The following is a 102,753-nucleotide window of genomic DNA, read 5'->3' as shown; positions in this document are numbered from 1 at the left end:
AGGGAGAGCCAAGCTGTGGGTGAGAGAGGGGGAGGGGTGAGAGAGAAACACCAGGGAGAGGTGGGAGGAGAGAGGACAAGGAGACAAGGAGAGGACGGAGAGAGGCGAAAGAGAGGACAGGGACACAGAGAGGACAGCGCAGGAAGAAAACACTGGTTCTCCTCTTCTCTTCCCCTCAACAGACTGGCACCAAATTCACTGACTCACTGTGGAGTCGGTGAATTATCTGAATTAATAATGATCACAGCAGTGCAGCGGGGAGTGTCAGGGATCGGTTGGGTAATCTTTCCAAGAAAACACAAGCCCCCTTTGGCCATTTACGGTTTAAACAATGACTGTGCAGACCTTTCGCAGAGACACATACAGGCTGCACAGTGATGAGTCACTAGTTAGTCAGGGCTGAGTGTCGCCCGGGGATTCGGGAATTATCTGGACTTATGGAGTGCTGTGTAATCTTTAACAGATTTGTGAATTTGGTGCTTGGCATGATGATGAATGTTAAAGCATTAAAAACAATAATGATGATCATAATGAGGGGACTATAAATTGATATGATTAAGAGTCAAGCAAGGCTGTATAATGCCATCTTGTTGCTTCTCTTTCACTAAAAAAAAAAAAAAAAAAAAAAAAAATACTATTAAATATACAACAACGTCCTTGCTCTGTTGACGTGGCCAATATTATCTAGCTCACCAAGGTCTATGGAGCCCTTTTTGGAAATATAATGCTGCTCAATGAGGCAAATGCTTTTCAGTTTTTTTCAGTTGTATTAGAGTTCTACCAATATGCTTTCTAAGACAGATATTGATTCAGATTTTTTTTTTACCCCAAGATTTCCAGGATAGCTGATATTTTATGCCAGTATTCAGCAAGAAAATACTACACATGCAAACAAATGTACTGTCAGTCCATAAGGTGCAGAAAGGCCTATATGTCCAATAGAAATAAATCAGATTACTTGGTCCAGCCATGGGCTACCATGTGTTTGCTCCCTGTATGAAATGCACCAGTGGGCTATTGACTCTCCTCAGGCCCTGTCTGTGATAGTATGTGTCTCTGTTAGCATGCTATTATGTGCTATTACTGTAATCAGTGGTGGATGTTGCTGGCAGAGCACGAGGCTGACAAACCTGAACTGAAAATAAAACAGCAGCACAGGAGAGGAGGTAAAGAATGAATCCACGAGGAAGCGGTGAAGATCCCCAATCACAGGAAGTCGCTGTCACATTAAATCTTACATGCCATAGCTGGGAAGAGCATGAGTGAAAGATAACAGCGACACCTCTTTAATGGACTTGTCAAGGGGAGTAACACCATTATAAAGTGTTGCCAGCTGGGCATATGCATAAGACGCCCTGGCATGAGCACGCACGCACGTGCAAAAGCACACCCACGTACATTCACGCTTATACACACACACCTTAACCCCACCCCGCCTGAGCTGCTCTGTCACACTCAGCTCCTTCCACTGTGAGCAACACCCCCACCCCCTCCCCCACCCAAAAGGCATGGAGGTGTGTGAGCTACGTCATGTGGGGAGCTGGTGTGTGGCACCCGGTGTGACTGAACAAATGAAGACAAGATGCATTTCCTTCGCCCTCGTAGACGGAGAAAGAAAGAGAGCAGCACACACGGAGAGAGAGATTAAATTGGCTGTGCCCTCTGTCTCTTGAGTAGCCAGCCCCTGGGCTAGCTGGGCTATTCTTATAGAGGGGATAGTGGGGTCACTTGCTCCCCTGGTGCACCAGCCACGGTATAGGATCCTACACTATGTTCCTGTGTCCCCCCCTGAGGCTGCAGAGGAGGTGTCAGCCAAAGGAAAGTGTGAGAGAGCAAGGGGGAATAATGCTTTGCGCATGTGGATGTGATTTCTATCTGTAGTCTGTGTGTATTAAAGCGCACTCAAAACTGAATCGCACTTCTTTCGGATCCCTCTGATGTGCTTGACTTTGGAAAGAAAACACGCTTTTTTGGTCTGAAGCTCATTCCTTCCATTACACTGAGCATATTTCATGAGGCACACATAAGACAAGCAAAAAAAAAAAAAAAAAAAAAAAAAAAAAAACTCCAAATCTAATCATGACAGCAGGGATGACGTCAATCTTTAATGGCTGATGGCCTGAAATGTCTTCATTTAACATTTTCATAAAAACTTCTCTTTTTGATCACCTTTTTTTTCTCTTTTTGGTTTCAAACAAACAAACAAACCTCTGCAATTCACCGAAATACAGTTTCTCTTTACAGTGGCTAAAATACATAAATATCAACAGTACTGAATGCATTAAGAAAAGAAAAAAGAAAAAAAAAAAAAGAACACACACACATGCCGTGAACATGCACAGAACACACAGGTACTCACACAGTAGATCTGAAACAATAGAGGAATATCATTTTTGCCATTGACAAAAGGAGGGATCGTCATATTCGTTTCCAGGGCATTCTGTACCTTTCTGCTGTGGCAAAACTCAAAATGATCCTTGTGTTCTTTCAAAGAGCTTGTTTTTCTCTGGATTTCACAGTGAATTTATCTAGGTAAAACAGTATATCACATATGTTCCAATCACTCCAATACAAACAAAAATTACCAAATGAATATAACAATTAAAGTTACAATAATACTTACACTGAATAACATGATGGGCATCTTCTGTGGACTTTTTTTTTTTTTTTTTTAAAACATAATATCCATAAACACATACACATCCTGTAAATACTTCTAATAAACTTGATGCCCCCATTTGGCTTGAAAATTGTGTCTGTGTTGAAAATTGCTTCAGAAAATCGGTTGATATGATATGCATATTCTATATTAATTGCTAACACTGATTCAACCGGTCCAATGACATTTTTTTTTTTTTTTTTTTTTTTTTTTTTTTTGGAGGATGGCGTTTACTAGTTTAATTTCTGATGATGATTTCTGTCACATCACCTTTGGACAGATCATTTTTTCCATTTGTACGAATGCTTTGAGAATGAGCATTTTGGCCTAAAAACATCACAGAAATATTAGCGCTCAGCGATGTGTCATACAGCAAAAAAGTTATTGCAGGCCCATAAAACACAAGATTACAAAAGATTATTACTTTGTCTTTTTTTTTTCACTCCGATGATTTACTATATAAATTCAAAATTTATAAAACCAGGTTGAATCACATTGGCTCCCTAAAAATAGACAAAAAGAGAAAAATCACTTAAGATGAATATCCTTTCAGACATGGAGACACTCTTTGGAGTGACACCAAAAGAGACATGCAGCTAAAAAAAAAAAAAAAAAAAACATAATGTCATACTTCATAAGAATTCAGATTGAGGACTACAAAGCAGTCAAAAATGGAATAATTCCACTAGCCTAGATCGCTCTCCAGTGTAAGAAAAAAAATGCCTTTGGTCTTTTGTTTCTCCATAGTGTGCTGCTGTCCTCCTGCTACACAATGAAGGAGCAATTTCCTAATTATAGCAGGACTCAGTTTGCCTTGCATTGCAGTCTCTGGGGTCGTTCTACCTGCACCAGCGATGGCTTATTCCCGTCAATGTCTCTGTGAGCTCGTCTGCTCTCCCGGCTCTAACACATCTGATCGCATTAAGCTGCAATGTAGTGAGAAAGGTACGAGCTGAATCAGGTGCGTTGGCGCTACTGCTACCGAGGGTTAACCACAACTCACGTGGACCAAAGCACGTCAGGTAAAAAAACGAGACAATGGAGTAGCGTCGGTTCGTCAGGTAAGGACGCCTCAAGGTGTACGCACGACCAAACCGGATCCACACAGCATGTAGAAAAGACACGAGCGCACTGACAAGACTGCTTTGGTATAGCAGGGCAACTGTCCATTTCAGAATGGCACAAATACGAAAAAGGAAAGGAAAAGAGAAGAAAAAAGAAAAAAAGGAAACGCTGAGGTTTTCAAACAAGTTCCTCACACACTTTAGCACAACATTAAACCGATCAAACATCGTCTTGATTACAAAAATACCTTTTTGTATTTCTTTAAAATATCTAAAAATGTACAGCATTGTTTTTTTCTATTTTTTTTTTTGCAAAGTCATGCTCCAACATGTATTTAATAATCATAATAACATTAATATGAATGATATACAGAATAGTAATAATTATAGTTATATAATAACATTACCCGGTGGCACTTTAGTCACACCTCCACATGTAAGGCCCTCCAAAATGGCTGCATAAATTTGTCCCACTCTCTCGGCGGGCTGTCTTTACACTTGCATATACGGGATGCAAAGCAAGACACCTGCTCACGTGTGACAGGAAACAGAGTCAATTGGTAAACGAAGGGCTTTTGCATGTCCAGTACCTTTCATGTAGGCGTTAGAGGAAGTGTATCCAAAGTGCCACCAGTAAATCTTGAGTATGTAACAGTATAAAAAGAGGGCTGAGTTGGAGGGAGGGGCGGGGCTCGATGTGTGATGGAGGCTGGGGTCTAGTATGTCCTGAGGCCCACAAGGCTGCTGCTGCCTGGGAGAGAGGGAGAGAGAGAGGGAGGAAGAGAGGAAGGGAGAGAGGGAGAGAGAGAGGAGTGAGGTTGCCATGGTCACAGCACCCAAACCATGTACACATGTACACTAATGAAAACACAGGGGATGATGTGAAGCTGTTGCAAGACTGCACAAACACACTCACACACACACACACACACACACACACACACACACACACACACACACACACACACACACACACACACACACATTAACACACAGACACAGGTATGTACTATAGACAAACACGCACAAACAGTGACGAACACACACAAAGAAAACAAATATGTTTCTTATTTTCTCACTCAATTTCTCACACTCGCCTCCTTCAGACTGGTATGATGACGAGACCACACACACACATCCACTTTTATCCCACAAATATCTGATTCTGTCTTTGTTTTTGAAATCCCTCTGTGTCGGGCCGAGAGCTAAACCACACACACACGTGAAAGCTGACACAGTGTCAATACGGCTGCACTCTTTTAATGTTACGATTCCAGCAGATGTCTTCTTTGGCAGTGCAATATTGTCTCCGAAAACCTCAGCTGGGTTTTCACAGCTTTTTCCGCAAATCTACACTTTCAAATCAAACGCCGTGTGAGACAGGAGAGCCTTGCCGCCGCAGCTAGGTGTGATTTACACATTTTGGCCTCGCCTGTTGGGATCACTGGCTGTGAAGTCCGCTCGCTGAGAGCGCTGCACCGTGAACTCACCGACGGTCCGCTGCTCAGTGAGGTGGGGTGAGGTCAATCCTCCTGGTTTCTAATTGGACACAAGAAAGCAATCAGCAACGCCCGTCACGGCCGGCCACGGCCACCATCACACATCAGGAACCTGCGGGCACAAAGGGCATGAGATTTACTGAGGGGATCCAGCTCCGCCAGGCACAACAGCATCCTAACTGATGGAGGAGCATGGAAAAGACAGAGGAAAACACACAAAACAGTTTGATTATTATTAATGACCTTAGTCACGTAATGGTGTTTCTGAAACCTCGGGGTGACAAACTCTACCTGGAAGACGAGGTAGACTACAATCCAGCTTTGTGCTATTGTTGTGCACCGAGAAGCACGTCATGCAAACATTAATCATTTTACAAATTCCCCCTTGAAACACACGTGTCTCAAATATCCAGAGGGGTATCAGCTTACAGTTAAACAGATTTGGCTCATTATCGCTTGTCTCTTCTTGGTACAGGGAAAGTATAGATGAAGAAAAGGACATGATGTTACTGTTCCGAGCCCAAATTGGTGCCAAGTGTGGAAAAATTTTGTGGCTGACGAAGTGGTTTGCCTCCCCTCTATAGACTTTCTTCACAGCAGCCGTTCTGACATGCAATACGTAAACACAGGTGTTACTTATGACATTAAGTACCTTTATGCTCAATTTCAGGGCAGCAGAGCCTTTCTTACCAGGACCCTGGATGTGTTGGCCCTAAAGGAAACAGGCCCTTAATTAATGTCATTAGTAACTCCTGTGTTTACCCTGCTATTTCATGTCAAAATGGCTGCTGTGACGGAGGTCTTTTTACAATCTACAAGTCATTAGCAGATTATTAGCTGTCAGAATTATTGATTATGAGCTGTATCGTTAATTAGCTCACATTTGATATATCAGCTTATTGCATTGATGTTTTTGGATGTGGCTAACATCAGCATTGTGTTGTCACTGTTAGTTAGAGCTCAGGTTTATGCTAATAGCTTGACAGACAAAGAGCGGGTTATAGTGGGATCTACTAGCCTATCTCACTGACGTTGAATATTAGCGGCACCAAAGTCAAATGAAAATTGAGCCATCTACATATTCATGGCATTTGAATGTTAATTGAGGCTCGTGTGGTGTTTACTAGGCTATTTTGAGATAAATACTTAAAAAGCTCGAGAGGACGGAGCAGCTTTGCCGTTCAAAAGCTCACACATTTTGAAATACCACCACAACAAACTTGCCAAGTGAGTAGCGTAAAATAGTAGAAATACTTGTGCTGAACTTCCGCCTGACAGCCCTATCTCCCATGATCCCCCTTCATCATGACACCCCCCGCGTCCCCCCCACACCCGACAGACCAATGGGAAAGGTCAAGCCACCGACCCCCTCCTCCCCAACCCAGATGTGTCGCCAAAAATAGATATCTCTTGGAAACCGTGGTAACCGGGGTTCAGGGAGGAAGAAACTCTTCGAAACAATAAACAATTAGTAAAGCAAACATGACCTTAAGACAGAGAGAGAGAGAGACAGAGAGAGAGAGAGAGAGAGAGAGAGAGAAAGAGAGAGAGAGAGGGAGGCAGACAAAGAAGGTTTTTGAGAAAGGGAGAGCATTGGGGGATGGGGCGGCTGTGCTCCCTGATCAGAAGACAGTGTGTTTTGAAGGTAACGTGCCCGGGCACGGCTGGCCTGGCTAATGCCCTGTTGCGCGTTCAATCAAGGATGAGGGAATCGATGCATTAAACAGCCGCTTGGCTAAGCTAACGCGACGCATACTTCCAGACCCCCTATTTGTTCTGGCTGAGACACCAAGGTTAAAGATTGAGTTGATCATTGAACATGTCTTGGTGGATTAGGAGAAGGTTTAGTGATTTGCAAGCTTAATGTGTTACATCCAATAACTCAGCCTGGTCGCATAATGTGAGATAGGTAAACAAGTGCTGGGTGAGAATGTGGGGGGGGGGATTTGGGTTTTGGTTTCTCATGAATGCGCATACTGTTTTTCTTTTAGAGAAGCATCATGTAGCATTTGCTCCTGCCTGTGTTATCAGCGATCTCGTGCTGTGGGGAAACGTCATCATGGAGGAGATCGACCGCAAATGAGGACAGGAGAGAAGAGAAGAGAAGAGAAGAGAAGAGGAGAATGGATGTTCAATAACATGAAAAAGTTTGGATCGTCTATTTCTAGGGAGCACAGTTTTAATCGCCGATCCCCAAAACGACGACGCTTGCAGTTCTCCCAGTTGGAACAATTTCTGCTCTCGACATCTGACAGCGCTTCGCCCCGGCTCTCCTCCGTCCAGACTCTATGTTAAGACCTTTACCTGCATTTGCAGCGTGGCCATGAAAAAAGAGGCCGAGCCAAAGCCCCTTTAATCCAAAGAGAAGCCTTTAGGCCCAGACTGTGTTTCTCACATACCAGCGATAGCTAGCAGAGCTGGGTGGTGATGAATGCAGCTGTTGACATGTATCTAGCTCCTGAAACCCAGCACAGGGACAAGGCCACAGTCGGGCTATATAGCTGTGGCTGTGAGTGTGTGTGTGTGTGATGTGTCAGTAGGGGGGCCGAGAATCAAGTCCCACTTCCTTATTAGTGGGGAGCTCAGCTGGCCCTCAGCTCTGCAGTGGGAGTTAGTCCAAAGTTACACAGGAACCACTGGTTTTGTCGGGCTATTGGCCAATAAGCTCTTGAGGGCAGGCAGCCAGACTAGACACACAAACACACACATGAACACATTTTCTCTTTCAAACACACTCGCATGCATGATATAGGTACACACTCTCACACACACACTGCACTCCCCTACCATGTCTTGTCAGATGGAAAATCCGGATTACCTTTCCCTCCAGTTCACTAGGCATTAATGTCCACTATTAGGCTGTCTTTGTATCTAAGTCTATGCTGGAGCATGAATGTCAAGTAGAATTCGACTTCAGAGATATCCAGATGACTGAATATCCCAAGAAAACCTCCAGGGGGTCTTATGAATACAAAATGTGAAAAAAAAGAAAGAACCCTGGGCAACAACTTGCAATCTGTTTGGACTTCCATGCACCGCAGTCGGGGTTTGGGTCTTTTTTTAAAAAACGGCGCTCCCATTGGCAGGCCGATGCCAGCTGATTAACAAAGCTCATCATCAGCGGAGGAGACGATCTGAGCTACACTGCCGCAGCTGTTCACACACCCACATGCATTCTCTTTCCGACAGTGACACTTTGCAAGGCGAGCTGCATACTCTGATCATGAGTGAGTCTGCCTGTCAAATGCCTAGACAACCGCTGTGCGACCACAAGCCTCTTGGGACCGCCGAGTTGTGAGTTTAGTTTAAATACTCTTTGTGAAGAAACTCCGGCGGTTGACGGAGCATTGCTTTGGCATGGCCCGACTCCTTGGATGCGAATAACAAATGTTGCCTTTTGTCAATGTACTTGACCAATCGATAGCAGACAGATTGGACAATGCTGGCGCAGCGTGGACAGCCTTTTCTCAATAACCTCAACTCAAGTTTATTCTTGTTGTGTTAACATATTGGCAGTTTCGCAAGTAGCTTGTTGCCAGCTTGCATTGCACAAGCAAAACATCAAATACCTGCATTTCAGATGAGACTGTATTCATTTAACAGAAGTGGACTGAATGCTGACAAAGCTGTTGCATGTCATGGACAAACAAAATGGCAATCGTGACTGCATCAAATACCCAGTGCTAAGTTACAGTACTTAAAATTTTAACTATCACAATGACTGTTTTTGCTTAGTGTGTTTTTTTAAAAGTCGCAATACTGTGTGGAGTCGACTAAATCAGCTTGCACCAATCCGTTCCTCTTATTCTTTCCCCTGTTTTACTCGCAACTAGCAGTTTTCAGTTATACAGCCTACTCTTGTAAACACACACTTCCCATGTGTTCCTATGCAGTGTGTCTCTTCAGGCTTCACTTGCCCATCACATTTAAAGATACTTTAGCTTGTGTGCAATGTTAACTGCATTTTTAATCACCTGCCAAATATATTTCCTTCATTTAAATCCAGCAAATCATCATCAAATTGGCTGTTAACATGTTCTTGGTTGGACAAACACTACTAATACTAATACTACTTGTACATTTGTGTTATGCATTGCATATGCTATCATACGGCATTAGTTCATAGTGATAATAATTTAAGTTGTGATTTTCAATACGGAACATTGTGAAATGATTTTAATGTTTACTATTATTAATTATTTAACATTTTCAAGTATCAAAAATAATACTTGATCGTTTTGGCTCTGATCATGATTTTGAAGTTTTCTGGCAATATTCTGTAGGAAATTTATTATGCTGTGGTGCAAAGTAAAGACAGCCAGGTACAGTGGAGCATGAATCATGTTACATTTTGCTTGAAATGCCAGACATAGTGCTTTGGATAAATACCATTCTCTGTCTGTCTGTCTGTGTGTCTGTCTGTCTGTGTGTGCATCTGTCTTTGTGTTTACAGGGCATGAGTCCTTATGTTGGGGCATGCATGCTGCATACTGCATAATTTGTGATTGTGTGTGTGTGTGTGTGTGTGTGTGTGTGCGTATGTGCCAGTCACAGTCGCCTATAATTATCACTGCTGCCTGAATCTGAGCCTCACCTCGCCTGTTCCACCACTTCACCCTCCGCTGCAAGCCGGATGTGAGGATGTTGTTGTTTCATCGAGGGGCTAATATCCACTGGGGCAGCCTGACCAGCCCAATGACTTCCTCTTGGTTTGATAGAGGAGTAATTATTTCCTCTTAGCCCCTCCCTCCTCCACTCCCTTCCTCCTTTATACCCCCCCCGATAGAGAGAAATCCCCAAAACAGGAAAAGAAAATACAATTTCTCATACAGGGGACTTTGCTCTTTCTCACATGATATTCTGCAACCGGGTTAGAGGGGCCGGTGCTGCAGGACTAGCACCAATCAACAGCTCTGTGTACGTTAGCCTCCATGTAACCCCTGCACCTCCCACCCGCTCCCCACTGACTCCCTAAGGGGCTGGGGGAACATGTTGCTTCCTGTCCCGAGACGTAGGAGGGAGGGGATTGGTGACTGTGTGACTGGCGCCTAGTAAACACAGATGCGCACAAGCACACACACACACACACACACATTAAGCAAACACACATACACAGCCTAGAAGGGGATTTGCCATGCTTTGTGGTTTTGTTTTTCTGCTCGCACAACAGTGTTCAGCTTGTCTGAAGCAGGGAGCGAAGCACATGTGCTGCATGGCTCTTGCGTGGTTCTGTTTGTGTACTCCCTACAACAACAGTTAAAAGTGCTTTTTTAGACAGAAGAGCTAGCCTGATAGTAATTCAACTGTAATTTGTTTTAAATGAAACCCCATGCCAAGCTGTTTTCGAGGGGGCTTCATAAAAATATCCCTTCCGGCAGCATCCAAGTGGCTCACCAGGCCATGGTGCATGTTGTCCATTTATGACCTTGTGGCACATCACATTAAAATCAAATATCACAATATGTTTGGCTGATATTGTGATATTGTAGGGAAGACAAGACTACAGTGGACAGCTGTTTAAAAGACATTTTCTCCTAAATGCAATGGTTTCTATGGTGGAATTGCACATCAGCTGTTAGAATGCTCTCTGCTGCTCCCCCCATCGAGGTTTTTGCAGAGACTGTCAATTCTTGTTGCTGAAAACATATTAATACTAGTATCATGACATGATAATACCACTCCTGCATCCTTAAAGAAGTATGGAGACTCACAAAAGTGTTCATGCCCTAAGAAGAGTAAAAACACATGAGAAAAAAATCTTGACTCAGGCTTTCATAATTCATACATCAAAGGGTTAAGACCTTTACACAGAGGAGATTTTTAACAGTCATTGCTGATGTGGGTATATCAGTCTAATCAGCTCTGAAAACTGCATCTCTTCACTGTAATGCAGCTTTTAAAACCAGCGAGAGACAACTCTCATGCCATATCACGATATTACAATATCTAAAATCCCAATATTGATATAGTATCAATATATTGCCCAGCCCTTCATCACATCTTCTTATTTATTTATGTCCCCTCCTCGCTGTTACTCTCCACTGTATACTTTGTCGTGATGCAGAAATGCCAAAAAGGTTTTCAAATTAAAAAGAGTATTTCATCCTGCCAGGTTATGACACAATGACAAATATCCCATAATATCTGGTCCACGGTGTAAGGGTAATACTAAATCTTTATTATGGCAAATGTTAGACCTGTGCAGAGTAATACAAACTTCCCCGTCACATATAAGCACAATAAATACCAAGCATCCATCCCATAGGCAGACCTGTGCAACTAATCACAGCAGCACTAAGGCTATAATGATACAATACTAACATATTGGCACGACTGAATGCTTTAAATTGATGTACACAGACCACTTTAGCTGAAAACAGTCTGCAATACAGTCATTTTAGCGCTCAAATGGACTAATAATTGTGATCATAATATCTAGAAAAGTAAGAGATATTAGCATTTTAGCCATATTCATTCTATCAGGCCTAATTTATTAAAACATTTGGACATCATTGCTCGTTACACATTCTGTTTGACTTACTGCCTTTGATGCCCGAGATCAAGTACGACGTCAATAGGGGGAAAGTCGACCAGCTCGTACCCTGTGACCTGAGCGGGGAAATTAATGGAGTTCCCCTTTAATCCTCACGGTTTATCTCTTATGGCGATGTGGGAGGAGTCACGGCGGCGGTGCTGGGTTAATCACGCTCGCCTATTGGCTCTAACAGGCTAATTTGTCTGTTTCATGTTACTGAGTTGTACGTGTTTGAAGTCGGCGAACTCAAATGTGACTAATTAGTCGGTTTGGCGGCTGTGTGGAGATTTTTTTTGTGAGCTTTCGGGGCAAAAAAAAAAAAAAAAAAAAAAAGCTCGGCCACAGGGGAGTGACGTCGGGCGATGGCTGCGCTCGGTTAATGCACACGTGAGAGCTGCATTATGTTAGAAAACTGTGTGTTGTTCCTCACAAATGTTTAGGGAACATCTCTTGGCCTGTTTATGCCAAGTGTCATAACATTTACTTAAGTATTTTCACGGCATGGTGCAATGTATACCGCTTTGTCATAGCAGGGCAAAGGACCGTGCATGTGTGTGTGTGTGTGTGTGTGTGTGTGTGGTTACTCACACGTACTTCAGCAGAACTGCCTGGACTTCCATCCCTGAGGAGTTCCATCTGCAGGTGGGAGCCAGCGAATCTAAACACACACACACACACACACACACACACACACACACATACACACACACACACAAATTGCATGAATACATCCAGCGTACTCTTGAAGTTCATCAGATCTTCTTTGTCCAGTGTGATTCTTACTTTACTGACTCAGTTTGACCCAGTTATATTTCCCTACTCGTGGGTGTCAGTTTACAGTCAGGCTGCTCAAAGTTGAATAAAATTTATTATATTTTTAGCTGATCATTTCAATCAGCTGCTCCATTTAACTCCAACTCAGTCGGTCATAGTGAGACTCTTTAGTCCTGCACAACCTGCTGGGAAACTTCATCAAATACTTTAAAATATTTTTATGCATGTACTTAACAAAAGAAACACCTAAAATGCTCATTTTCACAAAGCCTCATTGCTATAAACCTCTTGTCATATTCAAGACACTTCACATGACGTCAAAGGTTGGTGTTTCCCATTAGTTTGTATGGAGCGGTGTATGGTGATTTATAGTGGTAAATACATTTTTGGATGTTTTAACAACGCACACACGCCTTTGAAATCATATATATAGTTTTAAATCAATCACACTTGTTGTATAAGCAGTACTGTTATATATATGTGCATTGTGTGATATTCTCTGAACTGCTGTTAATGGTTCAGCTGCTACCTTGAACCAGCCGATAACATGAATGTATACTCGGAGCCAGAGAGCTGATCTCATTCAAATCCACTGATATTTAAGTTTAGCATAAAACTTAAATATCAGTGGAATCTGTACTTTTTAAACATTTTTATATCTCGCATCAGCATCTGCTCCAGTCAGTGAGCTGCCGCTTAAAAGAGACTGTGGGATGCTAACATTACCCTCAGCCCTCTACTGAAATCGCTTTGTCTATGCCAGTGTGTGCGTGTGTGTGTGTGTGTGTGTGTGTGCGCTTGCTTGTGTGTGTGTGTGTGTGTGTGTGTGCGCTTGCTTGTGTGTGTGTGTTCGCATACGCAACCATGGGAAAATGCCAGCTAGGCAGATTCACCGAGAGCTTATTTCAAATTCTGACATCAGAGTTTCAGCTTTAGAGTCTTTGCTAGGGGCCCTTACACTTAAATAACCTTTCTGAGCATCTGCAATATCTATGGAAATATGTATAGCAGCTCCTGAAAGCTCTCTCTTATATCAAAGCTAAAAGTCAGGAGACAACTCTATGTATAGTCCAATGCAGCGGAGCTAGATGCTGCAATGCTTTGAGCTTAAAATACAGCAAAGTACTGAGTGGCTGTGACTGATGATCAATGCGAGTTTAGAAAAAAAAAATGAAAACCATCAACAAACAAAAATCCAAAGATAGGACAGCTAATATTGAGATTTCATTGGGGCGAGGCAGCACCAAACAGGCTTCATGAGAAGAATTTCAAGAGATCAATAATGAACTCCTATGTGAACTCGCATTAGAGCCGCGCAGATTAGAAGACCTAGATAATTGGGTCATGGTTGGAAAAAAAACAAAAAAAAAAACAGACTTAATTAATGAAATAGGTGGTGATCAGATGAATGATGTAAACCTTTCAAACAGTTGAAGGTTTCAATCAGGCATCAGAAAGTCTGGATAATTCCCCTAATTGGGACGTATGAAACAAATTCACAGTTCATCAACTAGACACGAGTTGTTTTTAATGCTTCAAACTGCACTCAGTGGCCTGTGGTGTTTCTTTTTCACACTCTCTCTCCAGACCGACGCAGGAACCCTGGGCTCTTCAACTCAAAGCGACGCATGTTACAGGACAGGACAAGGAGTGAGATTTTAACTGACGTTCGTTTACGGCACTCCAGATCCCCGGCAGGGCATGGCTAAGGGCGCATCGCCTCTTAACGGCGCCTGGCTACGACCGCAGCCGATCACCAGCCGTGGAAAACTGCAAATGGAGGAGGCCGGGGCGGTCTGCGCTGTGAGGTGCATCACTGGGATGGAGTGGAAAGTGATTTCGGGGGCTGACAGCGGCGGGCTCAGGAGGAGGTGAGGGGGAGTGGTTGGTTGGCTGGTTGGTGGTGGTGGTGGTGGTGGTGGTGGGGAGTGGAAGGGGGGTTGCAGGTTACCTGAGCGTGGAGCGAGGAGGGGTAGGTGAAAGCGGGTGGGAGGGCTGGCGACAGCTCCGCCGGGTACAGCGGGTATGACGCCCACACGTCTGGGCTGCTGGGATATAGAGCGGGCACTGTGAGCTCATCTGTGGAAAGAAGAAGAGGAGGAGTGGGGTGAGGAGAGTGGCCAGTGGATGGGTGGGTGGGTGGCTACAGAGACAGGGTGAAGGTGGCGGTGGAGGTGAAGGTGCACTGCGGGCAGTTATCTGAAGTAGCTTCCTCTTGTTCTTTTTTTTGTTTTTTTAAACCAAGGCAATTCCACAATCCATACATCTGACTAAAAACGGAGTAGGAAAGAGTGTATATCGCACTGATTTTGGAAGACTCAAGTCCATAGTCATATCACCATTTACAAGTTTTGAAACTCACTTTTAACCCATTTCATGGTTTCTCTCCTGGATTATGAATTTTGATGCAAATATCCCTCTTCTGATCTGTCTCAAAATATTATTTTAACTTTGACCAACCTTTAACCATTTTTTTTTTTTTTCATTTCTGCACGAGCACAATCATAATCTAAAGACGTCAAATCCCTCCACAACCCTTGGTGTTCCAGATTCCCTCTCTACCAAAACTGAACTGTTAGCTAATTCATATTGTAGCTATGGCATTCCTTAGCAATATCCTCTGATTTTAGGGATATCATTACATATCATTGCAAAAAAATCATTAGTAGTTAGTAGTTTCAGTTTTTCTAAGGGTCAGATTACCAATTCAGTCACATGGCAAGCAGCTACATGCTATCTGAGGGATATGTATTTATTATTGTATAGGATATAGTATTTCACCAAAATGGAGTACAAACAGGGCTACAGATCATTAAAATGTAGAAGCCACTGAAACAGCCCAAGATCAGATTTATTCTTGCATCACACGGGCTCGTCCAAGACCAATTCTGCTCTTGAAATATAACCAGTCTCCAATTATGGTAAATTGTGTCTGAAGCCCTGTATTTTTTCTCATTGGACTCTTATTTGGGGCACCGCCGGCTAACCAGCAAAGACGTACCCACTTTCCTACTCTATACAGGTTTTTTTTCTTTCTTAGTTCAGGGGGAAATGAGAGGAAGCCATGTCAGATATAGTGATGTACCCATCCAGGCAGGTGTAGAGTGAATATCAAAAAAAAAAAAAAAAAAAAAAAAGACCTGCAGCAAAGTGCATGAGTGAAAAGACAGAGGTGGTAATAGTGAGGTGCAGAGTGGTACAGAGTGAGTGAACACTGATACACGGCAATTGCAATGAGTTTGGGCTCAAAAGGAAGCTTAAAAGTTTAAATTCAGAAAACGGCTACGGGCAGCCCATTGGAGAACCATCTGATAGCTGCACAGATTTTAAAGGGCATTTTCCCTGCACTCTCCATGTCTCCTGGTAACTGTTTATCAAAGCACAATCAGAAAAATGGTTGATTTAAACAAGTCTTATCAGAAAATGACAGCAATTTCTCTCCTGGTTATTACGTCATGGTTTCATTAATCGTTTCCTTCCATTTTCTACTGGGACCCAACAACTGCACACCCCTTCTCTGGCAAAAAAAGATCCGAGATAAGAGCGGCTTGGTCATTCAGGAAGAATGTACAACCACAGCTGGCCCATGTTAAACTATCAGTGCCTGCTTGTTGCAGAATACTTAACCCCTTGGCAAAATATTTAACTAAATGGAAGAGAAAGCACAGAGCTGCACCGGCAAATTCCACACACGCTTAGCACTCAAAGGTTTGGCTCCAAATAATTACAGCCGCAGCTAATAGTGAGCGAGCATGCACTGTTTATGAAACATTAATCTAACAAGGGGAACGTGTCACTTAGCGAGAAAGCTCGAGAAATCAAATTAACCTATGGTGGCAAAAGTTTCAGATGCAACAGTATTTCATTTCAAGGGAATATTATAGCATGAGCAAGATTCATTTCACATGGCAGAGGAGCAGCATTAAAAGAATATTCCTCTTGGGCAAAATACCCTTTTTTCTGAGACAAGAGACAAGATGCTCGAATTTATTTTTACCTCTGTACATCCTGTGGTTCAGTTCCTGTGGGTAGCATTTAATGTTAGCTTAGCATAAAGACTGGAAGTCTATGGGAGTCGTTAGCCTGGTTCAAAGTGAAAAAATAAACCTTACAACAACTCTGAAGCTGTCTTAGTTACACAGAGTCATGTTTATTTGAAATACACACGTTGGAATTTAAAAAAACAAAAACAAATGAGAGTCGTATTAGAAGTTAATTTGTGCCGGCTCTAACTGTATATTCAGCGGTGCGTGGATCACTGCGATAGATGGAAGGATACATGTGTTCAGGGGTTGTAGTCCCACCATCTAACTTCATCATCTAACTTCACCATCTAAAATGACTCTCATTTAAAAAACGTGTATTTCAAATAGATATGATACACTGTGTAAATAAGACAGCTGCTGTAAGTTTTGTTTTTTTACTTTGATGGAGCTAGGCTAATGACTCCCATAGACTTCAAGTCTTTATGCTAAGCTAACACAAAATGCTATTTATAGGAACCAAACCACTGGACGTACAGAGGTGAAAATGTTATTGAACAGCTTGTCTCAGGCTGGGTAAGTCGGAAAAAGGGTATTTTGCCCAAAACATGGGAGTACTCCTTTAATAATATTCCACAAAACTATATTATGTCATTCAGTTAAAACAAAATGCAATGCCACATGTATTTTTCAGGGATTAGCAGATGGCAATACCTGTTTAAATTACTTGTGCTGAAACACAAACACTCCTCTACCCTGAAACTACAGTTAACAGAGGGCAAACGTCCCATCACCTCAAAACAAGGGCGACTCTTGGTGAAAAGACTCTGAAGCAGCAGCACAGACAAAGTCAGACGGGCTGACAGAGAGACGGATGGAAGCAGCACTCACATGGATCTCTGCTAATGAACTGTGGCCCAGGGCTCTGCTGCGAGGGAGGGGGGTTGGGAGTGCCAACCAGCTTGTTCTTGGCCATCTTGGTGTTGGCCTTGGCGAACTCCAGCCGCAGGGTCTGGGGGATCTCTGGATCAAACCGGACCCCCTGAGATCAAATGAGAAGACGTGGGATGGGTCAGCAAAAAAAACGCTTTCATGTCACGAGTTCTCTGTGGTCTTCAAAAAAAAAGTTGGATTATCTTATCAGAGAGGTCAGACATTATCCTAACTCCCTTGGCATATCAGGGTGTATTATTTTGAAAAGATTTAAATAGGACAACATCTGGTATTTTGGTTCTAAAATGGCGTGGAACTTATCACCCGATGCCTGTCGGATAATTTTGTCTTGGGTGAAGAGTGGTGAGAGCACATGCAGAAATACAGAATAAAAGTAAGCTTCAGATCTTTTTAGATGGCAAAAATACAAATATGGTGACAGAAAGCTGCCTCTGCTTTATACCGCATCATCATAAACAAAAATTAGGTCATGCAATCAGTTCTGAAACACTGTGCAGCTCCACGTCAGCTTCTTCCTATCTTTACTGAATATGCAGTTTTATCATCAGTGTAATGTCTATAGTAGATAAATTTTGGCTGCAAGAAATCAGTTTGGCATGAGGAGGATTTTATGTAGCAGGTGCTGCATATGCCTTGCAGACATTATTTAATAGACCTTATCAATTACAGTTCATGTAGTTTAATATTTTAGCATCTTCCAAATGTTTTTCTTTTTTTTTATGCTACCCCAAAGTATTACATCAAATTTTGCAAATCACAGTAGTAGGGTTCAGAAATCACAGTCCAGAACCAAGAACTGTTTGTTTTCATCATTTAGTAAAACATAATCTTTTTTTAAACTTCTAATTCAAGCATACATTATTAAGAGCTGATAAAAATCCAGGTTTGTAGATCTCTGAGAAATGCTTGCATGCATAGCCCATGCTGGAATATATTGTTGGCACACCATTAGGTAAAGTGTTCTCAAATTACTGTCCCACTGTGCAGTATTTGTTTATGCTTGTCCCAGCCCATATATGTGGATGGATTTCTTGAGTCTTTTTTCCAATATTGTGCTCTATTTCCTCCTAACAGCTTGGAAAACGTAAAAAAAAAAAAGAAGAAAAAAAAAAGGGCATCTTTTTGCTGACTCAAAGGACACAAATTACATTGGTAATGCTTTGTATTAGCTGTACTGTACAAAATGAATGTCTTCCCCTCTGGAGTGTTAGCCATGACGTGCAAAACCGTAGACAAGAACTCATGCATGCTATCTTGTGACTTGAGATGTCAGCAGAGAGCAGATTCCACTCTGGAGTAGTCATTATGCTCCTCCTCCATCACATAACTTGTGCTTTCGTTATGTTTATTGTCTAAATTTCTGCCGTGACCCGGGTCACATCCGGCGCAAGTTATTCTGCATATTTGTCACTGCATTTGACCAGCAGTGTTATAAGAGAATTCATTGCAGAATTCTTTGAGCTGTGGGGGCATTTTCCATTTGTTTCCACTTTAAAGCCCATTCTAAATGGCTCAGTGTGGATTAGGGTGTCATTCTGGCCGGGCGCAGGTGATGACGGCTGACACTCGCAATTGAGAAACAGAACGTGGTGACACAAACCTGGCTAATGCACAGTGTCACCCACACCAGTGGCAGAGAAGCCACAAGGCCATGGCTGTAGCGGTAATTTAATATTGTGACATGAAATCCCTCCAATCGCCATGACATACAGTGAGCAGCACCACTTAGAGTCAGCCAAAAGTCCTTACAAATTCTTGGGATACCACCACTAAGAGCGTCGTGATATACCGGCGCTCAGTCAAAACTAAAAGAACGGTTGCTTTTCACTCCATGCAAAACCTCTGCATATGCACTGGACCAAAATATTTTTCTTCTTGACTACTTTCGCCCCAGGACAAAGTCTAATAATATGGAATGTGACATAAACAAAGGTCTTCTTCATCTAAAAACAAAGCCGCCATTTGTTTGCCTGGCTGGGAACCAGCAGGGCCGAGCACAATTTTGCCTGCGACTATAATCCCTCCCTCTCATCAACTTTATTTTGGTCTTTAGCCCCTATTTTAGAGACTTTCTTGTCTGTAAAAAAAAAAAAAAACACACGCAGAACCCGTGCAGGTCACGTCAGCGGAGGAGAAGGCGGCCCGGAGTGAAACTTTTCTGCAGCAAGTGTGCGAGAAGCCGCGAGGATCGGCTTGTCCCTGCAGGCTCGAGGAAAGCTGAGCCGAAACAAGCGAGGGATGACTCTTCTCATGAAGGGGAGGGAATTAACTAGGATTGCCTTGGCTCAGTGCACTCGCCAGCCTCTGCCAGTTGAAGCTGCAGAGGTATAATAAGGTACATGGATATAATGAGGCCTGAGCACTCCTCGGTTTGAACTGTGGACGAGAGCTTTTCAGACGAATTGAATCTCTACCTTGAAATGTTTATTCGTTCGACTTCTGAGCAATTCAGCGCCTGTATGGTTACGATGATGATTGTAATTGCTGTAATGGGGTTGTTCTGCAACTGTGCTGTGTGAATCAGGCTTTCAGTGTCGTTTTTGGAGCCTATAAGCCTGGTCATAGTTTAGAGGAAATATAAGTGATATGCTGTGAAGGGGGAAAAAAAAATCCCCTGTTCGTGTCTTCCTTATTTCAATATGCAGATATGTTTGCAAAATCTGGCTTATCTCCATATGACCCCAGGGACATAGCCTTCCCCAAAAACAAGAGCACTGTTCAATTCTCAGCCCCACTGAGCGATTCTACAGAAACACTCTGACTATTGTTCGCTCATAATAAGATGATAATTTTTATCCCCTCTTCAACTCTCTCCGCTGCCTTTGATGCACACCAATGTCTCGACATCTGAAAGTTGACAGATTCTGCTCGAGTTGTCACGGTCCCACTTAGGAGGATGATAAAACTGATCTATTTCTGTGGTGAAGAGATCAACAAAAAAAAAAATTCAGGATCCAATAAAAGGGCAGAACACATCCGCACACATCAAACAAACATTAAAACTCTTGGAAAAATAAAGCCGATTGAGAGCTAATGTTCATTACTCTCTAATATGTATGCTTTTGTTTCCAGACTAAAACCCTGCAAGCTCGTGCTCTGTTTTGTAGCTCCTTCTGGCTCCTCAAGGCTTTCCACCGAGCAGCTCAGAAGCCACATTCTGAAATAAGTGAGATTAAAATTAAACCCTAGATCAATCACTCAGTCTTCTATTTATGTGTGGAAGAAGTGCTAATTTTCCTGCGATTGACCTTGTGAGAGCCATGGCAAAAGCTCAAGCTTAAAGAAGAGGATTTATTTACTTCAAATGCTTGCTGAAGCTTTCGGAGGTAAGGAAACCAGTGATCACTGATTATTCAACCTTTTGCGTATGATAAAAAAAAAAAAAACATTTAGGAATTTTTTTTTGACATTGATTCCTGCCATCAAATACGTTTCCACACTAGACAGGAAGGTGCAATTGCGAGTCATCACCAGAAATACTGGCGCATAGCTAGTTGTTGAGAGCAGCGTGAGGAGGGCATGACACTTACGTTCAAGGCATTCTTAGCAGCCTCCGCCTCTGATCGACTGTCAAAGCTGACAAACCCCACTGGCTGGGGAGACAAGAAGACAGAACAAAAGGAAGAAACATGGTTTAAGGCAGAAATCTGAGTCGGCACTTCTGTCTGAGTGACATAGACATGTTGTTTTTTTTATTACACCCCCCCCCTCCACTCCCTCTCCCTGTTTATAAAACCGCAGTGACAGAGAAAGAGAAGTGAGAGGGGGGAGAGAGAGAGAGAGAGATGGAGGGAGGGAGATGGAGAAGGGGAGGCTGGAAGCTTACACTGTAAAGTCCAGGGAGAGTTCATCATTCGGGGGATTGTGCACAGCTCCCCTATGCCCAAATACGGGCAACGGGGCAGCAAGAGCAAGAGAAATGCATGCAAGAGCGAGAGAGGAAAACAGAAGAGGAGACAAAGAGGGAAAGAAGACAAATAAGGAGGGAGGGGGGTGCTGGTGCTGGTTGAGAAAGAGAGGCGAGAGAGTGAGATGGTGAAAGGCAGGAAAGAAAAAAAACAAGAGTTGCAAGGTTGAAGGTGAGAATGAAGATGGGAGAATATGAGACGGGGGAACGAAGCGAGGCGGGGAGAGAGAGAGGGAGTTTTCGAGACCTCTCCGCCCAGGCCTGTCAGCGGGCAGAGCGTGCACACTTGCTCTACATCTCTCTCACCAATACTCGTTTTACATTCTGGTGACATCACTCCAGCCCCACGCTTGCAATAGCAAAGGCGAATGAGCAAGACTGGGATTTAAAAAAAAAAAAACATACAAAAACACAAAAGATAGGTAGGTAGATCTCGAATCGGCAGTTCTTTAACTGTCTCTGCAGCTGGGAACAAAGGATACAATTTTTGCAAAATTTCCCCTGAACTGAAAAACACAGAGAGGGGAGTGGGGGGAGGAGGTGTGGGGGGTAGAGAGGGAAGAAAGGAAGAGGAGGGGGGGGGGGGGGGGGGGGGGCGAGTTCTCTAAACATGTTGCTCTCATGGGGTTGCGCTGCAGTGTGAGATCCAGAAAGCTTTCTAGGGTTATGGGAATTTTGAACAAGGCTAAGAGGAGAAGGAGAAGAGTGAGAGAGAGAAAAAGGAGAAGAAGAAGAAGAAGAAGAAGAAGAAGAAGAAAAAAAAAAGAAGGGACTGGGTGAATACGTCAGAAGGAAGAAGCGTAGCAGGGAATATTTATAGAAAGGGCTCAAGATCTGGCTCTTGCTATATATGGAGATGGCTGCGTGTTCTCCGGCTGGAATGAAGACAGAGATCGATTGATTTACGTTAGCATTGTCACTGCCATTAGTCAGGAAAGGGGTTCACAAGGGGGCGGCGAGGAGGGGGGGGGGGGGCATGGGAGAGCCACTCAAAACAAACACACCGAGGAATGCTGTACAGTACATGGTGAGAACTGTACATAAGCATCAGATGGTATCAGGCATGTGGAGGACAGTAATAATACTGTGAGGGTGGGAAGGGGTGCAAACAGAGACCAGAGTGCACAGAAACTGGCTTACTTGCTCATGAATATGTGAACATGCAAAACTAAACCCGGTATAAAACATATTGTTTATTGTTTATTGTTTATTAGGATCCCCATTAGCTTTTGTCAAGACAAAAGCTAGTCTTCCTGGGGTCTGACACAAAAAATAAAAACATTACATACACATTCTTTTAACGATTATGCAATCACCAGTCTTCTAAATAATTAAATAAAAATAGGGAAAAAGACACTACAAGTAAATAAAGAAAATTTGAAATAAACCAAAATCATGTACAATACATGAACTTTTTGTGCCTCTGGGGATTAGCACAGGCTTATTTGCATTAAGTGTTGTTTTAACTTTTTCTTGAAATTAAATTTTGTACTAGTATTCTTTATATAATTAGGCAATGAGGTCCATCCTGTTATAGCTCATAAAACATATGGCTGCCTGACGAGAATATTTTTAAAAACCTGACAAATATAGCTGTATTCTTCATGAGACAACGTGTTTGGATATAAAACAAACCAATAAACAAATACATACATTGGCATCCCTACACCCACTGCTGATAAGAATAGCAATCTGGGCTTCAGAATAATACAAATCTGAGAAACTACTGCATACATCTACTGACATGTTTGATTCAGCATACATTTTAATGTGTTAAATTACAAGTAACCGCAAAAAAATATCACAAAATGGGCACAGGTGTGAATTTGAGACATATTAGTAAGAGTAAGAGAAAAAATGCATTTCTGCATTCCTGCTTTCAAAGGTTTTACACTTTGCACATGATATCTACACCACCATAACCCTTTTAATGAGCATGTCATGTCTTCATGGGAGACATTGTAATGTGGTAATAAGTACACTGACACGAAGCTAAATAGCTTAACTGTGGATGTGGACACCTGCCAGCTGAGCTCATTTTCAGTCCTGCGCCCCTGGAGGCAAAACTCAGCCGTCAGTGCTGCTCTTGTCAAAACGTTCACTTTGACACCTCAAAATTCTTTGCCGTATCCCTTCCCTTCCCATCCCCGCTCATCCCACTTGACTTGACTGTCGACGTTCCAAACGCCAAAGGCAAGTTGGTGCAACACTTTTTCCCTTCCTCTTCCCAAAAACTTTTTTTCTACTCCAGTTATTTTTCTGACAAAGGGTACTAATTCTGAAGCTTAAGTGCACAAGGAGGAGACTGTCATCCTTCAAACTCTACAAGCCGATACGCCAAAAGGGAAAAAGGAGGAAAAGGGAGGAGGAAAAAAAATTAAAGGTGTTGACGAGAAGGCAATTGCGTAACACAAACAGTAAGAGCGTGAGCACAGGGACTGAGTGATGGCTTCATCCATTTTTTTTTTTTTGCATACCTGTTTGGAAGTGAGTTTTATCAAGGAGCCTTCATAGCCCTGAAACAAAAACCACAACAACAACTGTCAGAGCAATGAAAACAGAAGTTCAATTTATAGGCAGGGAGATTGTAAACACGTTGATGTCAAAGTAGGTCGTGCCAAACATTGCAGAGTAATGTTTGGTGGGTCAAAATACTGCATTTAAAAATAAAAGGCTAAGGCTGTGTCATGGGCAATGGGGCTCTTATAAAAACCATATGGAGGACGCCATGGTGTCCTGCATGATTAGTTGAGATTTACTGCTTTCAACACTCATGATATAAACCATTTACTCCAAGTACATACCATGGGCATTATCTAAGTGAGGGATTAGATGCATAGCAATTGTCCCATTATTCAATTTGACTGTGCCATTAAGGTACATTATTCTAGGGCGAGGGTCCAAAAAGCTTGGAAAATCTACATGCACTCTCCTGAGCTAAACTCCACTCGGTATCACCTTTTCATGCTGCAGTTTGGAAAAAGAAAAAAAAAAAAGAGAAAAAAAAAAAAAAAAAAGCTGAATCTTGCCCTCATGTCCTGTCCGTGTTTCTAAGGTGAAGCAGATAGCTCTGTTTTTGTATCGTAGGCACCCAGCCACTTTCCATTAGACTCCTGTAAGCTTCCTGTGGATCAAGATTTGATTGAACTTCAGCTTTAGGAACACAGACACTTGAACCTCGGGAGATTTTCCATTGCCGTTTATTTCATCACCATTAATGGAGGTCCCATTGACTGCTGGAAAGAAAGCCTCTAAGAATAGCTGCACACCATCCATTTAATACATACAAACATACCTTAAATGGTCTGAACAGGAGATACAGCTCCCGCGGCTTAATATCCAATGGTAGCCCACTGACGAATAGTGTTCGGACCTGGGGAGAAGACAAGAAAGAGATCATGTATTTTTCATTAACCTCTACTAGTTATAAATAGCTACCTTGCATACCTGACAGTAACAGATGAGGTTGTGAAGGAGGACGCAATAAAGAAAAAAAAAAAAAGGGACACTGAGCATGACCTGATCGAGTTAAATAGATGTGTGGGTGCAAGGTTTAGGCCAAAAGGTAGGATTTTGAAATGTGGTGCACTGATAGGGACGTCTTTTAGCTCCGCAAACACACACACACCCTATCATACAGTGCATAAAGCTTTTTACAGTGAGCGTATTGTGTTCTTCGGTGTAATCTACAACCTACTGAGGTTTATGGCGAGCCTCCCCCACAGCTCTACCCTCTGTTTTACATTTGAACTTTTCAACTTGGCAGGACTTAAGTGAGCTTGCATCGGAGAGGAATTACAATTTATATGTTCGCCTGAAACAGAGCGAAGGAATTTAATTGTTGTGGTCCCTTTTGAGTCTGGGTATGTGGAAAACCACTGGACGGATAACAGGAGAAATGACTCCAAAAGTGTGTTCCGGCGAGGAAGCTGTTGGAGTTGTTATTATTATCTGTGCTGATAAAGAAGAAAAGGAATCTGAGTGTAATATGCATGTGTTGTCCCAGGTGAATTGCAGGTAAAGCTTCGGTTTGCTCAAGTGGAAATTTTAAGCAACATCTCCTCTTGGCAGAATATTTTCACTTTCCGCTATGCAAATTTCCATGAGTTCATGAGCACATCATGTTCAAGTTGTTTTTTTTTTTTTCCCTGTCTCTCATTTCGCTTGTATTTCAAAACCCTGGTCTAAAAGTCATCTTTCCAACACAGAAGTTGGAGACACTGGGGGATGGAGAGAAAGCCCGGGTAACAGTCAGACACTCAGGGCAGCTGATTAATGTGGGTGAATGTTCAACCACCAACATGAAATACTGCTCTAACAAGTATGCAAGGCTTAGCAGCGCTACAGGACATAAACAAGCTGAGAAGTCCTGCCATGTCTGATGAATGCAGATCTGGTTACACTTTGAATGTTTGAGTGCAATGGGACAAGATAATTCACTGTGTTACATTTGGGATCAGATTCAGCTTAAGGTCATCAATACAGACACTGCCAGAACTACCCAAAACTACGGCATTGATTACAACTCCTTCTGATTTCTAATTTGCACGTTATTAACATCTCTCGTGCTTCATGAAACATTGAAAAGGCTGACAAATGCCTGGAATCTCATATTTTCTCGGTTAAAAATTGTGCTTGGAAAAGTTGCACGTGTCAGCCTGCGGATCAAATGGACATGATGAAATCAAAGCAACGTGACCTTTTCACACAACATAGCTGTCTTTGATAGCTGTATTGTCCAAGGAGGATCAAATCAAGCTTCCAACTTTGAATCATCACCTACTCAAGAATGCTCGGCCATGAAAATGATTTCTTTGACCTACCAGAGACATTACAACATGACTGTTACAGATTTGCCAAAACCTTGTCAGTGTATTATATGATAAAGTAACCAAATTCCTAAAAACACTGCCTCACATCCACACACCAATACTATGATAAGCACATTTGGGATTATTGAATTATTTACTTCACAATTTGATTCTATTCAAAGCTCAATACAGAATATAGATTTAAGCATGCAGCTACACACAGGAGATTTGAAGCGCCCAGATTCATCAGATTGACTCTGATAGTGGATCCACAGCTCAAGACACAAAGGAACTGCTGAACTAACACTACGCCTCATTCCCACAAAGTAACCTGATACACACCACTGGTGCCAAAGGGAGACCAACACACAAACAAAGAAGCTTAGCAACTGGGGAGCAGGAGCTGGCAAGCGCCGAACCAGCCATCCAGCCAAAAATCACCTGGGTGACTTTCTCACCTTAGCTCTTATCTTATCTTGTTTGAGCCAAGATGAGCCCTGGAGAGTCGTCCCTGCGTTCTGTCACTGGCAGGTCAGTCTTTAAAAAAAAAAAAAAAAAAATCTCGGCAGGGTTCCTTATATGGCCCAAACAGGAACAAAGACTCCGAAGGGTGCTATCAGACAGTGACATGAGTAATCATTGACAGCCATTGAGGCTGATAAAACTAAAACTGCACTGTGTCACAAGGCCTGGCACCAAAGTTGACAGCTTAAAATCGATGATGAGCCCCCGGCTTAATGAAAACATCTCGCACTCTCTTGCCATAGTTTTGTTTTCATCAGTGTAGAGTGACTTTCCATCGTGAGGCTGCACGTCAGCCCTGAACCCAAATCAGATTTCGATGTGAGGCTAACAAAGGGGTAGGCAGCCATGTGCCGTTCACTGATCACCTCACCTTAAAGCAGAGAGGAGGAACCCATCAGCGAAATCACCTGATGCAGCTTTTTGGTTGGAATAAAAACCTGCAGCCTCTCAGCTCTCCATAGCACATGGTTGCCTACCCCTAAACAAACGGTCTTGCTTGCCTCAACTGACACAAACCGTAACACTAAACATAACTTCATTTGAAAAGAGAGCGAGTTAAAAACTGATCTGTGAACAGGGCTCAAGGGAAACTTAAAGAGCAACTCCACACCAGCATTAAATTTCTGCTGCTGCCCTCTAGGGGTTGAAACTCTCAGCCATGCTGCACCTCTGGCCACAAGCACTCGGTGATGTTGTTGCACATACTTTGCCACTGAAAGCTGCTAAAAGTACCAGCGGCCACATCGCTGATTGGGTGGCCAGAAGTGCACCATGACTCAAAGTTTCAACCCCTAGAGGGCGGTGTAGCAGACGTTTTCTGCCCTATGTGATTTAGTGTTGAGTTGCACTTTAACCCTGCTCCGTTTCATCACTAGATTAGAGTATATGCAAGTAACTTTACCTAAGGCTACACCAGGCAAATTTGCACGTTACGAGTTCCACGTTGAGAAAAAGGTGTTTGAAAAACTTAAACGCTTGAATGGGCACTGCCTTAGTGATATGAAAGGGACGAGACATATAAAATTTCCATCAACTGGCAAGTCCAGCTTTCCCTCAACGGTGCACTGTTGTTTTGTCTCTACTGTTTATAAGACAGTTTGGATTTCACTCTTTAGTTTCAATTCGCCTCTTCCTGTGGGCGGAGGTGGGACCATACCAAAATTTAATTTGGGCAAACAGGGTGAATCTACGGGAACTCAATTACTGGGGATGGGACGCTCTTCTCTATTTCAGCCCTCTGTTGTGATTTAAGCTGATAAGACGGGTTCATTTGAAAACCTCGCCAAGTGCAGCTGTAATCCTTCACCAAATTTTTTCCAATGGTATTGTACCTTAAACAAGGGCTCTGGCACACATGCTGAGAAAATTTTAGTCATCCCTTTCTCCCCTGCCAAGTTAAGACTTTCGGTTTAGCTACTATCTCAAGTCATGAAGCTAACCGCCTCGAGAGCCGGACGGACGACACAAGTTAAGACAAACCCGCACAACAATGACTTCTCTATGCGCACAGAACAACAGGACAATCCTGGCTGTGTTGGACGGCGCTCTCTCATTCCTGAGCCTTCCTGACGTCAGCTGTTGTGATATATGATCAGCTGGAGTGTGTCCGGTGCTGGGCTGACTGCACAGTAGATACTGCATGATTCACAGGCAAATGTGTCGACACGTCTCTCCGCAGACATCTGCTGTTGATTACACTATCGCGCTCTCTTTATGTTGCTCTCAGACAAGGAAAAGGAACAATTCCGAGTGAGACATCAAGCCTTCATGAAGCAGTAAACTAAATTGAAGGTCAAGTCAGGCAATGGGCAGAATCTGCAGTTTCATAACAAGGATAAACCCTCTGCCATAGTTTATTGGATTTTAGTGCCATCGCTTTATTGGTTCTTTGTGAGTCACTTTGAGCTTTCCACATACCTGCATTTCCATAGTGCTGACTGAGTCTGGTGTGGGCCCTTGAATCATTGACCATTTATGGTGTGTTCACACACACAAACATGCAGGCGAGCTCCGATCAAAAACAGCAGTCCCTACCTACCACAAGCCAGCTGAGAACTTCACAACCGGCGTACCGGCGCAGTTCCCTGGCAACGCTTTAGCAGAGCACGGCAGAGAGCGGTGCCCCAGGCCAAAAACATCAGATCCTATTAAGGCCACTTCTGCAGCGTGTCCCAGGGGAACAATGCACCTCTAATCAGAGATCCTTGATTCCACAGGCCCCGGATGAGGTCGCCACTTTATTGATACCCCATCACAGCACCCTGCAAGCCTCCTGGTGCCACCCTAAGCTTGTCTAGGGAGGGGGGAAGGGTGTGTGTGTGTGTGTGTGTGTCTTCAAACAACAGGAATGGAGGTGCGAGCTTAAATGAGACAGACAGAGGAGCAGCCAGGTGTGATATCCTTCCTATTTAAGCCTAGTCAGTTTAGTGTTATGCTTTTCCTCGTGAAAAAAAAAAACCTCACGTCATCTTCAACCAAAAGGCCAACCTTCTCCAAAACAGCCTCCCGACTTGCAAATGTCATAAAACCTTTTCTTTATTTATATAGCACATTTTAAAACAAAGCTACAAAGAGCTTCACAATCGATAGGGATAAAACAAAAAGGACAAATCAATAAATATCACTATAACTGAAGTAAAACTGTAATAAAGCAGAAGTAATAAAGATAACAATAAACAAAAGGCAGAAGAAATAGATCCAGCCATAATAACAAGAGGAATAAATAAATAACACACTTGCCGATGGCTATAAAATGAATATAAGTGTGAGGTTATGGTAAGAAAAAAGTTTTAAAAAGATATTTGAGAAAATGCTAGTGAGTCATTCAGGCCGTTCCAGGTCCTGACGACAAAAGCATCTCACCTGTCTGAGTTCATCAGACATTAAGATTGAAGTTTCTTTAACACGTTTGCCTCTGTGAAAAAACACAATGTGTCGGCCATAATGAAAAAGAAGTGTGTTTTTTTCAGATTACATGACCTGTTGTAGCAACCAATTCACGTGTCATTTCTCTTCAGGTTGCACTTGACCCCACTCATAAAATTTGTCACCCCTCTCGCTGGAAACGCCTCATCATAATCTCACACACACACACACGCTGTGACTTTCTGCCGTCCCGCACATTTGCTCTGACTTTAATTGAACGCTTTTTTGACCGTTCATTTTGGCTGAGATGAGGGACGCGACCTTGCTGCGATATGAGATGATTACGGCGTGTTTCTCCCTCTCTGTTGCCCTGTGAGTGTGTGTGTGTGCGCGTGCACGTATGCGTGTGTTCTCCAGCCAAGAAAACAGATAGGGGGTCCTTCGAGCCAGATGTGCTGGGACGCAGGCCTGACCTTGAAGCCTCGACAGAGAGGCTACAGTAGCCTTTTGTAGCAGGTTCGCTCGCTCTTACAGAACATGCATGCAACAGCACTGTCGCGGCTGCGTGTGGCTCTCAAAATGTGCTAAAAAGCAGAGCAGAAACACTTCAATGCACACCCACCCCAGTTGCTTTCAAATCCACACAAACCCTCACTATGACCGAGTTAAAAATCAAAGCGGTGTGCGCGAGTGAGCTCAGGGCAAGTTTTCTTGCATCAGTGTGTATATATTTATATATATACAGACACAAGCTAACTGACAGACTCCCCACTCCTTTGCTATCTGAGTTGTCACTGCACTGTGTTGGCGTCACTCTCCATCATCCTCACAAGTTTTTTTTTTTTCATCCTCCACGCTGGAGAATGTGAAGAGGGAGAGACTGCAGGCCTGCTAGGTGTCAAACGACCATAAATGGATGGCTCCATTTCAAGTGTCTGTTAATCGCCGGGGTTCAACGGGTCAAGTTTCACATTCAGGATCATAGGTCAGGGCTTAGACCCAGGTTATTGTGCAGGTCATGGGTCAACTGTGAGGCTAAACACACCCCCATCGTCACAACAAAAGACCGAGGGAAGAGAGGGTTGGATTTTTTTTGTTGCTTCACCCAACAATTACTGCTCAGTAAGAGTCTGTAAATGTTCCAGCGGGTTAACCTTTAAAGGCTTTTAAAACAAATGACCTATGAAAGGCAAGCAAGTGCCCACTTCAACATGTTTTTCCTGCTCTCGCTCCTAGACTCTTTTGTTCCTCTCCTCTCTTACTTTTAAAACGGAACCTGGGAAAGAAAAAAAAAAAAAAGGCAAAATTCCCCTGGCCATGCCTCTGTTCCCTTCATGACACACATATGTGGTCTTCTTTTCCTATCAGTCAACCCCACAACCATTTTCAAGTTCAGCGAGAAAGCCTCGAGGTGTCATTTAGCTGGCATGTGTGGAAGAGTGACCCATTCACAGATTGTCAAGTGCATATCAGTTTGACTCCTTCGCTGTCAGTTTAGGGTTCATCAAAGTCTTTCATACTGGTCTACTTTTTTGTCTTGGCCACCCTCTTCCTTTATCTGTCGAGTCTCTATGAATGGACTTAAGGAACATTCCAAGGCATTAGTCATTAGTCATTAACGGCGACTAATTGGTCAAGTCTGCATCGGACTCCCCCGAGTCCCCTTTGTTGCCGTTCGCCCAACTGTTTGGTTTTGAGGTTGGGTGGGCAGGATTTGAAGCGGCCAAAGCGGAAAAAAAACAACGCTGGGTACTTTGTGGTCCTCTGCAAAAAAGAAATCCAAGCCAACTTGTAACACGTTGTTCTTTTCGTGTGATACAGCCGCTCCCTTGGGCTAATCAGTGACAACGTTTAACTTTCCCAGTAACTCAGATGTCATGATTTTGTTTTCAAATGCACTATGGATCAGGACGGGATCAGTGTTCCTGATGCTTAGCAAGTAAATATAGTTAGGAAGGTGTTTATTAAATAATTTTGAAGATCATGGCCCTACAGGCAAAACAGTTCCTCTAATTCAAACACTACAAGTCTGCCTGATTTGGTTCAAGTTCAGTCGCGAGGCATTAAGTGAAGAGAACCCTTTATCTCCTCAAATTCTGATTTTCCCTTACATTTCCCCTTAAGCAGCTTCAAAGGAAGAAAAATCTTTTTTTTTCTCCATATTGTACAACATACTCTGTATCTGCTGGTTACTACGCTTCACTAAAACTACATCACAAAAAATATCTACCTGTCTTGTGCATCATGTTATATACATTTCCCTGTGATGAGGCAGGACATATTAGGTCCCTTTTATTTGGAGACTTCGGGATCTCCACTAGAACCTAAAATAAAGTTCAGCAACACATCAATGACAAACCCAACGATGGGACCCTCAGAGCTTAAGGGCTTAAAAAGGTGGATGGGTCATGAAAACGCAATAACCGCTCCAAAAAAAAAAAAAAAAAAAAAATTAACAATGTCTTAATTAAACATCTTTGATCATAGGTGTATACTATAAATAGAGGATAATTGGAATTCCTATTATAGGCCCCTTTCGAATTCATCTTAAGTGGACTGATGAGAGAGAGAAAGCTTTTCCCCTTTGCTGGAGAGGACAGCAGAGGATGAACCCCAACAGGAGCATTTGAGGGGCAGGGAGCGATCTGTTCTCTGTTCTCCATTGAGGGGTGTTAAACTTTCACAAACTTCTTGTAGCTCATTTGAAACCTTTAACCAAGCCAACTTAACCTCCAATCAGCGAGAATTAAGTTGAACCCCCTGCACCCCTCAACAGTCCGGAGTCTCCGGGCTAATCTTGTGGGGTCTGACCTTGGACGGCTGACTCTCGCTGGCTGGCTAAACGGCTGCTGGCACGCAGCTGAACAGTCAGCGCGCAGGCAGGCCTCTCCATGTTACCGTTCTGCCTGGCTCACTCCTGTCTTTAGGGCTCTTCCCATGACCATAAACGGTCCTTCTGTTCAGAGATCTCAGGGTCATGCCTTCAACTTATGGGGCGATAAGGGATAAGGAGTTTGTGTCCCGGGACTAAAATGGGAGTGAGAGCAGCGAGGGAAAACAGGGAGGAGGGGGAAGGAAAGGGAGAGAGACGAGTGGCGAAATTATGGAGAGAGCAGCGTGGAGGGAGGGAGGGAGGGAGGGAGGGAGAGGAAGCAGAAAGAGAGTGAGATAAAGGGAGAGAGGGAGTAGGAGAGACAAAAGGAAGGAGAGAGGGAAACAGAGGGGAAGGGCGATAAAGATGGAGCGAGAGAACTGATAGGGGCCCGAGACAAAAGAAACGCCAGACTGTTAAAGAGAGGAAGAAGTTGTGGCATCTTTATAATATCTGTCTGAAAAGTACAACAGAAGACTGAAGGAGGGTGAGGAGACAGAAAGAGAGAGAGAGAGAGAGGGAAGAGATGCTGTATAAGTCTAAGATGGATAATTATAGCCTGCGAATAAGCAATAATAAGTGGAGGTGACAGAATAAGCACATAAATACAGCATGACAAAGCAAGACAAGATGGCTGACGCTGTCTAAGCAGAGCTCACACTTCCTTCACCCGGGCAGCGTGTCATTTATATTGCAACCTCAAAGTCAACAGCACGCAAGAATATCCTTTCCTTTACATGTGGTCAGCTTTAATATAGAAATATAGATTTTTATTTTTTTTTGGCGGAGCAGCTCTTCATGTTTCTCCTTTTCTTCTTCTCTTCTCACATCAGTTTAGCAGGTTCCTATGCCAGCTGTTCCTGACGCTAAGCCTTGTTGTTGTCTCTTCAAATACCTCTTGTCGCACAGCTGACAAATGGCTAAGATAAGATGACAATTCCCCCGGTGCTTTTATAAATAAACTCCAACCTATCAGTCGGGGAGATGGAACAGGGTTTATCTGTGGGAGTGTGTGTGTGTGTCTGTGTACGTGGGTGGTGTGTGCTGTGTGGTGTGTGGGTTGATACAGCCCAAAAAAAAAAAAAAATAGGTGTTTTGAATTGTTTGTGTCACTGAATGCAGACTTTATTGTCTGTCAGTGGCATTTTGACCTCCTACCCTGCTGCATTTGCATACATGCACCGCAAAAAGGAGAATAAATCAGTTTTAACACGTTGTTTCGTCTCATATTCCTTTTTAAAATAATGTTTAAAACAAGATTGTAAAAAAATCCGCCTGTGAGATGAGATAATCCCATTTGTCAACAATGGTAATCAACTTGTTTCCACAATTGTCTTGAATCATTTTTTTTTTATCCTAGTGGTCTGATCTGTCTTATTCTGCCTTGTTTCAGCATGTTTATTCTTGTTCCCACAAAAAAAAAAAAAAATCATGAAATAAGTGAAACTACACAGGAAACAAGTGGGATTATCTCATCCCACAGGCAGATTTTATCAGTGTATATAAGACTAAATGACTTATGGTGAGGATTTTTTTTTTTTTTTTTTTTTTTTTTTTTGCGGTGTTGTTTCCATCTATCCATATGATTCTTTGTATGTATTCACATTTGCCCTGTCATGACCACATTATCCCCCGAGCTCCACTTCTCATGCTCCCCCTCTGATAATGTTCCATGTCACAGAGAGTTAATATATCTGCGTGCCCTTTTCATAGATACATGCACACATACAGGCCACACACACACATGCCCGAGCCGCAGCACAGAGACCGGCGTGGCCTCCCTCTGCTTCATCGTGCTTCTCCAGCAGCGTAGCTCCCCGCCTAGATCGCTTCACGGAAAAGGTCACGCTGGCCACATGACCTGCTATTTGAAGAGGACCTGCTAGATACCCAAACCAGGCCAAGCACAATCCAATTACACCCCAGGGAGACACGCCGTATTTGCTGAACTCGACTTTAGTGATATTCTGTTTCGCTCCGTTCAAAGCCCCTGTTGTGCTGGTCGGTTAGATTCAGGCAAGACATCCACGAGTTTCAGTGTGAAAAGAGTTTCCTCGGTGGAGGGGAAAATATGTTTTCATCCAGCAGAGGAAGCAATAAAAACGACACACTCTGCATTCACTGGTTTCTCAAAAGGAGATGCAAAATAAAGAGGGATGAGAGTCTTAATTTAAGGGAACGTAGGTTGGCTACAGGAGAACTGACAGCATGGAGGTTAAAGGTCAAGCTGAGTGGGGTGATCTGGTGGGCTTTGGCACATTCCACCGAATTAGGCTCACTACATGTGCTGCATGCCTTCCTCTTTCTATGTGCATCTTTCCCTTCTTTCTCCACCATGTACTATCCAATAAGAAAGGCCTGATGTATCCATATCAGCCGATATCAGCTTTATTAAGCAATATCTACTTTGATCCAGTAGCATTTTTACTGTTTAATCTGGCTAACTGTGAAATTGGGACTTGTATGACCTGTTTTTTTTTTTTCTAGGAATGTGTTGGTTAATACTGATTCCAATAGCTGATGTTTTGTGCCAATATTTAGTATCTTTTAATTTGAAAGTTACTCTGCAAAAGGATAAGGAAGAAAAGTAAATCTTTGTTTAATGCAATAAATGAATAAATACAGCAAACAAAGGGAATACTGAATATGCAGCAAAATAAAGTGATGAAGAGATGCTGGCAAACAATAATAAAAATCTTACTTTAAAAAAATAGCCTCTTTCATATCAAAGAGAGATATTCAAATAAAGGCAGCCTCATGTATAGTATATTGGTAAACTGATACATTGGTCTAGTTAATACAACTATGTAATTAGCAAAATAGGTCAACACTTTTTTTTCTGTTTTTTTTTTTTTTTAGGTTATTATTATCTTAAGACAGGCCTGTCTGTAATGCTTAACCTGTTTTGCACCTGCATTTGTATAATGATTCCTACATCTATGCATATCAGCATCAGCCATCGACGGTGGGAAGATACTGGGTATCTTTATCTGTCTCAAAAATCATATTGTTGCATCCATACGACTGGAGAAAGCAGAAATGACCTGAAAATACTCTGAAACCAATAAGTAAATAAAAGGTTGAGACGTATGACCTTTGCTGACCGGGGTTTGTTCCTTCACCACATGCCCTCTGTCACAAAATGTTACCATGATAGCATCCATGATAGCATCCAGGATAACGTCACCGTAAAAACCAGCATGTCTGGCATTTATCACTTCACCTCCATCACGTCTACTCCTGCATCACATCATTCAGTCCGCAGTTAAAGGTGCACTACGCAAAACTGCCTCCAGCCAACTGAAGTGGGGACTGGTTTGACTCTACTGACAAAAACGGTGGAATAAGCTGGTAATTTGATGCTTGAGTCTCCATTGTTCTCATCCTCGGCCTAATTCACTGAGAGATTATGTGTTTATTCCACCTTATTTATCAGCTGAGTCCTCACTTCAATTTTTTCGTTATAAAAACACTTTTCTGTGCTTTGAGGACAAGTCCAGGTGCCTTGTCCATACAAGGTCCGGAAACCGCAGGTGGCTGAAACTTATCTTTGACATTTGATGGCGCGTCACCTAGACTACATCAGTGGGCCGCTGCTGACCCCAGCTGCTGAGTGCCACAGTGTGTGAAAGCATCCAGAACACCTGATAATATAAGGCTTATCGAAGCAACTCGCAAGATTAGATGCTGCCGGGGCCGGCCCACGACTGAAAGCCGCATACCTCGTCTGCAACAGGACCATGTTTGGTGAGCGCCGGTCCGCAGAAGATAAACATGAAGTATCATGGAGCTTTGATGTGCACTGACGATGTTGTGCGAGGTTGAGTAACGGAGCAGGCATGAGAAGCCAAGCTTGCTACAGGGCTTTACTGGTGCAAATCAGTGATCCAGTGAGTCGCATGCTACACTGTGGGCAGGGCCAGCGACTGCTATTGTGCGAGTCACGCCAGAGAGGTTGTTAAACTTTGACTTTCCTAAGGTTATGGTTTATGGTTACTACAGCACTGTTAAGCATGAAGCTGTTTCAGCCTTTGTAGCTACAGTTTTTGACCCGGGAAAGTAGCCAGGTGAATGTTTGTGTGCAAAAGATAGGGACTGGAATTTGGAAAAATAATTGGTCAAGCCGCCTCCTTACTCTGATGTGTGGAGAATTCTCATTTTTTGTGATGATATCTTCACTAAAATAAAAAATAAACCCACATCTTTGTCCGGGCTGAGTGAAATATGGTGTTCACGAATAACACGGAGAAAGTGCAAGTCATGGACAGTCTTTAGGAACCATTAGTCAGAAATTAGCCACGTTATTTCCAGTCTGAGGCGTGTGTTTGTGTGTGAGACCATGCGCACATTTGGCCACATTCGTGCATGTTTGTACCTTTCCATGCCTGCTGTCGTGCGAACACATTTCTCAGCTCACACGTGTAACCATGTGTGTGTTTGTGCAAAACGCAGTCTACCGACACTTTGGCTCCTCCCCTGAAATTCATAACATACAGCATTAAACAAAAGATAAAGTGGTGCTGTCTGACATTATGTTAATATTACCGAGTAAATTTAAGCCGCTGCCAGTCTGGATGGCTTCCAAACATTTCCACAACCATTAGATGCCTCCATCCATTACTGCAGTTTCTAATCCATCTCTCTCTTCCTCTTCTTAGAAAAGGCAACCTGCTTTCTTTCAGTCTTCGGCTTTGTTTGCATCACAGTATTTCAAACTGATTTACTAATTTCTTTATCAATAATTGTCCTTTACAGCTACTCTAACTCACATGTACATGTATGAGCTGAAGATTGCATATGTTTTTTTTTTTTTTTTTTGTCATTGATGAATATGACTAGCAATCCTCCTTGTTCAACCTTTATGTTTAGAGTTTTGTGATGTCACACTGATAGATTTCATGCAATAAGCCGCAGGGTAAAATCAGAGTTTTGTGTTTATGCAAGGTGAGCGGAGCTTTAAACCAAATCTCTCCATTCGGTTTTAAATTTCTTTTTACATCATCTGTGTAATGCCACAGTCACCAGCCTGCGCCCATAGTAACCTAAACAGTGAACCAAATATGGAATTACATCAGGCTGGAATGTTTGGCTATTCGGTTACAAAGTGACTAATAGTACACTGAGCCGTAATCAAATTGCTCCAAGAGAAATAACTGATATAATCTGATATATCTTTCTTACATCACTTGGCTGCAGACCGTGCTGCTCTGAAACAAGTCTGTCATTCGCATGGAGACATTTCAGAGCCAAAGAAAACCACCCCATGCAAAGAACACCACTACAAACTTATTTACCAAGAGAGAGATATTAGGAAATTGGATCCAGATTGTGCAACTACCTTAATATTTATAGAGGAAGGGGGGGTGGGACAGCGGTGGAGGAGGGGGAGGAGGAGGCTGGGCCATTATCCAGCATGTTAGTGAGAAATTACATTTTCAGCTCCGGCTAAATGGATTACATTTTTGGACAAACAATAACATACCGCCTTGGTAAAGTGTAATTAAGCCCTATATGCGAGGGGACGCTGCTCCTTGCCTTGACTATAATGCAGAGCTGTAGGTCTGGATTACAAAGAGTTATTGCCTACATGTTGCAGCAGCAGTTGTTTGAACTTCAATTGCTCCCTCAGCTTCAATGAAAACTAATGTGCCCTGCCTGAGAATTCCTTTCCCACAGCTTTTCAGTGTTGTATGAAGCCTGCCTTTATGGTACACTAACCCAGAAAAAAAAAAAAAAGAAAAAGAAAAAGAATAAGAAAAAAAGAAATCTTGGCTGCATTTGACTTTTACATGCCTGTGGTGCAAGATTAAAAACTTATGTGGTGGTGTTAGAATACATTTATGTACTGTGGAGTGGTTTGAAGCAGTAAGTCAAAAAAAGATGACAGGTGCAAACTAAACATCAATTAAAAGAGAACCCATCTGCATCTATAACAACCCCATAATACATTTTAGAGGGGAGTAGAAAAATATTACAGCAAACTGCAACTTTCAAAGGGAATACAGGACAGAAAATCCTATAATATTGTCATGGGAGATGGATAATCAGAATAACAGGAACTGGGACAGATACGGTTAAAGTGATTATAGGAATATTATAGGGATATGACACTGATACCATAAAGAAATGCCACTGCCTCACCGGTGAACGACAAACTCACTGTTGAGTACTACTGACATGCAGTGGATCGCTTTAGGGGCTATAATAATGATTTTTCATAAAGTGTCATGTAACTGCTGAGACAAAAGGCGTTATGAGCCCAGGTGCTCGAGTGCTGACACAAGCCTACCTCCTCTTCGTGGTTGGTGAATTCATTTTGTTCGTTCTCCTTCTCGATTTTGTTGTTATTCATTCTGAGGCGGACTCTGCTGGACTTTTCTCTTGGACCGTCTTTTGCTTTGTTTGTTTCTTTGCTTGTTTCTCGTTGTTGTTGTTGCTGTTGTCGCTTCTTGACTCTTGTCCGTCTCCAGGAAACCCCACGACCGATAGACAGTCAGTCCTCGTCCGGCCGCTGTCCTACTGACCCGTGCTTGCTTCCCACTTTAGTTTGGCGACATCAATCTGGTGCGTAAAGCTGCGAAAAAGTCGGATGCAAGTGTTGTGTCTGAGGCGAAGCCCGGCAGCGCAGTCGGATATTCCTCACTGGACTTCAACATTCCCTGGAAAAGCTTCTCCGGAGGCTCCGCTCGCTGTCCCCAAATGCAATACAGTAAATGTTCATGGGGCTGCTCGGCACCGCAGGCAAACTTCTCTCCCATCTCCTTGTGAGGAGGGGATGGGAGGGAGGAGGAGGAGGGAGGAGGTGGGAGGGATGGGGTAGGGGTGGGGGGGTGGTTAGGGTGGGGTAAAGCGTGGGATGCACCGTCTGCCTGCCTTCTTTCTGGGCTGGATCAAGTTTATCAAGTGCAAAAGCAACAATGGAAAACCAGTCACCAGTCACCTTTTGGACTGGTTGCAGATTAGATGCACTCATGTCTGAATGGAAAAAAACCCCACGACCAGTGCAGTTTGGCTTTTTAATTCATTGGGATATGAAGCACAAAGCTCACAAAGGTAGTCAGCCGTGAATTTGTAGTCATTTTTATTACCATTAAATGCTTTATTATTATTGTTATTAGGAGTATCAGTAGTAGTAGTAGTAGTAGCCTTGTAACCTCCAGTGGTGTCACTGTATTAGGGGGGAAAAAATGGTTAATTTTATCTTAGTTTAGTTTATCTTACTTTATTCATTCATTCATCACTGGAGGATTTTGTGTGGAATATTTTTCAGATTTATTTATTTATTTAATATCTACATATCCTTGACATTCTTGATATTTTTGTTCAGTATTGGAGTAGTAGGCCTAGCCACTAAACATTTATTATGGCATTACTGTACATTTTTACAATGAGAGTTTTTCTAAATGAGATTTAAGTTGCATTCGTTTTAGCCTGGGATTCTTTGGAATTAAATAATCCAAATTACTGAAGACACATATTTGTTCTTGCCTGGGTTGCCTACATGGTTCACATATGTAAATTTGTAATTTAATTGTGATTACAAATATGCATCAGCCTACAGTATCATCTCAGGTCGGCCCACACTCGGCTTTAATATTTGTGCACTGAACTGTGTTAAACTTCTATGTTTTGCCGAGCCCATAGAATGGGATCTTGACTCGGTGTGGATGTGCTTGCTTTGGAGATAATCAAGACACGGCTGTGTTTTGGAATATAATCTGCCACGATGCCATGGCCACAGCCACAGTACACTTAGCCACAGTACCTCAGTGTGAACTAAGTCTTTTATTTATATATTAACCTGTTGACTGTTTAACCGTTAACCAAGGCGATACCAAGTCATACAAGAGATTTTTGTCATGAATGTGTTGCTGTCATCCTGTAATACATGCACATTGATGATTTCCTTTGTCTTCCCTTCCATCTCTCTCTCTCTCTCTCTCTCTCTCTCTCTCTCTCTCTCTCTCTCTCTCTCTCTCTCTCTCTCTCTCTGTCTGGTGCTTTCAACAGTTTGAAACACAACACTCAGCATAACTCATCATCTGTAAAGATACACGGACGAATGGACAGGGACAATAATCAACTTGACTGTTCCATAAATTTCACGTGGCTCCTAGTTTATCATTTCAAGGCCCTTGAGCACTTTTGTGGTTTAGGGCAAATAGTTTTCCTCAGACATCACAGGTCAGTTTATTGTGTTTGCTCAGATTTACAATGGCAAGTAGTGTGTCTAAAGAGGTTCTGGACGACAAGGCCTGTCACTCAGTCAAGATTGGGATATGATAACAAGTCATTCAGATCCACCCAGGAATATTTGATTTATGACCTTTGGGTGTGGAAATAGTCAGCCCCCCCAGCTACGGAAGCAATGTCTCAGTTAACAACAGAGCTGCAAGGAGGGGTTGGGGGGGTGGAGATTTGCAAACAGTAAAAATTTTAATGGCACACCTATTACTGTCTATATAGCCCAGGGTACAAAGCAGTCTTTAAAAGAAGCTATCAGGTGACAAGGCAGCCTTGAGCACTTCCCCGATTCAAAACATTTATTTTGAGCAACTGCTTCACTTTGTATTTTGTGATGAAATGTTCAAGAGCTGACAGGAGCTCGGGATTGGAGACTTTGACTATATGTCATATGACATTTATTACACAGGACAGAAACCCGTACTTTATGACAGCCAGTGCAGAAAACAGAGTGCGTCATTTTTGCTGAACTTGCACCTCAAAAGCAACAAAAGAAGGGAAAATAGTCATTGTGTATCCGTCTTGGAGAATTCTGCTCTTCCCAATCGTGTCTATATCAATTACATTGCATCTGAAGCATCCACAATGAAGAGGGGACATGGCAGATTCTTTTATGCTGATGAGAAACAGCTCGGGACGAAGGAGGGGGGGTGGGAGAGAAGGAGGAGGGTCTTCAAGTCTTCCAAGCAGATAAAAATGGAAATGTTCCCCTTGCTTCTCAACACCCCTTTATCAAAGCTTCTTGCTGGGCTCTGGGGAAGGGAGAGGGGGAGGAGAGGTAGGAAGGAGGAGGGAAGGATAAGGGGAAAAGAGAAGGGGTGGGGTAGGGGGGTAGAGATGTCCCAGCTGTGTTTGACAGGTCTCTGGGCTGAGCTGTGTGGTCTGATGCTCCGACAGGGGAGGAGCCCCCCACCCCCCCACCTCCCTGCTCAAAACACACGCACAATGAAAAAGGGGAAGACAGTCTGGTCACGGCGTCCTGGGGAACACGTCAGCAAGCTCTGACATGGCCCAGTCTTAAATCAAGATATTTTTGTGTTTTTAACATTATCTAAGCGATTGCAGCTCAAAGAAAATGTAGAAGTAGGCCTGCTGATATAAACAGTTTCAGAGAAGCATTTATGTTAGCTGGACATGACCGAGGGGGAATGTATGTCAAAGAGAGCTTGCATAGTTATTCATTTGAGCTGATAAATAAACTGGCATACTTTTAATGGTAGGAGATCTCAACCTTGCAATATGTCCCACTGAATTACAGGGAAATGTATATAAAATGATGCACAAGACATTTGTATATTTTGATGTAGTGGTGCAGTCATAAAACAGTGATGTCTTGGGTTTGAATATTTCACTCAATATGGTGACTTCAGTGTGATGCAGCTTCAAAGAAGTGTTGCAACCAGCAGATACATACATATGTATGCTCTATTATCATACAATATGGAGATGATTTTTTTTTTTTAACTTAAAGGGTATTTAAGGGGAAATTCGAGGGAAAATCAAGGAGTTAATCTGTGTTGTTAGAACACCACAAAGAGAAAGGGATGGAGAGAGAATGCAAGAAAAAAAAAGTTTAAACTCAAATTAAGAGGAAGCAGAGTCATCTTCTTGACCACTGACTCAGAGGCAAAAGACCAGCTTGATAGGGGAACTAAAACACAAATCTGTCATGACACATTGCCAATGTATTGACAAATGTTGTTTCCCCTTGGGAGGACCCCTGTGGTACCTGCAGTCCACTCAGTCAATAGTCAGATGACATAAGGTTCTATGTTCTCTTTTTTACTCGCTGCCTTTGCATTCCTGCAACTTGGTGGCAAAGCAAACTGTTTATCACACTATTTCAAGGTTCCTACCTTCCACCAAAACAATGGGGGAAAAGCGCTGCAGCAGTTAAGTTATCTGTAAGAACAAGCAAGCATGCATGGCTTCAGATTTGACAGCAGTGCTGTGTTTGGCAGAGCACACTTTAGTCTTTTGAGTGATGTGGGGTAAGTGGCTCTCATTGGGCTGAGAGCCAGACCATTCCATTCCTTTGACTAAGTGATACGCAAAGTCCCTCCCTTATGGTTGGTGCCCTTTGATCTTACTTGAAGATCACTAATGAGCAATTTGTGGTCAGATTGACCCGCTTTAATTGGCCATGTGAGGCCTGGATTGCTTCTTTTTTTTTCTTTTTTTTTTCCAATGTGCCATTATGCTCTTTCTTATTCATCCATCTCCTTCATCCATCTTGCTCCTTGTGGAGGATCCCAAGGCATGCCCAGGTCTCCTTCCAGCGTGTCTAGATGCCCAAACCATCTCAACTCGTTCCTTTCAAGGTGCAGGAGCAGCAGCTCTACACCAAGCGCCTCCTGGATGACTGAGCTCCTCACCCTGTCTCTAAGGGTGTGCCCAGCCACCCTGCAAGGAAACTCATTTCCACTGCATGTTCCAGTCTCTACCTAGAGCTTATGCCCATAGTTAAGGGCTGGAATAAAGACAAGGAGAGCTTGAGAGATTTGCCCTCTGGCTCAACTCCCCCTTCACCATGATAGTCCAGTATAACGATAACATGACTGCTGCCACTGTCCCAATCTGCCCATCTCTGCCCTGCTTCATTTTAATCTCACTGAACAAGAATTCAAGATACTTGAATTCATCCACCGGACACAGTAACTTACTCCCAACTTGGAGAGGGAAAACCACCCTTTATCATAGTCCTCATCAACCAGGGGCTAATTATTTCACCAGTGGAGTGCAGCAGGGGCCCTGTCTAGGCTCCTTTACTTTCCAGATTTTTTTTTTTAACACCACCATTGCCACTGTTTTTATTTTGGATGGACCACCTTTTTCTAACAGAGAACCATTGCCTCAGACTTGGAGGTGTTGATCCTCATCCTGGCCACTGCACATTCGGCTACAAACCTCCACAGTGTATGCTGGGGGTCACAGCATGATGAGGCCAACAGAACTGCATCATCTGCAAAGACCAGTAATCACCATGCCAGACCCCCTCCACACCCCAGCTACACCTTGAAATCCTGTTGATGAAAATCACAAACAGAACTGGAGACAAGGTACAACCCTGGAGTCCAACCCATTGGGAACAAATTTGACTTTTTTCCAAGAATGAAGACACAGTCCTCACTGCAGTTATTCAAGGTCCAAATGGTTTGAGGCACCCCATATTCCTGTTGCACCCCCCACAGGACATCCTGGGGAACACAGTCGTAAGCCTTCACCAGATCCATAAAACACATGTACTACTGACTGGATTGGCAAACTCCTGTGGTCCCTGCAGTATCCGTGCAAGGGTGAAGACCTGGTCCATTGTTCCACGGCCAGGACAGAATCTGTATTGTTCCTCCTGAAACCGAGATTCGGCAAATGAGCCTGAGTCTCCATTCCAGCACCTGGGAGGAAGCTTTCCCAGGGAGGCTGAGCAGGGTGATACACTGATAGTTGGAGCACCTTCTCTGGTCTCACTTTTTAAAAATGGGATCCACCACATCTGCCACTATCCCTGAGCTCCACATAATATGGAAGAGACGTGTCCACCATGACAGCCTCACAACAGGCAGAGGCTTCAGCATTTCTGGGCAGATCTCATGCATTCCCAGCATCTTGCCACTGTGGAGTTTCCTAACTGCCTCAGTGACCACAGCAAGGAAGATGGGTGACAACGCCCCGAGTCCTCCGGCCCTGCCTCCTCCATGGAGGGTGTGTTTGTTGGGTTTAGGAGCTCCTCAGAGTTTTCCTTCCACCATATTCTTATTCAGTTTCCTTATTATTTTTTATTATTGTTGTTCTTCTTGTTATTCTTGTTCAAACAATAGTGGTTTGGCTTCTTCACTGCCAAGGCTGTGTTTATTAAAGCTCTCTGTTGCATAGATACATTAAAGGGTAATGGCACTTTTTTTTTTTTCTTTGAGCCAATCATGTAGGTTGTGGTGTCTGCACTCAGCATAGTTGGAGATATCAGATATAATTTCAAAAGCAGCCATTTTCTGCTATTTTTCAGCTACGATATTTAAAAAAAAAACAAACAACAATTTCCTCAGATTTGAAAACTGTCCAAGCTTGCTTGAGTGTTTCCATATCAGCATGAGCATTACATTATGCTCTGCGTATTGTCAATCACCTGACACCCACAGGAAGAAATGCCAGGAAATAACCCCTCATAAACATGTCACTGTTCAAACTTTACTGTCACATCCATATTTTGTAGGGTGGCTTTGTTATCTGTGGCAGTACTTACGTATATTCAAGCTAGGCTGAGTTTACTTTAAAAATACAGAGAAATGTGCAGGGTAAATGTTAAAGTGTTTAATTCCATGTGGCATTCACTGCAAAATGATTGGGGAAATACACAATAGACAAAGACATAAGTAAATGGTCTGTAACTTTGAATGACAGCTATATTTCCTTTCAATTATAATTGGTGTGGCAGGTGTGTGTGGAAAAAAATGCTGAATTTTGTCTGAAAATTAGCATTATCACCCCTTTCCCCTAAGGCACTGCTCTTGCTCATCAACATGTTTGTGCTGTTGGACAGAGCACTCTGTAGAGAGAGAGAGAGAGAGAGAGAGAGAGAGAGAGAGAGAGAGAGCTCTTATGATTAAGTGGGCTGCATTGCTAAGTAGTGAGGTAGGATGTGAGTTTATCCTCAAGGGTACGGCTGGGTCACACAGTGCCGGTGTGTGTTAAATCTGACAAGCCATAAGGATGAAACATGCACCGAATGAACGAGAACTTGACCGCAAGCCACCCTCATCAACTCACCTTATCCCTTCTCCACCTCATACTTCAAAACATTTTTAATCGTGTCAGGGTACAGTATGTCTGTAGGCAAACACAGGACAGAGACACTAGTCTGAGTTGTTTTGGTGTACTGTATAAGCTTTCATGGGTCAGCAGGCAAAGAAAAGGGTTGAGTGGAGAACACAGACTATGCTAAGTATGTCTCCTATAGGCTTGAGTTCCCAGCTGTTGACACTGGTCTGTATAATGGACTTTAATGCTTTCTTGGAATGCTTTTGAGTGGTACTAAAATGACTTCAACCAGGTGAAAAGAAAGCAAGTAAAGTCATATCTTAAACTTTGTTGGGCAGGCAAACAGTAAAAAGTTCAACTAAAACCCAGCCTCTAATGTTTTCATCTTCCCCACTGCCTTTAATCTTCCCTGTGTGTAGCAAAATAGTTCCTTCGCTTCCCATAGCTTTGCCTCCTGGTGCAGAACTGGGTATGTTTCCTTAAAAGGCAAGAGGTTCTATCAGTCATTGTACTTTTTATTATGATTCATATAAATTTATGTATCTGCAAAGAAATATATTACTATGGTCAGGTTAGAATGTGTAAAAAACAACAAAATACTTTTGAGTTTCTAACAATTACAAAGTATGCTCATGTATACTTATGCATAATTGCTGAAAACAGAAATATACCCAGAGCGATGCAACTGTTATTAAAAAAAAACAAAACAAGGTATGACATCCCGTGTTTTTCAGTCCCTGTTGCGATGAAATTAATTATTTCTGTGGGAATGCAATGGAAGCCACTGTGCCCTATAGGTCACATTTCACTTTTCAAAGGTGCTGTGGACATGGATGCAAAGGTCAGCTGTCAGAAAGCCTTTATCCTCTCAAACCAACTGGTGGCTTGTTTTCAACATGACTGACTAGACTCCATAGGCTGCATGTGCTGCTGAACTTATAGGATCATAACAGTGTATTGAATAATAAGAGCACACAGATTTTGCTTGGCAAAATGCTGCAGGATGATTACTTGCTTTCATTTCCACTCTGGCTTGTAGGGAACCGATGGCAACTGTTAGTACTGGTTTTCCAAAGGGGGTTGGTAAAATGTGAGTTGACTTTTCACATTTTTAAAATCCTAAACAGCCAGTACTCGCTTTGCAAAGTAAATCTCAGACCTTTCTTTGGCTAAGATAACATATTATCCAGGAATTCTGTATATTGTAGCTAAAGCCAAATATTAGATTGTGATAATCACATGAAAAGAAAGGCAAATATCAGCCTCTGTCTGCTACACACACCTGTGAAACTGGTGTATAACCTTAACTTTTGACCATGGTTAATCAATGTGCTGCAGAATATACACCAAACTCAGCCTATCACCATAATGTACTTCTGTTTTATTGCACAAACAGCAGCTGGATATTTCTCTTTCAGAACAGTACAGTAAGAGAGGGGTATAAATAACAGCTTCCAATAATAGAACAGCATTTGAACTTCCTCTGAAATTCCTCCCATGAGTTCCTATCAACATAGGCCTATTGCCTCTGAAAAAAAAAAAAAAAAAAAAAACATCCACAGATTAGAAAGCCATAGATGCCCCCCATGAGGTCCTTGTCACTCTTCACATCCGTGCAACTGTGCCTGGCATCTGTCTTCCTTGTCATATTAAAGTAAACTGACATTTTGGCGGCACCCCAAAATAAAAATGGTGGCGATGTGGTGTAAGGAAAAAAAAAAGTGAGAATGGAGAGGAGCCTAGACAGGGCCCCTGCTGCACTCCGCTGGTGAAATAATTAGCCCCTGGTTGATGTGGACTCCTTGTGGGAGTCCACCATGACATATTCAAATGAGTATTGGCAGTGTGTGACACCAGCTGTGGGCCTCCAACAGGGAGCTACTGTACTGTGCAGCGCCTTTGCCCGTGAAGCAGAAACCCTTAAACTGTTAAGAGCAGTGGCCTTGGGCTGCTTTTATGGCTAGGTGTTTGGGTAACGTCATACTAAGGAGTTTCACGGAAACAACTGTAAATTGTGACATCTCCACTTTTTTATGTTAGCTGTTTGAGGCAGCGATAAACGGTAGACTCCCCTGCTGTATCCACCCACCACCCACAAGCACACATACATGAGTGTGTGGTGCAGATGGAGCACCACACAAGGGGAGGGGGTGGCTCAGAGGGAGCAGCCTGGCGTGGGGTAAGGGCACCACCAGGCATTATACAGTCCCTTCCTGCAATAGAAATGCAAGCAGCAACCACACCCATGCCAATTACAATAAACCAGGCTTTGTGTGGAATTCCCACCGTATCCGCAGCACCAATTTGGAAACCCCTGGTGGGAAGGCACTAGAGTGGCAACCTCCTGAATCACAAGATCTTCATCACTGGCACTGGGGACACCACTCCCACACCAAGCTGTTTATACATCACCTTTGTTCAATACTTGGCATTTTCGCTGGTAAATCAGCTAATCTGTCTGTGTGTTCCAACAGCTTGTGGTCAGTCTGTCAGCCCTAACCAACTATTTGTTGTTGCGTCAACATTATTTCTCAACTCGGGCACACATTGTAGTGCTTGGGGTATGAAACAATTTACAAGCAGCTATTTAATTGCTGTTGACTGCTGTTATTTTTAGTGCAACAGCTTAATAATACAGTTATTATTCTTAGTAGTGTTATTTATAAGTACTATTTGAAGTCTATCACCTGACTAAGCATCGACTCCTGAATAGGCAGTACACATGGGTGTATAAATAGTTGCTCAATAGTTCCTCCTTGTGGTTGAACATACAAATGCATATACAAATGGCCAGGTCTATTCATTAGAAAATCAATACCTGTTACAACTTTAAACACCATTTTCTTTATTTGGTTTTAATTAAAGATGAGTAACATAATTGCAGCTTTGGAAATAAATCATTAAAGATTACAGAAGTAAGCAAAGTTTGGAATAGAATGAAGATAAAAGTGCCAAATAAAATGAAAAATAAATAAATAAATAAAATAAAAACAGGCAGAGGTATGGAATAAATTAAATTAAAATCTGAATAAATATAGCACAGAGGTATTCCTAATATGCAGGAGCAATTGAATAAAGATGGACTTGTGTGGTGGTGAGTGCTAAGACTAGAGGTAACACACAGGAAGTTGGGGAACTAAAGTGGTCCACAAGTCTAAGAGGAGTGCCGAAAGTGCAAGTACAAGGTCAGACGCGCTTAGCAGACCGAAACCAGCGCTTCTGGTGCATATGTGCACAGATGCCGTGGGTGTCAGGGGGATGTCAGCCACGTTGAGCCGGTCTCAAGTTAGTTTCTGACAGGCGTGGTGCTTCCTTTGACCGTCTTCTTCAAGTGGTGGTAGTTGGGCAGAATCTTCATGAGGAAGTCGAGCTGCAGGGTCTGAGGCTGCAGAAGAGCACAAAATCCAACTGGGGTTATTTTTGCAGGCCATGTGACCACCGCCTTGCCAACGAGATTCACGACAGCAGGTTTGCATGGATAAAATAAGCATGGGTGGAAACATACCTGTGGTTTCTCAGTCTGCACGCGCCTGATGCAGTTTGAGCCGTAGATAACTGTGTTCTCCGGGACGGCTTCACATGTGTTCACCTGGCAGCACGCGCCGACGATACAGCCGCTGGTCAGGATCACGTTCCTCCCCAGATCAGCTAAGATTTAACACCCAGCAAAGAGAAAGCATTGCATAATTTAATGAAAAAAATGAGAGGACATGCAACATTTAAACATATCAGAAAGCATTAATTCCCTACATCATCATCTACCTTTGGACTCAATCACGTTGTTGTCTCCGATTTTCAAAGCCTGAGACACTTTGACGGCATAATTAAGGATTTATGACACTGCAGCCATTTGTAGCAGTTCTTGAGTGACAAAATGACAGTGTAAACCTATGCATTAGTGCTTTCAGTCATTTTTTTAATTGAACAGTGATTGCACACTGCCATCTACTGCTGTCTTCAAAGGATACCACACCCAACTTCAAAGACATTGTTGGTCCCGACGGTCATGACCTTAGGCTCCACGCCCTCTGTGTCTGGCATTATATTCTCTGGATAGCTGAGGATGAAATGTGCATAGTAGTATATGTGATAAAACACCAGTAAATATGTTATAATGTGGAAATAGATGGTAAAACTGTATTAGAAAATCAGGGGAGGGGAAATATAGGCACAGAAATAGAGCAGCAAATAATGAAAAATTAATTCTGGGCATGGTGGTGACAGGACCTGTTAATGATGAGCGCCTGCTCCTCAATCAGATTCCCTTCTCCAATAATAATAGGACCTGCCTCGGCTATGATCCGGGCTTTGGGGTGGACGACCGTCCTGGCACCTGTCAAAATGAAAAACAGGGTTTAGTCCTGAGACCAGGCTCTTATTGCAGCACCGCTGGATAAAAAAAGATGGCGCACATGGAATTAGAGCAGGCTCAAGTCTCACCGATGGTCACATCTCCTCTGATTTCGCTTTCCACACACACAACAGCTCCAGCTGCGATTTTGGCACTGCGAGAGAAGACATGAAATGACTTGAAATATTGAAAACAGTGAGGATATTAATACCAGCTACCAAAGCTTGACTGACTTGACACCCTGCAATGCATGTCAAAACGGGTTTCAACAGGCTACTACCACAATATCACAAACAATGCCAGCAATTCAGTAAAATAAGCGACGTGGGTTTATTATCCTGGAAATTATCTATAGCTAAGGCGAAATTAACCGAGCTGACTGTCAAATGTGGATGTCGCCCTCGGTCATTCTGATACAGACAAGCCCTGACAGTTAAATGCCTCCAAATTAATTCCAGTATTTTAAAAAGTCGCGATGAAAAGCCTGACGTTAAAATAAAATTCTGTTACCATTTCTGTGCAGTCTGCTTGTTGACTTCTGACATCCTAACAGCGAGTAAACCATCGGCAATTGATTATCATTCCTGCTGTTAGAGATTTTCGAGGTGGATTGCTCTGGTCTGTAAATGCCACCTTGAAACTCTGCTGCCCTCTGCCGCATGTTTTTGGTACTGCAATGAACTTACACCGCGTGTTGATAGAGGGAAGGAGGCGATACATCTCTCTCATATCCTGCACACACACCTGGTCTATAGATTGTTCAGTAGCCAAACATTATTTAAAAAAAAAAAAAAAAAAAAAAATACTGAGCCTCATACAAGCCTACTTTTACTTTCACCGCCTACCAGCACAGTAATGACCTATTATATTGCCTGTGTTTTGAATTTCATCATATCTGCTGTTGGGTGCAACCACTTATTATGAATGAGAACAAACATTACCCACCAACTCTGACTTAAGCCTATAATTATTAGCCCATCAACTGTATGAGAACAATTTGAGTTTATAGAGATGTATTTATTCTTTAGACATGGCGACTGTATCTCTCTGATTTAAAGTGGTGTAATTTCCGACCCACAGCTGTGTGATGTTTTAAAGTTTGTCTGTCATTTTAAAAATCAACTTCAGCTGACTTTTGTGTAAGAGTAAGGTGTTTGTGTGAGAGAAGGAGGTGATGATGACCAGGGCCATAATTATCTGTTAAAGGGGAAAGCGAGGAGGCTCTCCCTGGAGCCTGATGATGATGATGGTGATGATGATGATGATGTTGGTCGTGATGATGATGATGTTGGTGGTGATGATGCTGATGATGGTGATGCCAGAGCCCAAGTAAGACATTTCTTCCAGGACTGCCTCTGAAGCAGAGCAGGTGCAGTAAATCTTTCAGCTGCGATCCGCGGCCAACTTTTGCCGGAGAGCCCGTCTTCAGTCGCTCCCCGATGCGTCGCCTCTGCTCTGAGTTTCGTTCTGTGTCAAGTCGTACGGAGTATGCTGGAGTGGAACCGGACATGGATCCGCTGGGGCTTCAAATTAAAATCTTAACTTTGTCATATTTGACACAGGCCTAGGCTACTTGCACCTAAAAAGGGTAGTACAGAGCAAAAAAGATGTATAATTGTCACGTAGTTTACCTCATTTGCATTAAATCTGTTTTATTCTCACATTGCTGCTTTGTCTTACTTAAAATCTTAAAGTATTCGCAGTGCATCACTCAGAAACACTGCATTATGTTTTTTTTTTTTTTTTTTTTTTTTTTTTTTTTTGGCTCATTCTGTTTTTTTCCACCATGTTTTGACTAGATGCACTTTTATTGCTTTAGATGCTCGTACATCACACCCTGTGATTGTGATTTCTATACATTTGTTTTGCCAGCCATTTGGTTGTGATGTCTTGTGGCATGCCTGCTTGCTTTTAATGCTGTGATGTAGTTGTATGTTGACGTATTATGTTGCACACAATAAAGATAATAATAACTATCCCAGCATGCAGTGGGTGGCAGGCTCCACCACAAGGTATGGACATGGACATGAAGTGAAATGAAAATAATGCGGATGAAAATGTGTACATGCAAACGAAAACAGACATGCGTATGGAAAAGGCTTTTATTTTTAAATCTGCAACCGGAAGTGTGATTCATTGCATTCTGTCGCGCTTCACAGCGGCTGAGTTTTGGAGGAGGGCGCATCGGACGTCGGCTCCCTCAACCCAAAAGCGCGCGGCAGATCGAAACACCTGAGCCATATTTTAATTAATTTCTAAGGTACATACCAACACGATGCTGCTGAAAAAATCTCGTTTGCGCTGCTAATGTGCAGAATATTTAAATTTATTCATATTTCAAACTTAGTGCAGACGCATCATCCGACACAGTTCTTGTAGATGGGAGCGGGGAAGTGCAACTGGCCCATACGGCGGGGCTGAATGTGGTGCGTCCAGCTCGTGTCAACTTTGTGGAAATATGTAAGGGTGGCATGACATTGCAACATGGAGCAGTCGACGACCCTTGACATAGAGACGCTGAAGGTAAGACGGTTCACTCTGACCGCACACGGGACATGCGCATATTTTGCATAATTTGCTTTTAAATGCTAAGGCCTTAAAAAAGTGATGCTGGAGAGGATTTTATTCTGGCATAGAGCGATTATTATGCAACAGGCAAAGCAGCATTGGAAGTCCTGTTTCACTTGAGGAAAAAAAAATGACATTTGCACTTTTGAAGTAGGTTGAACAGTTGATTTGATTGTTTAAATAAGGTGTTTGATTACTGTGCATTCATTCATTCATTCATTCATTCATTTAAATGAGGATGGTGGGATCTATCCCACCACTCTGCAACAGGTGCATCCACCACTTTGCATGCATAAGAAGGATGTAATTCCCTTTCAACCCAACAGCAGATGAAGGTACAGCCTCTGCTCATGGATGCAGCCTGCACCGGGTAATGGTAATTGGTAAACGCTGATCAGTGCTCAAAACAGCACACAAGTCTCTGAATTGAAAGTTATTGGGGGTCATTACGTATTAACGTGTGAATTATTCCCTCTTGCACCGCACCTCCTATCCTGTACATCCCCCACTTCAAGAATCAGAGTAATATGACAGCCTATGAATATTCTGCCTGCGTGATTCTCATTATCATTCCAGTCTAGCAGAGGAGGCAGTAACCTCAGGATACAGTAAGTGTAGCTTCTCTCTCTCTCTCTCTCTCTCTCTCTCTCTCTCTCAGTGCTGCAGCGGTGCAAAAGAAAGCCAGTGTGAGGCTCCTACACAGCAGACCCTCTGTTTGGCTGTGCAGACTACCCATGGCTCATTGCACAGACAGCTCCAGGACTGGTGCAGGGTCATGCTTATCAGTCAAGAAATAACTCCTGCTTGCATGGGCTCTAAGCCGAGCCCTCGCTTCCCACTCGCTGCGATGTCTGCAAGTTGGTTCTCTCCCACAGCCTGTTTGTTCTATATCATCATACCCAAAGCTGCTTACTTTGAAATCAAAGGCTGCTCAATTGTAAGAGTCCCACTACCTTCTGTAATTTCAAAGAAGGAAGATTTCAAGTGAGGCTTCATTGTTTGAAACAGTAAAAAGAAAAAAAAAAAGATCTTTTGTGACTCTACTTCCGCTATTGTCGATAATGCTCTGATCAGTCTGGCACTTCCCCTGTGCGTTCGGCTGATGAATGCAAATGACGTCTGTGGGGTGCTGTCCAAAATGGCCCCGTTGGCTCTCTAAGGATTTGCTAGGGATTAGCAAGGAAAGCTAGTGTACTGTGGAGAAGTGTCTGTCTGTCTACATCAGCAGTTTGTCGCCTTTTCCCACTGCCAATACCATCAACATTGAGGAAGGGAACTGACAGAGGTCCAAACATTCAAGGCCGAGGCAGTAACAAAACCAGCTGTCTGAGTCTCAGCATTAATGGACATTGCCAAGATTACACTGAAGATCTCACTGAATTTGCTCGTTTCCTCCTTCACGTACAATTGCAGTACACGCCGGCGCTGTGTTGCACTCTTCTCTTGGTTGTGGACACACGTACGCATACATGTTTTGGAGGTTTCATGAAACTGTCATCAAAAGAGCAGCGTGGAGGTATCAGCTGCATGCATCAGCGAAAGGAAATTCTCTCTGAAAAGCCTCTTCAAACAGCTTTTGCCCGTGACGTTCGGGAGTCTTGTTGGCTCTCTGCTCTGATTGAACAGCTGCAGCCTTTCTTTGTGCCGGTCTTATTGGACATCTTTGATCCCCGCTGCTCTCAAATTTACAGTAGGTTACCTTTTCCCTTTCAGTTGAGCAAAGTGCACGGCCACCCATCAGCAAAGAGACAGGAGCCAAACAGCAAAAGTTCAAACCATCGACAGGCACCGGGGCCTGTTTGAACTCCACGGAGCTGATGGAGCCACCAGAATTGGTTTTCATATTTAAGTCAGTCGGCTATTGACAGCAGCTGCAGCGTCCACTCTCAGCTGCCCGACTGCCACAACAACAAAATGTGAAACGGTTACAGCAACGCAAAGAGTTGCCTGTGTGAGAAGTTACTTGCATATTATGGCCTTCATTAGTTACACAACTTTATGTGTCTTTGATTTTGGCATTCTGACAAAGGAAAAAAATACTGTTCAATATGGACAAAATCAAATATTGTATCTTTGAATACTTCAATATCAATATTGCAACAGTAATGTAGGAATTCACACACACACAAGATTTCTGATAAACAGACATTAGGAATATGGATGTTATGACCAAACAGCCAGCGGCAAATAACAACGGCATATTTCTTCAACAAATTGCATTTTTTTTACTGTAATGCAGCCTTTAAAACCAGGAAAAGACAACACTTATGTCACATCACAATATTACAAAATCCGAAATCCCAGATGATATCTAGGCTTGTTTCATAATATCGATATAATCTGGTAAATCACCCTGTGCTATAAAAACACACACACACTCAGCATCAAGATGGTTGCTTTAATATGTCAGACCTCTGTGCTGATTGTGTCCAATCACGTTCCATGCTGCTGTCTGTGTGACACCAGAAGGCCGTTGTGCAGTGTTTGTACGCAGAGGAAATGCAAGATGGATCAGTAGCACAAGCACACAGTCATTAGTGCTTCTCAAATGTTTTCCTACCTCCAGCCGAGGAGGCCTGGTGGGGCTCCTGTGGCACCACTGAGTGAGAGAGTGTCAGCCGATTTGCTGATTAACATCATCAGGCATTATTAACGTCTCATTTTCTTTCATTAGCCGCTTCTCAGCTGCATTTTGCTGCCTCTGCAGCATGTCACTGTTTGATCAAAACAGCATGTAGAATATCGCCCTCTACACTAATTGGTGAAGATGAGGTGTGCTGGCACAGGGAAAGGACTGCTGGGTAATTGCTAGCCTTGGCTGGCTCCAGCTGTAACGTATGTTGTCAAAGCTCAGAGGATGCCGTCCTCTCCCTAGCAAAGAACTGACACAGATCTCAGCCAAATGTTAACAGGAACTGATGCATTACCCTATAAAAAACATAAATAAGATTCTATATTGAATTTGCATGGACTTTTTTTGTTACAGTGCATAATCTTTAAACATAGAGGCTTTTATAGCTGTTTGTTCCTTGGAGATGCAAGTTGCTTGGAGGTGTTGATCTAAAAATAGAAAATGCATGCAATCAGGACTTGGCTAGTAGGTGGTAGACCGTCCGTGGCTTTGGAGTGGCTTTCAGACCTGTCTGCTCTTGATAATGTGTTGGTATTCCTCTCGAATCTGTTATTTTGATGATTTAATCATGCAGAGATGTGAGTGGCCGTGCCGAAGGAAGTCCTTTATGGATAGAGATGGCAGACGCTCAGAATAATTTTTGTGCCAGAAAATGTATGCTAATGTGTTTCTGGAGAGAAAAATGGCCACTTGTGCAAAATCCATAGTTTGCAGTTTTATGGGGCATGGAAGTCCGTGCATTGATTAATTTTCTGGCCTCGATGTGTGATCTGTATTTGTCTTTTGCTCGGACTCTTTTTGGGATCTGAAGTAGCATTTTATATGGACCCAAGTACAAGCCTGTTATCCACTGGGGCTGGGTAAAATAAATGAAATGCCTAATATAACACATACATGTCATTTGCCTAATCAGGAATAAGGCCACCCTTTGCCTTCAAAACAGCTTCATTCCTTCTTGTAATGCTGTCATACAAGTCCTGGTCTGTCTTCAGTGGGATATTGGACAGGTTTTTCAAGCTTTCAGGTATAAAGGAGCTGGAAATCTGTTTTGCACTCTGCACTCTAGAAGTTTTCATGAATAATGTTTAGACCTGGTCATTGGAGACGCATGCAAGGTATTTCACTTCATCCTGGACTTCATGATACCTCTCTTTTAATTTGTACGCAAGGCTACACCCTGCTGAGTCCTATTAATTTTGCTGCTGCAACGGCCTAATTTCCCCACGGGGATCAATAAAGTTTCATCTTATCTTAAAATGGCCTCATATGCTTCGGCCATCAAACCCAATGGCTCCCACAACACGGTCGTCCAACACAGACCCAACGCCATTTTTCACGTGTGGGAATATGAGAAATGTGAAGTCCAAGAGTGCCTTTTGGCCATCGGGGGCAGCGTTGAGCTTTTGACAAACGAGCTTTAAAGTCATCATTACAGGTGATTTCAAATATTAACAAATAACTTACTCAACACACTGTTTATAATGAAGACATAATCATAAGCCAACATGCAATCAGTGGTTGTAATATGTCACTTTTGCAGGATTTTAAATGCATTTTGTGGTGTTGAGAAGTTGGATAATTAGAGGCAAACAGTTTTTCATCTCAGCATGGGTCCAGACTCCATTCATCTAAACAAACAGAAATGTGCATCTTCATAACCATCGTCTGCTGCTTTTCTATAATTCACAATAATAAACAAAATCTTTTATAGAGTTGATTTTCTGGTAAAGTCCCATAGACCACAATTCATGTTTTTTTCCCCCTATATTTAGCCCAGTTTTACATATCCCTGTGTGTGGAATGTCTCCCTGTTTGAGATGTCTCTGGTGGAGGGCATCATTTGGCTTTCTATCTGGAGGAAATCGTGTACTTGGTCCTCTGTGTGTGTATGTGTGTGTGTGTGTGTGTGTGTGTGTGTGTGTGTGTGGCTTATCTCACAAACTACTGGGTTTATCAGCCCAGTTTTTTTTTTTTGTGCACAGTTATGACTGTAGGATGAAGAACCTCTCGTGGATGTGGTGAGTCGAAACCTTTGCAAAGCGCTTGTTTTCACTACTTCTGTTCTCTCTCTTCATTTACTGTCTAGCTCGCTCGACCACTGCTGCTGTCTTCCTCACGTGTGAAAAAATCCAGGATCTGTGTTGCATTATTTTTTTAAAACCAGTTTATACAGAGTTAACAAACACACTGCTGACAAGAAAGCCAACAGAACACAGAGCAGACACTAACCACAGGTATGATGTGTGTAATAAAGAAACAACTAAACTCAACAGGCCTACAGTTTTACAGTATATTTTCTACACTGTACTGTATTATATTTGAATCATACAGTAATTTAATTTGCAATGTGAAAGTGTTTAACAATACTATTGGCTGCTGAGTCTCCTGTTTCTTTTTCCCCGTTGTTCAAGCGTCCAGGTTTGGTGCTACTTCCACCAGGATATGAGTTTTGGTGCACTGCTCTTGGACACGCGCTGCTCCAAAATTACATTTCTTCCATTAATACCAGCTTTGAAGTTTGTCTTGAGACTGTGTGACAGAGGTACTAATTCAATTTTGTGGCAGCGTTTGAGGCTGTGATTTTATGATGTTTCAGCAGCTGTCCAATTAAGTGTCCATCTGTCCCTGTCAATGAGCTTTAACTTGTGACCATTTCTCTTTTCTAGCAATTATCAGGACCTCCCCTTGCTACATTAGGGGGCCAAAATTAGTAGCTTTACTGTTTTTTGACACTAAAGGAGGCACAAAAAAATCCACTTCTGCTCTTACCACAGAGAGTCATATAATTAGCCGGCAATATTTAGGATAGCACCTGACATTGTGTTTTAATCTCTTAAGGTCACATAACTACATATTATTTTGCACATAGATCAGCAAATTGCATCTTGGAACTTGTCTGGCAAAATCACTTCTGCGAACACATCTTTCGACCAGAAAGATGTTTTTACATTTCTCTGCATCGTTTTTCTTAATTTATGAAGAAATTGATAAGCACTCTGCCTCAGAAAGACACCAGTCATTATTTTTAGTATACTCTCACTTAAATATATGGAATGGGTTGGGTGAGGGGTTGAAGCAAAGCACAAATAAAGAGCAATTTAAAAAACAATACAAAAAAGAAATCCTGGGGAGTTATATGGTGGAGGAGGACTTGTGTTAAAGGATGATTTTGTTTGTTAAATTATTATATATTTAAGTCAATGGGTGTACATTAGGGTGGTAAATATTTTGAATGTGTATATCTTTAATTGGGTAGTTGGATCGTTGTTTGTGTAGTTATATTTGGCTGTAATTTGATTTAAGAAGCTACTTTTTTTATTAATAAGCAAGAAAGGGGCAGGGTAATATAAGTTTTACTTCTACCTGCTCCTTTTCAGACACTGTTCTTTTTTTGCTTGTATTCTGTTTTGTTTTGTTTTGTTTTCGTTTTGCATTTTATTTTTTTGTTGGAAATAAATAAATAAACAAATACATAAATAAATAAAATATATAGTAGGCCTTTCTGGAAATGGGAGACTCCAACGTCACTGGCCCATGTGGTGGTCCAATGTGGGGATGCTGAATGTGACATGGCTGGATATACAGTATCTAACCCTAACCCTTTACTTAACCCTAACCTTAACCTTAACCCTTTACCTTTACTTAACCTTAACCTTAACCATAACTCTGCTTGGTGTCTCGGTGTTGAAACCAACTGATGAGTCAACGTTTGAGCAATGGACTTTGATTTGCTCTGCTTAATGAATGATTTGCTCGATTTGAACACACAAATGATTTCAGTTTGAACACACCAACCTCTCGGCCTCTGGGTAACTCTGCTGTTTGTCGTTTGCATTGACGGCTTGCAGTGGTGTTTGTCAGACTTTTAAAGCCGACAGACACTGCTAATTGGCATTCAAATTAATGACTTGCTTGCGTATACCTGGCTTTGTAATTTTTTTATTTAGTTACCTCAAAGTCATAATTAGTTTTCATGCGGTGTTTCTTTTATTTTGATCACAGTGGTTAGCCATCTCGATCGCTACAGCAAATGTGTTTGTTAGAGTCAACTGTGACCAGCATGCCGAAATGACAGATTGACAAAACAACTTACACTCCGCTATGCACTCTGCTCCACTTGGTCTGTGAATAACTGAGCTTTAGGAAACATGACTCGACCAGGGTAATATATGCATTAAAACTCTGCAAAGAAATCACAGGATCCAACAGCTCTGGGAACGGTAGGTTGCCATAGAAATTAGAAGTGCTGAAGTTTCCCCTAGCAACAGTGGATTGAAAATAGACTGGAGCTGTCCTGCATTGGCATGGCTGTAGGCTAAAACTTTGGTCTTAAGCCATATTTCTTTTTTTTTTTTTTTTTCTCGATGTTATACAATGTTTATATACCCTTGAGTGTCTCTCAGATCCCAATTATGAATAAGGATGTTAGAACTGCTGCAAAGAGGATCTTGAGTGCTCAGTACTTCAGTAGTCAGCGCTCAGAGCCTAAGTACTTCAGTGTGTGGTTTTATGTTTTGTGTGCTGCATGCCCGTCAATACATTAGCAGCTACTGTACATCAGGTCGTATTTTAAACTGTAAACATGCTTTTTTTCCTCTCGCGTCGCTGAGCGCTGCAGTCGGTTCATTGTGAAAACGGCTCGTATGACCTCGCTCTTGAGTTTATCACTTGCTTACCAGCCGTAGTGCACCCACCTCTCATAATGCTCTCGTCCCTCAGCTGTATCGGTGGCTAAATTGGAATCACTGACATTTCTAGGCTGGCGATATGGGTCATTTGTATTTGCTGCAAAGTCACCACATCCATTTGTGCGACATCTGCCACCGCCAGCAGATGTGACACAGACTGTTATTCCGAGGAAACACCCTCCAGAAGAATGGATTAAATTGCGCGGTGGTTGCAAGCTCCTTGAAGGCTCTTGTTAGAAACCATGAATTAAACGCCACAGCCCGCACTGCGATTACTTTGTTTTTAGAAGAGGCTGTGCACTCATTCACGCAGTTCCAAGTGCAAAACATGACACAGGGGATGACAGCCCAAACATGTTGAGTGGTTTTTAAAGTTTTTTTTGAAGGCTGAAACGTCGTGAAGCATGGCAAACGTTCCATGGAAATAATTAGTGCATCGACGGGGTGTGAACCTTTGGCGTAACAGAGATTAAGTTTGATTCGCAGCTCACTGGCTGGTGGTTCATTTTAGGAACTGCTTGTTTTTTTGAGTGAGTCAGTGATTTGATTCAGCACTTGTGGCCTCCAACAATGTACAACTATCCTTTTTTTTTCTCTGAAATGTGAAAGAAATCAGACAGAATAACTTAAAAAATATTTACTCTTAAAAACTTTACTGACTTAAAAAAGCCAGAATAATGAATAATTGTGAATGATTACATTCAGAGCATCTTATATCGATTTAAGTCTGTTTGTTTGTTTGTTGTAGCAGATCAACAGAACTTATCATCGATGCATCGGTGCAATGACTGATGCATTATTTTAGTTAAGTGATCAGTTTCTAAGTCTGTGGTTTACATCACTACGCAGGCCTACCATGTAGACTACACTGAGGCATCGGATGTATACATAGAAATGCTCCGTGTGCTCTGTTCATCGACTAACAGGGCAGGCATTTCTATGAATTCCTGATTCCTGGAGAGCCAGAAGACGTACGCCTACTTTTGGCACTGGCCTTTATTCGGCTGATGCACGCTCTCACCCGGTCGCGTACAATTAGATTCAGTGTCTGTAGTGGTTTTGTAATCACTGCAATATGGCTCCAGCAGATATTGATTTCTTGCAACAATAAAACGCCAATGTAGGGTGTGTTTCTGTGTCCTGACTGTTAACCTGCCCAGTTAAAGCTGCCGACTACAGATGATGTCTGTCAGCTCACAAAGGTTTCATTTTGCTGCTCGAGTGCTGGTTCAGCTACATTTAGAAGTTTTGCCTCTGTTTTATAGATGGTCAAGTGCTTTTGTTCATGAATGAAAAAGCCATCATTTCACCGAGCCAGAGATTCATTGCTCTTCCGCACTTAATGAGAGCCTGTCAGGAAAACATGCAGCCTAATGACAACTGGCGTCAGTGTCTTATGCTAATGACGTGCTAAGTATGAATAAAGTATGTGGGGTATGGATTCCCACTTGATTTATGTATGCATGCATAACCCTTCTTTAGTATTCCTGAAGGGAAGATTGTGCACAAGTGTGCCAGTTACCCATGTGTGTCCTGTGCTGCTGAAGCGTTTCAGTTTGACATGGTAAATCAACACAGCTCCTGTAGCCGTTTGACAAACGCTGAAATCTCTGGCATAAGTGGATGCTATTAGACATTCTTCAATTGCAAGGCATAATAAACCGTTTTGTCTCTGTTCAACACCGGGCCCTTGGGTTTATTCATTAGCCATGCAAAAGTGTGGCAAGGCCTGAGTATGAATTCATCCCCAGCTGAACAGCGTGGCGTTCGTAGCTCAGCTTGCCTTGCAGCCCGTGATGGCGAGTTACACCCCGTCAACCTGTGGTCACGACTGGCTGGAGAGCAGCAACCTCTGACGCTCGCCTGGACGGCCATGCTTGACACTCATCAGCCTCTTTGATCTGAGATCAGAGCTCACATGTTGCCGGGTCTCAGCGCTGCCAGGGGCCGACTTCCTCGCCCAGAGGAAAGTGAAATCCTCTGGCATCGCGCTGACCCTCTGCACCACAATCGACCTCCTGTTCTCATTAGTATTGAGTGGAAGAAATACCCCCTTTAATTAAGTTTATGACATGACCTTTGCTATGTGAGGAATGTGCTAGAGCGATGCCCTTCCGTCAAGGTTGGGATAAACAAGCCTATGGGCTGACTTGATAATAAAGCGTGAGTTAGGCGACCTTCTCCATCAATTTCACATCATTCGCTGGTCGTGGTTCCATAATGCCCGCCGAGACCTGCGAAGTTCAGCCGGGATCTGGCATACTTTCCGGTTTTTAAAGGTTGATGGGCAACAGCATTCTTAATAAGATCTGAGTCTCCGAGGAGAAACAAACAGGTTGGCGGCAGGAAGCTGTCACTCACCGTGGCATTATTTATGAACGCAGCGATCCAGTTTGATAAAATGTCAACATTTAATTTGCATTGAAAACACAGCTGTGACACTTTGTTATTAAATCTATACAAATGATGCTCGCTGATGATGCAGTAGCTTGTAGTTTATTTACATGAAGACAACAACTTGAAATGTCAAGAGTCATGTTTTCCAGTTACTTTGTTTAATAGGATGAGGCCATTACTGTGTATATTTGGCTGCAGATTTCTGTTTATTTATCTAACAAAGAAGTGTAAATACATTTTCACAACTGAATATATTAACCCCAATGTGCCAAATCTCTGGAGGAGCTTTAGAGCTTTGCAATATGAGTTCTTAGTGGCACTTTTGGGGCAACCCATCCCCTTGACTGATGACTGCTGTGTCATCAGTGAATGTTGACTGATGAGCCCTCTTTCCTGCATCGACACCAAACACACCCTTGTTTAAAATGGGAACTCCGATGTGGTATCTCTGTTAATAAAATCAAGTCACCCAAATAACCCTGTCTGTTGGGCAAGAGCTTGATGGATTACCCTGTTCTCAGTTCAGTTTTAAGATATAGAGCCGGTGTCTAGGTATGGGATCAGAAAAGATGCATAACACAGGGGGAAAAAAAAACCCTAATCTCCACATAAAAACTGATATCGTGACTTCAAATTTGAAAAATCACATCCCATTTTGTGCCGTTTTGAAATGTGTCCTTCGAAATCCATCCTCCCGCCGTTCAATTACCATGCATGGACTTTTCAGGCTGTTCTAATACCCCAGCTTATATTCATGGGGTGGTTTTCATTTTTCTCTCTGTCTCTTTTTTTTTTTTTTTTTTTTTTTTTAGTAGGAGAGCTTTTCAAAATTGTGGAATAACACTTTTAGCTGCACTTTCTCAGACGGGCCTGCGCTCAATCCCGAGAGTCATTTTTAGCCGTATGTGCAAAGTAATAACATACAATTTGCGAGTGCTTTTGTGCAGCCTGTATATCCGTGTTACATCCAGGCCGCTGTCTCTGGTTGTGTTCCAGATCACGCAGGAGCAGTACATACTCGCGTCCCAGTCCCTGCACCTGCAGCGGCCCGGCTGCGATGCCGTCTACCCCGTGGGGCTGTACGGCTGGAGGAAGCGATGCCTCTATTTCTTCCTGCTGCTGCTCCTGGTCATCATGATAGTTAACCTGGCCCTAACTGTGTGGATAATAAAGGTCATGAATTTCTCAGTGGTGAGTACACTTTGGCACCCTTGTTAATAATCCTGACTTGGCTGGGCTGGTGATGTTGTGTGCACTGAATTTCACATCATTTTCACGTAAGTGTCTGTTCTGCTCTGTTCTGTCGACCTCATGCACTTTAATGATTTTTGCCATTGTGTTCATTCACTTCATGGCACAAAAAAGGCAGTGTGGATAAATTCAAAGCCAGATAAACAATGCATATATGGACACAACAGAGTACCGAGCTGGTTGGACTTGTAATGAAAGAGAAAAAACAAGGGGCTTGTGTTTTTTTCCATTCAAAACTGATGGACTTGGAAAGCTCACCGGCTGGATGTTTTACAGGAAGTGGGAAGACAAATTCAGCAAGATGGTGGTGCACTGGTGTGTTGCCCAGAAACATACCGCGGATTGGCCTCTTTCACAGCAGCTACTTTGCCATGAAACAGCAGGACAAACAGAGGTGTTGCTAATGACGTGGATTGTGGTTTGTTCTCACGGGTCTCACGGAGTCAGGGCTCCTGGTGTTGGCTCGCTGGAAAGGCTCTGGTTCACTGAAAGGGAAGGGAACCTGACTTCATGTCATTTGTAAAACCCTGTGTTTACCCTGCTGCTTAATGGAAAGGTGGAAAAGGACAATTGCCTGTTGGGTCAGCCCATACAAAGTTCACAAAAACCATCTACATTTGCTGTTATAAACATCCAGTGTGTGGTAGGTCAGTCCTCTTTAAGGCTGTGCTCAGATGGGTGTATTTTACTGTGTGTGTTGCTTTTCATTTCAGCGAGACCCTGCACGTTGCTGCTCCACTACCCACGCCTCACATTTGGTGCTTTTTATTTGCACATTCCAAGCACAAAAGTTGAAAAATTAATGTTTAACTGTTTATCTGGAGCCCTTGGAATGCCTCGGTTGAAATGGAAAGTCCTGGGTCCGCTTCCATCCAGAGCCCTTTGCCACACGTCATCCCCCCTCTCCTCTCCCCTGTCCTTCCTGTCTCTCTGCAGTCACTATCAAAATGAAGCAAAATGCTAAAACATAATCTAAAAAGAAAGAGAGCACATGAGGCTGCAGACAGCGACAGACAGACAGTGAGAAGCTCTCCTGATAACTCATGTCTTCATCTCAAAGCGAGGCGTGTGCCAGCAGCCTCCGTCATCGTCCAGTCAGTGCTGAGAGCCAATATCATCATGACGCTGACATGCATTTGCGAAGTGTGTTGTGGCCCCCGCCAGAGCTGGCGTACAACAGATTCTCTCTGGTCTTGCCCCTAAAAACTCATGACCGGGGAGACCTCACTGTTTTTCACATGTACGCAAAATCCTCCATCTGCACCCAGTCTGTCCGCCAGCAGCAGCAGCAGCAGCTTTTTGTTTGGACTAAAGAGAAGAACTGGGCAGTTTGCACGAGCGGCGATCGCCTCCACAGCTGAGCAGACAAAAGAAAAGAGTGTCATCCCCAGAAAGTCGAACCTTATCAACAGAAAATCCCAGCTCCAATCCAATCCAAAATTTTGAACAGGCACCGAATTCAATGATTATCACAAATTTTACCAACTAACCCAGATATGTGCAAAGCTTGCCATCTTATGGTAAACAAGCATGCTTGTGAAATAGCCATCTGCTGTCGCCTGATGTGTGGTGCCAGGTGACGTCACCTGCTGGCATCAGAGATAATAGCAGATGGCAATTCCAGAAGCGTGGTCTTTATCATTAAATGCCAGGCTTTGTACCGATTTTTGTTTTGACCTACGTGCATGTTTTTAGAACACAGTATGCTTGTGTAAACTACATAAACTACATAAAATACAGTCACAAATGAAAATATGAGAGTTTGCATGTTTTAATGGGGACTTTAATGGGGACTTTTAATGACATCAGAACAATAAATGTTACACAAGATGCCCTCTCTCACAAGTGTGTAACATGGATTTTAAATATGAACACAGTGGTGAAAATGGTGCAACATAACATCCCGTCATAAAACAACATGATAATAGCAAAACTCTATCCTAGGGTATCAGGGTGTCAAACTTAAGAAATAGTTTTGTCAACAAATGCTAATTTTAGTGCAGTATGTAGGTCATGTATAGCCTTTCAGATGTATGGATTTAGAATTATAGTCTTGACCTTAATACAAAGCCTGGTGAGAGGAATTATATTCATTCCAGCTCATTTGAAACTTTCTTATCATCTCCCGTGCTCTGTGTTTTCCTTATTTGGATTCAGTAAAGAGTTGGAGAAGAGCTGGAAGCAGGACCAGCTAATCTCGCAGGAGAACTAAGCAGGCAGATGCTGCGGGTCCCGGTGACATTTTCAGGGACAATGCACACAATCTACCATTTTGTCAACAAACTCCTGATGGCAGCATCCCCCCTGTATGACGGACGCGTCCCCAGACTATCGCTATCACTCCTCCGCTCCCATGCCTCCCATCAATCTGTGTCAGGAGTAAAAGACCTTATCAGTGCTGTTGGTGTCGCTCCAGAAAATGCACTTCACTACTCCGCATCCCTCAGGACTCGGGCAGCTCAATCACAAAATGCCTGCCAGCCCCTCCCCTCCCTCCCTCCCCTTACTGGAATTATAGGAGGAAATATGTTTGTTTATGAGCAGACAGACTTTTGTATGAGAGACAATTAGTTTTCTGTTTCTTTTGTTGAAAAGCGACAGTGACAGCGACTGACTGAACCTCAGAGGGTAACGTGGGAAGAGTGCAAACTTCCTTCTTATGCAATACCCAAATCGTCACTTCTGTCTTTTAAATTCTTAGTTAAATCAATTTGATGACCTTGCAAACACCCTGAGAATTTGTAATCAAGTTTCTATCAGTTACTTTCATAGTTACAGCAAAAAACAATCATCTGTTTTGCACAAACAAAAAAAGATGCAAACATAACCTCCTTGACAGATGTAATAACTAGTGGTGTCAAATTATCGCGTTAATTGAGATTAATTAATTACAGTCATATTTAGCGCGTTATGTTTTTTAATCGAGTTAATCTAATTATTAATCTCTAACTTTACTTTTTATAAAATCGGTTTGTAGGCGTTGGGCTTCCTGTGCTGGGGGTGGAAAACAATGGTCAGTCACACCCTGAAGTGGACATTGGTTGGCTGTCATTGTGTGTTTTAAGTCAGAGAGACAGGCCAGGCCAATCAGAGGCCAGCAACCTGTGAAGAGGTCAAGACATGATTGGTTTGTTTTGATTAACACCCGCCCCAACAGTCCGAGTCCGTTGTAAACAGGCAGCATGTTGAGGAGGGGGTGTCGCGATTCGTGTGTGTGTGTGTCTGACTGTGGAGGAGAGGAGAGGAGAGGAGAGGAGGCGGAAGAAAAGGTTGCGTGATCGAAGTTAATACATTACCGTATTCATCCGAATATAAGACGATATTTTTTCCATTGAAAATGCCCTGAAAAAACGCCCTCGTCTAATATTGGGGGTCTAAGCAAACACACATGTATTGTGCATATGTAAACCAGTAGGTAGGCTCGCCTGATGCCGCGATTACCGGCGAATGGCCGCATTGCGCAGTCATTGCAGCCGCGTATGAACAAAAATTGATATGGCAGTAGGCTATGTGTGCGCCGCTCACCTGTCAGATCCGGCAGACCAGACCCGGTGCCGCGGCCGGCTCGCCTGATGCCGGCCGTTGGCTTTTTTATTCAAACAAGATTTTGTCCATATAATTCCCCCCCCCCCCCCCCCAAAAAAAAAGGGTCTTGAAAAAGAGGGGTCGTCCCCCCGACCCGCATCGGACTGATCTGCTACAATAATGTAATGAATTTAAAGGGAAATACCTCAAGTTGAGGGCTTTTCTCAGCAATTTTAGGTGAGATTAAAAAAGAGATTAATTAGATCAATTAATTACAGATCATAATTAATTAATCTCTCAATTTTTTTAATCTCTTGACACCACTAGTAATAACTATACAACTATGAAAAGTTTATGATTTACATGCATTAAATATCACAGATATCCTCCACGAAAAGTACGTACAGTGCTCTATTTAATTATACATTATGTATCAGGGCTGCAAGTGATTACTTCACTGTCGATAAATCTAGTAATTATTTTTTTGATTAATACTGCATATGGATGCCTCGGTAGCTCACCTGGTAGAGCACGTACCGCTTCTTAAGAGTCCCGATCGCAGCATCCTGGGTTCGAATCTGACCTCAGGCACTTTGCTGCATGTCATCTCCTCTCTCTCCCCTGCCTTGCCTGTCTCTCTCTACTGTGACTGTCAAATAAAGCAGAAATGGCATAAAAATAGTCTTAAAAAATAATTTAATACATAAAGTGTCAAAAAAAAAAAATGACAAAAGCTCAAATGTCCTCAAATTGCATCCTTAGTCTGACCAGCGGCACCCAAAAAAAATCATTTCATAATGATGTAACTGGGAACAGGATGACATCCTTAACATTTTAGTGAAGCCGTAATCAGCAAATGTTTGGGATTTTCACTCTCTGAATGACCAAATCCAGCAAAAAACAGTCCAAATCATAATCAACTCATTTTCTGTTGATCGACTAAATGATGAGTCAACTAATTGTTGTAGCTCTAATTTGTGCAGTTTATATGTATATATGTATATAGCATCCATTTCCCATATTCCATCTTTGTCACACGTTTTGCAGAGGTCCATAGGTTAATATTCCGTTTTATAAGCGCACCAGTATCTATTAGAGGAAAGATCATTCCACCTTGACGTGTCACAGTCTGACGATAAGTCACGTTGGCTGATTTCATTTAGATCTACTTTTACGTTTGGCCTGCGTGTGGAATTCAACTTCTTTGAAAGTACGCCGCAGCCCCAAGCGAACTCATGTAAATCAGTGTAAATATAAAGCCGGCGTTTTGTTTTTAGAGTATCCGTCAGCGTGCTACTCGTCTCAGCCATCACGTCCATAGCTGCCACATTAGTCCTGGTTTTACTCCATCTGCCTCCCACTGCTGTCACCCCGACACCACCGACTGTCTGTACCGCTGTCACCCCGGTGTCATGTCCTGCTCCCGCGCTGTCATTCAGCACCGGCCATCCACCTGCCTGTCTGCCAAGCCCGCATAAATACACAGCCGCTATTACACAGCCTAATGCAGCTCAGGGACAGGAGAATTCATTTTTTAGGTTTCTGGGGAGTCACGATGGCACGGAGGCTAAAATCCTTTCGATCATAAATTCTGGCATGGAGGTTAATAGGCTTTTTATTTGCAAGCACCGAGCGCTTTTTTGTGCATCATAACTAGGGATGTGCCATTTTTCTAAGGCTCACTCGGACGTGTTTTGTCCAAATAACTATTGGACCAGCGAGGCTCATGTTTAAATAAGGCTGTACTGTGGATAGGTTTAAGAGTAGGTGTCTTGGCTGTGGCTGTGTCCTGGGAATTTTTATTTTTCTGGGTTAACCCTTCATCTGTACTCTTAATAAACATAAACCAGCCTTGATATAATTTCCATTTTTAGATGATTTTAGATGAATGATTAAAGATACTGAACTTACTGTAGATACTTTTATGGCACTAACCAATTGCTTCAATACTATCAAGTCCCGAAAAATGCCATGATCCTGAAATTTGGTACCATTCAGAACCAAATTTCCACACCTAAGGAGTAAATCCCATCAGCGTCATTGAAACCAATAAGCATGCAACAAGTTTTTACTAAGATCTAATCATGCTGGTGGTTGGCTGACTAACATTACAAGTTGTAGAGTCAAGCAGGAAAAACCCGTTTTTTTTTTAAACCGGTATCAAAAAAAGAATTCTTCAGGACCCTTTATTTAAGTCAAGGTATTGGTACCAGTATGGAAAATTTCGGTACGATACCCAGCCCCATGAATGATGAAATTTTACCTTTGGTGTTTTCATAAGAAAGAGCTGAAGCTGGATGAGGTGTTTGGCCTTTGCCTGCACATTGTGCATTAAAAACCCTGTAGCACACGCCTCAGAGTGGATTTTCCCACTTATACCACGGTCACTTGGTAGAATAACAGCATCCACTTCCTTTTGCTGTGAGTCTTGGACACAAAATAATAAATTAGTTGATTTAGAGCTTTGAATGTTTCACAGGCTTGGTGTTGTTTGAGCTTCCTTGCTGTGGTTATTTAGGCTGGTTTGTAACTTTGTAGCCAACTTCTAGAACAGCGATCAGACTTGAACCAGACTACATGTACATGATACGGTTTAATGTACAGTACACCCTCCAGCCAATCAGAATCAAGTCATCATGCAAACCTTGGTATAAAGATGAATAGGCAACAGCATGCAGGGCCACAAAAGTGATATGACCTGTGATGTCACTTTAATCCAGTGGATCATTTTGGGGGTTTGCAACATTTTTTTTTCTTCTATGTTTTGCTGTTTTTTATTAAGTAGTTTTACAACTCAAAGCCACCTTTGATAATTAAACAAGTGAACTTTAGTAAGGCTAAGAGGTTTAAATAAATATGTTATATGCCATCCCAAATATTATTGGCTGATGTTATTACAGAAATCTCAGTGTTAAAGAAACACAATAGGACTCAATGATGCCTAGCTGAATAGTCGGCTGTTGCCTAGTTGACTAATCATCGCTGATATGACCTTAAACACCTAGTGCAGTGTAGAATGGCAACACTGCTGGAACACCGTACAGCTGTTTTCACTCTTATGATAACCACAATTATGTTGCAGGATGGGATGGGAAACCTCCATCTGAACCCAGATGGTATTCGCCTGGAGGGAGTCTCCGAGTTTCCCATGCCTCTCTATGTGAACGAGATCCAGTCCAGGAGGGTAAGTTGCTCCACTGCTCCTCTCGCTAACTTCAGGGCGCCTGTTGATCAATACAGTGTGGCACTCACGAACTAACTACCATCGACTGTCAAGTACGTGAAAAGATTTTGCAGAAAAAAAAGAAAAAAAAAGAAAAAGATCTCGGCAAAACCACTGACAAGCCGCTATTGATCTCTCAAAGTTGAGGAAGTATGATCAATTCATTAACAACAAAGGCCAACTTTCCTCAGAGACTCTGACTTGAAGGCACTTTGATGTAGCCTTATATTTCTGCGTGGTGCCTGGGTTGGAGAGATTACCCCCACACACACACTTATACACACACACACACACCCCTACCCCCTCACCCTCTCTCTCTCTCTCTCTCTCTCTCTCTCTCTCTCACTCTCTCTCTGTCCAGTGTGCTCCTCTTCTCCTCCTCCTCATTTCCTGTCTTCCTCCAACGGTGCACTATCAGAAGCTCCCATCGGCAGGAGATGGGTAATAGGCTGCCTCTCGGCTGCTCACAGGCCACATACAGGAGATTACAGACGATTACAGAGGGACCAGAGTCCCCCGCTGGATTTCCAATCAAGCCCACGCGATAAATTTCCCCCTTCGCTTCTTCCCTCCTTCTTCTCCTCTTTGATGTTCAGTAGATTAACCAACACAGCTCCAGTGCAAAGTTGATCCAAATTTTCTTCTCCCACACGGATCACAGACACCCAGTTGGATCGTTCCCTTTTGAGTGATTAGGCATGGTGCAGAAAGCAATTTCAAGCGATGGGAGCCGGGGTTCCATGTAGATTTGATTTTTGAGGGATGTCGATGGAGGAAGCGCCTAGATAGTGGGTACAATTTGCCACACCAGATTGAGAAACAAGTTAGAATTGCCTACTCAGAGTCTTTGATGTTCTAGTTCAAGCTAAACATTTATTTAAATATAACGGCCGTGCGTTTAGCGCATAGCAAACACCTCGAGGCCATCGCAGACACCCAAGCTAAACATTAGACAAAGCCAATATTTCCTCTCCTACTGTGGGCTAACACAGAGGTGGTGCAGTAACGCCTGCGGACATTTTTACTGTCTTGTTTTACAGACAGCCTGTGCAGTGGCACCCTTATCTACTGGCACCAGAGATATTTACAGGACAAAAATCTCTGTTGGTCATTCAATATTTCTCACCTGAGGAAATACTGTATGTCAAACGCAGAGAGAGCAGGGATTATGGCTATCCAATGAGTGGTAGAGAGTTTACACCGCAGTGCATGGCCTCCCTTTCTCAGTCAGATAACCCCCATTGATCATTTGGCCATGACCACTAAGTGCACTGAACACAGTCGTGCAGTGGACATGCCTCATGAGAGTTAAATACCACTGTCGTGATATTTGTATGTATGTTTTGGTGAATCTGCTGTGAGACGCGTAACCCCAAGTTGCATGACTTTCCACCGCTAGTAGAGACTTGTCAGTTTAAAACTTCATCAAAACCTGAAGTGATGAGAAGTTTCCATGTTGCACAAGTAAATCCACCTCATTAGTTTGCATCGCTGGCAGCAAGTTCCAGGATAAGAAGCAAGTGAATGCGTGCTCTCATCAGCGCGCCGTAAACTTTGCACACACTGTTTACATTGGTGATTCTGTGGGGTTGTTTGTAGCTGAGCTCCCCGACAAACAACAAACAAACAAATGGTTTGCACAGAGGACAGTGTTAGTGTTGCTGCAGCAGCTAGTGCGATGACATCCCAGTAAAGCAAGACCAGAGCGCCGGCTGTTCATTGGTCGAAAAAACATTTCAGCCAGGACAGCTCACATATAGAAAATGTATTTTTTTAGCTGATGTGGCATGGCAATAAGTTTGACTTTAGCACACTAGACCTGCTTTTATGTTATCTGCTGCACACTTATCTGGTTTCATAAACTACTGTTGCACACTCTTAGATATCATAGAGATGGAAATAACCTCTCTGTAGAACATGAATACAGATCTATATAGGTTGAGCTGGGGAGGAGGTGGGTTAAAGATAGCAACAACTTTAGGAGTAGCCAAATCAATGGTTCGGTATATCCTGAAAAAGAAGGAATGCACTGGAAGCTCAACAACTCCGAAAGGCCTGGAAGACCATGGAAGACATCTAAAGTGGATGACCGAGGATTTCTTTCCCTGGTGAAGAAAAACCCATTCACAACATCTCGGGAAGTCAAAAACACTCTCGAGGAGGAAGGCGTATCATTGTCCAAATCTACAGTCAAGAGACGTTTGTGAGAAAATAAATACAGAGGGTATACAGAAAGGTTCAAACCACTGGTGTCACTCAAGAGCAGGAAGGCCAGATTAGACCTTGAAAAAAAAAAAAACATATAAGAAAAGCCTGCCCAGTTCTGGAACAAGGTTCTTAGGACAGATGAAATGAAGATGAACTTGCACCAGAATGACAGGAAGAGAAAAGTGTGGAGACTGAAAGGAGCAGCTCATGACCCAAAGCATCATCTGTCCAGCATGGAGGAGGCAGTGTAATGGCATGGGCATGTATGGCTGCCAGTGGAACTGGGTCACTAGTGTTTATTGATGATGTGACTGCTGATGGAGGTAGCAGGATGAATTCTGATGTTTATAGGGCTCTACAATCTGCTCACATTCAGCCAAATGACACAAAACTGATAGGACGGCACTTCACAGTGCAGATGGACAGTGACCTAAAGTACAATGTGAAAGCAACTCAAAAGTTACTGAGAGGAAAGAAGTGGAATATTCTTCCATGGCCGAGTCAGTCCCCAGACCTCAACCCAACTGAGCTGCTTTTCACCTGCTGAAGACCAAACAAGACCAACTAAGACCCACAAACCAGCAGCAGCTGAAGGAGCTGCAGTGAAGGCTTGGCAGAGCATCTCAAGGGAGGAAACTGTTGATGTCCATGGGTCCCAGACCTCAGGCAATCATAGACTGCAAAGGAAATTCCTCCAAATATTGAATATAATTCTTATAATTATACTTATTTATATTATGTATGGTTTGTCCAATTGCTTTTGAGCCTCTGAAAATGGGGTGAAAATGTATGCATACGGTTAAGTGTCTGTACACCTTAACTTTCATAAGTATGGTGTATTGCAGAGCAGTGTGCATGGAGTTTTTTCTTAGTGTGTTTATGTGATTCAGCCAGGCAAAATGAGAAGTAAGAGACAAATCCAAAAGTCATCAGTAAATCAATGCAGGCCGTGATTTTGTTTTGGTCGAAAATTAACGGGGAAGCAAATCATTTAGTGCAGAGTGTTTCATATTGCAATAAGCAATTCAGTGAAGTTGAATTAAACACAACAGTTTTGCAGTTGCTCTTATTTTGTTGACACAGCATAAAGGCACACTGAAAAACAACGAGTCAACAAGTCATTTAGTCTCATATTCAGTGTTAAAAAAAATCCCACTTGTTTCCAATGCTAATCAACTTGTTGCCCAAATTTCTTTGAATCAGACGTCATTTTCTTTATCAGTGGCCTAATCTGCCCTTTTCTGCCTCGTTTCAACGTATTTATACTTTATACAGAATGATGCCTGAAACAAGTGAAACTGCTCTGGAAACAAATGGGATTATAAAATCCCAATGCCAAATTTTTGCATGTATTTGAACGAAAGCAACATTTTAACACTGAGTATGAGACAAAATTACTTGTGGATGCTTTTTTTTTTTTTTTTTTGCAGTGCAGAGGTCAGATCTGTTGTGGTGATCAACGATGCACATCACTTATTTTAGAAAAATGGGTTGCCCACTGAACTTTTTTTTTTTTTTAATTTTTCAAATCTATGCAGCCCACTGGTTTTTAATCATTGGCTACTGAGTGCAGGTTTTCATTCCTGCTAAACACAACAGCAGCTGATTTCCCTGATTGCTTCCTCCTCTCTGGCTGAAGGAGCTCAGAGGTGAAACCGGCAGCTATAGTGTTTGGCTGGAGTGAAAGCCTGCAGCCACCTGAGCCTCAGCAGTCTGGTGGCTGAGACCCAGCGATGCAGACAGCTGGAAAACAGAAAGGGAGACAGAGGGCAGCCCTGACACGGCGACTATCTCTGGTGAGCATCGAGCGATGTACTTGATGTCCGATATGATTCACGGCTTTATGAAAGCGCCTCGGCCTAAATCATATCACAACCATGCAGATCACATCAAACCCTGCTCGCAGTGTAAGGTGTATTTCTTTATTTCTCTTTATAACCGTCTCACTGTAAATGCACCAGACTGTATGAAATCAGGTGAGAAGCCTGCAAGTTGCATCTGTTATTTAGTTGAATCAGCTGCTTCAGAAAATATTGTGGTATCAGGCATCGCCCAGATAGAGTTAATCAAATCCCTGCCATTCATTTTGGCTCTAGATGTTTTCTCCTGGAACTCTGACTGCTCTAAAAATAGCATCAAATGCAGGTGTAATGCACTCGAGAGAAACCACTCCCCTCACCAAAGCCTATCATCTTGTATTGATAAGCATGACAAAGACTCCAACAGGCAATTTTGCATCCAAGCCTGGGCTAAAAACGATTCACTTGTTCACTTGCCATCATCTCAAATCTTACGGGCAAGCTGCAGAAGTGCCTCGAATATCTGAAAATCCATGGAACGAAGTCGGCTCAAACCAATTAAATTTCAATAAAGGCAAGGCATTCAAATACTGTGGCAATTAATTCCCCCAAAAATGTTTAAAAAAAAAAAAAAAGAAAAAATGCCTGCAGACATGTTCCCTAATACCCCTATATTTGAAGAGTTTGAAGTTGAAACCTCTTCTAATTGGATATTTTAACAAGGACATTACCGCACAATAGAATATTCACCTCGTGGCATATTTTGCTCATTATGCTTGTTTGCTCTGTTTGGATTTCTGCGGTTTAGGTAAAGGAGAGGCGACCGCAGAAACAAACCACGACTCATCTTTAAAATATTTTGCAACACAGGTTTGGTTCAGGATCACACAGTGCCGAGCAGCAGCCTTTACTCTTTGCTGTAAAGGCCGGTGCTTTATTTGACATGCACTCGCGGAGAGATAGGAGCATTGTTCCACTTTGCTTTCTTTAAAACTCCTTCGCCGAGGCAGTCTGCTGTGCTCTTGCCTTTGGTGGTGATGTTATTCATTGTATGCAGGGAAGCATCCTTAGCCTTACCGCAGCCATGGTAATTTTTCAGTCTGACGGGGCCCACTGCACCTGCAACAACGGGCTCCATTTATGTGCATTCGCTCTGATCTCCACTTGACCTTCCACAAGAGGCGCAGTGACTAAAAAGCCTTTCATGTGATCCCAAAGAAGTGTTCGGGGAGGGGGAGGGGGGCGACAGCGTCTCTGCCACAGCCCCCACAGGAAACAGTTTAAGACCTGTAAACTCTTTAAAGTGATACTTCAAATTGAGAACTCGAATTTCCTCACACCACAGTGCTTCCTAGAGAGCGTCTATTCATGATGCGCATTTATATTGTAAGGGAGCAAGCGGGGAATGAAAACAAACCGTTTGACCTCCGCAAAGTTACACACCTACCAAACTTGGCAGGTAATCTACAATTTGGTGCCTCTTTTGACAGAACGTGGATGCCCAGAAAATGCAAAATTTGTTTGCACTGTAATTATTTGATCGATTGCAAGACTGACAGTCAAACTAAGAAGATGGTGAAGTGACTTTATAAAAATGCAGCTCATTAATTGAAATGTCGCAGGAACAAATTGATCTAAGTCTGTTAGGGCTGGGCGATAGTTCAACATAATTATCTTTCAGTAGAATCAATCAGATGATTTTTGGTAATTTCGTGATGCGCAATTATTATGTAAGCTACTCAAACTGACAATAACAGGAACATTTTTACTTTTAGAAAGCTGTCAAAATCTGGCAGGAAGCTATTTCATGTCAAGGAATATTAGAAATAAGGAACTTTTTTACAGATTTGTATGACATGACACTTAACATTCATTAATTTGATTATTTATCAGTATTGTGATAGTGATTTCAACCATATCGACCAGAACTAAAAGCTGTATCATATGATTTTGTGTATTTTTTTCACCGGTAGTTGTTGATCTTCCGCAAAGAAGAGAGTTATTACAGAGATGGCCTGCAGAAATTTTCCAGATGTTTCATGTGTCAATGATTGAGTTTAAAAATACAGTTCGCCGTAACCTGATGAAACACAAAGCGCCTGTAGCCACCTGCTTACAGGCGTCAATAAAATCCATTTCTTTGGAGCTGCTCATAAAAGCCAGTATATATTCTATAGCCTGTCTGATTTCTTAGCCTGCGCTTTTTGCAGTATCACAAGGAATCAAAGCTATTCTCACTGCGAGACACTTATCTGCCGAGCCACATCCGAGCTTTGCAAACAGCCCGAGCGTACGTCTTAATCATGTGCTCCCACCACCGAGATCAGCAATCTTGATGTGAGTGGGTCGGGAGTTCAAATCAACAACCTTGTGCATCTGTTTATCCTAATAAGCAACATCCAAGCCCTGCTCAGCGGGCTCTTGTCAACTCGTTTGCTCTACTGTATATGAGAGGCCGGGATGTTAGGAGAGAGGCATCAGCACCATCAAACCAGCTTTGGCAACTTATTTTTCGTCGACTATTGCTGAAGGCAGGCAGCCGTGCACACAGAAAGAAATGAATGCACGCCTCTCACTCGCTCACACAAAGATGCACACCCCTGCCTGACTGAGCAGCACCGTTTTACACAGCTTTCACGTCAAACATCCGCCTCTACTTGCACTTCATTTTACTCAGCTCTGAATAATTGTCTTAATTATACAAATGCCTACCAAGATGTTCCAGGGCCAAAGTCTGGCCTGGGTCTTGCTCTTGGAAGAGGGTTCAGCCACCTCTCCCTGAGAACAGCGACCTTTATGCTACAAAAGCAGAAGTGGTTAAGTTTGTGATTATTTATCACTGTGCTGATACGATGCTGCGGTTGGTTTGGGACAAGAGATGCGGTCAGGATGAGTGTGAAAACGAAACTGAGGACGGTACAAAAGCAAGAGCTGCAAAGAGGAAAGCATTTTTACACACAGTAACGTGCAAACGTCATGATTTTCTCTCTATTGCTTGCCAAGTGACCTTATAATTGAAAGTTCCTTGTAATAATGATGTGTTTGTAGTCACTCGCTGATATTTTTGTGCTGCCTGCGTCAAACTTCCACGCTAATGGTCCTGGGGAAATTGGAGGGTACCACCTCGGTTGCAGGGACAATTTTTGGGACCCAGGAACTCAACCCAAAGGACAAAAAGAGGAACTGAATCAAGGAAAAGGGTTCCTGCGTCCCGGGACAGTTCCTGGAAAAGAGGTCAGAGAGACTGGGAGCTGTCCGGCACAACAGTTTCCCACTGTGGGGTATTGAGTCTGGAGGTTGATTTCCTTGTTTACTGCCAAGACAATTGCTAATGAGGAAAAGGAGACCAGATTTTCCCATGTTGTCACAATTTAATGTACTATTTCTTTACCTCTCTCTCTCTCTATCTCTCTTGCTCGTTCTCTCTTTTTATTTTTATCTCCCCCCACCATGCTTCCCCTAGGACAGCTCGCTGGTTTTGCGGTCAGAAAAGAATGTAACGCTGAATGCTCGAAACGGCCGTGGCCAGCTCACTGGCCAGCTCACAGTGGGTGAGTTTCCTGTTGATCTTCGCTTTGTAATCCCTGAAACATCACCTGATCGTTTGGATTATGTGTAATCATACTTGCATGTACAGCCTTTATGTCGCTGTCGTTTGTTCTAATTTGGCTGCAACTGTAAATGTTTGATAAATCGCTCAATTATTAATGACTTTAATCAAGATTAGAGCAACAATTTATCTTTGACTCATCTTTGGTTGTCTTTGTGCTTGTGGCGACACTGTGTGATTTTTTTCCATACATTAACCTTTGAGGCACTTATTGAAAGGGCAATGGATTCCTCTTATTATCATCAAGTTTAACCATCAGTCAGCCCAAATTACCAAAGTCATTTATGTGATTAATGAGCACTGGAAAGCAAATGACCTGCTTATTAATGTTAATAGCTATTGATTTTAGGCAGCATAAGGTGAAGATTGATGGAGATTTGACAAGACTTGTGATATGACAATTTTTGGTCATGCCTCACCTTTCCTCGAAAATTAGCGCCTGTTTAGGTAGAAAGTGTATTTTGTGTGAAATGAGATGAGACCTGGTGAGAATAATTAAATTCCCCGGTCGTCGCTCCCTGTGGATTAATTGGAGGGTGAGGAATGTTGGAGGTTCGCTGTGCAGGTCTGGAAAAACACCAGAGTCTGTCGAACATGAATTAATATTATTTACCAGTAAAACAAACCACTGATTTGTCTCCATCCATTGTAGAGGCACGGCTGTTGGAGCTTTGCTGGGTGCTTTTCATTTGCAGTGCAAGCTCTCCAGGAAGGATTCAGGTTGTTAGTGGCATTCCATGGCTTTGAATCACATAACACGTTTATTTAAAAGCACTATTTCCAGAAAGCATGATTGTTGGCATAGCACCCTAGTAAAACAATTTTTAGCATGAAATTGGTTTTTCACTACCAGTGTTTTCTAATTATCCGACTAAATTAAACTAGATTGTGCATTACATTATAGGGCCGTGTTCAAAAACAGTGTTTATTTCCACAGCAGTCACCATTTCCTTTATTATTATTATTATTTTTTTTTAGTGAAAAAAACAAAAGTGTTTTCAGGCTGATGTAGAGGAAACGCTCTGAGACAGTGTTCACAAACTGCTACCAGAAGTCCTGATCTTCTTGTGGTGATCGGTTGGCTGATTTTTTTTTTTTTTTTTTGTTAACGTTGCTGACGTCACAGGTCATTTTTCTGAAAAGTTGAACTTGTTTCAACTAAAAAAATAAAAATATCACACTTAAAAGCATCACCTTTGTTTTTAGAGCGGCTGCTTTGTGAGCAGCCACTTCCCACAGGATGCCATCTAAAAAAAGATGGTAGCATCTTGGAAAAAAAAAAACAGGCTGTGTGCGAGCTATATTTTCCTACCTCATCTTGGAACCGATATAATTAAAAAAAAAAAAAAAACATCAATTATCTTTAGAGCAATTTTCAGTTTGAAATCATTACCATATCTTATGCGCTCTGCAAAAAGCAAATCAGTTTGTAGGAAATTAGTGAAGGCTTACAAAATAAATTGAAATACACTGGTAAAGAGTAAATATTCATATGCCCCTGCACAGTGCAGTGGTTTCACTTTTCTTTTACTTAATGTGTAAGCCATATATCTAAGTTGTTGGTTTATTGTGAATTACAGGACCTGAGGGAGATTAGCTGTCTTAATGAATTATAAATGAAAAATGTGTGAACTTGATGTAGTACAGAACAGCGATTTGATTTGGTTTGGTTTGTCAATTTAAGATGCAAAATAAAATTAGCAGGGAAATGTGAGGGAGAATTCCCCAAAAGGGGCTTGAAAAGAGGCATTTTCCAGGCAGCATATTTCTGGAAATAAGTATGCACACAACTTGTATGTGTCGATAGAATCATTTCAAAAAACTAAAAGAAAAAAGGAAGACATACCATAGCATCACACTTTGACAACAATGCATCCCATAAAAGTACGATATTAAGTCATAATCATAAGATACTCACAAATACACACACATACAAACACATGCAGGTACACACTATTAACAGACAAAGAGTATACACTCATGTGATGTGGCTTATGGTTTCCATAAGACAAGAAAGATAAAAGAAAATAAGCATAAACAGTAAGAAAAAAGGAAAAATATGCAGTATTCATACTTGGAACATATTGGTTTGACCGAGTTTAAATAGGCAGCCCATATGGAAAATATCAATTGGTTACATCGGCTCAGTAGCCCTAATTTGTAGGGATCTGAGATGTAGCAATCCCATCCCCAGCACCTTTGGTAAGCGTGTGTGTGTGTGTGAGACAGTGTGTGTAGCAGCGTTTGGTTGTGTGATGCTGCTGCCTCCATTAGCTGCAAACCAGGGGCTCCAACCTTGGGCTGCACTCTCCACAGGGTCCGAGGCCGTGGAGGCTCAGTGTCAGAGGCTGGAGGTGCGCAGCAGGAGCGGAGGCAGGCTCCTGTTCACCGCCGACGAGGAGGGAGTCAACATGAGCACAGAGAAGCTCACTGTCACAGGTAAAAATGCACGCTGCAATCATACCAAATCATCTCTCACGCTGATATCTAGGAGCGGGAGATCTGTGCGCAGAATGGAGCGACAGCAAATGCAGCGTGGCAGGGGGCGAAAGCATTATCATAAAAGTGTGAATTTTCTCGCCAGGCTCTGAAGGCGCTGTCTTTGGCCATTCGGTGGAAACCCCGCTCATCCAGACAAGGGCCTCTGAAGACCTGAGGTGAGCTCGCACGCAGCGCCTTTGTAGAAATTCATTAAAGCTTAATCTCACATGTTCATATCCTGTTCAATTAAAACGGAGGACATTAAATAATGATGATGAATCTCAAAGAAAATGCCTGTGCTGAAGGAAAAAAAAAAAAAAAAAAAACACGGGTGGCCATCATTCACGGCTGTCATTATTCTCAAGCACTCTCCTGTAAATTCAAGCACCGAGCCTCATTAACACACAAATGTGAACCCTCTCGAACTAGTTTTTACTGTTACATCAGTTTCACGGCAGACGAGTGAACTCATTGGGCAGTTGTTCTACACGGCAATCTGGAATTGATTAGATTGAGGCTTTGTGAGAAAGTGAGCGCAGTTGAGATACATATTAGACACATGCACCTCTATGTATGCACGCCCCGCTGCACTCCGCCTCAGGCAGTGGGCCTCGCCGGTCCATTAACAAGCTATAACGAGTGTGGTTTGTTGTCTACCTTACTGGCCCTAAAGGGAGGGCTGGGATCAAAGTTGGCTGAAAAGCAGTGTTCTGGCAGCTAATTCCTTTGGAGTGAGTGGAATACTGATGAGGCTCACTTTAAAGCAAACGCACATACACACAGGACTCACACACACACACAGGCTCAGCCCAAGGGTGACCATCTGCAATGTGGCCAAAATCTTAACGATACACACCCGAACACGGGGTATTTTGGACGCGAGCGTTTGACCCGGATAAAAACGTGAAGTTTCTTATGTTTAGTATTGCAGTAAGTATTATTTTCATCATTCATCATGATTTGACAGTCCCTAAAAGTCAATAACTGCAATAAAATGAAGTTTAAGAGGCTGCATTTTTCTACCGTAAACCAAACACATGAACAGTTTCCTTGTCAGGTCACTTTATTGTGATCTTTCAAGGCGAAACACCAACCAAGTGAACATATCCCGCTTGTTGGAAGTACAAGAGCTCAGCTGTAGTCAACATGCTGTCGAGCTGAATGCTCACACTTTGTAGGCCTGTAGTAGTAGAGCTGATGTGAGAAAGTTCATGACTTACACCACTGCTCGAGGCGAGGGCCAGGAAAGCTTTTGATATAAAGTTAGATTGTTAAAATCATCAACATGCCATGCTATGAAGAAGTTAGATGCAATATATTTATTATAATAAACAGGGAAATCACCCAGCTCCAAACGAATAAAGGTCTTTAGCCTACAACTGATATATATCATATCATCAATATCCTCCTTTGCCGTCTCTGCTCCTCTTTTTCTGCTTGTGTGGGTCTTAGGAGGAGTTTTAGAAGTGCAGATGTTTTTCTCGCACACAGCAAGTGCTACATTTGGTAATTTGCCTGTTGTAGATTTTGGTAAATCACTGTGTCCAGGTGTGGGCAGTGGGCAGGAATTTTTTTCGGGAACTTTGGGGTTTCCTCTTACTATTTTATTTCCTTTCATGCAGTCGGCATCTTGGCATTTCCTGTAAGGTGTTTCTCCTATTATCACTGTTATGCCCAGTCTAGGGGTGCTGAGACACAACATGAGTAAGGCCCCATCTTCCTCAAGTCCCAAGTAGCCAGGAGGACAGTTTCTCAAAGCGAACAATTTTTATTAACAAACTGAGAGAAAATAGTGAACAAAATAGTATAATTATTCCTTCAGGGTGAACTAAGGCCAACATAACAAACAAAACACTTCTAACTAAAAAGCAACAAATTCTAACCCTAACAAAGAAAACCAAACAACAATCACTTACCTCCCTATCTTAACAAAAACAGGAGGAAAAAGGTTAACTAAAAAGGCAGTTCACCCCTACTGCTCTAAACACAAACTTCCACATGTGCTCGCACACAACAAAGGAATGGCGGGTTGGGAGATGAGGAGGATGAGGAGAGCCTGCTGCCACCAGACTGTTGCCATCTTGGGTGTTTTTTTATAGTCCTCCTCCTAAATGACCAGCCAATCCAGGGAGACTGGAGAACCGAAGCCAAACCCGCTTCAGTCACAGCACATGCCTACACACCTAAAACAAAGATAGGGCAAAAGAAAGAGCACACACTCTAACAAAAAAACGGCGACAGTCGTAACATCACATTTAGAGCAGATAAGAGAAACAAGGGTATAAATGTCAAATAAAAAATGTGTAAAATACTCCATTGCTACAGACTAGCCAGGTTACTAATGTTTTTTTTCCTCCAAATTTGCATTTATAGCGCCTGCCAGAGGTTTAGAAAGCCACCCTCATTTAAAGCCTGAGCCTGTTACTTGGAAATAAGCAATTTTAACTGTAGCTATCCTCCTAAGTTGTTACTGTTGTTTGAATTAGATGCAATCAAGAGCTACAGCTGCTACAGTTTCGAGAAAATGAATTTTAAGCTTGGATGCAGGTACTGAGGGTGCTGCAGGTGCTGGAGAATCAGCGTATTTCCAAAAAATACTGTACGAAAACTACTATTTCGGGAGTAGCATTCAGTGAAGCGACAGAGAGATTAGACTATCATCATTTCAAAGCCCTTATTAAATGATTTCAGATGTTTAATCCTGAATGGTGAATGAATGGAGGTGAATGGTGGCTCTGTTGACTGACTTCCATTCATCCTAAAGCAATAAAACAACAGCAGGAAAACAGCCACTGCACTGATTTCCCGCGGTGACTGTGAATAATCCCATTCTTGAAACAGTGGTTTGACAGTGGAGTCTTAACAATGGGGGCACTTCAGCATCTAATCCTCCCCATCGATGTCAGTGAACCAAATGCGGTGCCGAGGTGGAAAAGGCGACCTGCGAGACAAACAAAAAGAAACAATTTGACATTAGGAGAGCTGATGATGTGCTGCATTCAGGGACCCACGGTCGTTGTTTGGGAAATAAGCCGATTCTGCAGCACCTGCACACGCTTAAAGTTCAATTTCTTGTGATGCTGTGGCTCAGTGGGGGGCCAGCGGGGCCCGGTGGCCCGGCAGGCTTGTAATCCACTGGAGGAACCCCCGGCATTGTTTTCACTGGTGGCTGATGACAGAGAGCTGAGCTGAGAGTTATTTAAGGTAGATGCCGTCAAAAATGCCTCTGTTTGTGTATGAATTGTGAGTTTAAAGGATAAATCTCCATTATTTTGAACCCGGGCCTTATTTTCTGAGCTTTTTACCACCATGACAGTTGATTGTGTTCAAAATTTCATAATACACACCGTACAGCTTTACATAACCTCAGTTAGGATTTCTCTGCAGTGCAAACACCAAGGGTAACAGCAAGCTCCAATTGCTTAACCCAAACGGTTTCCCCAGTTTTCATTTATTTTTCACCATGTAGAACATTATTCTTATTCCGAGCCACAGTGCATTTCGAAACAAAATCCTGCAAACTGAATAATATGAATGCCTTTAATGATGTGAACTTCAAAGAGAGCTCAGTGGCTTGTATTCATGTGCTCCGCTTCTCTGTTTCAGGTTGATGTTTTTAGCTGTTTTATCCGTCCTCTGTCTCCACTCCCTGCACAAGAAATTATGAACAAATCAAAATCATTCCAGTTTGAGCAGAATACTGTAATCAATTCGCTATTGTGATCGCAGGGCGTGAAAGCCACGGGGACGCTCGCTAATCTGAACCCCTATAGAATGGATTTTGTTTAGATTCATCAGCTCACATCGACAGAGCAGAGAGGCTGAATGAACGTGATGCAGATGTGTGAGAGATGGTGAGGCTCGGAGTGTAAAAAGCCACTACTGAAGGACACTGCTTACACCGCTGTGTTTTTATGAATAATATAATAAAATGTCCAATCCCACAATCTGCAAATGGGTGCCGACCCACCCCTGTTTAACCTGGTTTTTGCACATAAACGCCAGTCATCATCATCACGGGTCTCCACAGACTCATCTGTCCTCTAATGGGCTTGACAGACGGCGTGCGGCGGCGCCTCTGCCCCTTTCATGTCCTGTGAAACAGATGTATAAAGGAGCCATGCCGTGCTCGACGTCGTGGAATTTCGCGCTGGCGCTCACATGCGCGCGAACACACGCCGGCTCACGTTGACTAGTCAGTGGACATTTTATTGATGCCGCTTTCCCATCAAAGCAGAGATTCCCTTCAAAGCGATACAGCACAGGAAATCCACAGCTAATTAAAAAAAAAAAAAAAAAAAACTGTCCATCCCACCTCTGACCTTTGTCTGATTTTTTTTTTTTTGCAATCATTACACCAACAGACGACGAGCCTAATTTCCTTTATTCTGAAATTGCAAAATGTAAATATTATCGCTGCTACTGGCAGTAATAATTATAATAACAAGAGGACAAAGGTTTTTATTGGGATCTCCCTGTTGGGTCAAGATTTTTTTTTTTATCCTCCTTTCACTTTCCAGATGTGTACATTGTCTGTTGTAATTGTTTGCTGTCTTCTATAATATTTGTGAAGTTAGGCTTGTGTTAAAAAAAAAAAAAAAAAAAAAGACAGCATGAAACTGAGAATTTGAGATTAAACTGAGAGAATGAGATTAAATATGCTACTAATTTAACATGGTGCACTGAAAATATTAAACTTCTTAGTAACTTGTCACCCAAATTCCTTCATTATCCTCGTCCATCTGTTTGCCACTTTGCTACGTCACATTCACCTCAGACTCATAAAAGTCCATCTATGCATCTATTTGGACACACAAACGTGCTCGTGGTTCTTATAATAAACTGATTTTGTTCATAAAGTGGCCTGTGCATACTCTTGTGCATGTGCATCATTTATTTTTAGGACTTTTATTGTTGCATCCATAGTCATGAACTTCTCCCCGTCTCTTTTCCCACTTCCCGACGTGAGTGAAAAGTTCGCGCCTCTTTGCAAAACCCACTTGCCACCTGTCGGTAAACCTCTCCGGATGAGGGGGATAAGGCTTGGTTTGCGTCCATGTCACCCTTCTGCTCCTCCTTCAACAAGATAGTTCTCTTTGTGGTGTGTTTCATTTCACCGTGAGCCAACGGTAATCTGGGAGCAGAACAGAGCAGGACTGAAATCAAAGAAACCCACCTGAGATCCCGCCTGTCTTTGAAGAACCCGTTCTCCCGTAGCGCTTTTTCTCTGTAAACTTCATGCTTTCACTTCTGCAACTCAAGTTTCTCTCCCCTTTTAATCATTGCATTATTATTTTTTTTTAACAAACAACTATGCTGAGAATAATAACTGCACTGGCATTTGATTACACGTTTCACAGCATTAACTTTGAAATATGCTTACTTGGAATCACTTCAGTGTAAATAAAAGTACAATAGCGTATTATGTAGTTTATCCAGGTCTGCTTCAATGCTATTTTAAGCTCGCAACCTGTCAGGATATGTGAACTGAAGATGACATGCAGGGTTATATTCCAACAGGAGTCCCAAAAGAAACAAAATAAACAGGAAATTATAACACAAACTGAATGATGATTGAAATAGAAAGTTTTTTATGCACTTTTTATCCACTTAAAACACCTTATATAAGGTGAACAACAAAAACTTTAAATCGTTTACTAAGTTGCCAGGTACTGAGGTAAAATCAGTGTAACATTTGGGATGTAAATTTTAGTCTTTGAGGGACTTTGATCAGCAAAGGCCCTCTGTGTAGCGTTTGCTGTCGTCTGAATGTCACTGAAAAAAGGGAAACAACACACAGAGTGAATATCAATAAATTGAAGTACGTAGCTCCATCAGGAGAGACTAGGTTTACAAATTCAAAGCTTTATTGATTAAACATTGAACAGACTCTGGCGTAGATTCCATTTGGACCGCCGCCTGATTAAACCCCACCAACCTGTAATCTGCCGGGAGCGATAAACTCCCTCGGCTTGGCGTATTCCTCAGCTGGGTTTCTGGACGCGGCCTTGATGCTGGCGGCAGCGAGGGAGGCGGTGCATGTCAGGAGCAGCTAATTAGGGCGAATAGAGAGCACATTGATGAGCGATTGGTTCCCTCGTGGACGTCAGGGAGGCTGTGGCTTAGGTTCAGTTGATTGGCTGATGCGGCGGTCGCCGTCTTGAATTTGAAAGTGATTGGATAACAGGAAAGGGGGACATCTGTGAAGAGGCAGAACCCAGCTGATTAGGTGGGAACAGCAAATGAAAGGGCATCTTGTGGCGTTCCACTGTGGTTTCTCTTAGTTTCTGCTTTTTTTTTTTCTCCTCAAGCTTAGAAGCCGGCTCAGTGAGGAGGATAAAGGAGGACAAGATCGTCTAGACTCGGATGCAAGTTGATAATGAAGGAGAGAGAGAGGCACTGAACCTGACATTTAAACAAAACTGTGCTTAATTATGCTGTCCTCCATTTATCCTCCTTTTCTTTTCCCCTCAATCTATCCTCCCTCAACTTTAACCCATGGATAAACAATAATGCATCACAGCAACCACTTACTTAACAACTTTACACTGAGGTCCAAGTGGTTATAAGCGAATAAGATAAAAGTGTAGATGTTTATGTGTTAAACTGCATCCTCTAAGATGTATGACAAAGAAGCATAAAGCGGTACCTTGGAGATATGAACTTCTGCTGTGCGTGCGCTTGATATTAACAGCTGTTTATGCATTAAATATGCCAGGGTTAATTTTTTATTGCTTGAACTAAAACACAGCACATGATCAGAAAGAACCAGGACTACATGACAGCTAACGCCTAGACTCAACGTTTAAGAGACATCTAGTGCGCAGGCAGCATGTGAGTATCAGGTAATTTGAGAAATTAACTAATAATATGCTTATGATAATCAGCTTGGGTGTTTCTAAGAACAGAGAGCAGACTTTCTTCTAAAGCGTTTTACATGCAAAGTGGATGCACTTTGCAAAAGGTGACCGAGCCGGTGCAGTTTTAGCCTCGACCCTCTGGAATAATCTTTGATTTGCTCAACCTCTGGACTGTCTGAAGCGGCTTATAGACAAGCCTGCCTATAGATCTCTATAGAAGATCTTTGGAAGAAGACTTGGGATTGAAATGTCTTCCCCATCTGTGTGCCTTTTATTTTTTGTCTTTTCTCTCTCTCTCTCTCTCTCTCTCTCTCTCTGTGTGTGTGTGTGTGTGTGTGTGAAGCACTTTGTAACTGTGTTTTAAAAAGTATGCTATAAATAAACCTTTACTTACTTACCTGAAGGCGGATATGGTCATCTATGAGAGCTGCATTAGCTCATCTTCTCGTCTTTTCCCATCCTCAGCTAAACCACAGTCTGTTCTTATCCCATCACAACATCCTTATCGTGTCTCTCTCTTTTTTTTTTTTTTTTTTTTTGAGCTGTGATCAGCTTCTTCATCACAGACTGTCTTCTGTCAGTGGAGCACACCCACACCCAACTTAACCCCTTAAAGTTCCTTAAATTTTTCCTTCCTTTAAGTTAGAAAACCCCTTTTTCCCCATTCTAAAGCAATGTCTCTTCCATATTCTGTAGCTGCTGCTTACATCGAGTGAAATATTCAAACTCAAGCTGCCACTGTTTCACAGTATTCATCAGACAGAAAACATCGAGATGTCTTGTGCATCATTTCCCTGTGATTCGTCAGGACATATTTAGTATCTTTGGCTGGGCGGCAGTGACGAATCCACCAATGGGAGTGGCAAGGTCGAAGAGATTCAAAATGCTCTCAGAGATGTTCATTGATTCTGCCCATGCAGAAGTGTTCACTTTTGCATGCTTGTTCATTCAGGACAAAAAATGTAGATGGTTTGTTGTTTGAAATTTGCATTTTGACTCACCAGCTTACCACCCACTTAGTTTAGACTTGCTTAGTAAGAGCAATTTGTAGCCAGGAATTAGAGTCTTAAATGTTGTGGAAATATGTAAACTTTTGTGTTAACCGTAAAGTAAGCACATTTTTTGTGTCCCCTTTGTCTAATGGATGGATTTCCTACAGTGTGTTTCTGGCCTCAATACTTATGAGGAACATAGGAAAAAATTTTCCCAGCAAATTTCTCTTAATCAGTTTTCTCTGAAATATGTGACAGTAATTGTGATATTATTCAGAGGAATGTGTAGTGCCTCTGGATTGCAAAACAGCTTCACCCAGTCATCTATATCTTGCAATAAGATGTGAGTGTGAGTGTGGTATATACTGTGTGGAGAGGCTTCGACTATCCTCTGGACCTTTACTTACCATGATTGACTTGTTTCCTTGTCCTTTCTGCTGTGGCTGAGAGTTCGCTGTGACCTTTAAGTACATCCATAGAGCTCAGACAGCAGATCGACATCTGATCAGAGGGAGAGAAAACCTGCAGGACAAGCCAGACCTTCACCTGCACTTTTTTCAAAGGCTTCAGTCAAGTTGTGCCTCTTGAAGGCACATAGGACTTTGTTGTGCGACTGGAAACAAATCTCGCATTAAGAAGCCAGGCGCACCGGGCAGGATTTGAGGGCTCTCCGCTTTCTTACAGTGCAGACGTCACATGGTGCATCTCCAAGTCCAGCGTAAGAGCACAGGAGGAACAACTTAGGCTCTTTTCTTTATTTTTCCCAACAATGCCGCTGCCAGAGGCCGCTTCAGGAAAGTCCTTGGATTTAAAGTGTGTTTGCACCGAGGCAGCCGTATTCCCCTTATAGTGGGCTGCAGTGACTGTGTCCACACGCAAGAGTGACAGGTTCATTATGTAGATAAAAACAGAACACAACAAGTTTTCTTGGTGCAACTTGCTCTGATCTGTCTTTTCGACCACCAACCAGGTGGAATTGAGGTTTTGAGAGGTATAAAGCAAGGCGTGAATTATATCAAGGGTGCAGTCATTTTTTTCCCCCAGTTTTCACTGCAGCATTGAGATATGAAACTGAAGCGGTATGGCCGAGATTGTGGATGGATGTGCAGCTTTTGTTGATTGATGATATTTTTTTGTTATTCCGCAGGTAACTAGCCCATCTACTTAAGTCACTGGGAGATATTTGCAGCACAGCTACAATGGTATTCGATCGGAAAATAATTTCAACCTATTTCAACCTAACCTTCAATCTGTAACAGAGGCATCAGCTGTGAGGTTTCAGTGTCAAGCCCTAAAAATAACAGAGCCAAGGCTTCTTTGTAGACTGTGCGATTTGCAGCGATGGTAAACATACAGGCACAAATCCAGCGAGGAAGAGTAAGTGCACACTTCTCCATTGTCGCTGCAGCTGCTCTCTATGAGCATTTCATTTGGCAGTTTGACCAAAGGTAAAACACAGTTACACTCCAAAACAACAAATTGGCACCTGATGCAATGCAAGTCACCAAATCGTGTTTCAGGGTGGAATTTTCCTTTGAAGTCACCAGAAAGGCTCACCTACTGTTTCTGTCAATATGACATCAATATCACATCCTTGTACTGTGGTCCAATATTCCTTGTCTTTACATGTACGGCTGTGATGGTGGGGATTTGTTTTTAACCCCGCAGAATTAAAAAAAAATGACTGTCTATTTTTACTGAGCTTTACAGTCCTTTTGGATGAACTGTAGACAAAAATACTTAAAACCTAAACAAAAGGTCAAGAACGCATGCCGCTTGTGAACTTTGACGAGTAATGAAACAGTCTCAAATAAATAATTATTATTCTTCACACAGCAAATGATATGCTTCAGGCAAAATTACAGCAGTAATAATAATAATGATACTAATTAGTCTTCAACCTGATTTGGCTTTTTCAAAGTGCAACATAAAAAGTGAACATGTACCTTCTCTGGTGCTTTAAAAAAATGCGGTGATGACGGTCATGAGCTCAACCGCAGTATTGTGGTAATGCAGGTATTATCACGGCCCTATCTTACATGATGTACAATGAATACAACATCATGTGTTCAGAGACCATCCAGTTTCATGGTTTGTCCACCAGAGTAATGCTTTCCTCTGTGAATTTGTGTCCATGTGCATCGTGTGTCTGTGGACAATCACCAAATTTCCTCATGAATCTGTAACACGTATGCCTGTGTGACCTCCGCTGTGCCGGTGCACGCTGTATTTCCCCGATGCAGAGCTCTTAGGGCATAACATCATTTCCCTGAGCAGTGTGCATTGTGTTATGCACAGATGAACAAACCAACACACACACACACACACACACACACACACACTGGGTCTTGTAGAGGAGCCTCTGAGCAGCTAATAATACCTTTTGGCGAGTGAAGACTGAAAATGCACAGCTACAACACACGACTACACTGGACACTGACAGCAAAGCAGTGTTGAATTCATTTTCTGGAGCGAGCGTGTCCATTGATGTGAGTGTGTGTGTGTGTGTGTTTGGCCACACGGGTAGCAGCAGACGGCTCACATGCTTGGAACAGAGGCGTCACACACCCTTCGTCTCGGGCTCGCTGACCTCTGAAAATCAAAAGATGCCAGTCTGTTCCTGAACGCACCTTGATGGAGTAAGCCATCGAATGTGATGTGAAGGGACTTGGAGTCAGACTGCCTTAGGAGAACAAACCCAACCTGATGTGGTGTTAGAGGGTGCTTGTTTGTTTTGTTTTTCAATTCCTTTGCAATATGTGTCTCATTCTAATTTTGACTAGGGTTTTTTTTTTTTTTTTTTTTCTTATTTAACTGTCAGGTTGTATTTAATTAGAGCTAATACCGATCGTACTCCTGTCTGGTCTGTGATCCCTCCCAACATTTCTTCCTTTTTTTCATCAGTTTCTGGGGTTTATTCGTTTTTTTATTGCCTCATGTGAGGATTCAGATCAGGGAATGTCTTGTCTTCTATAAACTATGGGCCTTTAAAGTCCTTTGAGACTATAATTATGATTAAGGGCTCTAAATACACTTGAACTTTTTGTGATCAACTTATCTGTTATTTCTGTAAGGAAGGGGAAGCACCATCACAGTCCCTACCAAATCAACCTGCTTCGACCCCACCCTCTAACCCCTGACATGATCAACAATGGCAATATGCACAGACGTACAGAAGTCCTGCAAAACTTCCATTACAAACCCACTCACTCCTGCTAACCCCAGGAATCCCAGGACCAGGAATCTAGACAAAAAAAAGCAAACCAACAAAAACTGAAAGAAACAATTAACCGCAAGCATTTACAACAAAACCCTAATTTTTCTCTAGTAGCTTTGTCCAGCAAATAATGTTTCCTGTTTTGGCATAATGCAATTGTGCCGTACGAACATCAAGCCGTGCAATGTCCTGGTACGAGGAGACATTCCCTCACTTGACAGCACACATGACAAGCCGCCCCCCTTTTAGCAGCTGTGAGACCAGCTAACAAGAGGCGCCCATCATATGTAGTTAGCTGCAAACAGGAGGCGTCATTAAGTAACAGCAGAGACTGTGAGTGAGAGATGGCTCTCTCAGTGATATTAGACATGATACTTGAGACATTCTCCCAAAATCTATTTACCCCCGGGCACTTCCAAGCCATAGGAAGAAAAGCCCACATCGCAACACGGGCTAGCTCTGAGTTTTAATTGTTGAAGCCTTGGAGGTGTCAGGTAACACCTGGGAATAAATTTATCATTTGATGGCTGAGATTTCTGGATGACAAGTATATATTTGAGTGGTCCAATCCAGATCTGAGGAAGTATTAATATCTCTTTTCCAGAGACTGTTAAGTGGCAAAATTTTATATGAGGCCTCTGTTATGAGTTTATAGAGGGCAGAGACAACAACACTGTCTTTACCTTTAGTGCCAAGTGTCAAATGGAGAGGATGAGTTTCCAAAGCAGTGCACCATGGGACATTTGAAATACACTTGAGCCTTAAACGTGAACTTGAACCAAGCTTGTAAGGTATCATCGGGATGGTCAGGGAAAATAGTTTGCCAAAGCAATGGTATGCATCTCCCAGTGGGGCTGGTGTTGGGCATCAAACCAGCGTGGACATCTCTCCCATGTCCATCAGGAGGTGATTGACGCTCTCACCTGATTCCTAATGAAGGCATGGATCATATTATCAGTCGGCTCAGGCTTAAGATGGAGAGAAACCATAGTTTATCTTGAGGTGCTGAAATTTTAAGATGTAAGAAAGCACTTGAGCAGGTGTGTCAGGCAAAAATAAACACAAGGAACACATGATGGTTCAGGGGTTAATGCCATCGCCTTTGACCAAGAAGGACCCAGACTGAATCCCCAGCTCTTTCTAGAGTTTTCTTTCTAGAGTCTTCCTGTAGAGTTTGCATGTTCTCCTCTTGATCATGTGGGTTTGCTTTAGATGCTATAAGTCAAGTGTGCTGGAGACTCTAAACTGGCCATAGGTGTGAATGCGAGTGTCCTCCAACCTGTCTGCCCTCCTCGAGGGTCTGCTTGCCTTTGCCCAGTGCGTGCTGGGATAGACTTCAGGCCTTCAACCCTGAGAAGGATTAAAAAGGTACATACAATAAATGAATGAAATGTTCAATAATTAGATGCATTATTGGTTGGATGAGCGTCTTGTTTTGTTACTCCATCGCTCACCATCTCCGAGCTGCGCCTCTCTTTTGATGTCGAACACTGGAATTCCCTCGGCCACCGCACCAGGCGCATCTCCTCCTCTGAGGTCTCGAACATCAAACCAGCTTCTCACCCGCTGTGGCATCGACGGTGGCATGACATGGAGAAATGCAGCAGAGTCGTTTCCTCGGGAGCCCTGCAGTACATTGTGCAGAGAATTTTCTCTTGATGGACGGGGACGCTGTCATCCTGAGTGCAGCAGGAAAAACTGCTGTGGTGCTGAGGGAGTGGGAGCCCGTTGGAAACAGGCTGCAGTAACCACAGAGGGCATCACAAATGACAGCAAAGTGATCGGACACGGAAGACCTGAGGCATTTGGGGGACAACAACCTACCACACCCACCTTGATTACCTGGAAACCCCTTCTGCATGTCTCTTCTCAGAGACGTTTACATGCACCTTTACAAAGGCATGTTTTTGAGCTTAATTTGACTTACAGAAAAGGAGCTGTGTCATGTTCAGGCCAGGAGCTGCTGGATTATTGTCTCCTTTCCTTTCATATGTAAACACAAATGTATACTAAACCTTTTTCCTGCTCAAACTAACATACTAAACATACCGTGGCATAAGGGACTGGCCATAATAGCATTAACTTCTTTCCCTCTTAACCCCTGAAACCATGATACATTTAACAATAAATTACAAAAAAAGACTAGGAAATTATCTGATAATGACAACAATGAAATAAAATGACCAGAAAATACAGGAAACTTTTCTTAAAACCAACAAATAATAATTTCACACAAAAATGAGAAAATATAATGGACTGAATTTTGTTCAGGTGGTGAAATAAAACCCTTCAGCACAAAAGCTCTGCTATCCACAGGCTCCTGGGATTCAAAGGGTTAAAGGGAAAGCCTTGGATTGCAGTTACCTCTGTACAAATCCTCTCGGCTTTGATTGGCTTTTGGGGGGCCAACATTAATGTTCTGACTGGACTTTGAGTATCTGTGGGCCGCAGAGTTGGCATGTTTCATTTTCATGTTCACATTTCCCTCCCTGCTCACACTGTAACAAATAAATGTGATAAACAGCATTCAAAACTGACATTTTCAATAAAAGATTTAGTTTTATGTGATAATGCTTCTCACATTACATTTAATCAGTGCTGGTTTTACCAATTGGTTGTTAGCTGACGAGGAACTTATTCTGCCTTTGAAACCCCAGAATTGGACCATAATCTGTCTCTGAGTGGAAAAGTGAGCATTGGAGAGGTTTGAGGTAGATATTAAATTTATTTGGTTTTTGACTTTTGGGCTGTGCTGAAGGCAGAATGGGAAGGATTTGTGGGTTGCGGTTTGTAAACATAGCATTCAAAGTCAGTGCCTCGAGCCCCTTCTTTTGAATGCCGTTGCCATCCTAGGAAAGTTAGTTTGGCCCACTGGTGCCCACCTGTCCAACAGAAAACAGGGCAACAGTGCATCGCTCTTCATCCTCATCCTCTCCCTCAGTGCTTTCTCCTTTTTCTGTAGTTCACATCCATGATTTTTGTAGCTTCCTATTGGATTTCGTGCTATCGATCTGGCACGGTGCGTTCTTATTGGCTGGAAGCTGCACCCTCACTGCTCAAAGGTCAGAGAATGGTGAAAAATGATGACCACCGTTTCCCACAGCCCAAGACAGCATCTTCAAACGTCTGTGTGCTCTCATAGAGAACTAAAGAAACCAGAAAATATTCACATTTGAGAGGCTTAAATCAGAAAACCTTGAAGTTTCCCTCTTAAGAATAATGACTCAAAACGATTAATCAGTCATCGAAATAGCTGACCGTTAATTTAATAATTGGCGACTAATCGGCTATTTGACTGCAAGCACTCCTTATGTGTAAAATACAACTTTGTTTCCTGGCAGGACTGCAGACACTGTATGTAGCTTTGGGGATGACAGAGTTCCTTTGGCAGAGTGAAAATATAATTTATAACCTTTTTATTGTATAGCTCATAATGCAGTGATGCCTTCCAGCCCATGAATATTCAGGAACTGTTTCAGGAGTAATTGTTGAAGCTACATATTAAGTTAAGTAGCACTCAGACACAGACGCTCGTGGCTCACTGTTGAACTGCTGGGGTGGAAGGAATGAGAGTCACTGAAGGTGGATTTTTTTGTAGCATAATTTATTACACTTCTACCTGGGGTAACAACAGATATTGGCATTTTTAAAGCGCACAAATAAAATAAAAAGCAAACAAAATATTACCACTATCACAAAGTAATTGTTTGCACGCATTAAAAAAATGCCAAAAGCATTCAGAACCAAGAATGGCTATTAGAAAGAAAAATGTGTATCAAGTTATAACAAAAGTATTAAGGAGATAAGAAAATAAGACAAAAAAAAAAAAAAAAAAACGATTTCATATCCTATTAGCACTGTACTCTGCTCTAAGGCGCATCTATTGTTTTTTTCATAACAGCTTTTCAGGAAATCATAAAGAGAAACGAGCGGAAAATGAGAGACAAACGACTCGAGTAAACGTGAGCGGCACCTTCTCTATTCTTGCGGCTCCGGGACACAAACAATCCTCGGTCAAAGGCGCATTTCACAGATCCTCGGCAAAACTGTATCTCGTGAAAGCTGATTTAAAGTCAAAGAGGCTTTTCAAATGCAGATGAAATTCATTTGCTATTGCCCCCCCCTCACCCCACCCCACCCCACCCCAAAACTGCACATAATCCAAAATGTGTGTCACTTTCAGAGGGTATGGAGATTTAAACGATTTCAAGACGGCTCCTTAAAGTCTTCCAATTTAAAATTCATTGAAAAACAGATTTGGGGAAGATGGGGGAGGGGGGATCAATTTGAAACGCTTATGAGTTATAAACACAAATTCCACACTGATTGACTCTCACTCTTATCTTCCCCGTGTAAACAAATACTCCACGGCAAGAAAATACATAACGGCGGTAGCCTCAGTGCTGCTGAAGGTCAAAAACAACTGATACAATAATGGGATGTTTAAGGGCCGCTGGAAAAAAACAGAAGAGCTGCTTTGACATGAAAAATGTTGCCGACCCCTCCACAGGTGTTGAAGTCATCAATCTAACGGAGCCTAAAAATACACACAATTATGGAATTCAAACACTAACAGTAGTAATAAAGCAGATTTGGTTCCTCAGATGTACAAAGTGATAAACCTTCATGAGGGAGGTGGATGTCTTACGGCCTCGTAAGCCCTAAATTACGCAGACATTTCGACAGACTACAAACGGTTGTCCCCTTTCATTTGTGAGCTTAAATATTTTCTAAAGAATAAGCAGGAATGTCACAGTAAAGGTGGAAGAAAATGTTTGCAAATTGAGGCAGAAGACTCAAAAAGAGGAGAGAAAACGCTTCAAACTAGATTCTTTTAAAGGGGCATTGCACAAAAATGCAGAGGGTGAACTGAAGTGAGGTAGACTCACCTGACAAATGTGGATTGGAAATGTGTAAATGGCAAAAATTAGAAAACCAACAAACCAGAACCAGATTCCTCGTCTCATCTTTGCTGACTGTGCTTTTATTGTGAAAGGCTCCGCAATCAATGGTCATTTGTTCTCTGTTATGGATTTGTTTTAAAATGTAACAATAGGAAAGCAAAAAGTACTCAAGTAAAAGCAAAATTACCAACTGAAAAAATACTCAAAAGGCACAACAAAACAATTACACTTCTCACTTTCAGTAAAATGAGTAAATGTAATAATTTGCTTCTTATTTAGAAGTTTCTTACTTAGTTATTGTAGGGGGTACAGTATGATTTACGAGGGAGGTACTGTGTGATTTTCTTTTTTTTTTTTTTTTTCTTGTGCTATTTTATGTAAAACAAACAGATAAAATCGTCCATTTAATCTTAAACACATTTTCTCAGTGACAGGCCATTAAAGTACACTGAAAGGCAACAGACAAACATCTTGACACGCTAAAAAACATAAATTCGGTGATTTTTCACACAAATGTCGGTGCCTGCTGTGCTGCTTGTCTTCGCCAGGCTGGAATCTCCGACTCGAACGCTGTCCATGGAGGCTCCCAGGGGGGTGGAGGTGAGCGCCGCCAAGGGCACGCTGAAGGTCAGCGGGCGAAAGGATCTGCAGCTGCAGTCCACAGAGGGAGAGGTGAGGAGGATGCACTCTTTTTAAAAAGGCCCAATTTAGTCTTAGAGTAGAAGCTCAGCCTCATTACTTGTACCAAATAACCTTTTAAGTCCACCTGCCATATCGACTGATTTCATTTGCATCAATGTACCTTCCAGAGATGGTGTTTCATCATTTTATGGCAGCTCTAACAATGTTCTTGTCTTTAATATTTCCTATCAGATACTATTAGACGCCAGCATCATTCAGCTGGGAAGCCTTCCACTCGGCGTCTACACGGCGTCGCCCTCCCAGGCCTCCCAGAAGCAGCCCGTGTATGAGGTGTGCGTCTGCCCCAGTGGCAAGATCTACCTGTCTCCCGCCGAGAGCAGCTCCACCTGCCAGGCCATGAGCAACATCTGCCTGTGGAGCTGACCTGGGAGCAGCAGCGGGGACCCGGGACGCACTCTGCTCCAGAACCTGGTGATGTTCAGGTGGAGACGGGACTCCTCATCTGAGAAATGTAACGTCTGTGGTGGAGCGGGACTGAACCGACCCTCTGCAGCATCTGAGCTGGTCGGATTAGAGAGGAGACGCCTGAGTTTTAGGCCTGCAGGGGACTAACAGGGGTTTATATTCTACCATGGACAGTCTATCTGGGGGACGGGAAGGGGCGGACGGGGCAGCAGAGCAGCTCAAATCAGCCATCAGGAATATCAAACATAAACAGCAACATCTCCACTACGGTATATTCAAAGCCAGAGGACGTACCCTTTAATTTTCTACTCTTGGTTCATTATTGTAGATACGCCGTGACAGTCTGCGGGACGGAGAAGGACTAGATGGGGGAAGATAAAAACACAGGTGCCTTCTGCTTTGAAGAGAGGAATGTTTTGTGACTAATAATAAAGCTGTCACTCTCTTTTTAATCAGGGAAGGGCAGCCCGAGGTTTTCAAAGTTGTGACAGTAGACACTGATGTAAGCACAAATCTGCCATGATTTTTTTCAAAATCCAGAATTTTGGATATTTGTTTTGGACCTCAGTAGAAACTTTACCCCTTTTTTCCACTATGTTAGGAGCTGTGTAAATTGAAATTAAACATTTTTCTATGTGGCATATATTGTACCTGAGGCTTAGCTTTGATAAAGATGAGTGAAACCATGCCAGTGTGCTGTTATGGATGAACTGAAATCCTAAACAGGTTGTCAAGATTCCCCAACTTAAAGGTAATCTTTCATTTCTTGAGTGTAGAGGATAATGTCTGATATATACAACGCATGACTATAATAACGTTTTACACCAGGGCTGGGTGATGATGTATCGTCTTTCTGGAGAGTCACACAGGGGTGACAATTCACAGTTAAAACTCATGATAACGAGCATTTTTAATTGGAAAATGAGGCCTGAAACGTTTTAAGGAATATTATTTGAAATTGCTGACATCAGACACGGGGTCGGCGGCCCCTCTGTCCCCAGCTCTTTATTCCACCCACTAATTGTCAGCTATAATGTCTGTGAACAAGATTTAACCCTTTGAAACCCGAGCAAGTTGATTTGATTTCTGTCAAAAACATGGGGAAAAGAACGATGAGTAAACTACCAAGAAATTACTTGAAAATTAGCCAAAAAAAAAAAAAGTACAACATTTACAAGAAAATGACCAGCAAACAAATCACCAAGAATTTGTAAAACATTCCTGGGAAATGAAAAAGATATTAAGAAATAATTTATAGTTCTTATAAATATATATATATATATATATATATATATATATATATATATATATATATTGAAATAAATTACAAGAAAGTTACAAGAGGAAAGTTACCAAAGAAACTCTTAAAACTAGAAAGAAAAAAGTGAATTTACAAGTTTTGGGAGTAATTTGCAAATAATTGTATTGAAGTTTACTTTTAAATAAGTAATAAATACTTGTAAAGTCATTCAAAATATGGTCATTTTCTTACAATATACATATATATATATATATATATATATATATGTATATATATATCTATAGATAGATAGATTAATTTAGCAGCAGTTTCATTTGTAGTTTTCTTGCTGTTTATTACAAAAATTTTGGTCACTTTTCTGTTGAATTTATACCAATTTTCTTGTAATTTAATCTTAAATACAAAATGTTTTTGAAAGCAATTAAGTGAGTTGACACAAACCTGTTGACTGGCCGTTCCACCCCCCTCACCTTTTAAATGAGGGTTAGACCCGTGCATTCAGCTGAACATTAATGTGATTACGTAACGTCACTTTGCATATGAGTCATCATCATGATTATCATTTCAACCGTATCACCCAGGCCTAATTTTACCTTAGATAAATTTAAACTCATCTGTGGTGCTAAATTTGAAGGAGAAAATCTCCCGTTATGTGTTTGTAACCCCACTCACAGTGTGAAATGTTCCTCTCTGCACGGCGGCAGTTCATTGTGGAGTTTGACACAGGAGCCTGGCTGACCTTGGCACGGCAGCCCAGAGGCAGACAGGCAGCCATGCGTCAGCAGGCCTGTCGGAGGGAGAAGTCCTGCTCCACTCCACTCCCTCATCCTCCCGTGTCAGGCATCAGCGCCCTCCGGCACAGACGAGCACCGGCCGGTAAGAGGCATGATGGCACTCTAACAAGAGCTTAGCTGCCTCCTCGGCTCCCCGCTCACCGAGCTCTGAGTAAGTAGCACACTGATGGTTTTTGTGCGTTTTGAGCTTTCAAGCAAGACTCTGCTGTAAAATATGCACCTGTCTTATCAGTGTGAATCACAAAGTGCAGCTGCAGTAGTTAAGAGTGACCCATCCTTCCTAACTGGGATGCTGCGGATCTGCCCCGCTCCTCCAAATGAAATTCAAGTGTCAGGTACGACCTCTTCTCCACCTCCAGGAAATGATTAATCTAACCTCACCAGCGTTAGATCTTAAACCTGCTCCGTCCCTCTTGATATCATCAGGCACAGAGGGATCACAGAGCAGCTGGGTTAAATAACATGAGCATGCTGTGTTGCTGTTTACTGAGATCATGGATGATTTATAGGTGTTTAATTCTGAAGCTGAAATTCAAACATTTACTCTTGCCGTCATCGGGAGCACCTAAGGTGCTTATTACAGCTTTAAAGGTACAATCTGTAGTTTTTCAGCTGCCACCATTATTAAGATCGGGGTAGTTATAGTGGTGTACATTTTGAACATGGCCAAAATTTCAATAGGCAAAATAAAATCCTGGATGGTGCCTTTAAGAATGAATCTTCAATCATGTAACTGACAGTATGGGAAAATAATAATCCTGCAGAGGAAATTGCAGAAGTTGCATGCCAAATCGTGAGGACGTCCGGTGGAAATTGGAGCTGCTGTCGGCCCTGTCTGGAGTTAAACCAGGTCGCACAGCACTACTACTCCCACATAAAGTCACAGGGAACATTGCCTCATCGGAGGGGAGAAAAAAACAAAAAACGAATCCAATAAAGTGATTGAAGGTGATGTCACAACAGCCTCAGGAAGCAAGGTGAAGCGAACAGTCATTACACCCAACAAAACAGGCAAACTGAGGCGAATCAATACAATTATACATAACAGCTAAATCACACCATGTCATATCAGTTGGGCTTGTTATCCTCCTCTTAACTGAATTTGATGTTGCTGTGTATTGAACAAATTAAAGTGACTGGGTATTGAATTACTGGACGGTTGCCAGAGTATTTGGCAGAGTTCATACAACAAAAGGGCGACGTTTCGGGTTAGGAGCTTTGGTGTAAAATATGAAGAGGAGGAAATCACTTTTTCAAGCCGAGACGTGAAAATTGTCTAGCCCCAGCCTCGCCCCGGCCTCGCGCAAAAAGAAAACACACATAAAGATAAAATGTATAGGATTTGTAATTATAACATAAAATGAGTCCGGGAAATGACTCTAGCTTCTATAGTCGCTATCAGATGTTTTTCTATCAGCGTAATTAATTATTCCCCTTCTTCTCTCTGCCTCTGATATGCGTCCTACTTGTGCTGTATTACAAAAGTTCTCCATGGCCAAAGGCAATCTAACAACTTGGCCCAAGGAGAGTGTTAAAAACACAGGGTCAGGAGCAGCACAGTCAAGGGTGGGTGCACACCACAAGATTTCTGGCTCTAATTAAACCCAAAGTTGCCGTCACAGGCCAAATTTTACATATCAGCACGGTGCAAGAAAGCCTACATATGGTATTGTCATCCAAACACCCACATGGAGTGGCTTTGCTGGACAGACATTTTGATCTGACTGGTGTTTGCCTTGTGATTCAGAGAAATGGATCATGTTTTGTTTCCATGTGACCTGGCTCTCTGGTCTCTAACCACAGGATGTTGAACAGAAACCAAACATGGAAGTGAAGCTACATTTTAGGCCTTAGCACGACGTTCCCGGACACTTTGACCCACAACGTGACCGATGCAGGGCCTGAACTCACGGCCAAGTCCCATTTTACACTAACCCATATTTGCCTTGAGTAAGGGTAACATTAATTAGCAATGAGACAAAGGATTTCTCTCTACATTTGCATGACTTATGGGCTTGTTAGGAAAGTAGTCTGAAATCCCCAAACTCTAATAATTCAGATTTCCCCTCAGACAGGGGTGATGAATGAGTCCCTATTTCTGGCGAGTTGGATGACAGTTGAAAGGTGCTGTGGACCTGTAAGAATTCAATCATCAATTCAGAGTTAGAAAGTTAAAACATTTCCACTCCTGGTTAGGGAAATCCATTGGAGTATCTCTGAGAATTTCAAACACCACCAACTTTTCTACAGCTCCAATAACTCCAAATTTATAAAAGCAGGGGGAATGTCATCTTAGGTTTCATTCATGAAAAGATAAAGTTTGTCTTCTCTTAAATTATCGCCTGTTTAGACTGCGTTTTCACATTGAAGGCCGTTTAGCCAAGGCACATGTGATTATGAAATTAACATAACTGGATTGAATCTTGCATGCAGCTCGTCAGGCGTCTCACGTTACTGTTTCACTGTCCCATCCTAAAATAACTCAGGTAGACCAGCACAATATTAATCAGTGTAAACAATAAATGTGATCTCCAAAATGGGTTCTTTCACATTGAGATCACAAGTCCAACCCTATAATAATAATAATGACAATAAACTATCTGTATTGCACCTTTAAAAAACAAAGAGGATTTAATATCCCAGTTTAAACCCACAACTACTTTCAGCAGCTTTATTTGCATTGTTGACCAGGAGCTGGTTTTTCAAAAATTTTAATCTGGATCAGAAAGGTCTGAGTAACCAGATGCCACATTATCCTATTCCAGGATCAATACGATCTCACAGATTTTGTCTCAGTTTACCACAACATTGTCAGATTGGATAATACTCATCCAGATACCGCAGGATCTGGATTCTCAAATCTGGATTTTGAGCACTTTAATCCCCCTCTATGTGGCCATCTGCTGGACAAATAAGAGTTGATTTGGCAATGAAAGAGAAATTATTAATGATCTACCTTTTCTCCATCTGCAAACTTGGGAAGTCCAATTAATCTGTAGCAATAATAACAGGGCATTTTTTGATAGGACCATTGTTAATGATTTGAGAAATGCAGGTTTACTGAAACACTGAGTGGCAGTGCCTTCCTCTAGGTGATGTGGTAAAGTGGTTTAATTTAAAGCAACAAGCAGTAATTAAGAATAAAAACAATCTGCTAATTATTTTTAAGTTCCTATAGATTCAAGTTTCAGTGATCACAGGTTTATCACCCCTGTATTCTCCTCCCTGTATTAACTTCATCCAGATTCTTGCCCTGTGTTTTGGGGGGGAAAAAAACAAAAAACGACATTTAATCCCGAATTGGATTACACATATCCAAGTCCTGATCTTCAGAAACTGATCAGAAACATTGTCATTTGTTTTGAAAAGCCCTCTTCAGATTTGAGGACTTTCTGCAGATGCTCACATCAAGTAACCAGTAACTGTTTCTGTTCAGGC

The 102,753-nt window shown here is 42.4% G+C and overlaps 3 protein-coding genes across 7 annotated transcripts; 1 reads left to right on the top strand and 2 right to left on the bottom strand.

The window, feature by feature from the left end:
- Positions 1 to 2,080: 2,080 nt before the first annotated feature.
- Positions 2,081 to 39,204, bottom strand: LOC115376914 (RNA-binding protein with multiple splicing-like). Of its 4 annotated transcripts, none has more exons than XR_003929869.1 (8): positions 38,738 to 39,204; positions 24,671 to 24,748; positions 23,853 to 23,891; positions 20,999 to 21,061; positions 17,406 to 17,556; positions 12,346 to 12,415; positions 5,214 to 5,334; positions 2,081 to 4,474 (listed from the first exon to the last, which is right to left on the bottom strand). XR_003929869.1 is itself a non-coding variant. In XM_030076748.1 (8 exons), exons 1-7 carry the CDS (start codon positions 38,798 to 38,800, stop codon positions 12,353 to 12,355), a joined length of 585 nt encoding a protein of 194 aa, XP_029932608.1. In that variant the 5' UTR covers positions 38,801 to 39,204; the 3' UTR covers positions 5,213 to 5,334; positions 12,346 to 12,352. The 4 variants fall into 4 exon arrangements, 2 of the variants coding, with proteins under 2 accessions (XP_029932608.1, XP_029932609.1); XR_003929870.1 differs by having other exon boundaries at positions 12,352 to 12,415; XM_030076748.1 differs by lacking the exon at positions 2,081 to 4,474 and adding an exon at positions 14,483 to 14,610 and having other exon boundaries at positions 5,213 to 5,334.
- Positions 39,205 to 48,268: 9,064 nt separating this feature from the next.
- LOC115376528 (dynactin subunit 6-like) lies at positions 48,269 to 50,419 on the bottom strand. The gene is made up of 7 exons (XM_030076180.1): positions 50,309 to 50,419; positions 49,888 to 49,952; positions 49,675 to 49,780; positions 49,416 to 49,504; positions 49,210 to 49,257; positions 48,953 to 49,095; positions 48,269 to 48,832 (listed from the first exon to the last, which is right to left on the bottom strand). The coding sequence occupies exons 1-7, from the start codon at positions 50,341 to 50,343 to the stop codon at positions 48,734 to 48,736; spliced, it is 585 nt and encodes a 194-aa protein (XP_029932040.1). The 5' UTR covers positions 50,344 to 50,419; the 3' UTR covers positions 48,269 to 48,733.
- Positions 50,420 to 51,945: 1,526 nt separating this feature from the next.
- On the top strand, positions 51,946 to 97,934 carry LOC115376612 (zeta-sarcoglycan-like). Of its 2 annotated transcripts, XM_030076313.1 has the most exons (9): positions 51,946 to 52,058; positions 52,146 to 52,321; positions 63,080 to 63,274; positions 69,942 to 70,043; positions 77,553 to 77,640; positions 80,016 to 80,138; positions 80,284 to 80,356; positions 96,702 to 96,825; positions 97,027 to 97,934. In XM_030076313.1, the coding sequence occupies exons 2-9, from the start codon at positions 52,283 to 52,285 to the stop codon at positions 97,216 to 97,218; spliced, it is 936 nt and encodes a 311-aa protein (XP_029932173.1). In that variant the 5' UTR covers positions 51,946 to 52,058; positions 52,146 to 52,282; the 3' UTR covers positions 97,219 to 97,934. The 2 variants fall into 2 exon arrangements, with proteins under 2 accessions (XP_029932173.1, XP_029932172.1); XM_030076312.1 differs by having other exon boundaries at positions 51,986 to 52,321.
- Positions 97,935 to 102,753: the final 4,819 nt, after the last annotated feature.

Source organism: Myripristis murdjan, chromosome 18 (assembly GCF_902150065.1).
Source record: "Myripristis murdjan chromosome 18, fMyrMur1.1, whole genome shotgun sequence".
Classification (NCBI taxonomy): Eukaryota; Metazoa; Chordata; class Actinopteri; order Holocentriformes; family Holocentridae; genus Myripristis; species Myripristis murdjan.
This window is presented reverse-complemented; position numbering and strand designations above follow the sequence as displayed.

What these genes read in the sequence shown, in the direction of transcription:
- LOC115376914 (XM_030076748.1), bottom strand. Translation starts at nt 38,800, where the DNA reads ATGAATAACAACAAAATCGAGAAGGAGAACGAACAAAATGAATTCACC. An exon ending in TAAAACTCACTTCCAAACAG is followed by an intron (nt 21,062 to 23,852) that starts GTATGCAAAAAA and finishes TTGTCTCCCCAG; the next exon opens with CCAGTGGGGTTTGTCAGCTT. An exon ending in CTGCTAAGAATGCCTTGAAC is followed by an intron (nt 17,557 to 20,998) that starts GTAAGTGTCATG and finishes ATTTGATCTCAG; the next exon opens with GGGGTCCGGTTTGATCCAGA.
- LOC115376612 (XM_030076313.1), top strand. Translation starts at nt 52,283, where the DNA reads ATGGAGCAGTCGACGACCCTTGACATAGAGACGCTGAAG. An exon ending in TTGACATAGAGACGCTGAAG is followed by an intron (nt 52,322 to 63,079) that starts GTAAGACGGTTC and finishes GTTGTGTTCCAG; the next exon opens with ATCACGCAGGAGCAGTACAT. An exon ending in TGCAGTCCACAGAGGGAGAG is followed by an intron (nt 96,826 to 97,026) that starts GTGAGGAGGATG and finishes ATTTCCTATCAG; the next exon opens with ATACTATTAGACGCCAGCAT.
- LOC115376528 (XM_030076180.1), bottom strand. Translation starts at nt 50,343, where the DNA reads ATGTCAGAAGTCAACAAGCAGACTGCACAGAAATG. An exon ending in CAGAGGAGATGTGACCATCG is followed by an intron (nt 49,781 to 49,887) that starts GTGAGACTTGAG and finishes TCATTTTGACAG; the next exon opens with GTGCCAGGACGGTCGTCCAC. An exon ending in CAGGCGCTCATCATTAACAG is followed by an intron (nt 49,505 to 49,674) that starts GTCCTGTCACCA and finishes TTTCATCCTCAG; the next exon opens with CTATCCAGAGAATATAATGC.